At 48.7% G+C, this 118,546-nt stretch overlaps 5 protein-coding genes across 8 annotated transcripts; 4 read left to right on the top strand and 1 right to left on the bottom strand.

Annotated features, from left to right (window-relative positions):
- The first annotated feature begins 13,810 nt into the window (after positions 1-13,810).
- Positions 13,811-15,444, top strand: PIANP (PILR alpha associated neural protein). Its single transcript, XM_009959130.1, has 5 exons — positions 13,811-13,827; positions 13,977-14,542; positions 14,705-14,786; positions 15,042-15,269; positions 15,423-15,444. The coding sequence occupies exons 1-5, from the start codon at positions 13,811-13,813 to the stop codon at positions 15,442-15,444; spliced, it is 915 nt and encodes a 304-aa protein (XP_009957432.1).
- Positions 15,445-42,085: 26,641 nt separating this feature from the next.
- ZNF384 (zinc finger protein 384) lies at positions 42,086-63,104 on the top strand. 4 transcript variants are annotated; one of them, XM_086478404.1, is made up of 10 exons: positions 42,086-42,138; positions 44,796-44,862; positions 45,015-45,255; positions 45,624-45,954; positions 50,758-50,835; positions 57,883-58,107; positions 58,759-58,941; positions 59,778-59,856; positions 60,746-60,904; positions 61,063-63,104. In XM_086478404.1, exons 1-10 carry the CDS (start codon positions 42,086-42,088, stop codon positions 61,336-61,338), a joined length of 1,692 nt encoding a protein of 563 aa, XP_086334530.1. In that variant the 3' UTR covers positions 61,339-63,104. The 4 variants fall into 4 exon arrangements, with proteins under 4 accessions (XP_086334530.1, XP_086334522.1, XP_086334538.1 ...); XM_086478396.1 differs by having other exon boundaries at positions 50,755-50,835; XM_086478412.1 differs by lacking the exon at positions 50,758-50,835.
- A 7,695-nt stretch (positions 63,105-70,799) lies between these two features.
- Positions 70,800-86,355, top strand: ING4 (inhibitor of growth family member 4). The gene is made up of 8 exons (XM_086478508.1): positions 70,800-70,857; positions 83,199-83,270; positions 83,458-83,624; positions 83,820-83,934; positions 84,257-84,365; positions 84,662-84,809; positions 85,214-85,275; positions 85,496-86,355. Exons 1-8 carry the CDS (start codon positions 70,821-70,823, stop codon positions 85,533-85,535), a joined length of 750 nt encoding a protein of 249 aa, XP_086334634.1. The 5' UTR covers positions 70,800-70,820; the 3' UTR covers positions 85,536-86,355.
- Positions 86,356-86,920: 565 nt separating this feature from the next.
- ACRBP (acrosin binding protein) lies at positions 86,921-112,322 on the top strand. The gene is made up of 10 exons (XM_086460712.1): positions 86,921-86,978; positions 98,130-98,342; positions 101,734-101,828; positions 101,951-102,059; positions 102,193-102,610; positions 110,300-110,432; positions 110,656-110,832; positions 110,934-111,101; positions 111,174-111,260; positions 111,819-112,322. Exons 1-10 carry the CDS (start codon positions 86,924-86,926, stop codon positions 111,900-111,902), a joined length of 1,539 nt encoding a protein of 512 aa, XP_086316838.1. The 5' UTR covers positions 86,921-86,923; the 3' UTR covers positions 111,903-112,322.
- A 644-nt stretch (positions 112,323-112,966) lies between these two features.
- LOC104345241 (protein Wnt-4a-like) lies at positions 112,967-116,635 on the bottom strand. Its single transcript, XM_086460697.1, has 5 exons — positions 116,571-116,635; positions 115,978-116,216; positions 115,060-115,191; positions 114,754-114,896; positions 112,967-113,434 (listed from the first exon to the last, which is right to left on the bottom strand). The coding sequence occupies exons 1-5, from the start codon at positions 116,633-116,635 to the stop codon at positions 112,967-112,969; spliced, it is 1,047 nt and encodes a 348-aa protein (XP_086316823.1).
- Between the last annotated feature and the right edge of the window lie 1,911 nt (positions 116,636-118,546).

The raw sequence follows: 118,546 nt of genomic DNA, 5'->3' as shown, positions 1-118,546 counted from the left end.
TCTTCATGGGCAAATGAGTTAGTGTAATGCCATCAGGAGGAATCACGGAGGGCACGCTTCCCCGTGCTAGGTGAAAGAGCTGTTTTTACAATGATGGGACTAAGAAGTGAGGGACATTTTGGACAAAAACTTCCATAGCTCTTCTTGTCTTGTATAAATCATGTGGTGATATACCTTTTATAAACCTGGAGGTGAGCTATGAGGGGGATTGGGAGGAGTGTAGTCAGCAAACACTCATTTCAATAAGCGTCATTTGGCCAAGAGTTTCCAGTCCGGCACCAACTTCCTCATGGCTGGCTTCTTTAGAAATCAGGGATGTTTTTCTGTGAAAGCAAAGGAGGCAACAAATTGATGGGAGCAGGCAACATGGTTTTAGCGTGTTAAAATCATGGTGCTGTCAGGGCAAGTTGGCACTCCAGCACATGATTGCTAGCAAGAGAATCTGTCTTCGGCTTGACCAGTTTAGCATGTATTAAAGGCAACTTGCGTTTTGCCACACTTCTGGTAAGTATAACCTCTTGCAACCTTCATCTGGGTAAAGTCTAAGTTTGTTAAGGTTTTACTTGCCAGAATCAACAACCGTCTTCCCATCACTTGCTTTCACTCTAGTTCTTCTCACACAACTGCTGTGGCTGAGTCATGGGGAAGGCTCCTTTGGGATACAGCGCTGCTCCAAACACAGTTTCAGAGCTACAAAGTACAACCCATGGCTGCCTTGGGGAGTTAGGTCATTGTGTCTCCCAGTGAGAGGTTGCTCTAAGCTCATTTGAACAGCCATAGGTATTGTCCCTACTCCGTCTAAGGGTCCCTTCAGTCCCTGAGGCTCCTTCTGTGCTTTGTCTCCACGCTGAGGCTACTGACGGAAGAAGGGAGCAGTGTGGACAGCGATGGTCGTTGTGGAAAACCAAAATTCTAACGTTAATGGTCATGCCATTAGAATTAGGTGGACGTTACTCGAAACTAATTCCAGGCAGAAGGAGCAAAATGGCTCTGAGTGCCTGGGCCAGGGGGGTAAACAGGGGAGAAGGTACCCAGACCCCTCAGTCGTGTTCTGATGCCCCCTTAGCTTTGGGGTATCTCAGTCTCATTTGCCGCAAAAATCTGGCACTAAACAAACAGGCTTCACTGGTCAGCTTCTGTTGGTACATACGTGTGGGCACAGTCAGTCATCTCTCCTAGAAAAGGGCCCTCAACCCACCAGTTCAGGGCATTGTCAGAAGCTGTCCTGCCCCAGATCCTCAGTGAATGAGGTGGTAAGGAGCATTTCCTGCACTCAGTTAGGTAAAACGCGACTGAGATCAGACAGACACATCTTCAGGACAGTCTGAAGATCATGGTGGCCCAGCGAAGCAGTGAAAGTCTATCAACTTGTATTCTCAGAGTTAGTAAGGTCTGGGCTTCTCCATAGAGCAGGAGCAAAGGAGAAGCAGGGCTTGTAAGGTTGGGTCAGAGCTGTTACAGCAAGTTACAGGGCAGTGTTAACAAAAGGACTGTCTCCTTCTTACTTTCCCCTCTCTGTTTCTGTATTTAGGTCTGATTCACCGTAGCCTTACACCTCTTGCATTCGCTTACACCAGCGCAGAGCCCATTCAAATCAGGTTCAGATGTAACCCCGACGATTTGTAGTGGTTTATTACTCTCTTCCCCACCCCCTCGCCAGCGCCTTCCATCTCAGTTTTATCTCTCTATTGATCTGTTTCTCTCACACTCTCTGACACGCTTGCTGCCTTTCATTATTAGTCAGATAAAGCCAGGCAGCCCGAGCAGCCTAGGTACATGATGCTCTCTCTGGCCTCCTTCTCCACTCCGACGGCTAGGTCCTATATCCTGTGTGCTGGGTCCTCATGTTTTTATCTGCTCCTTCTTTTTCCTGCATAGAGCTAAAACAAGGGCAAAGGCCAGAAAGTCCTTTGAATGAATCAGATCCTGAGGTCTCCAAATGAGAAGGTCATTGTCTTCCAAAAATACGCAAACTCTTGTGAGAATGCATGGTAACGTCCCCATAATTTAGCAAAGTCTTTGCCTCATCCCTAGATCAGAGTGCTGGGTGTTAAGATTGAATTCCAGACTCCTGGAGTCATTAACTCCCATGCTTTCACTTTGTTCACAAAGCAAATGCCTATATGGTCACAGGGAAACTGTAAAATGTGATTTTCATGTAACCTAAAGTGCCGAAAGTAGGAGGTGAAGAGTGCAGATGAAAGTAAGTCTTTACAACTTTTCATAATTTTAAGATAAATCTTGTGACACGGGGAGGTTCTGTGTTGTTATTTCTGAATGTTTGGGATCTAATCCTCACTGTAACCACCCCTAGCATCATCCCTCTCTCTGATCTTGCTCTGATCCTTCCAGAAAGAAGCATCCATTCTCTTCATGCTGTAGATCCACCTTCTTTCCTATGCGCTCACTGTCCCACTTTAAAGCCTGTAGAGCTCCACTGTCTCATTCTAGGTTGTTTCTCTCTTCACCACCACAGAATCCAAATAACTTGTCAAAACACTGATGATATTTTTTCTCCAGTCCTTCTCCAAATGTAGCTAGGCTTACATCTTCTGAGAGGATTTTTCACAACTGTGTGTAAGGCAGACTCTGAGACAAAAACACTGTAAGGACAAAAGAGGCTGAGGTGAATTGCTTGGATACCAACATGACCCAGAAGGCTTTTAATGTGTATTGGGCTAATGCACGCAGCGTTCTAAGACCTGTATCTGGTTACACCTAAAGGCAGCCCAATATCAGGTGCTTACAGAGGAGTTTAAAAAGAGGGTAACTGCGCGATAACTCTTCCTCCGATCTGCTCTCACAGCCCTCAGGATTTTGCAGACCGGGAACTGTCTTCCAGACAGGCCTCCAGTTATGACTCAAAGACTCCAGAAGAAAGAGGTTCTTGCACTTCACTTGGTAGTTTGTTTCTGTGATTAATCACTCTCTGGTGACTGGCTCTTGTTATTCTCTGCCAGAATACCTGGTAGAATTTTCCCCAGGAAGGAAGTGATACTGCAAGCAAGTCATGTCTCGTTCTGCTTTTTGATACATTAAACAGGTTGACCTCCTTAAATTACTGAGATCTCGAGCCTTCAGATTACCTTTGATTCAAAGTTATTTTAAAAATATGGAGCATGCAGTTTTCCAGCATGGGACTTACCCGGACACAGAGAGAGGTTTAATCATCTCCTCACTTCTCCTCCTTACTTCTGTTTTTGCATGGCCAGGGATCACTTCAAGATCCATTGGTGCAGCCTGGCCCACTGGCCTTGCGTTGGGTTTTGTGCCTGTTATGATCCCTAAATCCTTTTCAGATCACCTCTTTTCAGGACTGGAAGTTGTTCTCTGTAGATCTGGAAATTTTTCCCTGTTCATGGCTGTACAATTTGCTCTCGACTATCTTGTAAGAAGTTTTATGAGAATGACCACCTTACCAAGTGCAGTAGGGCATGCTGTGCTGGTCCTATCCTCATTATTTTTAACACTCTAACAATATTTGTATCCTCAGCAAATTGTATCAGAATGAACTATATCTGCTCACCAAGCACTGAATAAAATGGTGAGTCATTCCTGACCCAGGACTCATTCCTGGGCATCCACATAAGAAACACTGCCGCTCAACGGTGGGCTTCCAGGGACAACCTCCTTTGCATTTGCAGGTTGTTAAATGGAGCTAACCAGCACATTTAACCTCCTGCTCTGTTAATATTTCATAATGCTATTTTTTCTCATCGGCATGCTTTGGGATGTTAATGCTTCCAGAAGCCTGGATAGATCTAAGCCGTCACCTTTTCCAAACAAACCTGTAGTCACATCAAAGACTGACAAGAACAAAACAAGTTTGTGCAGCAAGACCGGTTTCCTCCAAATCAGGTTGATTGGCATTGACTGGAGAATCTCATATCAGCTCTTTGTTGCTTTGCCCAGAAACTTTCTGTTTGCTTTACAAATATTGGCAGGGCATAGCTCCCTTCCAGTCTTCTGGGATGTCTCTGATATTCCAGAGCTTATTAACCAGTTGTTTGGCGAGCAACGAGGCCGAGGAAGCTGGGTTCTCTATGGGCTTGTTTCCTATATGTTCTATGCTTCTATACACTACCATGCCTTCAACCAGGGTATCTTGATGACACCCTTTCCACAGTCTGACACATCTGTGAGTCTTTTCCCCTTGGTCTGTAGTCTATGTCACTGGGCTCCTCCTCCACCAGCCTCTAGCATACACACCTTTCCCAGTATTTTCTGCTTAATTCTTTTGGCTTGCTGGCTGGACTGCTCCGACCTGTGGGGTTTTGCCCTGCAGCACGGCTATGGGCTCTCTTCCATCACAGGCACTGATTGCATCTCTCTCCTCTGTCAGGCTGCTGGGTTTCATACAACTTTTTGGAGCTTATTTACCTTTTAGACTCTGGTTCTTTTGTCAAACCCATGGCAACTAACAGACAGACGAACTTCAGCAAATAGCAGGGCAACAACATGGGTCTCTCTGCCCTTAGGAAACAATGCTAAAAACAGCAGCAGTGGGCTGCTTGGCCTCAGGACTCCTGGGTGTAAATGATCTGTACGTGATGATTTAAAAGTGACTCTGCCAGACAGAAATAACAGCCTCATATCCTTCCCAGGTACGGCCAGGCAGGGAGGTACTTCATTGCCATCACATGACATACACTGATCCTGGGCCAAATCCTGGCCAAATGCACAGCAGAGATAATTTTTACATTTCCATCTTCTTTCCATCACCACGTCACCTTCACTTTAACACTTTCAGAGTAATACATCATACTTAGCATCACCCTCATATCCTCTTTCCACAGCTACCCAGCTGCTCCTCCGTCAGCCCACCTGATTGCACCTCTCCTCTCAAATTTCCCTGCAATTTCACCTTAGCTTTCTTTCGAGCCCACTCCATCCAGAGTACCACCAGTTGCCACTCTGTCAAAACCTGTGCTCCAAACCAAACAAGCAATTCCCTTTATATCACGTAAGAGTGACATCAGCCCTTGTGCTCGCTGTTCCCATCACCTCGATGGCTTTCCTGACTCCCCGCCCCCCCGCCCCATCTCCCAGGGTTTTCTTGGTCCCTACAACATCCTCTTCCTTGTTCTCTCTTCTATTGCTGGCTCTTTTTCCTTCCTTCTGTAGTTTTGCTCTTGGGGGGGATTTTCGGTGTTTGCGTCATTTGGATTTTTGCCCTTTATAACTGACCTTTCCCTGGTTGAAATTTCTCGTCTGTTTTGTGCTTCCCAATTATACTAAACACATTCGTCAGGACTTGAAAAGGTCAGAAAGAGCCCGTGTGGCTGATGTAGCCCCTTCCAGAGCTTTCTACCCTCCTCTACCCCCAGGTGAGAAGGCAAGAGGAGAAGCACAGAGAGCAAGACAAGCTGAGCACTGGCTCGTGCCGCACTGCCATGTCCCCGGCCATATCTGTACAGGTGGTTTCTTGGGGTAGGTGCAAGGGCTTGCTGAGCGAGCTTAGCACAGATCATTTGTACAAGTCCCAGGAGGGCTAGAGATGAAAAGGCTGGAGAATGCTACTGAAGCTGGAATAACCTCTGACATAAAGCCCCATGTGCGTGAGAGGGACAAAAGCCAGGGGGCTCAGCTGTGTGCACACCTGTTGACGCACAACGGCGCTGCATCTCACACAAACCCAAACTGTGACATCTCCCCCGGCAGCACCATCCTCCCGTGTCCCGGCCTCCCAGCGACCGGAAGCCTTAACACAACTGCATCCCCATGCCGATATATCCAAACACACACTGATATTACTCCCAAACCCATGAAAAACCTGTTGACTCTCCCAAACACCCCCACAAAAACATGTGCAAGACTCAAACATTCCAACACAGGAAAGCTTGGATCAGCCTGGTTGATTAGCATGGGAACTTGTGGGAGGCCTGACAAAGAACAGTGGACTCAGCCCCCTCCAGTGTCTGTCCAAAGTTGGCGTGACCTGTTCCGGGCATCCTGCTGTGCTCGGGTTTGGTACTGTGTGTCCATTTGTCATCTGTGTCCATTCCTGGTGCAGTGGCAGGTTGCTTCACAGCTCGGTGCTGTCTCAACTATTTCTGGTTTTTGTTGGGTTTTTTTTTTGTTTCCAAGGGTCAGTCACAGTCTTTCCTCATCGCTTTATGATGAAAAGTTTGATTGTTTCTGAGGATCTGAGGAAATGACTTTCTTGCTTCCTCATATTTCAGACCCTAGAGTGGAAACTGACTTTTTGTCATTGACTTTCTTCTCTTGCCTGTTGGTTGCTCAGCTGCTCCCTTCTGATTTGGACTGTGCTTTCTGTTTGGTACTTGAGGGTGGAGGGACATTTTCCCTGTGAAACACCAGGCCCCTCAAAGGCACATCAGCTTCTTTCTTTAATTTCGCTGCCACATCTCTACCATTTCCAGACGCATCCCATCGGTCCCCGGCAGAAACACGCTTGGGGACACGTTCAAACGACCTGGGTGATCCCTCAGCGGGGAAACCCACCTTGGACGCCCCCCCCCCCCCCCCCCCATTGCTCCCACGGCACCCGTGTGTCTCACCCGTGAGGGTCGACTGGACCCCGCCGCCCGCCCGCCCGGGCTGCGGTACCGCGCCCCCCGGCACCGCGGCGCGCAGGGGGCCCGAAGCCCGGGGGTGACGGATGCGGGGATGCGGGGACGGGGGGGCGGGACAGGCGCGGCGGCGAGGGGCGGCCGGGGGTGGCATCTCCCCGAGGGGACTGCTGCGGGGCGGAGAGGCGGGGGGCGGCGGGGGTGAGCCCGGGGGGCGGCCCGGGGGAGGGGGATCCCGGGGGGCCTCCACCCCCAAGGACGGACCCGTCCGGGGGTGGCATTCGCCGAAGCGAGCTGGAGCGACGGGTCCCTTGGAGACACCTCTCTCCATGGCAACCTAATCGCTTCCTGTGAAGATCCCGAAATAACCGACGAGACGGGGGAGCAGAGCGGAGCCGAGCGGAGCCGAGCGGAGCGGGCAGCGGCGGCGGGGAGGCGGCGGGGGCAGGTCCGGCGGGCGGCGGGCGCGGGGCTGCGGGAGCGCAGCACGGGCGGGCAGGGAGCGGGAGGAGCCTTCGCACCCGGCCGCCGGGGCAGGGGGGTCCCGGGCCGGGAGGACGCGGTGTCCCCGCCCGGCCGCTGCCGCCGCCCGGCTCCCCTGGCGCGCCCCTCGGGCTGCAGCGGGGGCGACGGTGCCGGACGCGCCCGTGCCAGCAGCCATGGGGTTAACGGGAGGCAGCGAGCGAGAGAGACAGAGACGGAGAGAGAGAAAGAGGGGCTGGACCAGTCCTCGGCAGCTGTTTATTTCAAGGCATCTCTCGCTTCGCTCCCTCTCCCTCAGCCAGGGCTCAGCCTCATCAAACCTTCCTCCTCCTCCTCCTCCTCCTCTCCTTCCTTCGTCCTGGCCATGAGAGGCACCGGCAGCAGCAGCTGTGCTCCCCCAGCCCCCTACTCCGCCGCCCCGGCTGCGCCCCACTCGTCTCCCCGCAAGGTAAGTTCATTCTCTCAGCCCGGGCTTGGGGGACGGGGTGGGGATGGGGCTGCAGGAGCGAGGGGCAGGAAAGGATGCGTGCCTGTCTCCAAGTCATCTCTTCCCGTCTCCTTCCTTGTGTCCTTTCTCCCCCTTTTTCTTTCCCCTCTCCCCATCTAGGTCCTCTGTCTCCTTCTAGTCAGCTGTCTCCTCCCCGCCCCCCCCCCCCCCCCTTCCAGTCTGGGGCAGGGGATACCTGAGGGGCTGGGAGGGAGGGGGCACAGCCGAGGCATCGCTGCCTCTTGCCCTCCAGCTCTGGGCTCCATCACAGACCTGTTGTGCTGGAGCACTAGAGCCTGCACTGAGGAAGGCGACTTCAGCCAAATTGGCGCAGCTGGAGAAACAAAACGGAGGGGTCAGTCCCTCCTCCTGCCTGGCCAAGGGTGCACCAGGCGAGAGAGAGAAATTCAGATGTGGAGATTCAGTGCCTGAAGCACTCGATGCCCAGGAACAGTAGGAAACTGAGAGGCAGAAGATTGGCAGACTCATAACATGTATTGCAGACAGGCACTAGATGGCAGGGGACCGGCATCCTAGAGTGCTGCTTGGAATGGGGCCACACTCACAGTTCCCAAATGCAGGGAGACTTAAGCTCAGAGGACCATTGATGGGCTTCACACACCCATTCCCTAGCTACCAAAAGGTCCAGATGCACCATCACCCTGCCAGCCCTGGATTCTGCCCCAGCCTGGGATTTCCATATCCAGCCCGTAAGTGCTTACCCTGGTTCCCTGGGCAATTCCCACTGGCAGTCACTGAACACTGCAGGACTTGCACCGACTCCGGGTGAGCAATGTCAGCCCCTCCTGGGCGCTGCCACCAACCTCTCAGGCTTAGACACCAAGTAGAGCAGCCTGATGGGAGCCACTGCATTCAGACTGCCAGCTCCCAAATTCAGCCTGCTCTGCGAGCTGTTGCCCCTGGCCCCGTGCACAGTGGGAACTCCATCCCCAGATGGGCTTGGCATCTCCCACACGCCCCCTCCCCCGCCGGGTACCAGCATTTGGATTCACACTCACAGCTGCCAAAACTCCTCTGAGTGCAGCAGAATTACCTCCCTGGGGCAGCCGCTCTGGGATTCCTTTCCCCATCCCCACCCAGCCGAATACAGCAGGACATACATATAACCCCTTTTCACCACTACCGGGTTTCATGCTTCATGCTACCAAACCAGTAATGACTGCATCTCTGCCTCTTGGACCATGAACTTTGGGATATTCATGGCCACTGAGTAAACTACAGGTGTGGGGTGTCTGGGGCACCAGGCAGTGTGTGTGTGGGTCTCACTGCCAGTGCCTAAACTTGCTCTGCTTGATGCTTGGAGGTAGCTGCTAGGTTCCACAGCCCCAGATCGCAGTCTTGTATTGGTAGCTGTCGCCGTAGCCCTTAATGCTGTCTGGGAGTTAAAAAATGACAGCCAACCTAGCGTTCTTTCTCTGCAAGGAGGGCTGGGTCCTCCTCAGGTTTGTTTTGATTTTTTTATCACTATTTCGAGTGGGATCGTTGCTGTGGGGGAGCTGGGCGAAGAAAGGATTTGCATGAAGCTCTCGGTTCTGCAGGGTTGCTAATGGCGAGCGTTATTTCAGCCGGCAGTAAGTTTCATAATCTTGGCCCAGCTCCTGTGAATGTTCTCTTCCTCAGGGTCATGAGCCTCTTTCCCCTTCTTCCATCCCTGCCCCCCTCTCCCCAAACTGGTTGGCAATTTCATTGTTCCAGTGGAATATATCTGTCATGTGAGGTCATCGCTGCATAAGGAGAGGTGATTGATTGCTTAGGTCACTGGGGCCTGTCCCATACTGGGCTTTGAATGCTGGCTTGGAGACCTTGAACCGGACTCTGTGCTCAAAGGCGAGGTGATGTGGGGTGCAGAGGGGCACAGTGATGCGTTCCCGGCAGATGAGTCGCCAAGCAAACAGACTGCTGCATTCTGAACTAGCTGGAGCGCTCTGAGAGCAGACGGCTTCATTCCTAGAGGCACAGTATCACAGCAGTCAAGCTCGAGATGTTACAAAAATACAGATAGATCATCATCTGCCAGCCGAGCCAGACAGAAACGGGTGCAACTCTCTTTTCCCATCCCTGGATGGAAGGAGACTCTACCCACTTCTCACTAACATGGCTTGTGTGTGCTCAGCTTCATCCAATTGCTCTTCAGTCAGAGCTGATCTTGGCTAGGCATTGAGAAAGCTGTGAGAATCTCAAATTTTAAGGCCAGAGGGACCATTTTGATCATCGAGTCTGACCTACAGCAGAGCACAGGCCAGAAAATTTCACCAATTTCATTTCCTGCGTCAAGCCCATAACTTCTGATTGAACTGTAGCGTCTCTTTTAGAAATACAGCCACGCAAAGGCTCCAGGCAGTAGGGAATACACCACCTGCCTAGGTGAATTGTGCTAGTGTGTGACCCTCTTTATTAATAGTATTGTTCCTCATTTGAATTTGTCAAACATCAGCATTTTGTAACAGAAGGTTACAGATCGCATTTGATGCGAGGGAGCTACAGCACAGGTATTGCATGCACACGGCTGGCACCTTGGCTCTTTTATTCCTGTGGCAGTTTTTATATTTGGATAGGATTTATCTTTGGGACCACGGTTATACAAGAGTCTTGGACACGGAGAAGGAGTTGTCGGCAGTGAATCCTAGGGCTTCCCTGGGGCGTGGTAGCATCTGAACTCTGGAGCTCAAGGCATCAGGTTCAGGGTTTAGTCTGCACTCACTGCTCAGAGCAGGAGTACAGTAGACTTTGTTCCTAGCCATTAGTTAGGATGTAAACTCCTGTCCCCCTTGGTGAACTGGGATACATGTTTTGGGGCATGGCTACCAAGATCTTCTCTTTCACGTCCCAGCAGCGGTTGGTCCGTGCTGCAGGAGACTTACAAAGGAGCAGGAAGCACAGCTGGGTTCCTGACACTGGGGAACAGAAGCGGAATTCGTGCTTGCACCCTGCAAATGCAATGAGAGCAGCTCCTAACAGATTAGCCCCTGGGACCTCTGGTCTGGACCAGTAGTGGGGTCCATATGCAGTAGCAAAGGGCAGTGTAATTCTTACTCACGGCTTTCAAGCACCAAGATTCACAAACTGAGCTCAATGAAGTGCCCTGGGGAAATAGCTTTGTCATTCACACTCTGTTATCTGCGCATCACAGGACTGGAACACTGCGATGAAGGCTCTGTACCTAGAGTGAAAATACACAGGTCCATCTTTGGACCCTCTGTCTGTTATTATCACAATTAGACCTGCAAAACAGATCTGAAAGCCATGTGGTACTGGTGCAGAAATCCAGTCTCTCTGCTCCGGCACAGAAAGGCCTTTTCAATGGTGTAAGGTGCACAGATATTGGGATTTATACATCCAGGTAGTAAGAGCATTGGTGTCCCCTCCTCCTCTCTGAAGATCTACCAGTTTATTCAGGGTCCACACAGGGAACTGCATACAGAGCTGAACGAAGGGCACTTGTTACCCTTGCCCTCCAGCACAGCAGGGTCTGCCGGTGGCTAACTGCAGAGTGCCCCAGACATGCTTTATCTTCTGCTTTGTCAATAAAGCATTTTCTGTTTTGAATATAAGCGCTCCAGGCGCAGTGGAGTCCAGCTCTCACTGGCTGGCATTTCCATCTGAAACCTTCCTTTGCTTTCATGGCATTCGTGCTATGGGAGACACCCTCATGCTTCTCCCAGCTCCTGCACAACCACGTCTGGGTGTGCTAGTGCAGGACACACTCTCAGTCTCCAGCCACAATAAGATTAGCAAACCAGAATGTGTTGACTGAGACCAACTGACATTGCTCATTCCTGCACTCACCTGGAGCCACCTTTGCGGTAGGGGCACCAGGACCCACCTGCTCTTCACCATTAGCAGCAGGTCCGGTGCACAGCAATGTCTCAGGTCTGAGGCTCACACCTGGTGTCCAGGCTGTCACTTCCACAGCATTATGTGTACATAAGGAGGCCGGTGCTGGGACCCACTCCTTCCCCTCAACTCCAGTTACAGCTGTTACCTGCTCCATAGGGCTGAAACTCGGACTACCAGGTGTGAAAGCAATTCAGGATTTGACTCTGTAGGGTTTCTTACTCCTAGGCTCTAGACCCTGGGAATCCATGGTCTGGGATGCTGTCATGGAGCTCACAATCTCAGCCAAGAAGTACAGCGAGGTCTCCGTTATAAGGCATCCTGAAAAGCGCCGTGAGCTGGGTGACCCAGCAAATGCACCAACACCCAGGCATGTTTCTGCTGGTAGAGCCATCAATGTTAGGAGTGCTAGTGGTTACACGTGTACTGAGGTCTACCTGCACCTGGAGAAGATCTCCGCTCCTGGGGTGCTGCCTGATGCAAAACAGCCTGCAGCCCCTGAAGACCAGAGCTGAGAATGCCAGTGCCACAAGCAGAGCAGGCTCTTCATCCCAGGTAACTACTGTCTTGTGGTGAGTCCCAGGCAAGGCCCCAGGCACTCCAGGCCACCTTGAAACCACTCAGACTGTTAGTGTGCCCTCTAGTCCGGGGACTCACAGAAGGAGGTCCCTGATGCTTGGAATTCCCTCCCTTTACAAAGTCCGAAAGAAATTCTGTCACGGATTTGTGTTGCCAGACATGATCTTCCACGGCATCGTGATTGTAATCCAGATGGCCAAGATCTCACCAGCCTCTGGCTTTGGAAGAAACTTGCTCTGTTCTGCTGCCTCTCTGCAGAGCTGCATTTTAATTCTGAGTCCCCTCCAAGGCTTAGAGGTTCAGGAGCAAAGTACAAAGAAACGCTGAGAATAGCTTCTCTTTTCTCCTCATCTTCGTCTCAGGATCCCTCCAGAGACTGATCTTGCCCTGGAGGGAAGGGCAGGGCACTAGCCGACAATTCCTTTTTTTCGGTGAACTTTGTTTAAATATTTAACAGAAAGAAACTAAAAATATCCCCAGTTAATGCAGCAGGAGCTAGACAGCTACTCACTCTTCTGTGCCCTTCCTCCTAGCCGCTCTTCTCAGGTGTACATCAGGGGCATGAGTCCCCTTATCACAGCAAGCACCGGGCTCTTCCTCAGCAAGAGCAAGCCTCCCATTCAGGAGTGGCTGCAGTTTTTGTCCAGGGCATGGGCTGAGCAGGAGAGGATGGCAGTGACTCCTTGGGAGCTGGACAGTGCAACACAGCTGCCTCGAGCTGGTGGTACAGTTTTGGCCTCTATGTTAACTCCCTCAGCCAAGCATTCCCAATTCTCCATCCCAGCAGCCACAGAAGGGTATGACTGTGGGTTGTTGGCATTCATGTTTTCCCCTTCATGATGAAGGAGTAAGCTGAATATCTTGAATGATTTGTGTGTGTGTGTGCATGCGTGCGTGCTGTCTTTGCTGCAGAGAGGATCCCAGGTTAGGCACACAACGGCTCACCAGGGAAGGGTCGGCGCTGCGCTGTGCCCAGCCAGGGGAAGGGGCAGACACCATGAAGGGCAGCTGTGCTACCGCTGGACTTATGCCTGAGGGTGGCGTGTGGCCAGTGCAGAAATCCAGCCAGGGGGACCAGCCCTTACTCTGTGTTACTGCTGCTGCCTACTGCTGCTTGGCCGTGGGAGGTAGGAGAGAGAGGAGAGGAATAGAGGAGAAAAGGAGGGACGGGACAGTGCAGAGGACACAAAGACAAGGAGTGTAGGAAGGTAATCCCATGTTAGCCAAGAGGAAAGTAAATACTAAATATTTCATAGGAATATTTTTTCTCTTAAATTCTTTAGTAAGGCTGGACTTTTCTCGCTGATTCACTCTCTCAGTCTTCTTGGTTTATCACTCTCGTGCTTCCCCTCTCGCTTCCTCACTCTGGCACACAATGAAGAGGCTCTTTTTTAATAAATGGATTACACGCTCTACACTATAAATAAACACAGGAATTAAGATTCCAGCTTGTTCCAGTGATAAGCAAACAAAGATGCCGAATCCCCCTCTCGGCCCTCAGACAGGAGAGTCCCCAGGGAAGCTGCACATGTGCCTCTGCAAGTGTGCTCCAGAGATTGCTCCTTGCTTTTGTATGCATATGCTAGCTTGTGTTTTTCTAGGTGGTGTTGGGGTCAGGAGGACAATGCACCTCTGTGCAGGAGAGCACACAGGCATGGGGGGCACGAGAGCAGGAGCGGGTGCACGTGTGGGTGCACGGGCGCACCATTGCTTTGCCCACCGGGGCCGGGAGCTTGCCCACGGTGGCACATGCTGCCTCTAGAGAGAGAGCGGTCGCTGCTGAGTGAGGGGATGCTGACACCTCCCCCTTTTGATTCCCAGTGAAGAAGATGAGACAGGATCCTTGCTGAGCAAAGACGCTGTTGCATCTGAGATGGAGCCCAGTGCCTGGTAGGTTCACAGCTTCCCACATTCGCCGGTGACGCGGGAAGACGACAGGAGCGTGGGTGGTGGGCTGCTCCTGGCTGCTCCGGGCTTAGCCTTTCAACAGGAGGGACATTTCAGATAAGGCTCTCTTCTTCTTCTCCCTGGCCCAGCAGCAGGATGCCTCTACTCCTCTCCTGCATCCACTCCCTGCAGCTTTGGCATCTCCTCCTCCTGGTCTCGGCCATCCCTCCTCCTGGTGTCTGGTCTCTTCGCTCTCGAGGTCCGGTGGCCACTCGGCCTCTTTGCGCCCGTCGGAGCCCCTCAGCCCCACGGCCCATTTGCATCTGGGACAGGACCTCACTGCCGGAGAGGGATTCTCGCTTCGCCCTGCCGCGCCAGCGGGCCCTGGCACCCCGCGGGGGAGAGCTGCGGCACTTCGTGCGGCTGAGGCGCCAGGCAACCGGGGCCCGCCCTGCCACCCCCTCCGGATTTGAGGATGGCATGTCCTCCTCCCAGTACCCCTGGGCCATCGTATGGGGCCCCACAGTGTCAGACGAGGATGGAGGGGACACCAACTCTGCCAACCCAGGCTTCCCACCGCTGGGTTACACCTTTGTCTCACCACACGGGATGGCAACGGCACAGCCCAACTCCCACTCGCTCCTGCACAACGCCGGGCTCAACCTGCGCGAGACCCCGGCCACCCTGCGGCCCTTCTTGTTTGGGCCCCGGGGGGAAGGTAAATCTGACCTTTGCTTCTTTCACCCCCCCTATCCCTGCAGGAGCACCTCCTTCTGCAAAATTCATGAGGGCCCTAGCAGGAACCTCCCCTTACACTGCTGCTCTTCGGGGACCAGTGGGGGTGGCCATCACACCCCGCCTCTCCCCCTCTGTTGCACAGGTGTGGACCCTCAGCTGTACGTCACCATCACCATCTCCATCATCATTGTCCTTGTTGCCACCGGGATCATATTCAAGTTCTGGTGAGTGGGGTTTGGGCCGATAGAGGCTGTGACCACGCCGATGTCTGCAGGTGGGTGGGCACGAGGTCTGTGGGCTTAGGATCCGTTTGTCCCAAGGGTGGGGATCTGGTTCTGCAAGCCCTTGTGAGGTTTGGCACATGGCCAAGCTGGGCTCTAAGACTGAGCACAGTGGGGTCCCACGAACCTCTCTGTCATTGAGGGCCAGGGTTTGTCTGAGGGGACACTCTTTACCTCACCCCTTGTGTCTCTCCAAAGCTGGGACCGTAATCAGAAACGCCGGCGTCACTCGGGGCAGCAGAGCAGTGGGAGGCAGCAGGAGAGCCAGCAGCCCCTCACGGACCTCTCCCCCACCACCGTCAGCATTCTAGGGCCCTACAGCGACTCTCTGGCCCCCACGCCTGAGGCAGAGGAGTCCAGACAGGGCCAGGAGGGTGTGGAGAAACTGGGGGGCCACGGGAAGAGCACGGCCTTCCAGCTCAACCGGTGAGTGCTCAGTAGGCCGGGGCGGGAGGGGGCAGCAGGGGGCAGGGGAACAGGCAGGCTGAAGCAGGACAAAGGTGCCGGTTGGTTAGCAGGGGCAGTGGGGCAGCATAAGTGCCTGTTGCTAATTAATTTCTGATTCCATTTTCCTCCCAGAATCCCACTGGTGAACCTGTGATGCTCATGGGAGAAGCAGAGCTGGCTCCCCCCACCCTCCCGTCACAGCCGGCGAGTGCAGACTCCCGCCGCCTCTGCCACCCCAGGAAAAAAATGACCTCCTTGTGCCACGGCCCACCACCACCATTGTTAACTAACTCCACCAGGATGTGCCTGGGCAAATGGACGAGCTGGGCCTCCTTAGCCTCCTGCTGGGGGAAGGTTAGGGACCCCCCCCGCCCACGCAGGACAGGGTGATGAGAGAGTGGGATGGTGGCAGGGAAGACAGCTGGTGGTGGTATGAAATCTTGGCCTCCCCAGCTCCTCTCCTAGCACACACGCAGACACACACTTGGATCTCTGTGACTCTCTCATCAGTGCATGCCTGATATCAGGGGTAGGTGAGGTGGAAAGACGTACCCCTGTCCCCGTGGGCCCTAACCCCTCTGTGTGTCCCTTCCCATGTTGTATGCTTTGTAGTGAACGTCTGGAGTTCAGTGGCTGCAGGATTGCCCACCGAGGCTCAGTTTCCCCTGAGCCGGGACTCTGGTGGTGGAAGGTTCTTCTGTTCCCGAGGCCTTGGCCCTCCTGAGGGTCCCAAGAGTGGGTGAAGCTTGGGCAGAAGAGGCTCACACAGCACCTGGGCCCCCTCAGCAACCCATTTCCTTGAAGGAAACATTACCTCCTCCCTAGATGGAAGATAAATCTTTCCATTTTCTTTTGGCCTAACATCCATCTGTTTTTTCTCTTTAGTTTTATCTTTCTTCATCTCTCCATCTCAAATTTTTTTTCTCTCAGTTCCTCCCCCCACCACATCTCTTGCCAGTTAAAGTTGGAAAAGGTTCCTTTAGCTTTCCAAATATTTTGATCTTGTGGAAGCCTCCTTGCTGTCCCCCTCCACCCCCTCATCTCCTTCAGCAAGGTTTTTCTGAAGAACATCAGTCTATGGTGATGTTCTTCAGAAAATCTGAGGCGAAGCCCTCTGCCCATCATGTTATTTAGCAACCATCATGTACATTGGGATACTGCTGAAGCAGCTAAAGCATGGCACACAGATATAGCTGGGCACAAGGAACTTGAGTTTTGCTGGGCTGAGGTAGGGAGTTGCTTTCAGACACTTTTGCAACAGGCGTGACTCTGTGCCTGGGATGACAAAGAGCAATTTAGAGTTGACCTTGGGAACATTTGGAGAGTTGCCATGTACTGCTGGTAGGTTGCTCCTGGAACGCAAGGTGACTGGAGACCCATGAGGCAATGCTCACCAAGGGCATGAGAGAGAGGATATCTGGGGTGCCAACCTTTGTAAGAGTATCGCCCCAGCTGGCTGGGGACCAAAGGTATCGGTGCAAACTGGTTGCCTGAGCATGTACTTCAGGGCTGTGGTGGTCTGTAGGGTAGGCAGCCACATTGTCAGTTACTTGTGTGAGCAAAGTCAGTGCATCCCAACCTCTTCCTATGTGCGGACCCACGGGTGTCACCTTGAGGAAGTGTGAAATGGCAAATTCCAGCTGAATGACAGTATTTGCTTTCTCTTGGCTGTTGTGAACAACTTCAAAGCAATTCACAGACCCCACATTGACAGCCACTGAGATGAGATGATGCAGATTTAGGTAAGATTGCCCCTATACTGTACAAACACCTTCAGCTGCTGGACTGATGTGGACAGAGACAGGAAACTCACCCACAATTTGAAGGCCCTAATGCACCATACAAGGTCTCTGGCAAAAGTAATCTTGGAGAAAAGGAAATGGCCCTTTCATCCTTTTTCTCTGCAGCAAAAGCCTATTCTTTATAGGACAAAGCACAGGGAATTTTGTAAGAGGTCTGGTTCTGCCCATTTACCCAGCTGAACTATTAGGTGATCTCGGGTCCCATCTAGCTCACCATGAAGGGCATTTAAATGAGTGTGTAAATTGCAATAAACTGCACAAAAAACAGTAGAGATTTGTAGAAAATGACAGGTCAAATAAAAATACTGGCTTATTAAAAGCACAGAATGGCTGAAAGATGTAGGTGGAAAAGGACTCTGGAGGTCTCTAGTCTAAGTATATGTTGAGTCTCCATTTATTGCAGGGGATATTATTGCTTTACCCTAGATTGATCTGTTACAAGCCTTTTCCTTATTGAGGCTCCATTCAAGGCTTTGGTGGACATTCAAGCTGAGGATAGGCAGGACAGAGAAGGGGGCAGACAGCTGCTCCTGCCCGCTGCCCTGCTCACCGTGATACCCAGCTCGGGGCTGTTCCTCCTCTTGCTGGCACATCAGCGCCAGGGAAGGACATCTGCACTCGGTCTGCAAGAGGTTGCACTGCTTATTGCTGGCAGTTTACAATATAATGCCTTGAACTGGTTTAAGTAATATTCCAGGCCAGATTAATTAGATTGCTCTTTGATCAATAGCACTTGTTGAAACAAGGCCAGAGTTTAGACTGTACCACTGCAAGGGCTGTCCTTGGACTTTCCCTTTCCACATGCTGTGCAGAGAGATGGTCTGTAAGAAAGTGTCAGGGCACCACAGAGGCATAGTGAAAACATTTTCCAACACTTGACGCAGGGAAGCCCTGCACTCTGCTGGCCAGGCTTTTGTAAACTCCACAAACAAATCAGATTTCAGTGTTTCAGGGTTTTATTTCCCCTTTTAATGTGTCTCTGTTTTTGTCAAAAGTATCTCCAGGGAATGAAGCCTTTCACGGATGCTGTGGTAAGGGTGAAGCTGGGGAATGCAGTAGAGAAAATTCTTACAGTGACAGAAGCTTGGATATGCTGAACATCTTTTCCAAGACCAATTTTTCTAGCCAAATATGTTTTTATGACAGTCATTCACTCTCTCACACAAAACAGGTTAGATAAGGGTAAACAACTTCATTGCCCTGCCCAACCTTTCATTGCTGCATTTTGTCCCTGGAACAAAACATTCAAAGCACGTGTGGACACACAAGTTTCTTCCAGTCAATGAATAATCTCACTGGATCTGTTTTCTCCACGGCTGGAGCCTTATGAACCATATTCCCCTACACAGACTGGAGCCAGAGCGTGCCTGCAGTTTCTTCCCTGTCCCCAAGCTGTTACCCTGTGAGATGCGCACACAGACGGGGTTGACAGCACCTAGTATAAGCCAGGGCCGGGGCCAGCACCTTCTCTGTCACAGCCCATCAGGTTTCCTTGTCTTCTAGGTGACTGGAGGAGAAAGATCTGGATCAATTTTTTCCAGTGGAAACTTTACAGAGAAAGGCATGCAGAGAAACCAACCGAAAATGTTCATAGCCTTGGGCTGAGCCTGCTCAATGTTTCTGTGCAATTAAAAGGAGACATCCATGTGGGCTGGGTGAGTTTAAGGAACTGTGTGTGCGCTGAGCTCCTGGAGGGATGTGGCTTTGTTAAGGCAAGGGTAGTCTCTCTGTGAGCACAGTGGGAAGGAGGAAAGGTCTAGGTGACAATCTCTCCCCTCCACCTTATATTGTTCCAGGGCAGGAACTGGAGTCTCCCTCTGTTTACCTAGCAGAATGGCATGACCACAAGGCCAAATCCTGCCTGGGCTTTCCCATCTGGTCCATTGCAACTGGTAAGCAGGGGAACAGACCTCCAGTATGCTTCCACAATGCTCCTCTGGTTCACTTTACAGGGACTCACATCCAGCCAAGCATCCCATGGCTTCAGAGAGGTCTATCTACCTCTTCCTCAATGGCACCTAAGTGCCCTTGCAAATCTGGTCCCTGCATTCCCCACTCCCTTTCCTGACAAGGAAAAATGCTTGGAAAGGAGTGATTTGTTCATTCCCCGCAAGTTCTCAAAACACGATCACCTTCAGACTGCTTTGAATTATACTATGGCGGCACAGCCTTAGACTCGAGTCCTGCAGCACAAAAGCCCTGGGCCAAACTCCAGCTCCCTGACTGCACCCCTGCTGAAGTCTCACTGTATTCCTGGCCCTACATTGGCAAGACCATAGAGGAGGGCCTCCTTCCTTCACCGACTGCTGGCTCTCTACTCCTTTTTTCCTATTGTTTTCCCTGTCCCACTGTTTTCCCACTTCCTACTCCTGTCCTGTACCACAGTCTCCCTCCTGGTTATCTCTCCCCTCCTGCTGTTTTGCTCTCCCCACTCCTCTCTTGTTCTCCCTTTGCCACTCAGTCTCGTTCTGCTGCAGCTTCCATCCTCCCCTCCGTCCTCCCTCCTGCTTCCCTGCTCAGTCTCGCTCTTCCCCCTCCCTTGCCCTTGTGCGCTGTGATATATATTTTTGTAGGATTTCTCTTCTCCTTGTGGTGAAATATTCAATTCTTGTGGGATGTTAGTTTCAACATTTTTAAATAAACCTTTGGAAAATACTGAAAGCAGAGCTCTTGCTGCTGTGGAAGAGGCCATAATGGAGATGTCAGGGTGGGATGAGAGGGACTTCACCCTGGGCAGACCCCAGTGGGACATGGGTTCAGACATCTCGCATCGCACAGTCTCTTCCAGGGGGCTGGATGGTGCAATCTGGCCCTGTGTCCATCGTGCCTTGGTCTCCTTGCTGGCCAAAGCATGACCCTCCTCATGCATTTCTACAGGAAGTGGCCCCCTGATGGAAAAGGCCTTGCACACCCACTTCTCCACCTGGAGCAGCTGCTCTGCCTCTGGAGCTGCTGCCTCCCAGCCGTGCTCTGGGGCTGCTTGTCACACGCCAGTTCATGCTTGGAGCCAGGGTGGCCAGGAGAGGTGAGAGAAGCTGAGGGGAAGGGAGGGAGACGGAGCGATGCAGGCGGAGAAGCCTCCCTCACTCTGTTCCCCGCGGCTGCCTCCACAATTTCTATTTACAGCCCTGCTGCCTCCCCTCCTGGCCACAGTGCCGCTGCCGTCGCTGGTTTCCAGGGCTGCTCTGTAATTAAGCATCCTTGTCTCCTGCAACTCCCCCACTTCGCAAGCCCCAGTGACGATTGGTGCTGGGGTGGGCGCAGAGGGGGTGCTGGAGACCAGCACCAGACATGGTGGCCACTGCAAAAGGCTGCTCTCTGACAATAGTAGGAGGATTGCAGAGGTGCTGGGGATGATCTCCAGCCCCTGCTCCCTCTGCCTGTTCGCTGTCCGACTCCTTCACACACTGGGGGTGTCCCTGATCCACTGCTTTACTGTCAGAGGAAGCCCAACCTTGGACTCTGTCCTGGGGTCTCTGCCCAACTGGAAGGACCTAGGACCACCTCCTGCCTCAAGGCCAGACCCCTCCACATGGCACTCTGTGACCTGGACAGGATCTCTGTGGGATGGAGAGAGCAGACACATGCCTGCGGTGGCTGTCCTAGGGCATGCATGTGTGAAAGGCTGAATGGCACCTCTTCTGTCCCTGTGCCGCGTGTGGGAGGATGGAGTCCCTCACCCCGATGGCTTTAGGTGGCTAGTCACCTGCCACCCCCCAGCTGACCCTCTCCAGTCAACCACATACAGCGGCTCTGGGGCTGGGCAGGCTGGAGAGAGGACTGAGGAGGCAACAGATTCTCACTGTGCTGAAATCAGACTCGTGTACTCATCGGTGCAGTGAAATGTCTTGCACAAACCTCATCTGCTTCCAGCCAGAGCTTCAGCCCTTCCTGCTGACTTCTCTGTCATCAGACACTTTTCCTCTGGTGCCCTCTCAGCACAGGCTGAGACTGCAGGCGCGCAGTCAAACGTTCATTTTCTTCACCAGGACTCGCTCTCTGCCTCAGAGGAAAAGGACCATGAGCTGCCCCTTTTTCTTCTGGCTTCCTGAAACACTGACTCCCTGGTCTAGTCCCTTCCCATCACCACTCCCCACTACGTCACTCTTGCCCACCTGCCCCCCATGTCGACTTCCTACCCTTCCAGTCTGGTCCCAGCCCTGCCTCCTTCCCCAGCATCTCCCTTCCTTCCTGGTCTCCAGATTTGCCTCCTTCCCTAGCACCCTGTTCTCCAACAGAGAGCTAGAATGGAGAGCTGCATACTGAATGAGGACAGCAGAGATGGAAGGAATGGATTTGATCACTTAAATCAAAGAAGAACAGCTAAAAACTCTACAACCACATCAAGACACATGAAGATCACCTCAACAAGTGGTCAAACCCAAGCATGAGGTATTGCTGACCACTGTGATTTCCCGGGAAAGAGAGTGCTTCAGAAAAACATTATGAAAGCATCTTCCAAAGCTGGGATTCCCTCCAGCTGAGTGCCTTCTATAACCTGCAATAAATTATCCCATTATGAAAAAAAAAAAAAAAAAAATCAGGCAATTGTCAGCTGGAAGCGCCTGTCAATGCAGGGATTTGGCAGCCAGCTAGAGCTCTTGCTTGCCTCCCCTGCTCAAGGAGCTTCTCCAGAGTTGGGGCTGAAAGTTGGGACTCCACGTGCTCCAGCTCTGCCTTCCTCGCCAGGCCTGTCCTGTTGGTTATTGTCACTTTGTGTGCCTTTGCAACGTGCCCTGCGGGAGAGCCGGCCCAATGCTCCGGGCATGAGGGTAGTGGTGGGAAAGCAGCTGTGCAGCTGTGGGCATCACTGTGCTCCTTGGGGCTGCAGTGTGGACCAGGCATGGCAGCACGGACAAGCTGTACTAACTCAAGCGTAAGCCTCAGTGCAGAGGAGATGGACAGCTTACGTTAGAGGTATCTCTGCACCCTGCTAAAGGGATGTGGCTGTGTAGATGGCCATTTAATTAGGAGTAACGCACAACTTGAAACTGCCATGAAGAACCACCCCGAAACAAGCAACCACTCATTTCAGCGTCATGTAAAGGAGTTAAGTAGTTCCCTTGGTTCATTCCTGCTCTGATCCTCGGAGGCAGAATTGAATCTTTATTGAGGGCTGCTGTGGCTCCGAGTGCACATGGCACTCAGTGAATAATAGACTATTCAGTGACGCATTCCACATTGATCCAAAGCCTAGCTTTCTCTGGGAGTGACCAGAATACAAGCAAAACCATCTTCAACTTCAGATCAATCCCCACAAGGGATCTGGCAGGGAAACAAATGCCAGTCTCTGCTCCGGGGACCTGTCCTGCATTTCTGTGGCTCCTAGTTAGAGCTCCAGTGGCAGGAGAAGAGATGCTCTAGGGCAGCCATTCTAGTTTGAAGCTCAGACTTCATCGACGGCTGAACATACTGCGAGGGTTCAACAAACAAGCAAGCAAACAAGCCTGGGGTGACTCATTTTCTGAATGTCAGAGGAACATAGTTTGATGTCTACAGCATGCACTGGTCAAATCTGCATTACAGCCTGGCCTAACTGAAGAGATGGTTGGTTTCTCAGTTAGTTTGCCTAAGGAAGGACATTCGGACAGGCATTGTGATTCTCTCAGGGTCCATCCAAGCCTTGGTAAAGTGACCCAGGAAGTAGGAGCTTTGTGAAACTTTCCTAAATCAAGGGGCAATCAGTGGTGGTTGTCCCCCGCTAGTATCAGGGGAATCAATCTAGCCAGGCTAGTGCACTGTGAACGCACACAGCTCTGGTTGAATGTGTTCATGAACTAAACCAGGAGTGCAATGGTTAAACACATCTGCAGTCGAGGCTTGTGCCAGTCTCATTACATTGATTCAGACCCATTTGGTGACACCAGGATGAATTATGTAAGCCTGAAATGGTTTCATTCGAATGCCTTTTTCTGCTTTGCCAATTCTTTTCTTGTGTGACATATTGCACGTGAGTGAACATGACACAAGTGAGGTCCAAAGTTCTGCTTAGTGTTACCTTGCATTTGCTGTGTACGCAGCAGGAGCTGTAAGAGGTGGTAGAGAGGTGTCATTCCCTCCTTTACAATGAGATTTCCCTTATTCCAAGCATCAGGACCTCCACGGCAAAACTGAAGACCAAAAAGACTGTCCTACCTAAATGGGGGGTTCTTGTAGCCATTCACATTGGCCAGCTTACTTGTAGCTAATGGCATGGTGCAGTAATTCTAAGTGCAGAAAATGAGGAAGAGGCAGATTTTCCCCTGGTACCTGCAAGTCAGAGGAGGGCTGGGACAAAATGGTGGCTAAGCATAACACTGCCTCTTCCAGAGTTTTGGTGACAGTTCTTTGCTAATGCTCAGGCAGTCCAGTGGAGAGAAACAAATTGCCTAACTAAAATACAAGGAGCTGAAGCTGTTGAGCAAAGGCCTAAAGAGAGTTATGAGGGAGCAGGAACACGAAGGAGCACAGGAAAAGGCAAGGTGAGGAGAGAGTGGGCAGAACCAGAAATTGTGGCTAGGATTAAAAGATGGGGCAGGAAGGGGAAGTAGGGTCAGAATGGAAATTTAGAGCTAGGGGGCTTTAAAAGAGCTGGATAAATTAAGACAAGATGGGTGAAGCAGGGGTCTGGTTGCTCATGCATACCAGGGTGTTGCTGACGCTGAAGCCCTGGTTTAGCCTGAGCACTTACTCAGCTCCCCTGATCCTTCCACCTGCCACAGGAGCAGCAGCTGGGTCCTCCCCTGCCTACCTCGTGGGGAAAGAAGGGGAAGTAGATGCGATTGTACATGCTTATGGCTCAGCCCTCAGAGCTCAGCTTCACTGCTGCAATGCAGACCCAGCCCACATGTCAGAGATGCAGGATTGTCATAAAATGTAGGTCACGGGGTGAAAGTCCTTTTTGCAGGTTTAAAGGTCTCAGCCCTCCTGACATTCCCTCTGAAGCATGATGCATTCCCACTTAAGGGACGCTGTTCCCTTTTCTTGCCAGCTTCTTTTTCTAATGTTAATTCATCAGTCATCATTTTCCAGGAGCTAAGATGGAGGCCACATCATCTGATCTACAGGGGCACCAAGAACTGAGCCATAAGGATTGCACTCTGAACATGCACAGCACTGAGACCACCAAAAATTAGGCTGTCAGTGTCTGTCTGCTCTTGGGCTCCCAGAGACAGTAGTTTGGCCTCTGGCCTTTCCCACTGAAGGGCAAGAACAGTACCACCTGGAGTGGTGCATGGTGAGAAAGAAGTCCCTCAGACTCGGAGACGAATGCACTAGAAAGCCCAGAAAGAATGACGCATGAGAAAAGTGTTTTGCAAAGATGAAGCCAAGGATGCAAATGTGAAGGAGTGAGTAGTGGCGTGATACAGCGAGCACCATCCTCTGCACCAGAAGGGCCTGGTGGAAAAGTAGCGCAGGCTCATGTAATGATAATGTGAATCCAAGCATCTATCAGGACGGTGGATGAAGGAAGAGGCTGGTGTTTCACAACTTCTGAGCTGACTTTGCAGCCTGGGTGGTTGCTGCCATTTGTTTTCTTCTTCTTTGATAACTGTATGTTGTTTCTCTGCATGGTTCGCTGCACAAATGATTTCACGTACCCGCCCGAGCTATGCTTTATTGTATTTTGTTTAAATATGCAAAATTGTATGCAACTCTATGTGACGTCTTATGCAAATTACTTCTTGTGTTACTGTGCATATTTGAAATTAATTTGAGTATGATCACAACTCTGACTCTGAAGCCATTGTTTAGACTGAGCACCCACCCAGCTCCCCTGATCCTTCCAGTTATCTCAGGAGCAGCAGCCTGAGCCTTCCCTGCCTGCCTCAGCCTTGATCCAGAGGCAACACGCGCTGGAGGTGATGCAGCTTAGATGAAGGTCACGTTCCAGCCCTCTGCTGAGTTTGCCAGTTAGTGCAGTCAAGAGAGAGAGAGTATTTAACAGAGAAGCTGGAACACCAAACTTATGTCCAGAAGGGTCTGCAGACACGCACTCACAGGGAGCAATTTTTAATCCCTGCAGAGCCAGGCTAGACTCTGGACAGTGACATGCCATCCAGGGGTTCAATAGCTCACTAAAATGTCCAAAGGCATCTAGGCTTAGAAAAAAGCACCAGTGTTACAACATCAGAAATTAAAGGTGCTTTCTGGAGGAGCTTGTTTCTTAAAGATCTGCCCTTTATGGCAGTGGATCTGCAGATACAGGCAAATGCTCTTCAAAGAGGTGCCCCATGTTCTTAAAAATATCAGATTCCATTGAAAACATCTACTATACACACCAGACATAACACAGGCAGCAGTACAATATCTACAGTAGTCTCTGAACACATACAAGCCATTTCAGCAACATTCTTGATGCTAATTTTCCATTTTCTCTTCTGCCTGGTTATGAGTCAGCAGCTAGGCTTGAAACCCCTAACCTTCATCATTGAGGAAGATGTAGACGTCACTCCAGCAATGCCTTAATCTTCTATTAAAAAACAGAAAACAGGCTGTCAACCACCGAGTTTGCTGTAACTCCCATTTTATCCCCGGCTCGTATAATCCCTTGTGACCTGTCAGTGAAGTATTTAACGCAAAGATTTCTGCTTTGGGCTGTTGAGTGCAGGCGGGTGCCTAGAGGCAGGGGTGGCTGGGAGCTGCATGCCGTGTCCCAGGGCTGCTGGTGCCCAGAGCTGCTGGTGTCCAGGGCTGGCAGCGGGAGGGAGTGAGGCAGGACATGCTCCAAGGCAGACACCGCTGGTTCACTGTAGCACCCAGCCTGCAGCTGTCCTGGGAGAACCGCTGTCATCTTTCCTCTTGACAGCTGCTCCTGAGGTATCCTCTTCTCTCTTCCCCTTGTGCCGTCCTGTGCCAAGCTGGTCTCACATGACTGAGTGCCCTCTCTGGAAAAGGGGCGAACAGTGGGCCCTGGCCCAGGCTGGGTACTAAGCTTCGGTTAATGAAGATGAGCGAAAACAGTGGAGGAGCAGTCCTCAAAGCCCCTAAGTGCCCAGCTCAAAAGAGCACATACGCCCCTCGGCTGTGGTGCGGAGGAGTCCTCTTCTGCTTATCAGAAATACCCTCAGATCTGCAAGACACCCAGCCGTCACCCAAGGCAATTGGTCCTTGGCCTGCCTGTCACATGCTGTCCCCTCCAATTTCCGTGCTAGCTCTCTGCGTGCTGGAGGCGGCTGGGATACGCGTCCTGCGGTCTCTGGGTAATTACAGCCCTACAGCACTCTTCGCATCATCCGCAGCCCCAAGCAGCCAGCACCGTTTCCAGGTGAGCCCTGGGCACCTGGCTTGGCCTGTGCTGCTTTAAAAGCGAAGTTGTTATGTCCTGTAATTGCATAAGAAGAGAGGACTGGCAGAGGTGTCCTGGCCTGTGGCAGGCAGCCCCGTTGCATACTCTTGCTCAGAGACTTCCAGTCCCAAAAAAAGTTCAGTCTCCTGGCCTCACTGCTGCTGTTGAAAGGCTGTTCCAGGTCCTTGCACTGGCAGTTAGGAAGCTCCTTCTAATTTCCAACCTCAGCGTAACCACGGCCCAGACTCTCGTAATCCATTTTTGTGCCAGCATTGTCCTCAGGCTTAAATTCAATGTCAAAACCCTTTGTTAACACAGAGTTAATGTTGCTTGGTGATAGCCCATTCCTTCTCAGAACATTGTGTTCATCAAAATGCAAACTCGCGGAAAAACAGAACATTTAGAGTTAAAGTACATGCCCAGGCAACCTTACTTCTGCTCCTTCTGAGCTGGCAAGGACTGCCAGCTCTCTGTCTGCATTCACTGCGTCAAAGCGTTCTGCGATGACTGGCGGGAGCATTACCTGGGACACGTTGCAGGACTGTGAGCACCAGAGGGGGTGAGCAAGGAGGGGAGAGCCAGTCCCTTGTGGGCAGGCAGGGGGACATGCCTGACTCCCATCTCTGTGACAAAAGGCACATCTTCTGTCCATGGGATGCCCAGGCACTTTCAGTGTAGCACTTTGAAGGACAGAAGGAGATAAGTGATTAGGACATCCTGGGGTAAAGATTTCACCAGGCACTCCATTCTGCAACACCAAAAGGAAAAAACTTCCTGGCAGGCACCAGCTTATAAAAACGCAGCTGTGTGGCATCAGTGCTCTGGGAAGAACACCGCCAGTGTTCACTGAGAGAGGGCACCTGATCCACTGCACTGCAAAGTCACTGGGGTGGGGGAGAGCCATCTCCAGCAGTAAGTTTAGCTAGCCCAGCAGATTTGGCTCTACCACAGCTGGGGAGGACTCATGCAATTCCTGGCAGCAGCAAACCGTTTGCCATTTTGTGCAGTTGCAGCCATGCTGTTAGTACCACGGAGGCTGCTGTATCTAAGGTGAAGGACGCTAGGAGGTTGCCATGAGCTTCAGCCCCATGCTCGGCTCTCCATATCAAGAGCAGGGGATTCAGGCCAGGGTTGCCAGCCGGCCACAGAGGTGTGCAGCGCACAGCAGCCAAAGATGAAAATTGTATCTGTTTTAATACATGGTGATTGCAGAAGCTTCAAGCACAGAAGCAAAGAATGGTCAGAAGGACTCACTCTCTATACCCCTCCCCAATCATCCACACTGCTGCCATTTCCATCTCATCTTCCTCACTGCATTAAACTGTTAGTGCTTTGGAAACTCCTAACGTTTAAAAAAGTTTCTTACAGTCTTTGCTGCTGGGTACGTATTTCTTAAGCAATGCCTTACAGGAGGTTCAGTACGAAGTGCAGCCACAAATCAGATCATGACCTAGACACCTAGACAGGCTGCTCAGCGTCCTTCTGTCCAGCCCCAGTGCTGGACTCCTGATCTCACTCTTAGGGCGTCAAGCAGCATTTCTTCCATTTATCATCTACTTTCTGTAGGGTTTTATGTGTGGATTATGTGCAGGACCTGCCCTCTGCCTAGAACGGTCCCCTTGCTGACCCAGAAGGGCAGTTAGCCATGCCTGCCATGGCAAGGACATGCAGATGATGGGAGCTGATCTGGTGGATAATAGGGCTGTCATCTGGCAGGCCTGAAGGCCTCCACTCCAGAAAAAAGGAGAGAGGGAATGAGCACCAAGCGATTTCTCATGTGGCAGCTGCTCCCTGGACAGAGACAAAGGCTTCTGTGACAGATGCTCACTCTGCCTGTGAGGCTGGAGGATACAAAGCCCCAGGTGACCATGGTGCTGAGGGAATCCGTGGAAAACACAAGCATCCTTGCTAAAATGAGGCCCGGCAACGATGCAAAATATTTTCTAGGGACTCTTGAGCACCTAGGTGAGACTAAGAACTGCCCTGAGGATGTGGAAATCATCATGCCAGCCTGCCTGAGAGGAGGAGCTCAGCCAGTCAAGTGGGAAGGAGGCACTTGAACCTGCAGAGCACTACCTGCTGCAGCTCTGGACTCACCTGCCCTGACCCAGGGACTTGCTGTTTCTGATGAGAGATTGGGAAGGAAACCTGTGGCCCTACAACCTACATCACTCCAGGCAGAATACCTGGCAACTCTGGATTCCCTAAAGCAGTATTTAAAGAGCTGCTTCCACCTGGAGAAACAGTAAATAACCCAGGAGCTCAGCTTTTGTGTCTGTCAAGAGGCTCCAGGAAAAAGTTCACAACTATTGTGTGCTCAGCTTGAATAGTGGAAAGCTACCCAGAAACCAGACTGCACTGTGGAGTGTGATGAACATGTAGACAGAGTGTACAAAATGAGAAAAGGACAGCGCTCTGTCAAATAGACAGAACACGCTTATAGATAGAGGCAGCTGGACCTTCTTGCCTCTGAAACAGAACAACCACATCAAATCCTGATGGGATGCACCCACAAGCGCTGAGGAAGCTCGCAGACGCCATTGCAAGGCCACTCTTGATAATCTTCGATCATCGCACCTGGGAGAAGTACCTGAACACCGGAGGAAAGCGAACATCACTTCTGTCTTCAAGAAGGAGGACCCAGGGAACTACAGGCTAGTCAGCCTCACCTTGACGAGCAGCTAATCTTGGAAACCATTTGCAAGCACATGGATGACAAGAAAATCATCAGGAACAGTTAGTGTGGATTCACCAAGGGGAAGTCATGCTTGATCAACCTTCTATGATGAAATGACTGGCCTGATAGACAGAAGGGAAAGATATGCATGTTGCTTACCTTGACTTCAACAGGGCCTTTGACACTTTCTCCATAAGATCCTCACAGATAAGCTGTTGATGTATGGGCTGTGTAAGCAGACAGTAAGGTGGGTTGAAATCCGGCTGGATGGCTGGGACCAGAGGGTGGTGATCAATGGTGCAGTCTAGTTGGAGGCCAGTACCTAACACCAACCCCCTGTAACCCAGGGTTCAATAGTGGTTCAACATCTTCACTAATGATGTGGATCATGGGGCAGAGAGTACCCTCAATACATTTGCTGATGACACCAAACTGGGAGGAGTAGCAGATATGCCAGACGGTTGTGCTGCCATCCAGAGGGACCTCAACAGGCTGGAGAAATGAGCTGACAGGAACACCATGAAATTCAACAAGGAGAAGTGCAGAGTCCTGCACCTGGGGAGGAAAGATCCCATGAACCAATATATGCTGGGAGCCACCCAGCTGGGAAGCAGCTTGGCAGAAAAGGACCTGAGGGTCCTGGTGGACACCAAGTTGAACAGGAGCCAGGAATGTGCACTTGCCACAGAGAAGGCAAAAGGTATCCTGGGGTGAATTAGACAAAGCATTGTCAGCAGGTCAAGGGATCTACTCAGCTGTGGTGCGGCCACATCTGGAGTCCTGTGTTCAGTTCTGGTCTCCCCAGTACAAGAGAGACATGGACATACTGGAGAGAGTCCAATGAAGAGCTGCTAAGATGATTAATGCACTGCAGCACCTCTTCTATGAGGAAAGGCTGAGAGAGCTGGGACTGTTCAGCCTGGAGCAGAGAGGGCTCAGGGGGATCTTATCCACATGTACAAACATCTTGAAGGGAGGGTGCAATGAGGAGGGAGACAGGCTATTTTCAGTAGTGCCCAGTGACAGGTCCAGAGGGATGGGCATAAACTGAAACACAGGAGGTTTCCTCTGAACACCAGGAAACCCTTTTTTACCACGAGGGTGACCAAGCACTGGCACAGGTTGCTCAGAGACGCTGTGCAGTCTCCCTCCTTGGAGACACTCAAAAGCCACCTGGACATGGTCCTGGGCAACTGGCTGTAGGTGGCCCTGCTTGAGCAGGGGGAGGTTCAATCAGATGACCTCCAGAGCTCCCTTCCAACCTCAGCCACTCTGTGATTCTGTGAAACCAGTTACTGTGAATGCTCTTTGAAGTGTGCCACCCCCCACTGCCCCTGGGATTTGTCTCAGGCAGTAGCAGTGGTAGCTGGATTGGGCTAAAACTGCACCAACAGTGTGACAGAATGGGTGGTTGCAGGTCCCCACTCTGCCCTGCGTCCTGGGGCTGTGTATCCTGTAGTGCAAATACAGTCACAGCTTCTGGGAGACCACCTCGGGAGATGGCAGGCTGAGGCTGTCTGCAGTCGTGCCTTCTTGCAACAACGGCGGGGTGACTTCCCCACCCCAGGTGGACATGGAATGAGGGAAGGACAGAGCTGGTACAGGGAAGAACATGACAGTGGGGAAACTGTCTGTAACTTGCTCTGCTTCTTGTCAGGAACTGTCCTCTCCTGCCATATGGCTATGTAAACACCTTGCTTACTAGGGAAAAAGTGCCCAGGTATGTGATATGGGTTGAGAAACAGTGGAAAGCTTGCAAGATGTGCTGTGACTAGGTAACACCGCTGCTGCTGAGCTTAGCTCTTTGGGAACTACAGCATGATGAGGATGATGAAGTAATCCTGGGAGATAAGCTGTCCCCGGTACAGGGAGAGGAAGCAAGGCAGCTGGTGAGTTTTCCCTGATGATGTTGTAAACAAATCTGAAAAATTACTACCCTGAACATCATGTTTACCTGAAATTTGGGAGCCCTGACCAAAGGGATCTGCTCCAGATGCTGGGAAAGCTCTGGGATACAATAAAGGGTCAAGAGCTGCTGAAACCTGAAAAGCTGCCCAGAGTGACGCAGCCCAAGCCTGTTACTCTGAAAACAGTGTATCTGAGTCTCTAGTGAATTCCAGAGGGGTTGATGCATCCTTGATACTACAGACTGTTAAAATACTTGTAGCAGACCATCCTTCCAGGCATTTGGAGCTTACTCAAGGGGCTCCTGGGAGACCCTGTTATCCCCAGAACCCCAACAGCAGACTACTTGTCCAGCACTGCATTTTATCCTGGCTGGATTTGCCTCCTGCCCCTTCAGCTTGCCACAGCACCAAGCCCCCCTTCCCCAGCCCCCTTCTCATCCCTGTCAGGCAGCAGCTGCATGTATGAACTAGCTTTCCCTCCAATGTGTACTTCAAACCTGAAAAAACCCCTCCAACGTCAATTCACCAGGAAGATCACGTCAAGCCCATCTAACCTCACTGTCTGACAGGGTAACTGCCCTAGCAGACTGCGGGGGGTGCAGTAGATGTGATACATCTTGACTTCAAGGCTTTTGATACAGTGAAAAGCATGAAGCTCTCATAAACAAACTGGAAAAAACCCCACAGTCGGAACTGCCAAAAGGTGCATGCATTTGCCAAAAAGTATGTGCAGCTGGTTTGGGGACATTGCACTGTCCGAGTGAAAAGGCACTTTCCAACAGGGACGTGGAAATCGGCAGATTAATTTTCATCAATGAAAGCTTAAGCTGTGTGGTAGGAAAAGATTTTTAAGTATTGAGCAATAAAATGCTGGACTAGATTGGCCAAGGGAGCCCTGTCACTGGAGGCTGTTGAGAACAGATTCAACAAATATCTGTCAGGGATGAGTTGTGCTTACTTAATCTTGTCACTGGGTCAGCAGGATGAATTAGATGATGGCCCAAGGTCTCGTCCTGATTTCATTTCCCCCAATTAAATTAAATAAACCTCAGAAATCACTGGCAGAAGCAAGCTGTACTCACTGCAACCCCCCTGAGTCAGGCATTAGATCAGCACTAACCCCATCCGGGTGCAAACCAGGTTTGGGACTTATCACTCATCCCTCTGATGCTGAAAACCAGCACAATGAACCCCTTTTGGCTCTGCTGTCTGCACAGCCATGTGTGGTACCTTTAGTTCAGATGAGCCTTTGTGTATTTCTCCAAAGAACTAAGCCTTTTCTGAGACATTGGGTTTTAAGTTTCCTTCCTCAGAGTGCTTATGGGAGCGGGCATTATGTGGGAGAAACACCAAGCAGTCGCCTGCATAGAGAAGACAAGACTTTGGATTGATCTCTTAACCTTTAAGGAAAAAGTCTTTGAGGGATGGAGCAGGAAAATGTGGGCTCGAGGGCCTGTGTTCAGCACCTCTTTTCTTATAATGCTGTGCTTGTGATGCTAACCTGCTCTGCCTGCCAAGGAAGCACAGCAAATTGCAGGGAGAGGTATATCTGTGCAGCCTTAAAAAGAGCCAGACTCCGAAGAAAAAGGGACTGCCTGACTCAATCATGGACAAGCTTCTTCCCTTCTATGATGGCTCATTTGGCTGGGCACATCCTCATATATAAAATGGATTTCTAGAAAGAAGTACATCCATTTCAGCCTTTTGCTAAGCTAAAGAAGCCAACACCTCTCCACGTCCACTCATGCGGAGACCAGGGGGAGGCACAGAGACAGACTCTGTTATTCCAGCTCCCCTACACTGCTGCCAGCCCTGAGCCCACTTCCGAATACGGGTGACAAATTGTATATAGCATCCTAAATAAGATTACCATAATGATCTCTTTAAGGCTGTTGTCTTTGTGATCACGTCACATCGGAGCTTCATAATCGTCTCGCAAATGATGAATGCACCCAGATCTGTCTTCTCTCCTGTCATTTCTAACCAGTGAATCTCTGTGTGTAAAAGACATTCCTGTTAGCAGGATCGAAGAACAGGACCTCACACTTCTCCGCTCCAGACTGTGAGTAATTCTTCTAAATGCATTTAATCAGCAAACTTCCTTTTCATGCTGCTTATTTTGCTGAGCTAGAGCCATTAGTGCAAGCAGAATTATTCCCAAGGCCAGTAACATTCCTCTGTGGTGGCAGTTCCCTTTTGACTCCACACGTCATCTGCCTTTCCCCAGCATTTCACTCACCTAAGATTCTCCTACTAATTCCTTTCACTTCAGCTTATCTAGCTTCCTTCCTGCCTTTACTGTATCAAATGCTCTACTGAAATCCAGCTAGATTAGATTTACCAATTTCTTTTTTTTTTTCATCCAGGTAAGGAAAAGGAGGTAAAGAAAAGGATCGAGTTAAGGGCACACAGTGCTTTTGTTGATAAACCCATTCTGTATTTGATTCCATTTTCCACTTACCGCTGTAGCTTTAATTTTGTTTTCCTCCTGTAATTTGTTCTTAACCTTATGCTCCATTGAGACTAGACTAATGGGTTTGCAGCTGCCCTGAGTACTTTGTTTTCTCTCTTCCTGAAATATAGCTCCCTTTTTCCAGCCCTGGCAAACTTACCCTGAATTTGACGGATATGCTGCAAATCTTTGTTCCCCAAACTGCAGTTTCCTCAGCCAGTTTTGAAAAAACAGTAATATGGAGGTGAGCTGGTGAGCTCCAGTCTTGCTGCGACAGAGCTTTTTGAGTTTTGCTTCTGCCTTAATACAGTAATTTACTGCTTTCCACCCTTTCTTCTATCCTCTTCTCCCACCTTTTCTAGCATCATTCTTCTTATTGAGAAATGAGATGAGGCAGCTGTGAAGACCCGGAGGTGCTTTAGCAGCACTGTAGTGAGGACTGAAGGTGGTGGAAGGAGTGCACCAGCCAAGCACCCACCACTATGCTCTCCTGGTGGACTAAACACTACAGTTTAGGCTAGTGGAGAGGTGCGTTTCTCAAAAAGGGGGAATATGCGAAGCAACTCTTTAACTTCTGAATGAGAACAGAAATTCCCTGAAACTCATTACAGATTCTCTGACTGCACAGGCAGACACCTAAGCCAAGAATGTAAAGGTCTTACTAAAGTTTCTCTGCTTCTGAAGATGGGAAGGTGGTATATGGGGGGGTGTCGTGGTTTAACCCCAGCAGGCAACTAAGCACCACACAGCCTCTCACTCACTCCCCCTGCCACCTCAGTGGGATGGGGAGGTAAAAAAAAAGTAAAACCTGTGGGTTGAGATAAGAACAGTTGAATAACTAAAATTAAAAAAAAAAAAAAGTCATGAAAAGGAATATAGCAAAAAGAGAGAGAAATAAAACCCAAGAAAAGACAAGTGATGCACAATGAAATTGCTCAACACCCGCTGACCAATGCCCAAACAGTCCCTGAGCCGCAACACGCCCCTCCCAGCCCACTTCCCCCCAGTTTATGTACTGGGCATGACGTCATACAGTATGGAATACTCCTTTCGTCAGTTTGGGTCAGCTGTCCTGGCTGTGTCCCCTCCCAGCTTCTTGTGCCCCTTCAGCCTTCTCAATGGCAGCACATTAGAAGCTGAAAAATCCTCGGCTTAGGATAAGCACTACTTCGTAACAACTAAAACATCAGCCTGTTATCAACATTACTCTCATACTAAATCCAAAACACAGCACTGTACCAGCTGCTAGGAAGAAAATCAGCTCTATCTCAGCTGAAACCAGGACAGAGGGGAACTCTTACTTGCTGCAATATAGTTTTAAATTCCATTTCAGTGTCTGCTGCTGTCCAGAAGAACATGGGTGTTACAGCTTAAGGAGTCACCCCCAAACCAACCAGGTCCCGTAGTTAGGAGATTCATCTGTACTTGGAACAAAATAAGATAGGTCAAGTAGGGCTACAGAGGGTGGCAAGCCAGCTGGAGAAGAGATGTTCATGTGGAAGGGCTTTACAGATGCTAACGCTGCTGTCAACATAGATGCATTTCCACAGGGCCAAGCAAGCATGCTACCCTTTTGGCTTCCAGCATTATGAAGACACTGAACAGTGGCTCATGGCAGATCAGCAGCACAAAAACACTGACCCACAGAAAAAATCAGGTGGGAAGCGATCTCCAGAAGTCCAGTTCCCTGCTCACAGCAGGGTAACTCCAAAGCTAAATGAGGTTGCTCAGGGCCTTACTCAAACAAAACTTCTGAACATCTCCAAGGATGGAGATTTCCCCTGTCTTTCTAGGCACCTGTTCCACTGTCGAACTGCTCTTAAGGGGAAGAAATTTTCCCTTACATATGTTCAGAATTTCCCTTGGTGCAAATTGTGTCCATTGTTTCTTGACCTTTCACGATGTTGCCTTCTCAGATTCCAGCTCCATCTTCTCTGCATACAACTTTCTTTTAGGAGCAGCCAGCAATTAGACACCCCCTTGGCTTTCTCTCTTCAAAAAACTCAGCTCCTTCAGTCTTCTCCTTGTGCATTGTGTGTTCCAGCCCTCCACTGTGGGTCCCTTTTGCTGGCCATGCTGCAGATTGTCAACATCCATCTTGTACTGAGAAGCCAGTCCTGGGCGTACTCTCTCAGGTGGGGCCTTACACGTCTCAAGTTGATGGGAATAATAATTTCCCTTGATCTGCTGACTACGCTTTTGCTAATACAGCCTAGGCTGCAGGGATCGTTTGTTGCTTGAAGGGCTCACTGCTGAATCACGCTCAAAATGCTTGAGACTTTTTGTGGTGATCTTATAAAATGCTTTTCGGTTTAAGCCTGTTGGGGTCATTGCCACAAAGAAGCTATCACCCCACTGGAACAGGTTTTGCCTGTACACGAGGTGTACTTTGCCTGTGACCGTGTAAGAGAGATCCCCCTCAGGCACTTCTGATGTGACTGTGATTTTTGCCCTGTGCTGAAGGTCCTCAGGCACAGCCTCTCTGGCTCTCTTGACACATCCAGTGATACTTTTTCTTCCTTCCAAATTATGGGATTTGTATTCGTGGCACATTGGCCAGAAGGTTTGGTAACTAATTGCCCTTACTACAGCGGCCAAATGAACTCAGTCTGTAGCTACAGTTGATCAATGCTGGGTTACCATGTTTCTGTCCAACAGGGACCCCCACGCCCACAGTTCCAGAGCAACCTACTTCTTTCAGTGAAAAGCAGCGGATTGTTATCATGTAAGCTTCTAATTCCAAAGGGTATCCCAGGTGTATGGTTTCCCGTAAGAGAGTAGATTCAGGTAAGCAAGCATGTGCAGGATAACACACACTATAACTCTCTGTTACTGTGTGTTTCTCAAACCTTAAACAACATTAACCAGAGAAGTTACCAAGCAGGAGAAGATGCAATCTATTTCCATGCAGCGGAAAAAAAAAAAAAAAAAAGCCAGGAATGACGTGCTGAAATGCTCTCTGCTGTGTGCTGCCAGGGGATTTAATCAGCCGATTGCCAAAGAGATGTCAGTTCCCTGAAAGAGTGAGGACAACACGCCTTGCTGAGAAATGTACTCACAAGATTAAAATACCAGCTTCAGGATAAGCCTAGTATTGTCCCACAAGCAGATTAGCGTTTGAGCGAGAATGAACAGTCTCCATCCTTAAAATGTATGTCATTACATCATCACACCTTCCAAGCCCATCTGTCCATCTCTGCCTAGTGCTCAGGTACCCCCAGCTAGTTCAGGTAGCACTACAGGCAACTTCTGAACACGTCAGGCCAGGTCTACCAGCCCTAGAAGCCAGCCAAGCAGGAAGCCATGACACAAAGTACCACCTATATTATTGGGACAGCCACCATGAACAGCCCAGTTTACACACAGACAGCAGACAAAAGGTGTTTAAGCACGGAGCATACAGTGGCACCACGAGCGCACGGTCTGTAATCATCACTGAAGGTCCAGGAGTGGGTGACTTGTCTTAGAGTGGCGAGGAAGTAGAGAGATGAAGAAATCAGACGAGCAGAAAAAGAAGGGAAGAGCTGAGGTGGGAACGTGACAGTCAGATGTGACTGTGGAGGAGGTAACAAGGATGGGAGATGGAACAGGCAGCCAGCATGGAGGTGTGTGTTTGCCACCCTCCTGGGTCAAAGCTGTGTAAAAGAGCTTGTTAGAATGGTTGTGAGAGAGCAACTGCCGTGGTAACTTTGGGCTCAGCTGGTGCTCTCAACCGGTTTTTCTTTTCCAAGCCTGTCAGGAACTGGTACCCTCAGGGGGAGGTGGGTACCCGGCTATGCTATTTTCATGCTTCTGCTCCCAGGAGGCAGGCCCCATTAACCTCCACCTACCACCCCCTCCAGGGCTCAGTTACCTCCTGTCGTAGCTTTTACGTTGCTGCTGGCTCATTTTCTTTCTGCTCAAATGTAAACCTCTCTCAGTCACCTCCTTTCCAGCTACCAGTCCAGGCTGGTGGTGCCGCTGGGCGAACCCCATGGCTATTGCAGCATGGCCACCCCTCCTCACACAGCCCTGAGCCCTGAGACGGCATGCTCTGACCAAGAGGTGAAGACTGTACCAAAGCTGAGTTTTCTAAAGAAATGAGCCAATCTGGAAGCAGCCACTGGGCCGGGGGGGTCTCCACTGAGTGCATCGTGCTACATGCCCAAAGGCCGGCTCTCAGCTGAGCTCACCCCTGTGCATGAGCATGGGGTAAGGAGGGCACCTCTTCACACCCCTGCTGCCCACACTGCTCCTCCTGCCCCCAGCACCAGCGATTATACCTGGGTTTTTAACTGCCGCATTCCTTGGTCAAGCCTAGCTGCTAGACGTTATGAAATGCCAGAAGCCCTAAGCATGTACATATGGGACACAGGCACATCTCACTGGGGAGAAACCTGTGGTGGCAGCCAGGATGCTCTTTCCTGCTGTGGAGAAGGTGCAAAGGCAGGCAGGATAAGGAAAGGGGGACAACAGAGAGCTGGGAAAGAAGGTGAAGAGATCAGCTGTACTCTCCAGAGACGCACACCCGTGTTTCTCTGATTTTGCCTCCTCCTAAGGAAAGGAGATAAGAGAAATCAAGTGTCTGTGACAGATGTTAGTCACGCTGCCTCACGTGCTACTGAAGGGTGCTCGGCAGTGCGGGGCGGGAGGGGGAGCAGAAAACTCTAGGCATGGTAAGAAAAATTAACCACTTTGTCCCACTCTTCAGCTGGCAATTATGACTTTTCCTTGTCCACCAATAGGGCGTTTTGACAAGCTCTCCCAGTTGCCAAGCCCAGGCCAGCCCTCTTCTTGGAGGAGACTTTTGGTCTTATTTTCTTCTAGCGAGCATGCAGAGAGGAAGGAGGAGAGCTGAGAGGCTACAGAGGACTCTGGGGCAAAGAAGAGGCAAGAGATGTCAGTGCCAGGCCAGAGTTCCTCTTCCAAGGCATAAGATTGAATACATTTGCTGCGTTGCAGAATGAGAAATGTCACCTTCAGAGGTGATCTGACAATCACAAAAATAAATTACATAGAGGAGGGGAAAAAAAAAGAGATAGGAGCATTTGTGAATATTCATGAGCAAGTCAAAACCCCCAAATTAACAAGGAAATTAATTTCCAAACTGATTAGGCTGCCAACTCCTTTTATTTAAATAAATCAACAATTGCCTTCATGTGACTCCTGCTGAAGAACGCAGAGCTAATCCTGGCTCCTCCCAGGGGGAAGTTTTATGCTGCCTGGGATGACCAATATCCCAGCACCTTCTGGGGACAGGCAGGCGCTGCGGCTCCAGCTGCCTGCCTCTCAGCCACCAGGAGATTTCCCTTTGCCCACTGCTCCGGATGTTGCGGTTTCATGAGCACCCAAGCCAATCTAACCGCTGGCTGCTATAGTTGTGCTCTCCCTGGTTCCACCCTCTTACTCATGCTGGCTCTGAAAAGCTGTTCCAGCACGCCAAGCTGGCAGAAAACTCATGCAACAATTTAAAAAAAAAAAAAAAAGATTTCTCCCAAGTCAGAGCACTGAAATGGCTCAGCCAAATGCCCGATGAGCAACACTACAGGTGAGGAAGGTAACCTAACCTGACCTAGGAGATGGGTCCAGTGCCAAAGTTAGCCCTGCTACGAGTGGTGGAATGAAGTAGATGATATCTAAAGGTCTTGTTCCAACGAAATTGTAAGAGTGTAAGGCAGGATAGAGCTGCAACAGCCAGCTTGGTGATGTCGTGGGGTGCTTCCAATTTGGTGTGGGGGTGACCAGCCAGCCTGACTTGGAGAGTGCCTGTGTGTCATCTTCTCCAGGAACAGCCTCATGCCTTCTCCTGCGCCAAGGCTCAAGGGACTGACTGCCTCCTGCTTCGAGCGCAGCAACTCACGCTGCGCAGCAACACGCCTGGTAGCGCCAGCACACAGGAGACAGCGGGGAAACTGCCAGCCAAAACTTAGGTGGGCTGAATCTGTGAAATCGAATTCTCAATGAGTGAGAACGAGGGTGAGTTGCGGCCCCCTCTGGGGTCAAGTTGTGAACAGTAACAAATAATTTAAAAAAATTATTAGTATTTGGGTGTGGTTATATCGAGCCACTGGCCTGCAACTGTGGAAGGAGGCTCCCCTCTTCCCCACAGCACTTACATGACCGAGACGGTCCAGCCTGCTGACCTGGCAGAAAACCAGCTTGCTAAAAGCCCTTTCTGTTGGGGCAGCACGGCGAAGGAGTTTAGCATTCGGCCAGGGAAGCGCCAGCGCCAGCACACGCCGAGCCTCTGGCTCCGCTCCTCTCCACCAGCCAAGCCGCCCCACCTCGCCGGGCCGGCGCGGCCGCCCGAGCTGACCCAGCGGCTCCCGGCTCCAGCAGGGCCCTCTGCGGTGCCACCGGGTACGCCAGGGCACCCGGCCCCGCCGGGCCGAGGCAAAGCCTGCGTTTGCTGCCAGCCCGGCGCGCTGAAGCGCCTCGGAGGCGGCCGGCCCCACAGGGGCGGGGCGGGACGGGACGGGACGGCAGCGGGGCCGGAGGCGCGGGCCAGAGGTGGTCGCTACCGCAGGCGCAGCCCTCACGCCCGCCCCAGGCCGCCTCGGCCGGGAGCCCGAGCGGGGCCGAGGACGGCCGCCCGCGGGCACGCGAGGCCGCGCTACGGGCCGTGAAGCGCCGCGGAGGCGGCGCCCGCATTATTCATGAGCGCTCATGAATATTCATCCCGCGCCCCTCACGTCACGCCGGGAAAGGCCGCCTCGACCGGAAGCGGTCTCGCGGCCGGGCTCGGGGACGCCGCGCGCCCGCCCCCGCCGGCACAGCCACTTCCGCCCTTCCTCCAGCCCGGGCTCCCCGCGCGCCGGCACCCCACACTTCCGGTAAGCGCGCGCCCGCGTCCGCTCCCGCCGCCGTCCGGTGCTCCGTCCCCGCTTCCGACCCAGGCGCCTGGCAGCGACCGCGCTGAGGGGAAACCTGCCCTAGGCCAGCGGCCGCCGCCGCTCCACCTCTTTTTCAAGCGAAGCCGCCGATGACGCCGTTCCGCTTTGGTCGGCGCCCCGGAAGAGCTGAGGCGCGCTCCGCCCCCTGATCCGGAAGCGACTCGCCGCTCCTCTTTCCGGTGAGGAGGCCGCTGCCGCCGCTGGAGTCAGGGTCGGGGTCGCCGCTGGGGGGTGGTGCCCGGTAATCTGCCGGGTGGCGGGTGTGGGGGCTGGGGGGGCCCGGGGGAGCGGGACTTCCGGGCCCGAAGCGATCCGGAAGCGGAAACGGAGGAAGGCTGTCTGTCGGTCTGCTCGCCTGCCCGCCCGTCCCTCTGTCCCGGTGTCGGGCGCGGAGCGCGCCCGGGGGCTCCGCCGCAGGGGAGCCGCGCTCCGGGACAGCCCCGCCTCGCCCGCCCCGCGCTGCGGGGGGCGACCGTGTGGCGCGCCCCGTCCTCGGCCGCCGCCGCCGTGTGCGCGCGGGGCCCCGCGGGGGGAGGTGGGTCCGGGCCCCCCCCCCCATCCCGGCCGGTCCCCGCGGGGAGTGTCCTCTCCCGCGCATGGCCGCTCCCCCGGGGTCTGGACGTGGCCGGCGGGTCCGGGGGCCCCGCGTTGCGCCGCCCGCTGTCATGCAGGGCCCCGGGCGCCCCCGTAACCCTGGCGGTTTGTTTGCAGAGACGGCCCTGGAAGGAGGAGAAATGCAAGAGGAGGGAGAGTGAGAGGGGTAAGGAGCTCCCGGAGCTGCGTGAGTGACCCCCGCCCCTCGCCCTGGTGGCTCCCTCCGGTCACACTGGGGGGGGATGGGATGGGGTGGGCCGCAGGTCCCGGCGTTGGGGAGCTTGAAGTCATTTGAGCTCCAGGGTGCGGGAGAAGGGATGGATTGCCTGGAAGGAGCTGAGGTGCGGGGTACGTCCCCTGCCAGGCACCTGTTCTGACAGAGGCTCGGTCGGTTGGGGTGGAGGCTCTGCATGTGTCAGGGAGCGGCACCAAAGTTGTTCTAGCTCTGGTGTGCGGGTTTGGGATTCAGGGCTTTGTCTAGCATGTTGGGGGTATTTCTGATGTGCATCCAGATGTGCTCGTTGTAAAGATGTAGCGGCACTTGAACTTTTCGGTGCTTATGCATGGAGGCATTTTTGCATTTGACCTGATAGCCTGCGTGGCCTTCAGCATCCTTAGTATTTTGCAGCAATCAAGCCGTAAAAGGTCCTTGTTACTGAGCAAAGATCTCGGACAGACGTAAAACAACATGGTAAATCATTCCCGAGAGTCATATCCAGGGCCTTTTGTCAACTGAAAACTCTACACCAAATAGAAAATACAAGCTAGGTATCTGGAGAATAAAGAAAACCCTATTAAAAGTCAGCCGCTAAGTACCTGCATATCCAACCTTGATTGTGCCTTCCAGAAACACAGGCTCTACCTCACTGTATACTTGCATGTGCTTTTATCTGTCTGTTTATGATTAAAGTGGTGACCTGCAAAGAAGTATAAGTCCAGCACGTTGAGTATGTGATTCTGTGAAGTACTGTGAGATCTCAGCTCGAGATTCCTTGTCCCTTGTGAGTTTGCTGGTTCACTTGGTTGTTTATTTGGTGTATGTACCTTTGTGGTCTGTACATAGAAGGTGTTTTTGGTTTATATCAGGAGGGTACGTTGACATCTGTCTGATACTAGACTGGTGAATAGGAAGAAGGTCCCATCTCTGGCCTGTTTGTGGAAGCTGGGATGATGAAGGCACTGCAGTGGGAACATGCTGTGGTACAGGGTTGAAGCTCCAGCCCATGTCTGGTAGTTATAGAGCAATTGGAAGGGTTACGTGCAGAGTTCTGGTAAAGTAAGTGTGAGCAGCATTAAAGTGGGGGCTGCGAATAGGGGTGCATGCTTTCAAAATATTCTTTAGCGTAAAAGCGGGGTAGGGGAGGGACAGCTGGGGGTATTAGGGCCGTAGTTTGGTGGAGGAATCTTATCTTTGTTTCTGCCTTTGGAGAGCTGGCTTGCTAGTGAGATTGCATGAAAGCTTCAACTCTTGCACCATTTCTCCTTTTCCTCCACATTCTTATAACTTCATCACGCTTCAGCCTTCCAAGCCAAAAGTTTTGAGGCCTCTATCTGCTCAAGCATCGTTTTTGTACGGGGAGGTGGATTCTAAGAGAGTTTAACAAGAACACTGTAGTCATCTTTTGAGAATCAATAAGAGCCTTATTTTGACTTGCACACTTCATAAACTGAGCGAACAAAAAAGTTGGGTGCTCTGTGAAGTTCTCGTAGGGGACTGGATGCAGACAGGCAGCCACTGAGTGCCCTGGCCTGTGCTAGCCTGGATTTTAGAATCTGGAAATGGTGTTGCCTTTCATTCCTTGTACTTTTTAAATAAGAAAGCTGTTGTGAGATTTTTGTGGAAATTGGCATCTTTCAGTTCAACTCCTGAAATTTGCAGTTGAATCCAGAGGAGTCTTGGACAATTACAAAGTTTATTTGGAAAAATGCATCTGATTATTATGTAAGACTTTATGTTTTTACAGAATCAGGTTCACTTTGATGTTTTTGGTGTGGAAGCTCAGCAAATAAGGATTTACTTATTTTAAAAACAAAACCAAACAAAACAACCCCCCAAACTTGACATTCTAAACAAAAAAACCCCTCTTGAACCAGGTGGTGCTCAATTGCCAAGAATGCATTATCTCCTCTTTTGTGCCCATCCTGTAGAAGAAAAAAGTCATGTAATTAAGCATTACATACATAGGGCCTTGCTGTGGGCAGCGTACTTTAAAATTAATTTGGCTCAGAAAAGAAAGCAGAGGGAGGAGGGTAAGAGTCTTGCCCCATCAGATTCTGATTGAATCACAGCAATGTAAATCCAGAGTAATTCAGTCAGGCAGCTAGCAGTCTGACTGCATGCCACCGATGCAAGGTAAATAATTCATCCTTAAGTGTGTTTATTGGTTGATTTGTAGTGAGTGAGTGAGGCAGGAATACTTGGCTTTGCTTTTGCATGAGCAATTCATAAAAACAAAATTATCAGGTAATTTGGTTCATTTAAATACTGCTTCTCTACATAGAGGAAAATTATCTGTGCGTTTTGGCTCACGCAGCAATTCCACATGTATTTATTCTGCCCTAATATACTTCTGGAAAGTAAGTGTTTCATGCTACTTGGGGCATGCTCCTTAGCTTATCTGATGATTGAGACAGACCCTTCGGAAACAATATTTACTCATTAATTAGACTGCTGCCACATCATAACAAATAGGAGTGGGATGATTTGCAGGTAGCTGCATGAGAAACCTACAGTGCTTGCTTTCTCTAAGCAGCTTGCTCTGCCAGGTGTTCTCTGAGCATAGTTTTTATCACATGTATTTTACCTACCAGTTTTGCCGTATTTGTTCAGGAATAGGTGTATCTCCTGCTTCAGGAAATTTTCTTTTGTTAATTTCTTTAGTTTTTGAATAGCGTTTTCACGACTGTAACAAACTTTGTCCGCTAATGCTATTACACAGAGGAATGTGAGGATTAGAATTCTTCAGCCAGGTGTTCCTAAAAAGATTACGCCTCTGTCTTCAGAGGGCTATCTTTTGGTGTCTTAACTGGACCTCTGACTGCATGAGAGTTGAGATGGAGCAGTGGGCACTTGAGCGGGGACAGAGTCCTACAGAATCCTGTTCCAAAGAGGTGGATGAAATGTCAGAGAGCCTTGACATGATCTCGCTTAGAAGTAGGGTATCTCAGGAGCAGCATAGTCAGGTTATTTTCCCCACTGCGTGGTCTCATTGGATGAGAGTGGAGGATCTTGTCTGTCAGGAAAATCGAGCGGTATTTCTGTGTTTCTTTCGAGAGTGGGGCTGGGGTGGTCAGAGCGGTGGGCAGCAGGAAGTTAGGAGCCCTGAATTTAACTTCTTGGTCTGCTGTGGCTGGCTGTTATCTTGGGCAAGTCTGTTTCCCTCTCTCTGCCTGTCTTTCTTCCTGTGTAACACAATGTTAATGCACCCTTGCTGCATCTCGCTCCTTACTGTTGTGCTGGGGTGGAGGGACAGGCAAGGTCCAAAATTTTCGCTGCTTGTGGGGTCAGACTCTCTGTGAGAGTGAAAAATCATTTTCAGCTGTATTTGCCTGTTTGCAGATGCACAGACTTCATCATTTATGCCATGGTCTTGGGTGGACTTGGATGTTCTGGGTTTGCAGTCAGTCCTTTTTTTGCAGGGAGGACTGTTGGGCAAGAGGCGTTTGAGATGGACCCAAGCCTGTGGGAATAGCAGACACCTTTTTCTCCTGAAAATAATTTTTGCATTTGGGCAGATAGCTCAAAAGTGGGGAGAAGTTGCTCAAGTAAGACAGGGGAGATTAAGGAACTGTCCCAGCGTTAGACTGAGTCAGTTCCACGTTGGAGTCTCTTTGGGTTTAATGTTCTTTTTGTGTGTGTGTCTATCTGTCTGTCTTCCTTCTCCTCCATTCCTCTTCCCTTCCCCCTTCCTCTTCCCCCCTGTGCCCAGCTAGGATGGAAGAATCTCACTTCAACTCCTCCCCGTACTTCTGGCCAGCAGTGCCCACCGTCTCGGGACAGGTAAGATCTTTGTCTTCCAACCTATTATGCTGGTCTTGCTTCCTATTAGAAGCTGATGCATGATAAGTGTTTCTGTTGCATTTCTTGCTCAGCCAACTGCTGGGAGAAGCTATGCCAGGGTATACTAAAAGCCGTTTTTCCCACCCGTTTAGATCGAGAACACCATGTTTATTAACAAGATGAAGGAGCAGCTATTGCCCACAGAGAAGGGCTGCAGCCTAGCTCCCCCCCACTACCCTGCCTTGTTGACAGTACCCACCTCTGTGGCCCTGCCCACTGGTATCTCCATGGACTCGGACACCAAGCCAGAGCAGCTGACACCACACAGCCAAGCCCCTGTGACTCAGAACATCACCGTGGTACCAGTGCAGTCTGCTGGGCTCATGACAGCAGGTATGAGATTCTAAAGAAGGTATGAGATTCTAAAGATTTGGGCAATATACGGAGGAGGCTCTGGGATGGGCCCACAGGGGGTCCTGGAGAATCCTTTTGGGGCTGTAGATTATTTCTGGCCGTACTGGTGATGTGGACTGCCTTGGCATGGTTTCACTGAATCTCTAGGCCCTCCATGCATCCGCCTTCTTTATGGAAGTTTGACTTCCAGTAGCGGAGACTGGGAGTGTGTTGGGGAGGGTAAGCTACTCTTCTGTTTGCATCGTAGTCAAAAGTAGGTGTCTAAGGCTCACTTCTGTGGGATAAGGAGGTTGGATGTAATTAGAGATGTAATTAAACTTACTTCCTCCGTCTTTCTTTGTTTGCAGGTCCTGGTCTGGTGATAACTTCCCCGTCAGGTTCTCTGGTGACCACAGCCGCCTCTGCCCAAACCTTTCCCATCTCAGCTCCCATGATTGTCTCTGCGCTACCCCCTGGCTCCCAGGCAGCCCTCCAGGTGGTTCCTGACCTGTCCAAGAAAGGGACAAGCACCCTCTCCGAAGGTGGTGGGGGTGGCGGGGGTGGGGGAGTTGCCCCCAAACCACCCCGGGGCCGGAAGAAGAAACGATTGCAGGAGTCGGGGCTGCCAGAGATGAGCGACCCCTTTGTGCTGTCAAACGAGGATGATGAGGACCAGCACAAGGATGGCAAGACATACAGGTGGGGAGCGGGGTTAAACCTTGGCTGTAACATTGCATGGGGATGGGGGTGTATTTAACCCTTCAGAGGGTTACATGGGGAAGAAGAGATCTCTGCCTTTTCTCTGTAGAGTCCCTGAGTAGAGAATCTTTCAGCTGCAGAAAGGGTTGAGTTTTCTCTCTAATCAGGAGTGTTTGCAAGCTGGTGGGTTGATCCAAAACTAAGGATCTCCTTAGTGGATAGCCTTGTTTTCCTGCATATACAGATGTTAATGTTACTAGGTTAGCTAATGACCAGGATGTTACGGAGGCTAAACTGTATCCTTGATGCCACAGCTGGATAGTATGGCTGGTGTACTGCAGGATGCAGTACTGTCTGGTGCAGCTGAGAGCCCTAGTGTACCTGGGTGCTCCTGAATTAGGACTCCAGTCTGTCCAGTGTAAAGACTACAAACTGGAGGCACACAGAGTAGGAAGTGACCCATGGTGATAGCGTCTGCTCCTGTGTGCATTGCCCCTTATGATCTCCTCCTATTTCAGCATTCCCAACAAACCAGGAAATGAATAGTATATTTCTGAATTAAGTATAAGGGTGTTTCTGAGCCCTAAGGGTATCAGATAAGAGGGGGGGGAATGTTCCGAGCCCTGAGGTTGGGTTTCTGAGCTTGGAGGGATGTGGCTTGAGTGAGTGGTGGGAAAGGGAGAGATTAATTAGGAGGGAGTACTTAAACTAGGGAATAAGGAGTGTGGGTATTTTAGAGAAGGTGGGAACCAGACAGAGCAGGCATGTGCTAGGGAGGGAATGTGATGGTTTGTCTTAGTGGGGAAGCAGGAACATGCATGGGTGACTTAGTGATAGGTGTTTCTGAGGGACGATTAAGAGACAAAGTAGTAGCCAGATGGAAACAGGAATAGAAGATGGTCCTTAGCTCTTCTCACTTCCCTACGATGTGCTCATGATCCTGTGTCAAACAGTTTCGCTTTTAGCATCCTAGACTCTCTCTTTTTTTTTTTTTTTTTTTTTTTACAGATTTAGTTATGTTTCTGGAATTAAGTCATAACAATAGGAAGGCTTCTACACAGAATCAGTGCATCCACCCCAGGCACAGTTTCATTTTCAACTATAGCATTTTAAAAATGTTTACGTTTTTAAATCAATACAGTTAAACGGATACAAAACCAGAGCTTGGATCAGCCTTTTTATTCTCTTACCCAGTGTCCCAGTTCTTCCACTTTGAAAATATAATCAGCGTATGGTGAAGAGTGGTGGGAGTGTTAGGTAGCTTGCTATTTGTAATCTCACCATTTATTTTGGGCCTTAGCCACAATTCCACACTACTCAAGCTGCTTACAGTCTGGGTTGCTAATTAGGTTGTTAAATATGTATTTACAGGGGACACAATTGGCAGTGAACACTAGAATTAAAGCTGAACCAAGGCTTTAATTATAGCTCCTTGTTTACTTGTAAGTTTGGAAAAAAATGCCCAAGACCAGGTGGAGTGACTCAGCAGAAACTTTATGAACATGCATAGTCTGTGTAACAGCTCATGAAAAAGACTTTGCAGGGGAAAAAACCTATGAGTTTATATGTAGGAATATGTAATGAGGAAGATTTCCTGTCTTCAAGTTTAGTCTGAATGTGGTACCTCTGCCTCTTCCTCCAGCCCCCATCGCAAGCAGGCCTTCCTCTGAGCAGTGCTAAGGTGCAAGATAGCTAAATTGAGATGTATTGAAGACCACCAAGGAGTACTTCTGCCTTCCTTGGGATCTGCTCTTCGGCTAATGCTTTCTCCATGCAAATTTGGAACTAAAAAAGATTATTGAAAAAATGAAGGAAAATGCTATCTTCTCTTGGAGCTGTGGGAGAGAAAACCTTTGTGAAATACAGGGACATTTTTTCTCCATAGTATGCATACACATAGACTTGCAAGTTAAAACTTTGAGGACTCCTGGGTTCCTTCCGTATTCTAGAGGATGATTTGGGTAGTTCCCGTTACTACAGTATGTAGACGTATCCTAGCTAAATTAAGACTCTGGGTGAGGTTCATCTACTTCTGCTCCCTTCTCAGGCTGGAGGAGGAGTTGCTTGTGGTATTCATATGTCTGCATTTGTATGATTTCACTGATTCTTATGATGATACACTGAGGACAGTCTAGTCAGATGCCTGGAAGGAGTTGTACTGTATTGATCAATATGACACTTTTTTAAATACTCAGTTCCTAAAGCCTGGGATTTTTTTGCCAAATTTAATTGCTTTTTGGTTTTAAGTTTCTTTTTGGGCTCTGTGAACTCTCTTGTCCTGAGTGCCTGGGCAGGTGGCTAATTTCTGTAATTCCTGACTCCTAGTGTGTTGGTGAAGACAGAGTAAGGCCTTGAATGGGCAGCACAGCAAGGCAGACTTGGAAGGAATGGGAGCACAAAGGCGATACACACATTGCAGCTCATTCCATTCTCTACTGAGTGTGGAGATTCCTGCTTCAGCAAATGGCATCTGTTTTGCTGCTGTGTCATCTCTAGAAGTGAATTAGTAGTCTGCTGTGAAAGTGGTGGTGGTCTTTGTGACTAGGTTTCCCTTTGTAAGAAAAGGTGTGAGGTTTCTGCTCATGATGGTGTTTCTTGCAGATACTGGACATCTAGCCTTAGGATTAGTCTGGCAGTCCTAGGTGCTTTGATTTGTGCTATTAAAAGAATGCTTGCACCTGCAGGGGCCACCGTCTAACCCAGTCTTGTAAAGTCCTTTCCTTCATGAGTAATGTCACTTCTGTCTTGTCTGGATTCATTGTCAGCTCTTTGTTAGTCTTCCCTGACATCTTTGTAGAATTTACTTTTTCTGTGGAAAAGGAGATCGGCATCAAGAGTCTTTCTAGTAAGATGCTGCAGTGTGAAGCACGTGACTGCCTCTCAGTGTTTTAAAAGGTGCTGAGAAAGAGAGAATAAGCGTAGGCCCTGGAGACAGTAGTATTATTTCTTAGTACTGTTTGGTGCCTATGCCTGTGCTCTTCTAGAAGCTTGTGGTGTGATGTGATCAGCAGACAAGGCTGATGAAGTAGTTCAGCCTCTCTGGGACAGATCATCAGTTCTCTCTCTCTGACAAACAGTTCTCTAAATAATTTCTTCTTTGCAATAGGAAGAGAGCTCTCTATAGACGCTGCTTGATTCCGGTATTACGTTTGTAAAGGCTAGGACGAATACCAGTTCATAGTCTGGAATGGTTTTGCAAGCTGTGCTTTGGAGCCTAGGATACCAACAGAAAGGTCGTAGGCTTGAGAAGGGCCTTGCCGTCATGCTGTAATGAACAAGCTCTCTGTTCCCCACTGCTAATTCTGAGTTTCCCTACTTTTGCTAGGTTGTGGGAACAGCAGAGGGTTTGGGAGACAATAAGCAGCTGAGGGACATAGGAAGCATCTGAGGTGAGTCCAGGGTGCAAATGTGTACAGAAGCCTTAGAAGGCTTAGCAAGAACCAGAGTTGAGCTGTGGAAGGTGAAGAAGCTGGATGGAGGTCACCCTTAGTGAGGAAATTAGGGGATTCAGTGGTTTGAATTCAGCAGGTGGGCGTGTTCTCAGACATGTCTCATTTTAAGCCTTTTTTTCTGCCCTGTACTGGATTTAGCATTGCTGTTTGGTGAACTCCCCCCGCCATGGTTTTGAATAGATTTGGAATCTGTGGCTATGGTTTTTGTAAGCTAGATATATCTGTGAAAATATGGTCAAATTTGGCCAAGCTTGGAAAAAAATCTGTTAAGCATGCTCTGAGATGCTTTCTGGTTTGGTAGTTGCAATATGCAAAGGTTAGATTCTCTTTGAGGTTTCTTGAGGCTTGTATGACTCCAGGCACTGACCAGACTGTCTCCACAGAAGAGATAAGTACACTCTAACCTCTCTCAGTTTCTGTAGGAGGCTGGACTACACGTGTATTCTTTCTGCAGCGATAAGCATCTTCTAGACTAGCCAAGCGTGCTTTTCCTTCAGTCACAACTGCTCCTCCTTCTGCTTCAGAAGGGAGTCTTTTGTGGCTAGTGTTGACAGTAAACTACCCCCTCTGATGGGCACAAAGGCAAGGTGCGAGTAGACACTGCTTGGTTCAAATGTAGTAGGGATGAGAATGAGATATGGGCAAGGCCTGGAGCTGACAGTGTCCAGGAAGTCTGGAAACTTCTAGGGAATGCAGCAGAGGATGTGATGGAGAGCCTGTTTCTAAGGGAGAGATCGCACAGAGATAAGCTATGAAGAGCCAAGACTGAGGGGAGGAAGAAAGAGGTGGATCTGCTAGGGGCTGGAAAATGAGGAGATAGCTAGAATTAGCAGAACTGATGGGGACAAGAGCATAGGATGTGGACAGACAAATAGAAGCGTGTGGGAGAGGAGACAAATGTTAGGTAATTGGGGGAAGGACATAGGGAGGAGCCACTGCAGTAGAGAATAAAGAGGCTGGGGCATGTGGGTAAAGAGCTTGGGCTTGGGTCTTGGAGCACGAGAGAGGGGACTGCAAGAGGCTAAAAGGCTAAAGGCGAAGGGGGAATTAAGCTTGAAGTGTCAGGCAGAAAGTTTGACCACGTTCCCTCCAAAGCCTAGAAATATTAAACCCACTCTTTCTAAATTTTGCCATGTCTCTGATGTCAGCACAAGAATGTGACCTCGTCTGGCAAAGAACCTCATCCCCCTCTAAGGCTAGAAAAAGGTGACAAACTACCATCGCTGTCATTTATCATCCTAGCTGCAGCGGCAGAGGTCTGTGCAGTGGATCTTAAGATTGCTGATGACCAATGTGGGTGTCAGTATGATGCCACATGTTGGAATTTCTGTTTGCTTTTTTTAACAAGTAGTTCCGTGAGCAGCGGAACTAATGAAGCCTGGTTTCCAGCGGCTCTCTCCTGTGTGGATTCTCTGATGTCTAATCAAGGGTGAGCTTACTAGCCTTTCCCTCAGCAGGGGGTTCCAATAGGGTCTCTCTTCTTTCCCCAGCTGCCTATTTTTATGAGACTTATGTTGACTTTAAGATCCTTACCCCTTTTCCAGATTTGGTTGAAATTGGCTTATGATCTCAAAACTCCAAGGAGGACAGGTGCACATGCAGATCCATATATACACACGCAGTTTGTGCACATAAGCTTTGCTTTGTATATGAATGCTGTGCTTGGAGGTTAGAAAATGTCAGAATTAAGACTGACCGCATGCCTCAGGATATAATAAGATAAAAACTTCCGTTATGGTAAGTTCTCTCCCTTCTGCTGAGGTGTTGTAACTGTGTGTGTGCACACATGCATGCTCTCAGTTCATCATAGTGCCAAGCAGAAAGAATTGACAGTAAAGGTTCTGGAGTCATGAGTTTTAATTTTCGCACATGCTACTTGCATGTCAATGGAAGGAGTATGTGCAAAGGAATGAGCGGGGCAGTTACAGTTTCAACTGGGGAGAGAGAACTTCAAAAGTATTCTATCGCAAATCTTATCACACCTTAATTTGGCCTTATTGAGTCAATGCACTTTGATACCATCCTTGATTATGCGATTATGGTTATTGTGTACATGATGGCCTGTCAGAGTCCTGCATGTTTACTCAGAGAACCTGAAAGGAGTGTTTTATTAAAAAAAAAAAAAAAAAAAAAAATTGACATGAGGTTGCAGAATTGGGAAGGATGATTTGCGAAAGGCGTTTGAAGCTAGTCTGAAGAATTGTAGATTACGCTTGCTTCTGCTGCAGATTTGCTGTGGTATCCTACAGCCATGTGGTTAAGCCTGCAGATAATCTTGCCTTGAAGCATGTGCAAATATGACTTAGGTCTAGTCTTCAGTGGATTTGCGTTTGTCTCAGGCTAAAAATGACCACAGGCAGTTATCCTGAAATAATTAACCTTTGGTATTCCCAAAACCATAATCTCTTCTCAAGTGTCATTGAGTAGTCCTGTTACATGTCAGACCCTGTTTTGCTTTGCAGAAGCATTGCATCTCCTAGCTGTAGCATAGAAATCTATAAAAGCTGTGATTTGAATATATATAATACGAACTTGCCTTTAAAGGCAAAAAGAAATGGTCACAGGTATTAGTTTGCCCACTTGGAATTAGTGGCTGTGTTTCACTCATCTGTCTTTTGTTGCTCCCTTCCCTTAGAAAAAGTAAAACAGGGGCATTGCAGGGGTAGATGAGTGTTTATGGAGCACTGATGCTTCTGTGGTGGGTACAACAGGACAAGTGATTCTGCTTTGTGAGGTTGGAATTGCATGTGGTCGACAAGGCTAGAGGCTGTACAGAGAGTGGTGATGAAAAACCTGAACACTTGCTTGTTAACTGTCTGTCTGCGCAACATAATAAGGATGCGGTTCTGTGGAAACAGTCAATAAGGCTGTATCAGAACGCACCTGCATTGCGGAGCCAAATTATGGTGACATAGCTGACCTTAATTCTGGCGTTTCCAAATTTGCTAGTGCTTTTTCACGAGCCTTTTCTATTCGTTTGATTTCAGCTTTTGCATGTTACCCCTATAGTAGGAAACACCTTATTGTGTTTTATTGTTTTGTTGGTCTTTTATGCTAATGGTGACTGATTTCAAAATTTGGTAGGCAATTGGCCTGATGTGGTTCAATGACTTGGAGGTCAACAGAAAGTCATGGCTGATAATTTACAGGTAGAAGCAATGCTGGTGGATAGCTTAAAAAAAAATAGGGAAGCTTTATGTGATTGTTGAACTGGAACTATTCAAGCAAAATGTATTTTATACAGCCCAATGGAAGACTTAGCCTTTTGGGTAATACTGTGTGACTTCTCCAGCAGTCAGGGATTGAGACCTAGGTGTTTGGGCACAGCGGAAAACAGTATCAGACAGAAGTGTCCTGTAGGATACTATTGAATGCCTTTGATCTAAAGATAAGGAATATGGGCAAAGAGTATCCTGGAAAGCAACAACTGTGAAAAAGACTTTTAGGAATTAAGTGACATCATGTGAGCTCCCACTGCGATGCTGTGACAGAAGAGGGCAAATGCAACTGTTGAAAGCATAAATGCTGGAGTCATTAAAAGAAGACAGGCAACTTGTGGAGCGTGCTGAAATACCACAAAATTCTGGTTCTGGTGTCTTTAACATCATTTGGAAAAATGGACATAATACAGGAATACCCTCAAATCTGAGAACTGGAAAAGTGCTGTATGATGAGAGCATTTAAAAACACTTGCTGCCTTGTCAGGAGAGTATTAATTTCTGTAGCCTTATCAAGCCATCAGATGACTGAAGGACTGTGGAAATAAGTTGACTAAGATGTCTGAGCGTAGCTGATAGATTTGATAGTGTACATGCCAGTAGAGTAAATTGGTAAATGGAGGTGTAATGTTAACTTTTGAATAGGAGTTGATGCTGGGTGTAGAAGTGTGCAAGCAGAGGTACAGTTCATATGCTTTCATTTGGCGCCTTCATACTCGCTGGCTTTATTTAGGTCTTAGCTGAGTTTTCTAGCTGTGTATCTTGGATGTTAGTTCTGTCTCCCCTGCCTCTTACAAAATATTAGCAAGAAAATGTTTAACTTCAGCTTTAAAATAAGTCGGGGAATGCGAGGGTTAAATTAGCATTTATCATGAACTGTCCACCCATTGTTACGCCATGCTTGCATTAGTTACTTCATTAACTCTGCATTGCAAAGGCAGTACATTTCTTTCCTTGCTAAATGAACTGCTGACTCTGGCAGCCTAAACCTACTCTAACCATCTAGTTTAACTTCAGACCTTCCTGATTCGATTTTTTTTTTTTTTTTTTTTTTTTTAACTTGTGGCCTAACTTGTATTTGTAGTCTAACAAAGCAGCAAGGGCTCGATTAACTTAGGCTAATGTCAGTAGATACTGGGAATTTGAGTTCTCAAAGCCATGTAAAAGCATACATATTTTTCATGACTGGGATACTGATTAATTATGCACTTGATTGAAAAGTGCTGTTAATCCGCGTTAGGCAAATTTTACTATGAGCTGGTATTTCAGTGGTATTTTATCTCATAACAGCATCTGATGAATGAGGCAGAACATTCCATGAAAAGTAGAAAAAAATATGGCACTGTGTGCCACAGAGTTGTAGTCTGGTTGCTATAAGCATCATTTTGTTTATGACTCATCATGATGACTTTCATATGGGAGCAGAATTAGAATTGTACATTCACCTTTTACTGGCATTTCATGATTTTTGAGGGTGTTTCTAGCTAACGCGAACATTCTCTGAATGTCTCACTTTATTTCCCTGCAGATTTCCTATAAAAAGAAAGGATTATAAACATCGGAAGGGGTTACTTCTGATCTCTGGCATACGGCTGGGTACTAAATTAACTATTTATATGAACCTCTCTGTTATTAAGAATATGTTCTCCTAGGCTGTCTGAATTTCCAGAGCCATAACAAGCAGCTGTAGGGGTATTGTCACACTGTCAGTGGGAACGCTGCAGTCATTTCTGTTACTTCCTCTCAGAAATAATACAGTGAAAGTAGTGGTATTTTAGAAGCACAGTGGGGTGAAAAGATTAAAAATGGATATTAAACAGAGAGGAAAAAATCAATTATTTCATAGAGTGTTTTGTTCATGCTTAGCAAGGAGCACTCCCAACTATTCCTCTCCCCAGCCAGGGGGAAACGCTGCTAGTGTGAGATGTTATGTTCTCATTATCCATACAGATTTAACTTTTTTTTTTGAATCCATGTTTGCCCACTAGAGGGCTGATTGCATCTTCCCCTTTAATATTTGATGTTGTCTGAGGCAGAATGCGAAGCCCTTAATTAAATGGATCATTTGTTCCCTTGAAAATGCCTGATACCACACAATACAAAACTCTCTGAAATGCAGCTTTCTGCTATATTCCAAGGCTTTTTTTAACTCATAAGGCTCATGAATTTGTTCATGCTACATAACATTCTTGCCCTCTCAGGGCTGGTGGTAATTAGATGATTAGAAAATGAGTCCTTGCAAGACTTTCTTTTTAAATGTTGTCTGAAGAGCAATGCTGGAATGTCTGTAGCTGCTAAATTCAGACAAAAGGGGTTGGGGTTTTTTGGGGGTGGTGTTTTTGATAACAGATTTATCTTCCATTTTTATGCAAGTCCTGGAGAGGTTTTGAAATACCTTCTTTATAATTTTATTTTGAAAATGGAGAAGGATGTTCAGTCTGTTTCTCTTCATTAAAGTTTATTTTAGGCAATTTCTGACCTGAAGGCAGATACCTGACAAAGCAAATAAGTTACGTGCATCCTTTTTTTTACTTATGAAAAATGAAGTAGATGGCTTTATGGCACTACAGATTTAATGCATGGCACTACTTAGACTTGATGACATAGTAAAGTTCATGAATTTTTCAGAACAGAATAGGCTGTTTAAAATATATAGTCTTCTGTTCAGAATGGAAGAGATTAGTGCCCAACGTTGTATTTAAACTAGAGCAAAAGTTTTAGAAAGGTACTTTTCTCAGAAAGGTAGCTGAATTCTCAAAATACTGCTTGTATAGGCCAAGCGATTGAGACCCTACTATAGCCTCCGAGCATTGTTCCGAAGCATCGTTCTCATGGTTGGAAAGTTCCTGTTTCCTCTTGGATTTTTTTAACTTCCACTGTCAGTTATTGTTTCTCATTATACCTTTCTTTGCTCATAAAACAAGCCCCTAGTAATTGATGTTTTTCTCCCCACATAGATTTATGTGGATATTGACCAAGCTATCTTTCAAGCTTTCCTCCAAACCTAGATGGACTGGGCTCAGTGAATCTTTACTGCAAAGCTGATTGTCCACATGCCATCATTCTTTAAGTTTGCTGAACTCGTCTGAGTTTTTCAATAGTTGCTGACTACGTGGACTTCAGAATTAGACATACTGTTGAAAGAATAGTTGCACCATGCCTGTTTACAAAAATGCTACTTGCCATTCCCCTTTGTTTTGGTTAGCCATACTAGCACAGCATCGCACTGGGAGCTTGTTCTCAATTGAATGGTTCCTCACCAGGGAACTGATGTGATGGAACAGGGTTCAGTTGAGAGTAATGGAAGTAAGCATCTGCTGAGAAGGAGCTTGATGAAAGTCGCGCATGGGATTATGCCCTAATTGTTTGCATTAGCAGGGAACTGGACTTGGCAACTCAGAGTTCAGTATTCACCTCAAAGTTCTAGCGTTGCTGCTTTCAAGGATACAATGCTCATCCAGTAAGTATGACAGTATGCTGTATTCAGGTCTAGCTTTAAACATTTCAGAAGATCTGGAACAAACTGTTTGGAGATAGTTGGGTTTGTAAACCAAGAGCTACTTTTTTAAAAAGATGATTCTGATGTTCCCTTTTACTCCTTGTATCCCTAATAGACCTAGGGATAAACAGCCAAATCGCTTCTGTTTGTTGATTCCAGAAGGGATTGTTGTGTGTGTGAGGGGGCATTTATGTAAGGATGTGTTTAGCTTGCATGTTCTGTTAGGGTTTGCAAATAAAGTGAATTAGGAGAAAGTTGAAGGTAGGAAATGTGGGAACAACTGTTAGAGATGATAATCAATGTAAAAGAACGATGATGGAGAGGAAAAAATGTTGCAGCAGGTGTGTGGTAGAGTGCTTGCTAGGGAGGCATGTCTTCCAGTTAAATGGCTTAAAATCAAGCTGTAGAAGGGCCTGTGGAAGTTGAGGTAGGTGCTGGATAAATATTACCTACATTACATACGCTAATCAGACTGCACACTTCATAAAGCTTCTGGCTCCAACCTAGACAGTCATCATAATAGATGTAATGAAGTATACTCCTGGGAGGAGATGAATATGGGGAAGAGCAGGATCCACTCTCCATGGCTTGTAAGACCTGCAGAGACTCAGTTGCCACTGAGCAGTTTTGCAAATACTTGTAAAACTTGAGGAAATTCCCAGACAAAAACATAAGTCAGCCTGCTGTGAAGGATGAATTCATGTTAGCCAGGCTTCTTCTGGGTGGCATTTTTTCTCTGAAATTGACCCTGGAAGTTCCAAGCGCAGGTTCAATTTTGTCTTGTTTAATTGAAAAGTCTGCAAATGGAAAACCTTAACTCTGCACATATTTGCAAAAAAATGCAGTGACTTGGATGCAGCTTCTATCTCTCTGTCAAATTATCAACCACGAAAGCTTTTACCATCTTGAATTGTAAAACAGCGCAAGCTTCTCTTAACAGCCTGGTGTCATGATAGAGGAACAGTTTTTAACAGCAGCATCCATAGCAGATAGATGCCAACTGCTTCTCCCTGTTCAAAGAGTCTGTGTGTTACCAAATACGTTTCTGATCATTATGGGAACATATGGATCCAAACTCGTAGGCAAAACACTTTGCATCACATCAGTAAGGCTGAAATGGTGAAAGCCCATTAGGCCAGTGAAATACCACATTTGATATCCAGAATATCTTTGTGAGACCCACTGGGAAAGCAGCACAGTTATACTCAGCATTTTGTATTCTAAACACTCAAGTGTCTTCTCCAAAAATGGGAGCAGAGTTAAGTGGGTTTGGTCATAATTGCTTTTGCAGACTTTGCAGTACATGGAATTAACTTTTATTACGAAGGTAAACCTTAACCTGGGATTTCCAGGTTTTCCAACCTTTTCTTGACTGAAATAAATCATAGATGAACAAAGTGATTTTTGTCTGGGAATTATTATTCCTGACCCTTCAGATGCTGTTGGAAAATTTCTAAAGTGCTGCCCTGTCTCCCTTGTAAGCCTAATAAATTAACCTGTTTGATTCTTCCAAGACCTTTACTTGTCTGGCTGCAAGGTATCGTTTGGTCTCTTCTGCCAGTTCCTAGCTTAAGTTTGTCCCCCTGGGACTGGAGTACTCGCAGCCGAGCTCAGTGTCCCAGGTGAAACCTCCCCAGAACCACATAGCGAGAAAACATCCCTTCTTCACTCGGTGTGGAAGACACCATCCAGTTAGAGTTGATACATATTGGGGCTTGCCCCCGTGTGACACTGTCTCTTCCCCTCACCCCGGTCCCAGGTGCCGGATGTGTTCGCTGACCTTCTACTCCAAGTCGGAGATGCAGATCCACTCCAAGTCCCATACGGAGACAAAGCCACACAAGTGTCCTCACTGCTCCAAGAGCTTCGCCAACAGCTCCTACCTGGCCCAGCACATTCGCATCCACTCAGGGGCCAAGCCCTACACGTGCAGCTACTGCCAGAAGGCCTTCCGCCAGCTCTCCCACCTGCAGCAGCACACACGGTAAGGGCCAGAGGAGGCTGGGGGCCCTCTGCACTGCATGTTGCTGTCGTCCCAGCATGCTGTGAGCACCCTCAGTGGGCAACTGCCTGGGGAGACCTTGCTGTTTCCTGCGGGCTGGTCAGGTCTCGTACACGACAAAACAGCAGTAGTGGTATCTGACACGTGAGACTTGTCACTCGCTGTGAAGGGCTGGGTGTGCACAGAGGTTAGCACTGCTCACCCTGAGGGGCATCTGCAATGGAGTGAGGCTTTCTGACAGAAGGTAGGGCTGGTTGTGTCAGTGTGAGAGTAGAGTGGGTGTAGGAGGACTGTTCCCTGTCACCCCAGCGTAGTTCTGCCAAACGTCTCAGTCCAGGCTTGCAGCCCCCCTGCTATTTCAGCCGTAGGCTTCCCACACACAGCTCTGCCAATGCCCCTCAGTCCAAACTCTATAGTTCCTCTCTCTGGATCCTCCCCCGGTGCGGACAGACCATGGTCTCTTGAATCCAAGGGGAGCACGGTTTCAGACCAAGCGAGCTCATGCTGTGTTTGGAGTTCCTCCGTGTAGCAGATAGCATGGTGCTGTCCCACCCCCTTTGTGCCCTCATTCCATCAGCACTAGCCAGATGGCGGTCATGTCCAACTGCTGCTGCTCCTCCTCCTCTTCGGCAGGATCCACTCCAAGCTCCACACAGCGATTGTCAAGCCGCACAAGTGTCCTCACTGCTCCAAGAGCTTCGCCAACACATCCTACCTGGCCCAGCACCTCCGCATCCACTCGGGGGCCAAGCCCTACACCTGCCGCTACTGCCAGAAGGCCTTCCGCCAGCTCTCCCACCTGCAGCAGCACACACGGTAAGGGCCAGAGGAGGCTGGGGGCCTGGCCCTGGCCCCCCCGCGCTGCCGGCATGCACCTGTGGAGCACGCGCGCCAAGCATGCGGGGGGCGGGCGGGGAATGCGGCCGGCTGCGCCCTCAGAAGGAGGTGACCCACCAGAGTGGACGGAGTGGAGGCTGCGCAGGAGACACTGACCACGTCAGGGCTGAGGTGGGCACGTGCTGTCCCTGGGGATCCTTGGTCTTGCACCGCGGGGGGCACAGAGAGAGCGAGCGATAGAGAGAGAGAGAGCGAGGCATTGGCCGTAGGGGATCCCAGCCTGGCACCATGGGGGTTGGACTGAGTGTGTGGAAGCTTCTCCTGGCATTGCAAGGGGACAGGGACAGATGAACACTGGAGGTGATCTAAGCCTGATAATGTCAAGGGAAAAGTGTTGGAGTGTCTATCCTGAGAAGGAACAGAGCTGCTTTCTTGGTACTGTGGAAGCAAGAGAATAGACTCCTCTTGGTCGTATGGGACTCCTGAGGTTGGAGCAGGGAGCCTGGACCTCCAGACCCCTTCCCAACCTGTTTTCAGGTTGCCCACATGCTGAGCTGGCCAGGCATTCATAAGCTCTTGTTCCTCAGTCCTAGTCACTCTCTGAAATCTTTACTGCCTATCTTTTCTAACTTCTAGCTGGACACAGGAGCTGGGCAGAGCTCTCTTTGTCCAGATAGAACAGCATCCTGGAGGCAACATCATCCTCTTCCCTACTCTCCTGAGTGCCTGTGAGATTTGATCACAGCATCAGGCCCTGGCAGTCTGCCCTGCCTGCCTGCTCACTGCCTCCCATTTGTGCTCTTCCCCTCCAACAGTATCCACACCGGGGACCGACCCTACAAATGCGCTCACCCTGGGTGTGAAAAGGCTTTCACCCAGCTTTCCAACCTGCAGGTAAGGGCCTGGGCTTGTCCTGCTCACCAGTGGGGCTGGCAAGGGCAGCTGGCACGTGGGAGGGGAGGCTACTTGCCTGTGGTGGAGGAGATAGAGAAATTGGGGCAGCTGGGAGAAGAGTGAAAGAATACAGAAAAGCTGTTGAAGCACTGGGCGGGAGAGAGATTCTTGGCTTTTGTGGCACCAATGACCCAAGGAAGTCACATAAACAGTTGCATCTTGTAAAGTTGTAAACTTGACTTGAAGGCGGTGAGACCTTGGTAAAGTTCCTCCTGTCTGTTCTGTAGAGTTTTCTAACTTAGCTGGGGCAAGACTCTTGCTGAATGTCACAGAGAATAAAATCTGGGTATCCAATTGTTGGGTTTTTGTTTGGTTTGCAATGAAATGGAGAGCATAAGAGTAGGGATTTAGGGAAGCAGAGGTGTTGCGTGCATCGTGTTGGCAGTATCGTAGAGGAGGGGAACTGTAGGGTGCGCCAAATGACAAAGAGCTGTAAATGCCTGTGAGCAGTTAAATCAGATCCTGCCGTGAAGGGCAGTGACAGTTGTGGGGAGCAAATGTGTAGAAGCAGAAGAGGAGAGAAAAGGAGAAGTGTGAGAGTTGCGTGGAGACTGAGAAGATGGGGGTCATAGAGGGTTAAGAGGCTCTGCTCTTCAGATGCCTAGTATGCCTGAGAAAAGGCATCTATGGGGAAGATGTGGTGGGCTGGAGGGAGAAGCTCTGTCCCCTGTGCTAGGAGCCAGGTGTACCTCCCTCAGCAGGCTGGGACCTGGGGAGCTTGGGGCCTGGCTGGAAAGAGGTGTCAGAGGTAAAGCCTTCTCTGGTACTAATACTCGCTTCCTTCCCTGCACTTGCTTTCTCTTTCCTCCACCCCGCTGCCGCCCCACAGTCCCACAGACGGCAGCACAACAAAGACAAACCTTTCAAGTGCCACAACTGCCACCGTGCGTACACGGATGCTGCCTCGTTGGAGGTACACCTGGCTACACACACGGTGAAACACGCCAAGGTCTACACCTGCTCCATCTGCAGCCGAGCCTACACCTCGGTGAGTGTTTGCTGCCCTGGGGGGTAGCAGAAGTGGACACACTTCCTAGGGAGTAGTTCCTCCAAATCCAACGGGAGGTCCCCCTGAGCTGTTGTGTCCCTCCCTATTGGCTTTTGCGAACATCATCCTCTCCTCTCACGCCATTCTTCCTGTTGCAGGAGACGTACCTGATGAAGCACATGCGGAAACACAACATCCCTGACCCACAGCAGCAGGTGGTTCAGGCGCAAGCCCAGGCCTCTCAGCAGCAGCAGCACTTCCAGCCGCAGGGCGGGGGGGCAGCAGGGGGCCCTTCTGGAGACACTAACCAACCCAACCCTCCCCCCCAGTGCTCCTTTGACCTGACTCCTTACAAGACATCAGAGCATCACAAGGACATCTGCCTCACTGTCAGCACCAGCGCCATCCAAGTGGAGCACCTCTCCAGCTCCTAGACAGACCTCAACCCAGGGAGCAGAAAGCCTCTTGTGCATAGCCTGCGCCCAGGGGCACCGCTTGTGCAGCGGCCCTCCTCGTGCAACAGTCTCCGGCCTCTCCTCCTGCAACAGCCTCTTCTGGCCGTGTAACCCTGTTCATGGCAGCCCCTTGAACAACAGCCTGTCTCAAGGGGGTGCTCCTTCTGTGCAACAGCCTGCCTGGTAGGAGGATGCTTCCTTGTGCAAGAGCCCCTTTTCTGTGCTGGGATCACTTCCTCGTGCAAGAGCCCCTCCTTTCAAACCCAAAGAAAGGCCCCTGTTTCGCCTTCTCTCTCACTGTAGGATGCGTATGAAGCGGGGGGTGCGTGTTGAGACATGCATGGTGGATGGGATGGAGAGATGGTCCTTGTATGTACAGGGGCTCGGACACATGTTTTCAGCAGGCCACAGAAGAATGTGGCAGGGTTCACAGCTGGATGGGGTTCTCTGAGGATTTCCTTGAGTGTCTAAGAGAGAAATATCCATTCCTGTCCCTCCTGCTTGTGAAAGGGAGGAGGGGTTGCTCGTCCTGCCCCAAGGACTGGATGGGAGAAAGCATCTCCCCAGTGGAAGGTGAGACCAGTGAGGGGGGAGAGGTGAGGCTTGTTCTTTGGGCTGGACAGGTGCCTACGCTGCCAGAAGGCTGTGGAGTATTGCACTCTTTCTCCTCCCCAGGTGGAGAGCAATAGAGAGGAGTCTGAACTAGCTGCTGCCTCTCTCTCCCAGCTGTCTGAGCAGCACGATGGCCAAGGCCCCGTAGGAATGTGGGTTCCTGCTCATTGCTCTTCCTGCCTGTTGTGGATGATGTCCTAGCAGCTTGTACTCCTCCTCCTCTCCCTCCTGCTTCCCCCCTGCCCCCACCTCCTCAGAAAAGCCTGCAGGCATCAACAACAAACCAAAAAGCAACTGGAGGGAGGGTAAGAGACTGCCAAAATAATCATCACCCTTCTCTCTACTCCCTTTCCTGAAAGGCGGAACAACAGCAGTTCTGACTCTCACATGCCTGTCCTGCCCCCAGTTTCCCAAAGGGAAGGAGGAGGAGGAATAGACCAGTCTTTTCAAGGAGCTGGCAGGAGGCAGGGAAAGGCTAGCTTCTCCTGCTCACCTCCCGTCGGTGTGCTCTCCCCAGGCTCCTTCTTGCCAAGACGGGCTGGACTCACATGGCAGTGGTGGCCTCTTCTGGACCCTGGTCATGGGAGAGAATCCCCAAAAGGTGGACAGTGGAGAGAAGGGGATGAAGATCCCCACAGAGAGACCAATCTAACGAGAAGGGGGAGCCAACAAGAATAAACTGAAGGCCCCTTGAATTTATATATATATATATATATATAAATATCTATTCCCCACCCCTGGCCCGCTCTGTCCTTGCTGTAACTGTTTCTATCTCTGTGTTTATAAAACGCATTATCCTGGCGAATTTTTATTTTCAATCTTTGTTTGTTTTTCCCTTTCTCTTCGTCTTCAATTCTCCTTCCTTTTTTTTTTTCAATTGGTCCACATGACTACTAGTCTTGTGTGTCACTTGTTAGTTTCTTTGGATCATGGAGGCTGACTCGGAAGAGAATGAGAAGGCAAGGGAAAAAGCATGTGTTGTTGGGATTTAAAATCAGTCACCCACCCAAAGCCTATAGAATCCCAGACTTCTGTATGAAAAACCAATAGGGGCTTCTTTTTTTTTTTTTTTTAACCACCTTGTATAGAAATAAATTGGTGTAAAAGGCTCCTTGAAGGTGCTGCTGCGAGCACCCTGCCCCTGTGACGTGTGTTCCTTCCCCCTGCACCAGACCACGGCATGAGCATCTTGCCGCTGCGAGTCCCAAGCGGCCGTGTGGGCGGATGTGAGGGTAGCACATCCCTGCCTTTGGGCAGCCTTGCTGTTCGCACGAGGACAGTGAGGAGCTCTGTCTTCTGTGCTCTCCACCTGTGGAGCTGCTGGCAGAAACCTTTTTCTCTGCATTTAGTCACCAGGGTTGGCTGCAACAGTCAGAGTGTTTCGGAGATCCATAGGTTAGGCTAGAAGAAGCTGTCTGATTTGACTCCTGCATTTCAGAGGTGACATTTCAACCTGTTTATCCTGTATTGAGCCCCAAGAACTAATGTGTATTTGAAGTATGTGTTGACAAAATGCATTGGCTTGATTTTGAGGCACTGGGACACAGAGAACCCCCTCCATTGGTAGCCTGCTGCAAGGGCTTCATGTTCTTGCTCTTTAAACATTTCAGCCCGATTTCTCCTTTGGATCTGTTTGGCTTTGGCTTTCAGTTACTAGTTCTGGATATGTCCATCCATAGGCTGATTCAGAGAGCCTTAGAGCACAGTTGGGGCTTTTTTCCTCTGGACTGGTATTTAAATGCTGTAATGTCACTTCTCAGTCCACTTTTTGACAAGCTAAATAGAAGGAACTCCTTAAATCTGCCACTGTAAGGGATTTCCTCCATCCCATAAATTATTCTTGTCTTTCTTTTCTACATCTTGTCAAATTTTTCAGTATCTTGTAAAAATGGTTCCTTTTAGAATTGAATGCAAGCCCCAGTGCCATGGACAAGGTCCCCCTGCCCTTTGCCTTAAGTCTGCAGAGGATTGTGTTTGCCCTTTTCTCGCAGCATTATACAGGAGCTCACGTTAGCTGCTTGACCCCTAGATCATCTGAAGTCTCGGCTTTCCGTGATAGTCTTTCCCTCTTTCTACAGGTATGGTCTGAGTTCTTATTTCCTAGATGCTTAACGGGAGGCTGTGTCGAAATCCAGTTTGTGTGAATGGACCTGGCTCACTGATGGCCCAGGTTACTCGCTGCTTTCCCAGTTTTGTCACCCACAAACTGTACCAGTTGTTATTTTCTACTTTCAGATCCAGGTTGAAAACGCTATATTGCATCAGACCTACACTAACTTGAAAAGTATCGTTCAGTGCAACTTTTTATTAGCTTCTTTTTGAGACTTGCAGGCTAGGCGTTTCTTAATCCTCTTAGTATGTGATTATGTACAGTAAATCTTTTTGACTTATGGTGCTAGGTCAATGCCTTACAAAAATTTAAGTATGTTGCACCTATGCAGTCCCCTTTGTTAAACCAAATGTATAATGATGTCATCTAAGAGTGATAGGGTTTGGGCTTTTTTTCTACAAAATCTGTATTTCTTGAAACCTTCGGGTTATAGGTTTTATTTTTCATTCACTAATTCTTCATCTCAACAGCTTTTCCGTAATTTTGACATTGAGTCATTTCATTTGCCTTTTGGGAATAGTCATGAGTGTCTTAAGGTATTTCTCTAATATCCCAAGTTTAATTAAAATTGGAATCAAAGAGCTAGAGACCTTGTTAGTGAACTCTTTTAGGACTGCTGTTTCTTTGCTGACTCAAAACTATACATCCCTAGTAGTTGTTGTCTAGTCTCTGACTTTGATACTAAGGTACTGGATAGAAGTTGCTTTTTTCGTATGACTGACACATCCTGTTTCTTTCTGAATATGGAAGTACTTGTTTGCTGATTTCCCCCTGTTCTGTGTCACTAGCATTTTCACTGTTGTTATCTAGTATAGATCAGTACTTAGTAAGACTTATTTTTATTTAAAGAAAGGAGTGAAAGATCCAAAATCCCTTTCCTATTGCCAGTAGTTTTGATAGCCACAAAGCTTTCCTTAACAGATTTCTCTATTTCATAATGTCCAATTTATGTCAGTTGCTGTCTGGCCTTTCTCTTTTCTGTATATTATGTTTCAGGTTGGGTTTGGTTGGGGTTTTTTAAATAGATTCTTCTTGCGCACAGACTTTCTCACTGAACCCAGGATGAGCTTTTACCAAAAGTTTTCCCCTTTCTTGATTGTGGAATTAGGGCTTTTTTTTGTCCACTTAATAAATTTTTCGTACAGAAGAGTTTCATTCACATTTTTCTGCCTTATTTCTTTTTTTTTCTCATGGACAGCTCAGTTTATAGTTTTGCTCACCTTGCAAATTAGCACAGACTCAGCACAGGTTTATTACTGCTTGTGGCTCTCCTCTGCATGTCCATATTCCATATGAAAAGGACAAAACTGCCAGTGTCACTCAAGTTATTATCTTGTCTCGTATGCATCACCTTGAAGTCTGAAAAATTGACTTGTTTTGGGTGCAGTGTCTTGTATTAAGGAAGCTACAGTTTTAAAAGCTGGAAATCCCTGAGGAATGGCTCACAAGTTAAAATTCCTTGCAGTGTTTTTTTCATTTTATATGTTAAAGGTGCTTGAAATCGCCTTTCCTTGTCCTTGGTTTGATGTGTTGTTTTCTAATGTCTGCTATCCTTCCCCTTCTTGGAATCTCCTACCTAGCATGGGGATCCATATGTATTTAAAGCTGTACAATTCCTGTATTACCAGTTATTTCAAAGGTATTATTGCTTGTGTTTGTGCAGTGTGCTGCTGCTCCTAAACCTTTTACTGTTGTCCAGGAAGAAACTAACGACTTTTCACTAAGGAGCTTTCCCATCAAGTTTCTGAAATGCCGCTTTATTCCAAGCCTCTTTTTTTCTCATCAATGAGAAATTCTTACTTCTCTGTTTACCCAAAGTCCTGTTGCTGGTGCAGAAATAATTGAAGATACCTTACTCTTATTATCCGTCATTTATTTGAGTTCGGATTAGGTCTTCCTCTTTGGATTCCCAAGTCTGTTTAACATCTTCAAAGTGCTTCAGGTGGTTTAAAAAGTATAGTTGCAACGTGCGGGATGCAAAATGTCACATCTACACAACATTCTTCCCTGTTGAGGTGAAGCCTCAGGTTCCACAGCCTGCAGCTTTTCAGCTTTGTGCACTCAAGCCAACAACGGTTCAGTTACTTAACTCCCACTCACAAGCGATCCCATGGTCCTTTTCATCTCCCTGAATTCTTTGACCCCGCGTTTTCTTGGTGATGCAAATCCATTTGTTTCTGTACATCTGTACTCAAGAAGACTTGACAATGACTGGAGTTCTGTATTAGGTTGCATCTTGTATCTTTGCTGGAAGGCAGTGGCACTTTTTCTTCTTGTCCTTTACTGAATTGGTTGTCTCTTAGCTGGATTTTGCAAATTATCGTTGCTTTAAAAGGAAACATCATGTAGGCTGGAAATCATTTAGAAAAGTCACCCACAAACTAAATCTCAGCTGTGACTAATGATAGTATTGCTGGTCTGTAATTCAGTTAAATCTTCAAGAAATGATTAAGACTTTAAATTATGACAGGCTTATGGTTAATCAAGCATGTCATTAGAGTTTTTTGTTGGTTATCACTGCCATTAAAACTGCCATTCTATTTTACCACTTTTTTTTTTTTAAATCCATAGGGTCTTGTTATGCTTTTGTTCAGTACAGTAAAGTCTTCTGCTAGAAGAAGTCTTTTTTTCTTTTGTAATGAATTACAGACCATGATCGAGTGACTGTATTCATCTTTACAAACAGCTAAATTAAATTGAGCTGGTTTAGGTGCCTCATAGTAAGTCTTGGCTCCATCATGTAGTACTTCTTTTGCCTTTCTTTCTCCTATATGAATGACCATGCTGTGTAGTGTTCAGTTACAAGTCTTACTACCTTAGGCCTAGGCAGTTATCTTGAGCCACTGAATTTAGATTGCCATAAAACGGTATGTACTCCTTTTAATGAGATCTTTTTCTTTAAATTAAAACAAATATCATTATGTTAATTTTCTTGCAACCCATATAAATTACACTGTGATATTGCCAAATCAGTGTTAGGTTAACTGGCTTACAGCAACCTGGATGATCCTATTTACTTTTCAAATACTTTTTAAGTGAAAGTATTTGCTGGTCTTGTGAAGCTCAGAAGTTGTTTGGAAGAGAAAGCCCATTGCTTCCATCTGCTTGCCAGGTAATTCTTTTAAAATTATTGATTGTAGGTTTCTAGCTATGCAACTTCTAGGATGTTTTATTTAATGGGTAGAACTAAACATCTTCCTAAATCTCATTGGCAATAGGTAATATTTCATTACTTCACAGATTTGTCTACGTCATCCAACTTTCTTCCTAAAATAGGATATAATTATGACATTCTGCCTGTCTTCTATATTTTTATTGATTATTTTATCATCTTTATATCAACTAAATGATATATATCATGTTTAGGATTTTCTTCTAGTATTTTGCAGGTAATGTACCTGAAAGCTGCCCAAGTTTACTAGTGCAGTTTCAGAACATAGAATGAAATTGTTCTGTACACTTCCTTAACTACAAGATAGGTACCTGTTCAATCATCATTTCAGGTACAACAGCTTAAATTTGTGTGCATGGTTTCTTGTTTCTGTATAGTAGAATACCAAAGTACTAGAGAGATGTAGTAACTTGGTCCAACAAACATTTCAATTTCATGTAGTGTCTATGTAATGAATGGAAAAAAAAAAAAAACAAACCTGCAAGAAAAGAAATCATGACACCAAAGAACTAGAGTCTATGCCTAGTTTTGCTGCTGAATTAGGATACGTTTTTGGAACGAGGATACGGCTATAATCTGGGGCCTTTGGCATTCTGTTTCATTTGTAAAGCTGATTAACTACCTTGGGGGCAAGTGCTGCAGATCACTTTTTTGGTGTTTGAGAGAATGAAGTGTGGGTACATCTAGTCTTTCCTGAAGAGAAGGAAATGCAGAGCAGGGGTACCTCTGAACTGAGAATGTTAAAGAGTGAAAGTTAAAGAAGAGCTGAATATGCACCTCTACAGCAAAAAGGGAACGAAATGAGACTCTGAAGTTGTAGGCCTCCTGCTGGGATATGCATAAGGATCCCTGTCAAGCACTGACCTTCACCTTGTGGTCCTTGGACAACATTTAAGAGGTCTGTAAGGTAACTGAAAAGCTGGAGGCTTAACTTTGGTATGCAGATGTTTACATTTCCAAGGGAAAATACACAGGCATCTGTAGATCAATAAAGATTGAGAACCACTACCCTAGACTACTTCAGTAGGCTGTTTAGCTTCCCTCTGTGAGATGCATAGGCCTTCTGGGCAATAAGCCCACTCATCAGTCAGGTCCTTCATCTAACTAGGAGGTATTTACCGGTTTAACAATAGGATGTAATTGAAGTAGCAAACTCTGGGGTTGGGGGTTGGTGTGTGATAACCATTGTGGTTAGCATATGCAGCTTGCTTACAACAGTTACCGCAGTATCGGGATATGAAGGGGGGGGGGGGGTGTGGACAAAAATAGTAATGTACCTCTGGAGTCAGTTCCAGCTGGGGAAGCATCTTCTTATAAAATCATCTGTGTCCATGCTAGGACTTTGACTTGCAGAAGCGTTTACTCTAAAAAATACTAAACCCCTCACCAAGTAACTACCATGGTAACACTCCATCTGTAGGTGAGGATGCTTCTGGAACCCTGAGTGATGCACTTTTCCATGAACCTCAGTGCCTTGGCTTTCTCAAGAAAGCAAAAATAGAGACACAGTGAACTTCTCTAGATTCAGAGCTCAGGAACTAGTTTTTGCTGGACTCGAAGTTTCTATTGCTGTGAGACCACACAGGTACACAAAACTGCCTCTCCCCTTTGTTGTCCCGCTTCACAGTGGCGGTTAATGAAGTTGAAGATACGTTTGTACACTTTACTAAGATTTACCATTTAGATTTTAGGCGAAGTGCCTCCTCTTTTTCCCTGTCTTTTGTATCAGCAGTGGCAACACGTCCAGCTTGTCTTTCCATTTCAGAGGTCTAGAATTTTGACATCTTCCTAGCCTTGGCTTAGGGGATAAGATGGGATTTCCAGGTGGTCTCTTAACCAAATTGGCGATGTCTAAGAATGCCTGTTTCTTAACATTAGCTCCATTCAGCCTGGTAGCTCCAAGCAGGATGCGTTTGAGGGAGTCTCATTTAGTGCTGTGACAGGGTATAGGGAGCAGATTTATTTTTTTATGTAACAGCCACATCCTTCCCCTTGATGAAGAGTGTGAAGCAGTTTATACAAGAATTTTGAAGTACTTTAAAAACAAAGTGAGGCTTAACAATAATGTTCAGCTAACTGAAGCCAGCTCCTTCACACAGGAACTTAATAAGAAAAGTGTTTTGAATAATTAAAAAAGTCATAAATAACTTAAATGACTGTAGGAGTAGGACTGGAAAAACATGGCATCTTCAGAACACCAGGGGAACTCTGAATTAACCAAATAGTTTAACAGCAAGATGGTTGATCGTTTATAACAGCCCCTCAGTCTTGCATTGTGTGCTGCTGGAAGACTTAATCCCAGGATATCCATATAAATAAATGCATGGTGTCACGGAAGATCTTTGGGAGGAAAGAGAAGAAACAGTTCTGGTCACTTCTTATGGCCAGAATCTAGCAGCATCTAGCGCTGAGCCACGACTGTCATTATACAGTCTATCAGGAAAAAACATAGGTAAGTGAGCAGGAGAAAGGCAGATGAAATGTTAACACTTGCCAAAACAACCCAGTGCCTCCTAAACAGTATAGGATGCTAAATTTATGCTGACCTCTTGGCACAACAATCCTGAATATTATAGACCCTAAGGACCAAAAGAAGGTAATTTTGTCTGTTCCTTTCCAATCGCATGTATGACCTCACCCTGTTGACCCAGCACAATACCATACCATGTCACGTGCAATCACTAGCAAAGGACAGTCTGGACAAGGGCTCCTGAACTCTGTAGCAAGAGGATCTCTAACCTAGAAGTGACTCACTGTACGTGGGTCATGAAAAGTGGGTCTAGCAAAATGGAGAAAAAAAGACCGTAGTCCCACGTTTAACTTAATTTCATTGCTTTGTTGGTTTGTTAGGTATGCTAAGTTTGTACCACGATCATTTTCCAGGAAGGACAGTCTGTGTTTGTAATACAGCAGCAGCTACTTGTTGCTGGCAAATTATATGGTGAATGGAAAGATACAGTGCCATGACAAACTAACAGCACTTCCTCACCCAGATTATCCGGCGGGAGTGCCCAGCCAGGCTGCTGAAAATTATTTGAAGCCAAGAGAGACCTCCGGCGCCTCCAAAAGACGGAAGCCCGTTTCTTTTGGCGCGGAGATGAAGGCAGCAGGTATTTACCCTCCCGCGGCTCAGGGGAGTCGGATCCAAGCAGCCCTAGGCCTGCCTCCCCCTCCCGCTGCCGCTCCCCGAGCCTCCTCCGGGCAAACAGCAGCGGAGCCGCCCGGGTCGATCGCGCAGGGCACCCCCCCCCCCCCCCCCCGTCACCCCTGGCGGGGCCCTAGGGCGGAGGCTGCTGAGGAACCTCCGGCGGAGCCCTGAGGCGGCAGGCGGGCGGGAGACACCCGGCCGGGCGAAGAGGCGGCCCCAACTGCCAGCCCTCTCCGGGGACGGGGGCAGCGCGGGTTACGCCCCAGGCAGCCCCGCAGAGCCCAAAATGGCGGCAGGAGCGGGGCGGAAGCGGCCGGGCAGGCGGTCCCGAGCGGCTTCCGTAGCCCGGCAGCGCTGCTTCCGGGCGGGACGCCGGCGTCCGGCTCCCGCCGGAAGCGCCCGTGTGTGCGGGGCCCAAGATGGCGGCGGGGATGTACCTGGAGCACTACCTGGATAGTAAGAGCCGCCGGGGGCGGGGCCGAGGGCCGCGGCTGGGGCCGCCCTGTCGGGAGGCCGCGCGAGCACGGACGGACCGCGGCTCGGGGCGGGGCTCCGCGGGAGCCGAGCTCTGCCCGGGGGCTGACCGGTCCGCGGGGCGCCCGCGGCCTGCTCCGACCCTCTCGGGCGGCGGCCTTGCCCGGCTGTCCCCGGCCCGGCAGTGAGGGCCGTGCGGAGAGGCCCCGTCACCGCCAGCCGCCCGCTGCGTAGAGGTGTCTCGTATCCGCTTAGAAACGGCGGCAGCAGCTCCGGGGGCTCTTCTGGGGCGCCGGTATAGGCTCCGCCATGGGATAGGGCTCGGCTGGGGCTCCTGCGGCAGCCCGGCCCCGCTGCGGTCCTTGAGCGCGGCGCGCAGACACCGGCGGCGAGCGCTCGGCTTGTGTCTGGAGGAAGGAGCCCGGGGAGCTGCTCCAGCTGCCTTTCGAGAGCGGCAGCTTGGCTGTCGGTGGCTTTCCCGGAATAAGCTGCAGGGCTGGCGAAATCAAACCGAAGATATTTTTTTGTGTGTCTGTAGGGAGGTAGTTTCGATAGCTTCCTTTGCTGTCGTTTTACAAATGCAGCCCTGTTTTGCTGGTCGAAGAAGAACTCTGTAAATACTCATGGAGTGCGTAACGTTATCAGAGTCCTCCTATGATATCATCCTGCCCGAAGGTGCTTGTAACTTCGTCTAACTCTGCCCTTTGGGGGATAAGACTTTCAATGAATGGTTTACTCCTGCGTTCTTAAAATAGTCAAGTAGACTAATCAGAGGAGGTTTTTTTGAAGGAATGTAATAATGACATAAGACTTGGCAACCTGCTTTTTGATGAATGCTCTTTTCGTGATTTCTTTCTGATCTGGTGTCAGCATTAGAAACGGGGGAGCATGTTGATGAGGTGGTGTGTTTAAACCATCGAAGTTCTGCTAAAGTTCAGAAATTACTTCGCTATACCTGGCCAAGTTAAGTCTCTTGCTATCTGTTCGCATATGCTGGGGAACATGGGAGTTTGGTTCTTCAGAAATTTTGCTACGCTAGGTTTCCTCCAGCACAGAGCTGATACAGTGTTGGTATGGAGACAAAGGGTTTCATTTCTTCTGCAGTGCTCCTTTTGTCAGTAGGAAAGGAGACCTCTTGTGAGTTAAATTAAGAAAATCCAAGAATCATAATAAATTTCAGTGAAAGCTGAAAAGAAGGTGGAAGTTAACAGGCAAGGATCTAGGAGCTGTGAGGAAAGAGGATGCAAAAGCCAGGAAGAAGAGTTGGATGAGGAGGCAGATTGTTAGAGAGGAGCAAGGATTGCTGAGCAAAGATGTATGTCCTTCTGCTCTTCTCATTCCACTGGGAAGACTGCAATTGACTGAGGCTCCTCAGCAAAGATGGCCAGGAGTTGGGAGGATGTGGGCTAGACAAGAGGAGAAAGAAGCAGATGGACAAGGAGTAATCATGTGGGGAGGATGCAGGATTTTCCTACTGGGAGAGCACAAGTGTATTTTGAGTAAGAGCTGCAGTGAGAAGATAGAGGAAGGAAAGTCTGGGATTTGCAGATGGTAGGCAGAGATGAGAAGGATGCAGCACTGAGTGTGGAGAGGTATGGTAGATACCAAGCTGGAGAGAAAGGAAGCTGTAGATGATCTTCATGGCCAGAGAGTCAAACACTTCTGGATCTTGTTGTCACTGTCAGCTAAAATCGATGAACTCCCTGGAAGCTCCTCAGTTCCCCTCTAGTAGAAGCATGCTGAGAAACTTACAGACGCTTTATTTTCTCTCTCAGCTGAGATGCGTGGTCCTGCAATTGAATTAGAGATTCTCATCCTGTTGAAGGTGGATATTAATACGATGGTGTAGACTGTCTGGTTAAAAAAAAAAAAAAAAAAAAGTAACGCGCGTAATCTAAAAGTACTTTAAAAAAATCTGGCTACAAAGATGTTAGGAAGAACAAAGCAATCTTCGCTGGGTTGGTTTAGCCTTTTTTACATGCTCTTAGAGCTCTTAAGGCCTTTTGCAATTTTGTTTGGTGTCCTGTATAGTGTATGCAACATGACTTCCCTTTGTTAGCTAATTGTGAGGCAGTTGCTGTGCTTAACCTAGAGTTTCCTTCAGAATAGCACATCATATGGACTGTAATACTTGCAGTCAAAGACCATCCATCACAGTCTTCAGTAAGTAAGTTCGCTGATAGGCTTTCCTGTCATGGTTTTATGACTTTTGTCTGTAGTTAATTTTCACAGTTCCAGTATTTAGTCATCACACCTATAACGCCTTTGACCTGTCATGTTGAAGTGTCCCCTTATTAAAAGTTTCTTCCCTGTGTAGATTGTGATTGATTAAATCTTAACCTTCTTTCTGATGACTTAGCAGAAAAAAAAAAAATGCCAGCGGTAACATAATTTTTCGATTTTCTAATTATGCATATTGTTTTTCTCCAAGACTGCTCTAGTCTTTTGACATCCTACTTGAAGTTCTGACTCTCTGAAAATGTATGCAGTCCTTCAGTAACCACTCTTCTTCATGGTACTAACTAAAGAAGTCGGGTTTTCATTCTTCTGTTGGGTACGCCGTTATCCCTGTTTGCCATTGCATTTCAGCTGGTAGCTCATATTCAGGTAACTGTCTACCAGGATATTGATATGATACAGTCTTTCTGTTTCTTAGAAATACAGTGCAGCATCCTTTATCCATCACTTATATTGCTTGTTCCTAGGTGTATTACCCTCCATAAGACTTGATGGAAAGTATCTGTGTACAGTTGGGTTGTCTCTTGTGGTCCCGGTGGTCTGCTCCTTCCTTCCATTCTCATTCTTCCAGTCTGCATCTCACTTCCAAGTGATGAACTTTTCTTTTGTTGGATCAAGAACTGCTTCTGTGTGGTTTGCATGAGGGCTACAGCCACTGCTGATAGTTCTCTATAATGCATTCTAAAACCTTATGTATCCATTTAAAGTACATTTAATATATCTTATGTTTGTTTTTTTTCTTATTCTAGCTTGTTAACAAGATACTTTCTGATACTGCATCAAGTATTTAATGCAAGTTGTAGTTTAATCACTTCAAAAATTTATTTTCACTAATGAAATGTGTACTCTTACCAAAAAAAGGTCCAGCCAGGCAAGTTTAGCTCTTAATCTGTATTTTCACCCTAATACAATTCTTTGAGATGGTCTCAGATCAGCTACTCAATTTCTTTTCATGCCTGCCTGACAGCATTCAGTTTCCCCCTTGCTCCTTTCCCTTTTCTTTTTTTCCATTTTGTACATTATTTCAGTATTTTAAAAACATTCAGTTCAGTTTTAAAGTTCACTAATATTCCAAAACTCCCTGAAAATTGATGCAAACGAATGGTGCAGAACCTTTGGTCAGCTCTTCTAAAAACGTCAAAGATTTACATTTACTTCTTGGGATTGACATCTTGTTAGTATTTATAGTGCTAATGCAGACACAGTTTTCAGTTGGATTTTTTGTTTCCTCCCACAGAGATTCTCTTTCATATGGTTTACTCGCTGGATCTGCTCAGTGAATGAATGAGGAGTGTGTGATGAAAGAGGGCAGTTTTTTGTAGGACCTCTTCACATCCTTGAACAAAGGAAGGTGTATAATCAATTAAGTGAAGATTGTAGGAAGAAAAAAGGTGGCCTCAAGTTTGAGGCTGTTGCATACCACTCTGACAAAGTGAGTTTGGTGGTTTTGTTTATTTTGGGGGTCACACTTTTTACAGGTTCTCCTTACATGGATTGTACATGCAAATCATGAGTGAAAACTTGTAGTCAAAGGAGCAGATGTGCAGAATGCTCCTAGCTGCAAGTGAAGCCTGCTTTGAACAGATAATTCTGAAAAGTGAGGCTATGCAGCATTTTTAGACATTTCAAGAGGTGCGTTTGTAATTAGCTGGCCTTCTTGGCTTTAATCTCCCAGACCTTCATTTTATTGGTAAGGGAGGTAAGCTACTCCACAGCATCGCTGTGAGAAAGCGTTCTAATGTCACAATAATGAACACCGTGAAAAGCTGATTACCAAGTCAGTTTTCAGAATGAGTTTTGGGTCGTGTATGTGTGAGACTGTATTGGGCAAGGAGAATGCAATAAAATTTGAATTTTGAATTGACACTGCTCAGTCATTGGGAATGAGAAATACCTTGTATGAAAATCTCATGCCGTTAGGTAGTTAAAAACTATATGTTAAAATCCACGGGTGGTCTGACGGTTACACATTCAGCCTCAGTTGTTTCAGTTCTTACATTTCGAGTCCTCTACTTTGGACATTTAAAGTTCTTTTCCAGGAGACTTTTTTTGGAATAGCCAAGTTAACAACAGTTCTTTTTTCTTTTAGTAAAAGGTGTCAGGCAGCTTCTTAGATCTGATATTTCAGTAGCTCTCAAGTCCTTGCTGTAGTTTGAAACTGGGTTTAGACCTAGGATTAGACATGCCTTTGCTCTTAAGCTGTTAATTGCAAAGCGTATCTGTCTGAAATGCGTTGTGCTCCTAGCAGATGTTTTTGTAGCAAAGTACATGCATTCCTTCCGCACTGAACATCCTGACAGAGGAGCTCCGTATCTTGTCTGCTCTAATCACCTTCCTTCCTTCATCCTACTGAAGCTGCCCCTTCAATGACTGTGCTGAGCCAAAGGATTCGGGGAAGGGGAAGAGGGGGAATGTTTCTTCTTCCAGTTCTCTTCTTTCTGAGTGTTTTTCTTTGAGCATGGCTCTTTCCTCAGTACTCTGCAGTGGCTGAAGTTAAGCATGAAAAGATTTCCATCTCTTCAAATACTGTCCTGCTTCTGGTCTCTAAACCATTTTATGCCTACTTCTGAGGGCAGAAGGCAAGGTACTCAAGTGCTTTCCTTCATGCCAAGAAAGCAGTGCAGCTTTAATAGGGGAAAGACTGTGGGTGCGAAGGAGTTAGAGATGTAGAAAGAAGAATAATAAGGAGGAAGAAAACATTGTGTGTTGTGATGAGAAGATTGAATTTGCATAAAGACTCATTAGAGGAGTTTGCGCTTGCTCAAAGTTGAGGTACTGTGCTCGGCTCAGTATTTGCTCTTATATTGGGTTAGAAATACTGTAGTGGAGGCTTTGAGGGGGAGAAAGGAAGGGTGACTAATACAGATTTTCTGGAAGATGAGATGCAAACACTAAGTTTTCTTCATGTTTGGAATTTTCGAGAGGATTGCAGAGCTTCTTTGTAGTAGGCATTGTTGAAGTACACATATTCAGAAAGCAGTCCCAAATAGTTTTTTATAAGTCTCTGTTTATGTGTGAATGTGCCATGAGTGCAGGGATTGGCTTTATAGTAGAGGGAACTGCTGTGCAATCATATGTATTTTCCACCATGAGTACTTCCCTGTTTACCTACCTAGTGGGTATCAGAATAAAGTCAGTATACTTGGTGACAACACACAAATTTATCTTTTGTGGCAACAGAACCAAGGCATGTACCTCTACTCAACTGTCTGGTGCCTGAATTTTGTTATGAAACGGCCTTGGTGCTCAGCTGTCTATGCTCTGCTGCTAAGGACATGTCTGCCCAGTTGCTCAGATGGCTGAGGTGAATGGAGGGGTCGTGTTTGTGGGTGTGCTTCCTGAAGCAATCAAACAGCACCTTCTCTGCTGGTTCCAGCTATTGCTGTCAACCATGCATGTTCCTGCCTGGACTGATATGAGGCTGTTGCTTTATTTGCCTTGCTGAATGGTGAATATACATTGTCGCAGTTGGGAAGTGTGTGCCAGACTGGAAGGAAGTTCAGATTTCCCTATGGTTGAACTAGTTTATTAGTGAATAAATATTGTCAGCATAAAACATTGGTAAGGAATAGTAACAAAAAATAATAAAAAGTGTTTCCATCTTCCCTCACCCCAAACTTCCGGGGAACTAGATTCTACCAACATTTGGTCTAAATTAGACCTAAATGCCTGGAAGAGTCATCAGCAGAGGGCTAGTAACCTCTGTGAGCTTGAGAGGTAGAAGGATGTCACTGGCCTGTCTACTCAGATGGCTGCTTGATGTTTATTCCATTGTCTTGGAGGCCACCACCAGGAGCAGGCACTAAGGCATATCTGCCTCACTGAAGAGGACAATGGAGGCAACAGACTTAGATGAGGAGTCCGCAGCTGGTAAGTTAATATGCTACTGGGTAGTTATTTTCCTTTGGATATTTCCCCTTTTTTATACTGATCAGGGGGTCATCAAGTTTACTTTGCTCCTTCTGTTTGCGTATGTCAATAGGCACATACGGTTGCACCAGTTCAGGGCTTGTCAATACTAGCAAACTTATGACAGCGTAAGCACAGAGCAACAGAAGCCACATACCCCCTGTTGAAGTCGTCTTTGTTCTCCTGCAACTGACATGGGAATGTCCTTTCATTCCTTGATAGCATGAGCTAACCCAGTAAAATAGGTTTATTCTTTCAGGATAGCTACATCTTTCTGGAATTTCCTCTATAGCTTCATCAAATGAGGGTGCGGTGTGTATTGTCGTCTTAATACTCTTAGACAGCGTGGGGGTGACATCAGAACTTGCTGTAGGCTAGCCTTTGGTTCCTTCCCAGTCCTGGCTGCATTCCAAATTCCCCCATAGTTCTTTTATCTCTCACTTTACCTGCCTTCATTACTCTTAGCCCCTCCCCAATGTAGCATGCAGCCATACCCTCCTGTTCTTGCCTCTAAAGTTTCTCACGTCATACTTCAGATACGTAAATCTCTTAATAAATTGTTTCTATATTCAACACCATTTTAGTGTAGTGAAAGATGCCTTTCACCTTACTGAGGCTTTGGATTAGTTGCATCTGTGATGCAGCACATATGATCTATGGAAAATTACAAAAGATCTCATGCAGGGGAGAGAATTTGGTGATTCATAGGCATCATTTGTTTCTGTGTGAAAGCTACTGGCACAGCCCACACTAAGTGAATACATTATTGTTAATGCCCAGTTCATTTAGAATTGATTTTGTTGTTGACTTGCATTTTTATCAGAGCTGATAGAAGATGGCTTTACGGACTGCGTTTTCTCTGCATTTCTTCACTTGCCCAACAGCAAATCTGATATGACCATTTTGGCAAACAGCCCTGTGATCTCTTTGGTGGAGGTCCCTGCCTTCGGGGATCTGCACAGGCTGGAAACGCCTGGAGTGATGCAAGTCTCATTTGACATGTCAGTCTTCCAGGTCCTCCAAGCTTCTGAAATCAAAGTGGATCTTTCACACAGCAATAAGGATCTGTTTTCTGAGACTTAACAACATTGCCTACTATCTTGGCTGTGGATGCTGTAGCATTGAACTAATGGAATAAGAAAAAGACAAAAGGGCCCCTCCCTCCCTGAGAAAACAGTCCACTCTTGGGAGCTTCTGTGGCTGTTACATTAACAGTTTTTGCTGGCTGATATCTGTTTCTTTGGACAGTGCCTGAAGTGGATGTGCCTGAGTGGACTAGTGTGCAGTGCACTATGCCAGAGCTTGGGCTATGTGACATGGCCACAGAATTCCTGGGTACCTGTGGCTAAGTCAGTCTGCGATGCACTCGAGTACCCCATTTGTAAAAATGCAGGTGGTATTATCCCTTATAGAGCTGTTCTGAGGATAATGTTATGGGTTAGGATGTGTATATTGCAGTGGGTCTGAGCCATATATGAATAGAGAGAAAGGTATACGTTATGCTCATACACCAATTCCAATAAACTGCGTAGGAAGATAACTAATCAGCTGAGAACACGGGACAGAGTAGAAGCAGCGGTTTAAAAGGGTTGAACCCTCTAAAAGGAGGGATGGAGGGATATAAAAGACATCCTTCCCCCTAACGAGGAAGCAAGGAAGCTCCTGAAGATTTGCTGTAAGCCAGTTGTCCTGCAGTGTACTTCAAATGCTACAAAATTATGAGAATCATGGAGTACCGAAAAGTCCTATATACTTCCCCCACAACATCCTGGCCAATTTCCTATCTCAGACAGCAAAGAACTTACCTGTCATTGTAGCAGCCCCTGGCACAAGCAGGATTTTTTAAATTACCTTCAGCAATGTGGTGGTTAAAATGTTCGCTGAAATTTGTACTGTTCAATAAAGCAACCGTGGTTATGTTTCAAAATGTATTTTCACTTTTTTTAATAAATTTAAACATGTGTCTGAACATGATGGGTGAACAGATGGCTCAGGAAAGGCACCGTATATTTATGTAGTGCTTGGTGCAGTGGATCTTCGTGTGGGAATTTGGACGTTGTAACGGTACAAACCCATTGTTTGGCATAGTTAAAAGATGTGATACAGAGGACTGAAGCATAGTGGAAGTTACCAGGTCGTGTCGGCTTGATCTCTGTGTATGTCAGAGTTAACACTGGACTTAAGTAGCTGGAGTGTAAATATCGCCTACGCTTGATACCCCACATGTGTTTCTGAGAAGAAATAAATAAATAATAACTGGAGGGGAAGGAGGGTGTTGACGGGTTCTGACTTTTGGAGGGCGGGAGTGTGTGGTTCTTACGGGACAAGACGGCGCAGTTATGGATGCCTGCAGAGGAATTAATGGGGGCAGGAATGACAAGGGAAGAGGAGAATAAAAAAAAAATTAATGAAGAATGGGAGTAGCAAAGGGATAAGAATTGAGGAAAGGAAAGACAAAGGAAGGTAGAGAGACTTTTAACTTGTGGTAGGAAATGAAAACAAGGTAAGAAAAGGAAGAGGTGGGAAAAACTCAGTGGGAGACCTGCACCAATGATTTTCAGAGTAATCATACCGTGACAGGAATGAGCGGGGTGCCGTGGGGCTGCACGTCGCTCTCTGTGGATCTGTGCAGATGGACACAGTTGCGTTAATGCCAGCCCACGCTTTGGGCCAAGCTGCTGGCCTTGCTGGCACCTTCACCGCACGTCTTCACCATCCTCCTCTTCCTCTCTTGCTGCTATGCCATTTGTGTTGAAAGAGGACCTCGCTTCTCTTTATTTTTGTGTCAGATTGTTGCTTATCTGGGGCAGTCACTGCCCTTCACTGCCCTCTTCTCTACTGATCAAGGATGCCTGTAGTGGTTTTTTCTTTACTATGATCCATTTCGGAACGTGAGAATTATTTGGGTATTTTACAATAGATAGTGTTTAGCTATGAAAAGTTTAGGTGCATCTTGCAATAAAAAGAAAGCAAAATAATTGTAAAGGAAAAAGGAGGAAATAAAAATTACATACATAACATAAATGTTTTTAGAAAGAGGGAAAGTGTGTTGCAATAGTAGGAATGAATCTTAGATTTTATTTTTTTTTAATGGGATTGTTAGGGTGGTGATGTCTGATAGCCAGCACGGCACGGGTCAAGCAGTTTCAGCAAGTGTTCTGACAACTGTGATAAATTCTGTGATGCAGGGCATTGCTTTTTTTTTTTTTTTTTTTTTCTTAAGGGTAGATGAGAGCTTTTGAATTAAGCTGCAGAGAGTAGATAACTTCCTCATAGTTAAACTATATACCATACAAATAGTTTGTTGCTCAGTTACAACTTGATTGCTGCAGCTTTATCTTGTTATTCTTTTTGTTCTTGCCAAGCTCTCTCTGGATCATAGTTTGTAATGGTGTACTCCGCTTCCTTCCACTTCCAGTAGAATAGATAAAGCATCTTTATAACAGTTCTGATTATAAAGTCACTGTACTGTCACTTGTTTCATTTTTCTCCTGATTTATTGATGAAGCGATTACAGAACATGGGTCCAATAATACATTTGCAGAGTGAAACATTTGGCTGGGGTTTTAGGAAATCATTTTGCTGGCTTTAGCAGGGAAGGAATTCAAATGGCAGGGGTTTGTCTCGTCAGTCCCCATGGAAACCTGCCCAGCTAATGAGCCTCTGGAAATTCATTGCTCCTGTGTGCTTGACTGGTAAACGATCTGCCAACGGTGCCTATGCTGAGCATCTGCTAGGCCAGAGCCAGAGCTGGGTCACGCCCCTCTCTGCACTGCCGAGGGTGGCCAGGAGCAGAGAGCTCTGCCCGTGTGGAGGCAGGTAACAAGGCAGGGGAGCACTGGGCCTGGCTGAGGGGCTGGCAGTGAGTGGGGGAGGCGCTGGGAAAAGAGGGTCTCTGGAGGATAGATGGCACGGGCTGGAAAGGTGAGATCAAGCACGTAGAGGTAAAGGGAAGACGGAGGCTTTCCAGACAAGGGCACGCACTGGCTTTAGTGGTGCTGGCAGACTTTTATGGTAACGGCTGTAAAAACTAGAGCACAGTCCCTTTCAGGTTCTGTAGCAGAAGCAAACTCCTGCCTGAGTTTCTCCTGCTGCGAGAACATCACTGTGAAACACGGCTGTAACCTCATGTGGGGTTGTTCTGCCCAGAGAGTAGCATCTGACTGATTTTTGTGCTAGCTCAGGTGCTCGCTCTATCTAAAGGTTTCTAGCCCTGCTGAGGGAAAACTGACTGTAGCCAGTGGAATTTGTGCTTTTAAAGACTTCCCATTTTAGAAGGAAAAAGAAATTACATTAATCTTTTTTAAAAACTGCAAAGTCGAGAATTGAGAAGTCACAATCTTCCGGGATTGATAAACTCGGTGTAAATTTGACACCCTGTGCGCAGTGCAAGAACAGATACCGTTTCCCTCTAGAGGATACCTGTCTTGTCTTCTGCAGGGGATGCTTTGGAGAGGGATCAAAAGCAGTGTGCTGCAGTATGACCCACGTTCCATTTGCTATATAAATGGAAAGGTTTGGAGTTGACGAGGCTGAGGGTTGCAGGAAGGAAAAAGGCATAGTTTTGAGATTCCCAAGCTGGATTTCATCCCTGCCATAAGTTCCCTTTGTAAGCAATGGTAATTTTCAGTATTGTCTCCCTGTTGTCTTCTGAGATGCTTTTTTGAGCCATAGGGATTGTAATCTGATAGTCGGCAGGTTGAGCCTTTTGTGTCATGCTGGACAAACGTGGAAGGAACAAGTTTAGGAATGTGCAGACAGCCTTAATTTTGCCACTTACTAATTTTTTTGAGAATTTGATTTTGCACTGTTAACTGTCCTTGAATGTGGGGGTGCGATGTGTACATGCTGTGTGATTCTGTATCTGGGTACTAAAGGACACCTACTGTCTGAGCGTTTCTCAGATATTTAAATTAGAAATGGCAACAGAAATCTGTTGAAGCAATAGCTTGATTCTGTATGTAACTTGCTATATTCTGTTTGTGCAAAAAAATAAGTTAAAGGAAGTGCTTCTGAGCACAGTGAGGCCCAAGATTGGTTTTACCTCTTATAGGAAGTAATTTTGTGGCCTGTGTATAGTACTTGTTAAAACCTGCCTCTTGCTTATAGACCTTCCGTGCCAGCTGATTGCTTTTCAGGGAAATGTCTCTGCAGTACAGACATGTGGCAGTGAAAACAGAGACTGCTGCCAGGGCTGATGTATTAGACAGTTTTGATGATGGGTACATACACCTTTATTTACACTCCCTATGTGTTGTAGAGTGGGTTCAGGAAGCAGACGTGCTTACATTCTGTTTCTGAAGAGTTGGTTTTTTTTTTTTTATTAGGTATAAAGGTGACAATAATCAAGCCTGGACTTCAGGTTAATGCAGTGACACTAGATCTCGGTTTGATTAGACAGACATGGAAAAATGAGAATTATTTTTAACAGCTTTGTCAGTGGAGGATCTGATGATGCCTAGGGGGGTGAGTAGCATAGTGCATTGAAAATTAATTGACTATGAACTTCACATCGCTCATTCAGACCCCTACGAACGTTTATTATTCACGATGTATTAGCATCATTCCAGGTGTTGGACAGACCACACTGGGATTACAGTGCAGAAGGCAGAACAAGGAACGCGTGACAGAGGGTTAAAACTGCTGTTCACTGCTCCCCATCCTGTCTGAGACTTGCTGTTTGGCTCTGCACAGTGTCTCCTGTCCCCTATACGTAAAATGGATGCACTGAAATGGACTCGCTTTTCAGTGAATTGGCATTTGATCAACTTTAATTTTTACATCCTTGTATAGAATAATTAAATGGCATTATTTACTAGCCGTTGTACTATTTTTTTGGTTACTGAATGGAGTTCTTGTATGGATACATTGTATTATAATGACTGACTTCATTACAAATTTTGGTTTTCTGCTTTCTTAACGTAGGCCCTTCTGCGTGGCATCAGTTTTCTCTTAACTAGTATGTATTACAGAGCTATGCTCCTGGATTAAATATATCGTGCTTTTACAGTCTGTCTCCTTTGGAGTTGACAACAAATGGAAGCATGCTAATGTGCACCAGGGAAGGGTGTTGAGAATTGCTGAAGTGGTGGATGTGTTATTATCAGTTAGCTTTGTTCCTGCCTTGGCATCGCGGACGGGAACCTGACTTCTCCGTATATTTCCTTTTCTTGCAGGTATTGAGAACCTGCCGTTTGAATTGCAGAGAAACTTCCAGCTCATGCGAGATCTGGATCAGAGGACAGAAGGTGAGGATTAGAGATGGTTTTGTTGACGATGCAGGAAGTGTGCATCTTTTCTTTCCTTTGCCTTTATCATGGGGATCTCAGGGCAGGGAGGAGGCCTACAGCTGCTCTGATCCTTCAGTCTCTCTTAATGGAGGACGGTGTAGTGTATGTATGTGGGTTTATGTATTTAATGGTAAACTTGTTTCAGACCTCAAGTCAGAGATTGATAAGTTGGCCACGGAGTATATCAGCAATGCACGGACTTTGTCTTCAGAGGAAAAACTGGGGCTTCTCAAGCAAATCCAGGAGGCCTATGGGAAATGCAAGGAGTTTGGAGACGACAAGGTTCAGCTGGCTATGCAGACCTACGAGATGGTATGAAGGGAAGTGTCTAGTGCTTATCGTGTGAAAGGCTATATGAAAGCCCCCAATCTTGGAAGGCCCTGATCTCTCTTTTTGGGCCCTACCCAACTCTTGCTTCTCAGCTCTTGGTGCCAGCCCTGTGCCATCTCCTCTTTGCCCTCTTGGGCCCTGTTCTGTGGTAACTCCTGGTCGCTGTTGTCTTTGCAGGTTGATAAGCACATCCGGCGGCTGGACACAGACCTCGCTCGCTTTGAAGCAGACCTGAAGGAGAAGCAGATAGAGTCGAGTGACTATGACAGTTCTTCCAGCAAGGGCAAGAAGAGTGAGTACCACCACTGGGCTGCAGATTGATACAGGAGGCAGCCAAGTGACTATGGAAGTGGTGGGGATGAAGGCAGGCACTGGAGTGGTACAGATCAAAGACTGTTACGCTGGAGTCTGAAGGACAGGTAAAAAGATGGTGACCTGGGCTCTTCTTGTGTGAGCATATTCAAGGCTGCTAGATAAAATTGAGATGGGGTGCATAGCCCAAAGCCGATATACACTCCAAAGTAGGAGTGTGTTTTAGTGCTGGAGAGGTTGTTACTATCAGGTGTCTATTTTGATGGGGTGGTAGATGCAACACCTTTTTCTCTTCTTACCAGAGGGCCGAGCCCAAAAAGAGAAGAAGGCTGCCCGTGCTCGCTCTAAAGGGAAGAATTCTGATGAGGAAGCACCAAAAACTGCCCAGAAGAAGCTGAAGCTTGTCCGCACGTAAGTGTTTAAAAAACTTGCGGGAATGAGGAGCAGCACTACAAGTCGGACCATGGGAGGCCTAGCCAGACTTCCCTGCAAAGGCTCTGATCCCCACCCAGACTACATGGTGTGTCCCCGGTCACTTTGTGGGAAGCAAGAGGAAGGACACCTCTTAATTCTTTCAGGGGAGTGTGGCATGAAGGGGAAAGCAGTGGAGTTGGGTGTATGTGCTTAAAAAAAGGGCATTGTGTTGGGAGACATGAGTAGACTCAAAGCCAGTTCTTTTGCTGACCTACTTTATTCCTGTCCTGCAGTAGCACAGAGTATGGGATGCCTTCAGTCACCTTTGGAAATGTGCACCCTTCGGATGTGTTGGATATGCCCGTGGACCCCAATGAGCCTACGTACTGCCTCTGCCACCAGGTCTCCTATGGGGAGATGATTGGCTGCGACAACCCGGATGTAAGAGCCTGCACTTGATGGAGATGGGGGAGAAGGGAGGGGAGAGTCTTGCATGAGAAGCCTTGTCCTGCTTGGGTGGGGCCTGATACAGCAGGCAGTGACAAGAAGAGGGCTTACCTCAGGTAGTTTGGAAGGGCGGAGAGCTGGCTTGCTAAGACCTGTTAAGTGCATCTTTCTCCAGGGTTTTCCTTAAAATGACAAGTTGTTTTCTTGCCCCCACAGTTAGCAAGGGAGGAGGGGAGTTCTCCTTGCTAACAATGTATAGATTGAGTGTGAGTCTTCGTTTCCTGATCGCTGCTAGGGCTTTAGGAGCTTGTGATCAACTGTTGGGAAGCTGTGGTAGCCCAGAAGCAACGATTTGAAAAGAAAGCTGCTCTTTAACTAACTGCTCTCCATCCCAACAGTGTTCCATTGAATGGTTTCATTTTGCCTGTGTGGGTCTGACAACAAAACCAAGAGGAAAATGGTGAGTGAACCAGCAACCTGGAGGGCAAATTGGTTCTTTGGAACGGGGAGGTCCTGGGTGGCAGAAGGGAGAGCACTGTATATGCACACTTAGAAGACCTCTTAAAAAGGAAAATTTGGATTAAGGCTTTGTCTGGTACCTTGGAAAAGGTCCTTTGGGACTGTATGTTCGAGGTTTCTATCATGCCTAAATGCTGGCTTTTTACTTCCCTTTCTACCAGGTTCTGCCCTCGCTGTTCCCAGGAGAGGAAGAAGAAGTAGAATCCCATGAGCCCTCAGTACTGCTGCAGGAGCTCTCTTCCCCCTGCCAGGGCCTCGTCCCAGCTCCCCCAGCCCTTGGGGCCTTGGTTGGGGGGAGTCTTGCCCTGTTTGTGGTTTGGGCCATCCCTGGAATGGTGTGTACCCTCATGGTGGTTCCTGTGTGTTCTGTATCCCTGGTCGCTTCCAAATCCATAAGGGGGGCCCTCTCTGTGTACTATTCCAAACAGGTCTCTGAACCTCAAAGGAAATGAGTGAGGGCACCAGGGTAGCCACCAGATTCCTAGGGATTCAGGTAGCCCCTGATTTTCCTTGGCTTTCCTTCAGCCTCCTCAGAGTTCATTGCCTACTCTCTGCTTAGAGAACAAGGCTATGGGATGGGGGAAGGAAAGGAGGTTTTTCAGCATTTTAGGTCTTTGATTTTCCTGGATCGTTTTCAGGAGAAAAGGAGTAACCAGGCCACTTCTTAATCTAGTGGGCTGGTTGGGAGACTGAAAACCTAATGTACTCCCTATCTTTAACCATTCCACTACTGGCATTGAGCAGCCTCTTTTGTTGGGGAGAGGAGGAGGGAGTGTTTAGAGCTAGCTTTGTCTCTCTTCATTCCTGGGGTAAACCTGCTGGTCTGGGAAGCACATTGTGTGAAGGAGGAAGAATTTCTGACCACATGGGGAGAAATGGCTTGATCTAGCCTTTCTTCCAGCTCCAAAATTCTGCCTTCCCTTTGTGCAGTGGTGCTTCTCCATTATGTTGATGATGGGAAGTTTGGGGATTCAGATCCCACTTGTGTAATATGGAATTAAATAAAGTTCGTTGAAACGAATACTGAGTTTGCCTTGCTGTCACCTCCGAAGTAAACTGCGGCAGTTGGTCTGTTTAGTTACTCTTTCCCTCTCAACTCTGCTTTTATTCTAAACGATGAATGTGGTACAGCTTTTTCATGTAACAATCCTGAGCGGTGCTAATAAGCGGCATTCTGCCTAAGTCAGGCTTGAAAATGTACCTAATACACTTGCTAAAGGTTACGAAGCTTTCTATGAAAAATATCTGCCCTTCAGTCATGCCCTCCCAAGAGGGTGGACATTTATTCACATTTTTGTTGGATGATTTGCTTCATCAGTTGTCCTCTCTCAAATGAGAAGAGGTGGAGGTTATAGAAGGCCAGCCCTCACTGTGGCTGTTGAGCAGCACAGCTGAGAAAATAAGCTGTTGGGACAAACTGTGTGCATCCAAGAACGTGGATGGCTTTTCCAGATATCCTGATCGCTTGCTCCCCAGTGAGTCACTGTCACCTTGGATCGCCAGCTGCTGTTACTAAGATAACGTTAGGTTCCAAAACAATTACTGAAGATGTGTCTCTCTTTGTAGTGCCTGCAGGTAACTGTGAGGAGATGATCCATACTGAAGCTCCCCTTTATCAGTTCCATTGGCATGGTCTGGAGATTGGTGAGCTTGAGTCTCTTCTTGCTGCTTGCTCTCTGCTGTTCAGGAGGGTTTAAGCTTTTCACCTGAAACATAAAATGTTTTCCTTACATAGGTAACTTGTATGAGGTTTAATGGAGCATTTTTGTTCCTGTAGTCATGATTCGTTATAAAAGCCATTAGGAGAACTGTGTAGTTGAAAAGCAGTGCTACTCTCACCTTGTAATTGTATGGGTACGCTGTCAAAGCCAGCAGCTCAGAAGCTGGTGTTAAGTCTTCTGTCCAAGTGAGTTAGCATTGAATCAATCATTGCTTTTCCTTCAAAAGGGGTGCTCAGGTCCCCAGATTGTCTCAGATCATTTTCCTGGGACTTTCCTCCTTAAACAGAGAGGGAGTAAATTCTGGAAGATGTTGGCTCTGTGTGTCGTACAGTCTTCGTAACAGGAGACGCTGTGCCATCATCCAGTGGGGGAGAAGGCTTTGGCGGGAGAACAAATTTCTTCAGCTGGGGTTTATCCGGGTATCAGCTGCGTGCTCAACTAACAGAACAAAGGGAGGATGTGGTCTGAACTTGAAAACGGGGTTTGAGCGAAGTGCAAGGGTGACAAAGGATGCAAACACTCCTCCGAGTGGTTTGGATTTGGTGGTATAGGGCTGCAATGGCCACCGTTAGCAGCAAGCTGTCTAGGAACTGTGGGCTGGAGAGTTGTTTGAAGTGCTGGCCCTGTAATGAAGCCACTGCTGATGAAGGATAATGAGCAGCTTATAAATACACGTGTAATGTGAAAGCAGCGCGAGTGGGCAGGGGTGTGTTGCGCACCAAACCAGGAACCAAGATGGCCTGTTGTTCAGGTACTGCTTACTGCGCAGGGGTAACCCTGTTCAGGGTAGCTCTGGTTTGGGAAGCGCAAGTCTCGGGTCTGCTGTGGTCAGCGTAGGACGCTGAAAGGGGGAGGTAAACCAGAAAACTCCTGTTTTCAGGCTAAAGCTTGGCCACAGCGTTAACCACTGTGCTGTTTGGCACACTGAGAATTGGAACGTGCCAATGACTTAACACAAACACATGAGAAACACCTGGGTCAGGTTCTGATTCAGTGCCAGAAGATAGTGGGGAGCACTAGGTGGGAAGTTGTCCTGCTTCTGTCCAACAAAGGGGCGCTTCAGCCAGCAGTGTGGAACATTCAGGGGACATTTGCTGCAGCTGAGGGAATGCCCTGGCTTACAGGAAGAGGGAGCTTAGACAAAAATACGATAAAAACTGAGAATTTTTAAATGGCTTACAAGTATAAATGCAAATGAAGGGACATTAAAAACTAACCTTGGAAGAGAAGGAATAAGGGCAGTAACTGTGCAATATTTAATCACCGAAGGAGGGAAATAAAAGAATCAGTAGAAGCTACAAATTACAAAGTACAAAAATGAAGCCAGTGGGAACAAAGCCTGTAAGTGACAAGGCTAGAAGCATAAGCAGCTCTTTTTAGAATGCCTTTTGTTTTTGATATAATTGAACATGGCACACGTCCATTACCAACTGCAGATAGCAGAATTGTTTGTAATGAGAGGAGGGGGAAGTGTTCTGTAAATATTTATTCTCTGTTGGTGCTGGTGTCATATGGGGATGATGTACTTCCTAGGCAAACAGCAAGGAGGATTTTAAATAGTGTCTATTGGGGCGAAGGCTTTTTTGAACAGCAGTCTTCAGTAAATGGTGTTTGCTGTCCTGTGAAGGCCACCCGAAGGCATCTTGTGGTCTGCTCTCTGTCAGGCTCTGGACTGCTAGGGAAAGCCTACATGGCTGGAAAAGAGCCAGCTCTGTGCTGGTCCTTAACGATGTCAAGAAGCCTGCCATAGTCCAGATGTGAAATACTGAAACAGCAGAGAAGTTAATTGCTTCTCTCTAAAACAAGCAAGAAATCCAGGTCAACAAAGTAAAATGAGTGTGACTGGAAGTAGCAAAAAAAAGTCAGTCAAAAATTACTTGATTGGATTTTTTATTATTATTTTTTAAAGATCACTGTTAGTAGTTACTTGTATCACTGTAGTGGTGGGGATCAGAAAAGTTTACTTCTCGTGGAATTGAAGTGCTTCAAGAGGGAGTACACTAAGTTAAAGTAATCATGAACTCCTTTAAAGAACTGGCTAGCTTGCAGTTTTCCTAGAACAGCTGTCAGTGCAACATAAACACTTTCTAAAATGGAGCTGGAGAAATTGCCCTTTTGGAGTGTTTGGAAATAACCTAGTTGAGGAGTAAAGTCAAGTCTCAGTTTCAGGAAGCTGGAGCCATACAGCACGACAAGAGGCAAGAATTTTGCCAGCCTCTTTAAGCCCATTTATTAATAATAATTGGTCATGCACACAAATGACCGGTTTATCTTGTCCAGCTGTGATTGCCCCAATTGTGGGTGTCATTCCTAGGCAGCTGGGCAAGCGTCGTTGATGAGGCTGTTCAGCAAAGTATTCCCCTTTCCAGCAAGCAGACGTGCTCGGCAAGCTGCCGTCCCCCGGGCTCTGCCACCACCGCGTCCGCTGTGTGATATGCACAGAAACCTTCCCAGCCACAACCATTGCCTTCCACCAGTGGAACCACCTTCTTTGTCTGTTACAAACATAGCAAGCAGTTAAACTAGCCCCATAGCTCAGCAACATTCAGCCTTTCATTAAGCACTCTTAAGGTATTATTTTCCTAACTGTGCACTCAGAACCGTGTGGTAGACAGTCTCTTACTGTCTGTTAAACAGGCTGTGTAAGGCTTCTGTGCTTAAGCAGGCTATTCGAGGCTCAATTGTAGAGTGTGTTTCAGAGATACTCAGATTATCAGGGATCTGTTCTTATGAGAGAATTACTGCATGTAAATACGCGTCTTAGAATTGGAAGCACTGATTGGAAGGTACGCCTGGGGGTCATCTGGTTCAGCTTCCCCTTCAAAGCAGGGCTGCTGTTGGTCCTAAATCAGGTCAGATACATGCTGGGTAGCAAGATGCTCTGTGGCGGAGCAAGCTAGGATAAGAAGCAGCGGTTGCATGGCTCTGGGTGAAAGGTGATGTTGCTGAAGATCCTAAGGCTCGATTCAAATGCTGGCCAAATCAGTCCAGAGATCTCAAGTCAGCAGCAGAGAAGAAAAACATTCTCAAGAGATAACTTGCTTATTCTGGCTGAAAATAAGACCATGTCATACCAGGAAGTTTCTCATTGGAGGTATGCAGATATACATTGTCAAGGAGTGGTAGTTACAGATGACAGAAGGGTTTCTCCCCTCTGACATCTTCGGCGCTTCCTCCAAGTCCCAGAAAGGAGGGAGACAAAGGACATCTAGTCATTCACTTGGCTAAGTGAAGTTTTAGCTAAAGCACAGCAGGACATTGAGGCAACTGAGCCTAGACCACGGTGCAACCACAGTGAACAGTCTTGTGCGAACTGGCCACAGGAATACAGAATCACAGAATGTTAGGGGTTGGAAGGGACCTTGAAAGATCTAGTCTAGCCCCCCTGCCAGGGCAGGACCACCTAGAGTAGGTCACACAGGAACATGTCCAGGCAGGTTTTGAATGTCTCCAGAGAAGGAGTCTCCACAACCTCTCTGGGCAGCCTGTTCCAGTGCTCTGCCACCCTCACAGTGAAAAAGTTTTTCCTTATGTTTACGTGGAACCTCGTGTGCTCCAGCTGGCACCTGTTGGCCCTTGTCTTGTCATTGGCCATCACCGAGAACAGCCCGGCTCCATCCTCCTGACACTCACCCTTTATGTATTTATAAACATTGATGAGGTCACCCCTCAGTCTCCCCTTCCCCAAGCTAAAGAGACCCAGCTCCCTCAGCCTTTCATCATAAGGGAGATGTTCCACCCCCTTCATCATCTTTGTGGCTCTGCGCTGGACTCTTTCAAGCAGTTCCCTGTCCTTCTTGAACTGAGGGGCCCAGAACTGAACACACTATTCTAGATGGGGTCTCACCGGGGCAGAGTAGAGGGGGAGGAGAACCTCTCTCGACCTACTGACCACAGCCCTTCTAACACACCCCAGGATGCCATTGGCCTTCTCGGCCACGAGGGCACATTGCTGATTCATGGCCATCCTGCTGCCCACCAGGACCCCCAGGTCCCTTTCCCCTGCACTACTCTCTAACAGCTCGGTCCCCAGCCTAGACTGGTACCTGGGGAATGCTGATGTTTCATATCTCCTGGAGCGAGGCAAGGCACAGCGGTCATGTACCAAGCACTCATTGGTAGGTCGTCTAATGTAGTGTGATTATCCGGACTTCTGAGCGAGCTTAGATCAAGAGCCCTACACGAAGCAGACCTGACTGTTTTGACAGTTTCTGAGCTGTTGTCCTTTGTATAATCAACTTTTCCCTGCCATGTGAACAGGAGGACAGACTGTGGAAGTGTTGACAAACTGAGTGGCAATGTCTGGGGAGCATGCAATCCCCAACTGCTTTAAAGCAGCGGCAGTGGGCAAGGAAGACTGCAGCATTAAAAGAATTAAAGACTAATAGAAGGAAACAAAATGTCCTATCTTTCTTTCCAAAGACAACTGAAGGAAGTTTCTCCAACTCCATTGCCTAGTCGTTACGGTATCAGAAGAAACATAGCTGTTTTTATCAAATAAAATGCATTTCATTTATAAAAATAGTCAAACATCTTGATTAATTTATGCTAATTTATGTTTATTCTTCTGAATACATAAAATAAATTTAAGTGTTAGTTTAAAAAAAGAAAATTTTGCCCGAGTCTTAAGGACAGCAAAACCCATGACAAACACTAAGCTCCTAACGCCTGGTGTGAAAAAAATATTCAGCAAGTTGCCCACTTTGGTCTGTTTTTGCAGATATATAATTTAGTTTCAGTGGTTTGGGTTGCTGCCATTGAAGGAATAACTCATTCAAAGCTGAAAACCAGGCTGGGAGGAGAAAAGGCTGGAATTAATTTTTTTGCACGTTGACAACAAGCAAGAAAAAAAAGTGTGAGATCAAAAGCCTGAAGGATCCAGTTATTGAAAGAACCCATTTAGTTATCACAGAGAGATTTAGGTGGGAAGAAACCTCTCTGGAGCTCTGTAGTCCAAGCCCCTGCTCACACTAGGGATAACTTTGTGGTTAGATCAGGTTGTTCTTGCACTAAACAAACCTCCCTAAAAAGACTAGAGCAGTTCATTCAAGCATGCTTTTATGAATCCGCTCCATTTTAAGTTGTATTATTAATTCAAGAAACCATTTTTAAATGCTGGTTTTGCAATCAATTAAATATTCCATTTTCCAAATGACAAGTTAAAAATGCTTCATTCACTATTTCCTAACAAAATAAAATGTAAATTAAGTATCTGCATTAATGCATAACTGTACAGTGCTTGTATAAATGTGAATAGATTAACATATCCACCAAGTTAAAATGAGTGCCAATTTTAATGTAAAGTCTATATTTATCAGCATATTCACATAGCTCTCAGCCAGTGACAGTAAACCTACCGGAATAAAGTACAACTGCAGAATGAAGATTATTTAACCTGTGATTAAAGTCAGCAATTCATATAATTTTGGTTTAAACCAGAACGCACTCTAATGCTTTTGTCTGTGGAGATGGAGACCTCAGCCCTGCTCTGAGTGGGCTGGTATCCACATCCCTTCCCTCACCACCATAGCTAGCAGGACAACGCTGTTCAGCGTTGGGCTCTTGAAGTAGTTTCTGCTTAGAGCCGAACTGGAAAAGGACCTTTACTTGGCTGCCATGCACTGGCTCTGGTGGCTTCTTGGCTGGGCTGTCCACTCTTCCGTTAGTACCAGATGTCAGTTGGTCTTAGCAGCCCAGGCACGCTCCTGAGATACAGCTCCATATCCTCCAGCTGCAGCACTGGAGGACATCTAAATCCATGTCCTGGAGGTGCTGCTGTCTCAGCCATCGGCTTCATTGTCCCACATCTCAGACTAACATTATTGCCGTCTCCTGCCTCTCCTTGAGATTCCCTCACCAGGATGTTTGATTTGTGGGCAGGCAGCTGAACTCTGGCTCTGAAGCTGGTTTTCCTTGTGACTTTATGGTCACTGGTAGGGCCTGTGCTGTGAACACAGGCGGGGCCAGTGCACAGGGGCGTGGGGAGAGGAGATCTGATGTACAATGGGCAGAGGGTTGTAGGTGCCAGCGCTGTTTTATCAGGGAGGCTCCTGTGTACTCTCCAACGTCTCCTGTGAACAGGGCAAATGTGCCGTTGCCTGACGCTGCTGGAGCCTCGTGTAAGACCCAGCAAAGTCACCAACAGAGCCGCAGCCAGCATGGAGCAAGGGCACCAGTGCAAGCCTGGGTTCCTGGGTGCTGCCAAAGGATTGCTGAGACTGGAGGAAAACCAAATGCCTTGGGAACTGGGATCTAGCAAGAAAGTGAGCCTCATGGGCAAGGAGAGAGTGGACCCCAAGGAAAGTCAGAGCCATTGCTGTTGAATATTGTCATCCTGCTAGCGTAGCATGCTGCTGGGGAACTGCGATGGGCTTTGGACCCCATTCTCTACCTGTTCGCTGAGGTGTGTGTTTTAATAAATGAAGGTGCCACAGTTTTCCCTTTCCTTTAATGCTCTGTAAGGAATACATAACCTGCCATGTCTCAGGGGCTCTGTTGGCCCCTTCCTTAGTCTGCTCTAACAGCTACATAAGCAGAATTGTTCACAGCCTCTTCTGTAAGCAAAGAGCCTGGTGCTTATTTTCTAGCAACATGTTGATACACGAACATATTGCAGTTAACAGCACCATCATGGCTGTACCAATACTCTGATTTTTTCATTCCAGCTAACATGAGAAAAGAGATTCAGGTATTTTTACCAGAATTTCCTTTCTGAAATAACATTTTTTTCCCCGTAACAGGTGTTTTTGTAAGTATTTCTCTATCATCTCTGCTTATATTTCAAATTAAGACACGTGCTTTCTAGGGGTGCTGCTTGACAAGGCACTGAGTCTGGAATTCACATATAATCTTTGTAGCCTCCATCTTCCTGAGTTTCTTGAGCTGATCAGACATCCTTTCCCCCCACCCTCCAATTTAACTCACAGAGCTGACACAGTCTAACAAACATTATCCATCTTTCCTTCTTCTTTGGTTAAGTGGTCTGTGTGCCTGAGTGTGCTTTTTTCTTGGCAAGTTAAGACTAGTGTGCATGTTGAGGAACCATGCTACACACCTCCGTGACCTGGCTCTGCCATCACCCTTTCCCTGTTGATCCATCGCTCACTAGAGCCAAGTCCCAGCTTGGCACCGTGCTGCTACAGCAAGGTCAGCCTCTTCTGGCTGTATTTGCTGTCTCTGGTCATGGCTTTTATCCGCCCTGGGCTGAGTGTCTGTGCACTGTGCACAATGCACCTGCACAAGGTAGAGGGGAAACAAAGGGCTGGAGGATTGGATCAGTGCATTGTGTCCAAGATGGTGGTATTTTGGGGTGCTTACCTTGATCTTGTGATGTTTTCTATTCAGGCTGATGAAGGAAGGGACAATATAGCCCTTGTAGCAGAGGAGGAAGGGTCTGTGAGCCACGGTCCTGGGGTTTTCAAGAGGTTTTCAGACATTGCTGCTTGCTGGTTGTGTTTGTGGTAGAATATGAAGAGTGGAAAATACTTAGAAATAACTGAAGTAATGAAGACAACAACAAGACTAACTTGGAAAAGGAGCTTGTCTGCCAAAGGGTGGTCCCTCACAAACCAGACAGGCTCTTCCAAAGCTCAGAATTGACACGGCAATTGGATAGCAACATGGAAAATGCAGCTCCTTTCCTTATAACAGTGAGTTGTGGTCCTGCTGTTACACATCCCTACCGCTGGCATCAGGCATGCTGTAGGCCTGGGGGTTACAGCTACATACATCAGCCCGCCGAGCTCAGGCTAGCCCAGGAACACCGTCTGCAGGAAATGCCATTTTGTGCTGGCTCTGAAAACAAGGTTGCAAATGCGCTTCAGTGCAAAAATTATACAACTTGTAATGCGTCATCAGGGGTACAGCCTTAAAGGTGCCAAGTTAACCCTCACAGATCAAAATACTGGAATTAACATCACCCCTGTGCTGTGCTGCGCCCCTGACTGCTGTAATTGCTTGATGCAGCAGTAGGGAGTAGACTCGCTGCCCACCCCCCCCCCCGCCCCCAGCTTGCTGCATTGATTCCTTCCTCCTGTCTAAACTACTGCTCCTCCTGCCCTTATCCCTCCACCCAAAGAGGACTTCTTTTTGTGGAAACTTAGAACACAAGTGCCCCATAGACGGCCGGCACAAACCTAGCCGGCCAGCACAGCAGTGTCTTCAGCACCTGCAGTCTCCCCACCCTGCCGGGTGCCTGCCGCAGACTGTCTGGCTCCTCAATGCACTTGTGGACCATAAGAGTTCCCTGAAGCATTTTGAAAACCTGAACAAAATCCAGGGTATGCCACAGTGCATGAGAAGTGCTAAGTAGACAACTTGTCCTCACATCACTAACTGCCTTCTTTCCAAATATACAGTAGCTCCCCACAGGCATTGCTACTAAAGCATCAACCAAGGATGACTTCTTTGACAGCTCCTCTGTCTTCTGCCTTGTATTTGAGTTCTCAGTCTATGTCCAGGGGCTCTGCTCCCTTCATTCTTGCTTCCTGTTTTCATACGCCCTAAATCTCTTGCTGGCACGTGTAGATGCAGGCCATGTAGCCAGCACCTGCCCGACATTAATAACACTACATGACATGCAACATTGGTGTGCGTTCCTAGGTCATGCATTTTCGTCAGCCACAGAGGTCAGCATTGAGCTCCCCTGGGAAGCTGCTCAAGTCAGGGTGACAGAACTCAGCCTGGGCTCTGTTACAGGGAAGCAGAGGGGATTAACAGAGCTGGGGAGCTGAAGGCCCTGGAGTTGTCTAAAATCCACTAATAAGCAATATGTCTCAAGCTAAGCAATGGAAGACTAGGAACAGGCTAAAATTTGCAAGCCCCAGCAGTGTTGCCTGTTTTAATGTCAGTGGCAAGAGCTAGCTGGAAAACGTCTCCTGCTCACCGTCATTCTAAGCTGCAAAAACATCCTAAAATTCAATGCTGTTAAATGGTCAGGCTTGAAGCTTCTCAGGAACATTACCTTCCAACAAGACATCTTAGAGCAAACTACAGGTTGTCTCCTGAAAGGACCCACAGAGCTGCGTGCTGTTGCCAGACACCTTTTTAATGGACTTCATGGCTAGAGTGATTTGAGCTTTCACCTTGATAGCCTGTGTGGCCGCTCAGGGTACTGGCAGGCAATGTGTCAGCCTTGCAATCGCAGCCAGCACATCCACAGTGCACTCTGCAGCTATTGCACACAGCAGAGCTGCTCAAATCTCCTGGGATTTGCAACAGAAGCGTCTTCTTCAGCAGCATCCTGCTACGCTGTTGTAAACTTTGTCCGCTTTGCCTGCAGCTCCTCTTTGGTTCTGCAAGGGTGTCATTTTGCAGCCGAGCTGAGGCTGAGGGGTGATGTGGCGGGTACACAAAGACGCTTTGCCACCCTGCATTTTGCTTATGGCTGCAGTTCTTGGAGCTGCTGTGCCAAGCATTTTCTTTCTAACCACCCTGACAGCTGCTAGCCCGTGATGGTTATGGTCGTGCCTTTCCCCCTCACATCAGAAAGTGCCCAGCCGTGGGAAGCGCTGTGTCGGCTGTGATCCACGGGGTGCACGCATGGGTTGCTGCATCTGTGACCTGTGCCTCGATCTCTGCAGTAAGAACCGGGTACAGGCACATGGGTGGGGGTCTCCCTCAAAATCAGCCCTCTGGGGCTCTGGGCATCTCTGCGCTGGTGGTCCCAAAGCTTCTTTTGCTGGCACCATTCCCCCTTTTGCCTGGGAAGGTTTTAATGTGCAGAGAGTGGCACTTGGGGCACCCATGCTGGAGGCAGAGGAAGACCCACTGGTGCTCCCGTGACTCACTGGGGGTTCAGAAAGTGGCGTGGCTGCCTGGGAGAGTTCAAGACAGCTTCCCAGCATGTACTGAAGCAAGCCGGTGCTGGGACACTCCCCGGGGAGGCACAGGGTGCGTCTCAGTCCCCGCAGGTGGAATAGATTTTGTCCCTCTTCTCCTGCAGAAAAGCATAAAACGCTTTGGGGTGCAAGGTTCCCCAAAGGCACCACTTTTTTGCGTTGCCCTCAGCCTCAGGGTAGCCTGGTCAGGCCTCAAATGCTGTTGCAGGTTGTTGCCAGGCACCACTGTGTCGCCGAGCAGAGGAGGACGCTCCCAGCTTGGCTCCCGCCCCTCCTGCTTGCCCTGGCCCCATGGCCCAGGCTCCTTCCTTCGTCGCGGGGTGCCTGTCTCCCCTCACACCCCCACGAGCATGAGCCTGTGCCTCGGCTTCCCTCCACTGCTGCCCTGGCAACTGTCAGCTGGTGCCCAGAGGGTCACGTGACTCCGTATCCCTGACACACCGGTTGTGATGCCATCGGGTTCTCATTCTGCCACTGCCAGGGCTACCGTGCTGGGGCCTAGGGCAGACATGGCGAAGCTGGCCTGCCTGGTGGGTAAGTGACACCTGCCCTTGGCTACTACCCACCCTCCCAGGGCCACCTCAGAGGTTGCTGAGCATGGCGGAGGTGGGGGGGGGGGCGGAGGGGAGGGGGCCCAGCTGAAGGCAAAGGAGGGAGAGGAGGGGATGGAGGAATGTCCCTGCGGAGTGGCACAGCCCCTGGCACGGTGCAGGCCCCCCGCCTTGGCTTGCAGGGACGGGCAGTGGGGCCTACCAGGCGGGTAAGGCTGGGATTTCATGGGGAAAAAAAAACAACAAACCAAACAACTAAAACCCAAAACAATCCCTCCCCAAAACCAAACCAAGCCAAACCAACTGCCACTCAACCCACAAAAACACCCCCAACTTTTACATTTCTTTTCTCTTCTTTTTCTTTTTCTTTAGTCTTTTTTCTTCTTTTTTATTTTCTTCTTTTCCTTTTTTCTTTCTTCTTTTTTTTCCTTTTTTCCCACTTTTTTATTTTTTCCCCTTTTTTCCTGCTTTTTCTTTTTTTTTCCCCCCTTTTGCCCCAGAGCTCCTGGTTCGCCTGGTGCCCTGCAAGCAGTGGTGATGGAGGGAGACCTCAGGCCAGCTCGTCCCTGCACCCCACTCAGCACCAGCAAATGGGAGTGGGCCACCCCGCCAGTCACTCTTTCATTTCCACCCACTGCTTGCCCCGATTAAGGAGGGTTAAACACAGCCTGCCTTCTCCCCCAGGTCTGCTGGCCTTGCTGATGTCCTCTGGTGCTCCACCAGTGCCTCCTGCTCCGGGCAGCCCCCTGTCAGACAGCGAGTATAAGGTCTTCTTTGCCAGCCTGTGGCCCTCGTGGAAGGCAGACACATCTTGCCAGCTGCGCCAGGCACATGGCTGCCTCAGCCCCGCCATCCTGAAGATGGATGAGGAGGAGAACCATGGACATGTACCCAAAGGTAAGAGCATCTACCCCACCTCCAGGGGCAGAGGTGGGCATCATCCCAGCTGGAGCAGTGCTGGCTGTTTCCCTGTCCCAAAATGCCACGGGATTGTAGGAATAGTGGTGAGCTGGGTTATTTTGGGGTCTCTAGCCCAAAGTCCAGCTCAGAGCAGGACATCCCAGCACTACAGCACCCTGTCTTTGTGCAAGGGAGTTTGGTTTTATGACCTCTTTGGGCACCCCTTGCAGTGCTGCACTGCTTTCCAGGAGAAAAAAGCTTTTCCCAATGTCTAGTCCTAACCTCCCAAACAGGAGTTTGCAGATTTTTCCCTCTTGTGTTGTCTGGCACCACCAAGAAGAGTTTGAATGTGTCACCTTACAGCTTTTCTTCAGGTCCTTGTGGGCTGCCATTAACTCACGTCCCCATCTCCTCTTCACCTAGCTGAACAAGCACAGCTGCCCTTAGCCTCTCTTCACAGGTCACAGGCTGAAAGCCATGGCCATTTCAGTGGCCCTTTGCTGAGCTCTTCAGTTTCTCCACATCTCAATTGGTGGGATGACAGAGCAAAAAAACTGTCCACAGTTTTCTGAAGCTCATCATCTCTTCCCAACAGTTCATCTTACAACCTGACCAGCTCCTTCCAGCTTGATCTGGGGTTTAATGCAGAAGCTTGGGTCATGGGCTTTCATGGGCCTTTAAGAAAGCTTCAGCTGATAAGCTGCTTTTTTAAGGGTTTAACATTTCAGAAGCCAAGAAACATCCCAGTTCAGAAAGTGCCATAGCAACAACACCCTTTAAATCTCTGCAGTCATACTTTCCCTGCACCCCTGCATCAGAGAATTTAAGTGGCATAATTATATCTGTGCAGCTGAAAAACTTAGGACTACTTCTGTTGTATTTTTCTTCAGAGGAAAAAAAATAGGAACAATTTTCTCATAAAAAATATGTCTTTATATTTAGCTATGAACGTCAACGAGCTGAATGATCAGCCAACTATGCTTATTTGGACTGCAGCTTGAGGGCAACAATTTCTTGCTTGTTTCTGCAGCTGTGTCAGGGGAATGGGTTCCAGCCCACACCACCAGACCCAGACCTCCTCACTCACTTGTGGGCAACTGCAATCCACAATGTCGTGGCACTAGGTTCACCTAGGTTCCTCTCCTGGCGATGCCCAGCACCCTGGCACTGCTCTTTGGCATATTCAGCCACGCTCCCACTGCTGCTACCTTCCAAGGCTCAGCTACCAAGAGCAGGAGAATCTGGGAATGCCAGATGAGACAATTTTGCAGGACGCCCTCTTTGCCTTCTTTTCCTCCATCCCTCAGCCCAACAGACACATCCAGCACTTTATTCCTCTGCATTTTCCTCTTTTTCCATTTTTGGGGCTATTTTGGCATGTGTTGCGGCCAGGCTGAGAGGACGAGTGGACGCAACAGAGCCCTCACGTGGTTTGTCTCTAGTGTCCTCACAGATAAACGGCTGTACTGTCTACATCCAAATGTTCACGAGCATGAATTGTGCCTCTTCAGGTGTGGTGCTGAGGAAAGCAGTTACCTTGTGTTTTAAACAAGGGAAGGCTACGTGTAACCTTTCAGTGCTCTTTGTTGTGGAAGATGAGAGTCAGGAGGATGTTTCCTGATGAGTGTATGCAAATATCTTGGCTGGCTCCATCTTTTAGTGACATTGTAATTGTTAATTAAGTGCCACCCTGCCCCATTCTGTGTGCTGCTATGGGTGGATTTGGCCACAAAGCCCAAGGGGGTGGCTTCCTGACACCCAACAGAAGCTGTATCTGTTTGCAGCAAACACATGGGCAGGAGGAGCATAGGGAAGAGGCAAAATATCATACTGATTAAACTAAGCAGCTGGTGCTGGGAAGCACTCCCCTTGGCAGGAAGGTCAGAGCATTCAAACACAGACAAGTATTTCCACGGGACAGATGGGCTGAGAGAAAAGAGGAGACAGGGGATCAGTGCTAAAAGAGGCAAGCTGCTCATCAGGCCGTGCCATCAGCATTCAACAGGCTGTGGGAGAGCTGAGCCATGGTGAAAATCAAGAGACCAGCAAGGAGAGCCCATAGGAAACTTTATCTGTGTCACGTTTTCCTTAATTTCCCAGATGTTGGAATGAAAATGTACTTTTCTTCTCCCTCCACCCCAAAATCGAAAGTTTCCATATCATCACAGGAACGGTTTGTGACAGGACACAGTAACCTGTAATATTCCAAGCCTGGTCCAGTATGCGCTGCTAGGGATGCAGTCCAGGCCTGGGAGACCCAGGATGACACTGAGGTTAGCAAATGGCTGGGCTTCCTCCCCTGCTGAACAGCAGCAATGCTCCCTTGCAAGTAGTGGCTGTGTGATAGAATGCAGCTCTGCAGCTCCCAGTCCATGTGCATGGGCATTGCACTGGCTGAGTCCGTGTCCCACACATCCTGGAGAGATTTCATAGGGCATCATCAAAGGACAGGGTGGGGATCTTGCGTGTTCCCTACAAGTTAGGTGTTTTTCTGGGCTGGGATCCTGGTGGATACCTGAAATTCTGCTTTTGCTGGTGAATACGTATGCTCAGCACAAGAGAAGAAGTGCATGCAGTGTAAAAGATGGTGTACAAGCAATGAACAGGAGGGCAGCACAATTCCACAGCTAACCTCCTCGGTCTCAGCCAGTGCTTGACCTGTTTGGTGTGCATTAAAGGGCTGGCTGTGCTAGCTGAGCCATGCACTCATAGAGCAGAGGGAGCACAAGATTAACCTCTCCCCAAATCTTCCAGGGTTTTCAGGTGTCCTGCATGACCTTGGCTATCCTCCAATCACTGCAGGAAGGGCTGCAGCTTTTGAGCCAGTAGCGTTAGCAGTACTGGTCAAGACTAGGGTGCACGTGTGTACAGGCACAGACCTTGCCAGCAGCATCTCAGTCCTATGGAGTTTCCTCCATTCCCTGCATGGCTAGAATCAATGTCAACTATTTCAACCTGAAGAGGTTGTTTCCTCTGGTGTTCCCAGTCCTGGTCCCGTCACCTTTTTAACTCATCACACCACTATTTGCCTTTTTTTTTTTTTCTTCTTTAAACCCTTCAAGGACTAATAGCAGAGTCTTTATCAGATCCTGGAAACAGGAGGTTTGGGTCTCTGTAAAAGGGAAAATAATTGTGTGAAAAAGGGCAGAAGGATGAACTGAAACCCTGGGTGGTTTGGAGGGAAAGTGCAAATGGCACCTGGGATTAGGAGCTGCACAAGGCTGTGTTCCTCACTTGGGTGCAGACAGCTTTCAACTTCAACCACAAGCCGCTCTGAAAAGAGCCATCCAAGAGGTCCCTATCTCTTGTTGCACACAGGCCGAGGGGGCAGATGCCAAAACTTGCAGCCTGCCCCCAACCGGCATCTCTCTCTCTCATCCCTTTTCAGGGCCAGTCTGCTCTGAGTTCCTGCAGGCGCCATGGTTTCAGTCCTTCTGCCAGTTCGCCCAGTACCGCTGCTTCAGACGCCAGTTCTACACCAAGGTGGGGAGCAGCATCTGGGACTGGGGGGTGGGGGGGCAGTATCTCTTGGGAGATGGAAGGGCTGAGGAGGAAGGGAAGATAACACAGCGGTACTCATGTTTTTCCCTCTCTCCTCTGCTCAGCGAATCCCGTGTCGAAGTTTGTCTTCTTCAAATAACCACCTCCTTTCAACAGAGCAACCCCTTGCCGTGAGCTCCTTGCCAATGGAAGAAAACTTCCCTGCGGGACAAGGTACAGTTGCACTGAGCTGCGCTGGACACCCCTGCTCACCTGCCGATCTCCCATAGCTACTCTTCCCCCTGCAGTAGCTTTCTGGCTGGCCTCAGAAGAGTGCTCTAAGACCCCTGTCCCACTCTCTCCCCAGCTCCAGTGCAGGCTTCTCTCTCACCTACTAATGCCCTGCTGAGTGCCAACGTGGACACTCTCCTGAAATACGCCCGTGCGCTGACGGGCCAGAAACCACAGAAGAAGAAGATCCGTCTGGCCACGCCAGAGTGGTGGAGATCCCTGCAGGACAGGGGGCTGCCTGTAATCCCACGGAACCTGCCAGTCCCAGATGACCCTGCCTCCTCACCTCCCAAGCTGAGATACCCTGCCAAGGCAGAGCAAGTTTGGGAGCAGGGCCTGCAGACCAGCATCTGGCAGCTGATCTACTTGGCCCTCTCCTTGGAGACGTCCCTGGGCATGAAGGGCTCTTCTCTGGACTCCAGCATCACGTCATACCCAAGGAGCACATCAGGCAGTGCCAAGGAGGAGGTGCACGAAATGGACCCCCAGGGCAGGTGAGGGGCGGTCTCCCCACACGGAGTTACCACACGCCACCCATGGCCGGGCTGTCCTCACATGTGCTGGCCGGTGGCTCCACGGCATTCATGACCCTGCCCTGAGCAGCTGGTGAGTGCAGACAGGCTTTCTGGAGCAGGCCGTCCCATATAGAGCAGGAATGTGCCTGGGGAGCCCCTCAGACACCCCCTGGCCCAGCACAGGGTGAGCAGGGACAGGGTGACCCAGCACTGCTAGCACCTGACAGTGTTGCTGTCTGTGCATCCCGAGCCAAGTGCATTTAGGCTGGGCCTTAGCTGCAGTCAGGACTTTATCCCATGCACATGTATCCCCACACTGGGGCCGTCTGCAGTGTGCGATCACCTCTGCACTCATTCTCCTCCCAACTCCTGTATCCCAGGAGTCTGGATGACCTGCAGAAATAGCTTTCTTGTGAACACAAGTCCTTGGGATACTGGAGTAAACATGTGTCTCACTGTGCTTCTCGCCTCTGCATGCGAGATGAAGCAAATGTTTCCTAAAGCAGTCTGAGCTGAGGAGCACTCCAAGGAGTGCTCCATTCTCACCCAGGTAGAGCAAAACCAGCCCTGGGCTAGGAAACAGAGCCAGGAGCACAGAGCCTTGCTCCTGGCTGTGCAGGACCACTGCTTCTTCTTGAGCACATGCGCCTCTCTGTGCTCTGGATCTGTGCGTTGCTCCTCCTAGGGGGTTTCTGGTTCCCTCAACCAGCTTTGAAAGCAGCTGTATGCCAGTTCAGCACAGGGCCCTGTGACAGCGCAGCTTGCTGCGCCACTCTTAGTTCCTCTGGCCTAGGGATGCTTTAGGAGTTTGTTGAGCATCTTGAGCTCTTCTCAGCTGATCTGCCAGGATCCATTTGCATCTCTTCTTAGGCAGCTGGGGCTGGTGAGCCCAAACAGAAAAGATCTGCAAAAGAATTGTATGTTTTCACTCAAATTTACTTTTTGATCCTTTAGTACTTTGTGGCTGAGGACTACTTGTTTTGACTGAGATGGAAAGATTATTTTGCTCACCAAGAGCAAAAAAAGTGCTGTCTAGATGTGGTTTTCGCAGAGAAGGCATTTTGGTTTTGCTCTGTTGCTGGCTAGTGATGTTCCCGTGAGCGCACAGTTTTGTGCATGATTGCACATCTGTGTTTTCTATTAAAAAAAACTGCATACTACTACAATTGAGCCAGAGATCCCACTTCTGCATGCAAAAATGAATTGCATCATGTTCTTAAAGCTGTAACTCTTCTTTTGCAAGACTATGACTTATGTCATCCTCCTTCCTAATATTGTAGGAGGCTTTTACGGCCCAGAAAATTCTTCCTGGTTGTATGTACTCTAAGACAAAATTCTGTTTCATTGAGGATATGTTCATTTTCCCTGCCTCTGAAATTGAGCCTTTCTCTGATGTAGTTATATTGGATTATTGAGGGACTGCTGTGATTGCAAATGACACTTGCTGTTCTGCTGCAGAGTTTCTCAAAGACACTAACGCTGACTGTGTGCCTGTAACCTGGCAGCTGAGCCCCATCAATCATGCTAAGCAAAGCTTAAAACTCAAGTGAGGATAAAAAGGCGAGATAGACAGTGCCTGTCGGCTTTGCTGCTCGCCACAGCCCGCCTCCTCTACAAGGCACTTCAAAGTATGACCTAAAAAAGGGACAAAATGCTTTGAGGCATTTTCATTCCAGCGAGAGGAGCAGTACGGGGTGAGACTGCTCAGTGTGCACGGGTGCCATTCAGCGTCTGGTTTAACGCAAGGTGTGCACAGTTATGACGGGCACCGAACCCAGGGCTGCATGTCTTCCCCAGGGTCTTATGTCCAGCAGGACACCCATCCATTCTCACTCACCCCTGCTTGTGGCAGCTGCTCTGGTAGCTCTACCAACTTCCATAGCACCTGATGAAGCTAGCTGTGACCTTTAGAGAGAGACGAGGCAAAGGTAGTAATATAACAAGGTGAAGAATTTGCAGCATGCTTTTTTGGTCTTTTGGCTAGCAGTGAATCATTATGAAGGGAACAAATGTCTCTTATTGCACTTATTTTCAATTTTTAGTCCTTCTTGTGCTTTTTGCCCCACAATTAAAGAGCTATTTGTTTCCCAGTATTTCCTCTCCTCATGGTTACCTATATACCATGATTCAGTCTTGCAATAAGCCAAAAAGAGCTCTGTAGCTCTTACATTATAAAGCCTGCAAAACTCTCATTTTCTATGGCAATTTTCAGTGTCCCTTTAAAACATTCACATACTCCAGCTCTGTGTGCACCATTCAGCAATGGGTTCCAGCAGTTGGATATGCAGAAGGAGGTCAACCTCCCTTCCCTTCCCTGCTCTTCTGTTTGCACACAAGAAGAATTGCATTTGTCCTTTTTTCCCAGGGCTTCCTGCTGTTGTGTTATTTGTCTGATACGACCCCTACACCCCTTTCAGCATCACGGCTGTCCCGGATACAGACCTCATCCTGTTGGTATTTGTGTGCAGATACTCATGGTTCACATGAGCCCATCTTCCCCAGCCAAACCCTCCCGGCAGCTGCATCCTCCTCCTCCAAACAGCCCTTGTGGTCCTTATCTACTTCACCCCTGGAGGCCTTAATTTGAAGACCAGACCCTTTGTTAAAAATACCATCCCCAGAAGAAAACACTCTTTTTATCATCACCTGTTCACAATTACTTTTTTACCGTGGGTCTGGTGGTGCAGGATGGGACCTGTTCCCCCGACGTTTCTCAGTTGCTTTCAGGAACTAGCTGTCACTTGGCGATTATGCAGAGGTATCTTTTGGTCATGCAGTGAGGCCAGGGCCTATTTCATTGTCTCCATATTGCTACCGTGCACGGCCAGCTGTGAAAGGGGAGTTGTGACAAGGCAAGTTGTCTTCTTACCACCAGGCTAGGAGAAGTTCACATGCTCCCAGGCTTTTGAGACTTCAAAAGCAGGGTTCTCTCAGTGTCCCAGGGGGGCAGAGGTAAAAGGCTACGATATCGTGCAAGTCAGCAGGAGAGATGGATTTACAAAATACAGTTTTTCCCACTGTTTGTGCACCCTGAGCCCTTGGGCAGGTTTTACCTTCCCATTCTCCCAATAACTCCTGTGTCATGTTACCCACTGGGTTTGATCTGCCAGGTACCTAGCCAGCCTGCCTACCTTCTTGGCATGCAGGCCAAGATCACTTTTTCTTTCTGAAGCTGTTAAAAATGGCTTTTTCCTTAGTGGTTTTAATTTCCTGCACAACCTCCCTAAATCAGAAGTTACAAAGTGCTGGAAAGCTGCTGTTTGCTCCTTATTTTCTGCTTGCCTCAGGTATTCACTCCAACAGCCAATATCGGGGAGGTTCAGCAGCTGAAAGTTAATGGCCCAAATCCTTGTCATTACATTGAGGGAGAGGTGCATGTTGTTAACCAGCACTCTTCAGAGATACCACTGAAGTATGCTCTATGTGTGTCGCTCCATGTCTTGAGATGCGAAAGCAAGATAGGCTTTTATCTCAAGTATTCTCTTTTTGCCTTTGAGCAATTACTGATCTTGGCCCACAGACTCTTCTTAATTATATCTTTTCACATTCCCTTTGAAACTCTGCCTCCCAGATCCTGTTAGGCTTTTACCAGAGCAGTGGGACATTAACGTGCAGAGGTACTAAGCTGCGGAGGGATTTGCATTAGGAAATCACTTTAGACTGACCTATCACTTTCCCTGATGAATGGTGAACATCCACAGACAGCTCAGCAGCGTGTTGACAAGTGTAAGGGACCAGCAGCAGTGCTGTTACACTCTGCCATGTCCGTACCACTTGCCTGTAATGTCTCTGTGATGGGACACAAAGCCTCAGCACTGCCATAAGGCAGCAGTGGTGGGAGAGTGGCTGGATGCACCCAAGAGTGGTGCAAGGACATTGGGTATTGCAGGGAGAGCAACCAGGGGCAGCCCCCGGGTGCACCTAGCAGCACAGCATCGTGGATCGCAGGCGCCCGCAAGCGAGGAAGGAGCCCAGGACCTGTCCCAGGGTCTGGTGATGCAGAGTGGGACCGGTTCCCCTAACACCTCTCAGCTGCTTTCAGGAACTAGCTGTCATTTGGGGATGATGTAGGTGGATCCCACTCACCCAGAGGTGGTAAACCAACTCATAAATTTGCAACCGTGAGGCCAGAAAGCCTTGCAGCATAGGTGGAGAACAGAGACAGAGGAGGAAATGGATGTGACAGAGTGTAGCAGAATTTCTTGGTAACCTCAGGCTGATGACACGACTCAGTTTCCTGAGTGGGTGAGCAGAAGTTCTGGACACGGTTCATGTGCCTCTGCATACATGGCCAATGGCAAAGCGTCAGCAGGTGAGGCGCAGGGATGCGAGGCTTTCTGATCTGCATGAGCTGATCATATCAAACACAGTCTATAAATCTAAAGTTGGCCGTGCAGCAGAGGCTCCTACCCACGTCTGACTTCGTGTCTGTTCTGAACAAGTAGGTCATCAACACTCAGCAGATGTTTTGTTGCTACTTATGAGCTACTTACAGAAGCACTCTTTTTAGAAAAGACTGGCACTGAGTTCCCTTTTAGTGCCCCTTTTGCCTGTAATCCTCTATTTGCATCTTGTTCAGGCTGCACTTGTTGGAACAGTACCTGTGTTGGAGAAAGCAAAGGCTGCTAAACCCATTTATTAGCAGTTGCTTTCTAAGCCTCAGGTTGTTATTTATTTATTATCTTTTTAAAAATACAGCAAGCTGGACGGTTTTCTTCTTTCTTCTGCCTCGGTGATGAAAACAACAGATCTATTAATATAATTTTTAATGACTGTTAATGTGCCTCTTCACTTTGATCATCCTGATGTGATACAGAAGCAATCAAATCACAATGTGCCACTGGAATAACAAGCAAGTAGTGGAACTATAGCCAATAATGACATATTTGTGGATAAATTCTTTCAGGTGAGTTTGGGGAATAATATCAGGGTCATTAATTGAAATTGGTGAGTCGCATCAAGATGACCCAGACAGTTTACCAAATCTTGAAGGTGAAGATCTGACTGTGCCTAAGCAGTCAAGCTTAGTGGTGGCAGGGACTCCCTTTGGCTGTCACAGATTTATCAGCAAAGTGGACTGAACACTTATTCTCCTGGGCTACAACTACTTAAGAGAGAAAATGTCAGCGTTAGGTAATCCCCACACAAAGAGCAATACTTTACAAAAGAGAAATGCTAGGTGTGCCTTGGGGGCTGTCACTGGTTCTCCTCTCAGCGATGTCCAGCTTCCAGTCACAGAAAAATGCTGAGAGGGTTGAATTCCTTAGCCAAGATTCTCAAGTCCGATAAGCACAGACTTTTTGCTCTAAGTTTAAAATTTTCTATTCTTGATATCCTAAATTGTCTGAATGTTTACACAGGAAAAACAAAACCAAACAAAAAATAAAAGGCATGATGTGGAGGCATGGGATGGAGGAGTGGACATAAAGGACCTTACAGGTTCTGGAAGTGCTCTCTGCAGGATAGGTGGTCTTTATTTCTCTTTTTTTACTGGCACATTCTAATCCTTTCCAGCTTTGCCTGAAAGAGTTGTTATCTGTCACTGCTGTCCTCAGTTTGCATTCTTTTGTCCTCTCTGAACTCAGACCTTCCCTCTGCAAACCCTGGCCAGGTTGGTCACACTGTGGTGCATTGCAGTAAGAGATGCACAGGCTTGCAATACATAGATTTTTCCAGGTTTTCTTCTGTCCTCGGTTTTTCAGTGGATGAGGTTGACGTGCTGTGGGTTGGCACCACAGTAATTTGTTCACATGTCTGTATCCACAGAATACCATTTGCAGCCTGTCAGCAGCCCAGTGCAGGACAGTGTGTTGAAGGAACATCTTTGCTTGCCTTGATGCAGGCTACAGCAGCATCTGCTGCATTGTGATAAAATAAGTTTGACTTTTATGTCTTAAAAAAAAAAATCTAGCACTCATCATATTTCCTGTGACTAAGATTTTTCCAGGTTCTCTTGTAGTATCTAAGTGAGAGAGAGATGCCTTCAGAGGTCCTGCAGCTCATTGCTGCTGATTAGTGTGAACCGTTTGGGTACAGGATCACTTGTTTCTGACCCACTACAAATGCAGAGCACATGCTGTGAGCCCCTTCATCCATGGCGTATGGCAGGGCCCAGGGATCTATGAAGGAGGTGGGCAAAACTTCTTCCTTTTAGCAGCCCCAGTGCTCACCCACATTCTCCTACGTGACTGCACATCCAAACCCACTGCAAATCCCAAGCATCTGCATGTTCCTGTGCCTCTCACGTGTCCATGGATCTGTGAACACCAGTCATTCCTTACAGCGTCATTTCTTCACGCACACCATGTAATTGGAAGAGCTTAACAGCAGGGAGGCTGATCTCTCAGCCTTCGGGCCTCGCAGTTGCTCTGATCATTCACCCTGGCCTTCCTGCTAAGCACAGGATGTGGAGCCTTGCCAGGTGAGCCCTGAAGGAAAAACAGTACTGTGTGGCTGAGCTACAGACCCTTTTCCTAAGAGAAATTTGGGATATCTTTTTGAAGTCTCCAAGCTGTGGAGAAACCACATCGTCAAGCTGCTCCTTCATATCAGGAACGTGCAGCTAATTTCTGGTTTGAATGGATCTCACCCCAAATTCCAGTTGCTGAAAGTCATTGCTTTTCCACCTGCTGATGAAGAGAGCCTTCCAGCTGATCCCCACCTTGGTAAAAGTACTGACTGACTGAGGTGCCACCCACTAGTGTCTTCCTCACCTAAGTTCTTTTAGCTTCTCACTCTAGGTGAAAGTTTTCAGGACTTAGTAAATTTCATCTTCATGACCTTCTTCCAGGTTCTCCACCTCTTTTTTATTTTTTTAATGCTAATCTGAAGGTCTCCAAGAAGTTTCAGCTACTCTTAGGAAAACATCTCCATACAGGTTAGCCCATGCATGGATTTCAAGAGTATTTTAACATAAGCAATTGCTGCTTTTATCTTCTTCTTACTTTCTGCCAGATCAAAGTTTGTTTATTTATCACCATTTTTTTTCCAGACACAGAAGACAAATATTTAATGAGCATTTTTACCTCTTCTGCATCATTACTAATGACTGACACCATCCCTGTCTAATAACAGTTCTGTACCATGTCTACAATTTCTGCTGTTCCTAAGAGATGCAAAATATTCTTTTTGTCCTTATCCCACTGTCCTTAAATTTTCTACCTTTAGCTTCACATGTCACTTTGGATGAACAGTTAATTCATTGTTATCAATTTTTCCCCTTTTGGTCAAATTCATTGGCTCAAGCAGGAGGGAGCCTTAATAAGTTAAATACTCCAGACCCAAATGGGACTGCCCCATGGTCAACACTCAGCAGACCTCTCATAAACATCTCCTTGATGTGCACTTGGATGGACAAAACTAGGCAGCAGCTGCTACGGGGCCCCTGGGAAAGTTCCTCAAGCTGTGCTCCTCGTCCAGTCCCTCTCACGTGCTCCCAAATGCACACACACCCCCATAGCCCCCATGTTACACAGACACGTACAGACTCTGCAGATACCCCCATTCCTCCATGCAGTTTGGCCGAGAGTCCAAGTTTTTTTTGGGAAGGGGTTTTTTGCTATGCTTTGGGGTTGTTTCCCACCCCCCGCTTTCAGTTTTTAACTAAAGGACAGCTTCGGCTTGTGACAAGAGATGAGACTTGACTTCCTCCATCCCTTTCTCTGTCAGCCTTTTAGCCCTGAAGAACGACGAGGCAGTGATGATCCTGTGCCATGTAATGCTGGAGGGAAACTGTCTCGCAACGGTGGTCACCCAGGCCTGGAAGGAGATGGAAGAAAAAGTCCTTGGGTTCGGAAATTCGGTAAAGATACTGCTGTCCACCTTTGACCCCCAGTGTTTGCAGGGCTCACTGCAGTGCTGACCACAATGCTCCAGCAGCCAGAGCTGGTCAGCACTGTCCTTTCAGGTGTCACCTCCTGGGAGAAGCTGACCTGGGTGACCAGGGAGACAAGCTGCAAGCCAGGGATATGGGAACTCCTCAGTCTCCTTTTTCCCTGCTGACCTCCCCACTGCATCCACCCTAGGTGTGTGACAGCCTTGGGCGGCGTCACATGGACCTGTGCCCTGACTGCGCTTTCTGCTCACTGAAGATGGAGCAGTGTCAGAACAAAATCCTGCACCGTGTTGACTGCAAGACAGGCAGCTTCATCACCTACATCAACCCTCAGATCTCAGCCCAGCACCAGGCTGCAGGCAACAAGGTACGGAGCGTGCTGCACATCCTGCTGGCCTCTGAGAAGGAGCCTGGACTGGGTGGTGGGAGAGGAAGAAGCATGACTCTCTTTATCCCACCCCTTTGCAGATCAGCTCCCCAGAGACCCCACAGTACTATGACATGGAGATTTTCAGAGGGCAGAAGGCAGAGTACTGGTGCAGCCGGCTGGCCACCCATGGCTGTGAGGACTCTTATGTGAACCTCTGGCTGAAGGCAGAGCACACTGCCTTCCAAGACAGAGATGGTCTGAACGAGGTGAGTGCCCAGTGGATACTCCCATCCCTCCTTCTCCTCTTCTTTCTCTTCTCTTCATTCCCTTCTCCCCAGATCTGCGACTCAGACGGAGTTCAGTACCCCAACTACTGCGTGTTCAAGATCCACCAGTGTCTCCAGCAAAGCGTCCACAACCAGAAGGTGAGAAGCAGCCTGCACTGCCCTTTGCACAGCCTTCTTCTCCATGGCTGGTCCCTCCACAGCCAGCCCTGAGTCCCTGCAGGACTCACTGGCCCAGTGCTTTTCCCTCCAGTAGGACAGAACTGGGTATGTTTTGGGGGGGTGACAAATAGCGACCCAAGTGCAGCTGGCATGTAATTGAGGTGGTGGGATTTGCACAGACACTGTAAGAGATGGCAGCAGAGACAGCCACTCATGTTGAGACAGAGGAGCTGTGGGGAGCCTCCCACCCATTAGGGTATCCCTGTATATCCCTGCAGGCAAGGGTCTCCTCCATCTGCTGGGTGCTACCCAGGTGGTAACAAAAACCAAAACCACTAGAACAGGACAGAGGGCTAGCCCACACTTTAGGAAAACACAGAGTTCAGCTATCATCCTCTCCCTTCTGCTTCCCAGCTGGTTCTCCCGTCTTCCTCTGGTGCCCCCATCATCCCAGCCTCCAGATGCCATCCATAATGGGGGTCCCCTTTCCTTGGGGGAAGTGTGTATCAGTCCGATGAACTCAGGCTCTCCTTGTAGGTGTCTCGCCATGGCTGCCTCAGAAATGAGACGTACCAGGTGGTGAGTGAGAAGGAGGGAGAGGAGAAGGTGCAGCTGTTGTAACAGAGGTTCCTCAGCCTCATCAAGAAGTGACGCACAGTAGCAAGATGATGCACGGGAAGCACAGGGCTCTGGAGCAGGATCTCTGGGGCTGTGGTGTGGCAGAGGGCCTTGGACAGACTTGGACAGCTCTTCCCAGACCCCTTGCCAGCCAGCCAGCTCATCATGGGCAGGTCTCAGCCTCCAAGCACCTGCTCCGTGCTGCCAGTGGCAGCAGCACACCATGAGCAGAGCCTCAGTTAACAGCATTTCACTGTGGCATCTGCTGGAACATATCCTGAAGACATCTTCTCCAGCCAAAGGAGCAGCTGAGCATTGGAGAAGGCATCAATCCTGAGAACCTGCATTTAGAGCCACTGGCCCAAGCATCCTTGTCTGAAATACCCAGCGCTCGCTGTTGCCTCCCTCCCCCTGCAAGCTTTATACAAGTCAGCAGTCCTCCTAAGGATGTCTTTTGTTGTATTAAGAGCCCATTCACCCCACAAACCTAATTTGCTCCCTTCTTTCTGATGCCGCCGATCTATTACACCCTTCAGTGACCCCTCTCATGTCTGAGGTGGGTCCCCATGCCCCCCCTGCTCCGCGCCCTGGTGTTTCTTGCTTGCTGCAGTCCATGCATCCCCTGAGCACGAGGACTCCAGTGTGGCCTCGTCCCCTCCCAGCCCATGGGAGGGAGCAGTGCCAGGTACCCTCCAGGTCTCAAACACAGCACCTGAGGAAGGAGCTCACGTACGCTCTTTGCTTTCCATTGCAGCTGGTTTATTTCTAAAGTTGAAGGGTTTGCTGGGCTTGTGTCCTCTAACCCTCCATCCAGAAAAGTAATTCAAACCACAAAAAGCCCAATGAGGCTGGTGAGAGGGTGCTGTGTGGGGAGCACACAGGAGCTGATGGGCACCCCTGGAGCCAGGGGCTGCTCTGTGGCAGGGCACCAAAACCCCACCTCTCTTCTGCTCCCTCTCAGGCTGTGTGTCTCCCCCACACTTGACCCTGCTTCCCTGTGTCTCTCCCTGGGCCATCCTCTCCCTGTGGCCCTGCAGTCCCCCCGCAGCCTCCCGCCACCTTCCCCATCAGCGGCAGCTGTGCACCTCCACGAGGTGCCGGCACTGCTTGCACTTGACGGAGCAGCACCAGCGAAACTTGCAGCTGCATCGCTCCACCACCTCCGCCTGGGCCGTGTGGAAGCCCCTGCCACAGCACAGGAGCTCGCAGCCATCCATGGCTGGGGACGTCCGGTTGCAATGGCGGCCGGAGGTGCCGAAGACCCCGCGCCGGGGGTCCCGGTTGCAGAAGTCTGGGCTGGCCAACAGGTAGACTAGATCATGAGGCGTGTAGGGCTTGAAGAGAGAGCTCTTGGGCACCAGGAGCTTGCGGGAACCTACCCACTTGGGGTGAACCTCCGTCGCGCCCTCAAACTTTTCCTTGAGGACGTTGCCCACCTTGCGGAAGGGAGGCATGACCTTCCAGCATGTGCGCACCTCGCAGGAGCCCGACACACCATGGCACTTGCACTCCACCTTCATGTGGGCCAGGAGAGCCTGGGGAGCAGGAGACAGCTCCCAGCTAGACCCAGGACACCCTGCCCTACACCTCCCATGCCTGCAGGCCCCCCAGCGGCCACCATTCCCCCCCACACCTCCCATGGGGCTGGAGTGCAGGATCAGGGGAAGGGAAGGGAAGGGAAGGGAAGGGAAGGGAAGGGAAGGGAAGGGAAGGGAAGGGAAGGGAAGGGAAGGGAAGGGAAGGGAAGGGAAGGGAAGGGAAGGGAAGGGAAGGGAAGGGAAGGGAAGGGAAGGGAAGGGAAGGGAAGGGAAGGGAAGGGAAGGGAAGGGAAGGGAAGGGAAGGGAAGGGAAGGGAAGGGAAGGGAAGGGAAGGGAAGGGAAGGGAAGGGAAGGGAAGGGAAGGGAAGGGAAGGGAAGGGAAGGGAAGGGAAGGGAAGGGAAGGGAAGGGAAGGGAAGGGAAGGGAAGGGAAGGGAAGGGAAGGGAAGGGAAGGGAAGGGAAGGGAAGGGAAGGGAAGGGAAGGGAAGGGAAGGGAAGGGAAGGGAAGGGAAGGGAAGGGAAGGGAAGGGAAGGGAAGGGAAGGGAAGGGAAGGGAAGGGAAGGGAAGGGAAGGGAAGGGAAGGGAAGGGAAGGGAAGGGAAGGGAAGGGAAGGGAAGGGAAGGGAAGGGAAGGGAAGGGAAGGGAAGGGAAGGGAAGGGAAGGGAAGGGAAGGGAAGGGAAGGGAAGGGAAGGGAAGGGAAGGGAAGGGAAGGGAAGGGAAGGGAAGGGAAGGGAAGGGAAGGGAAAAGTCTTTTTAAGCCAAGCCAATATGAAACAGAAGGGGATCCACTCTGTGGGAAATGGGCTGGCTTGGGTCTGTAAGAGAAATCCCTGAGGCAGGGGAAGAGACTGGGACCTGCTCTGACCCATGGGGCTGTGGGGAGGGGAATAGATCTGCCCAGAGCCAGAGAATGCTCAAGGGACCAGATCTGACAATGGCCCCTACAGAGGGAACTGTCTTTGCTCAGGAAGGAATGGAGAGGCAGGGAAGCCCTTCAGAGCAGAATGGGGAAACTAATTTCCTTTGCCAAACAGGCCAAGGAAGGTAAATCACAGCTGGGCTGTGTGAGGAAAAGGACTCTGCTCAGAGGTGGGTAGGACAGGCTGGGACTGCCCCTCCACACAGGCAAGGAGCCACCTCAGTGTGAGTAGCACAGTGCTGGGCTGAGGAAAGGCAGCAGGACAGACCCACTCTGAGAACCTGTGGTTGCCCTGAACCCATCTTTGGGGTAGGGGAGCTGGACCAAGGTCCACCTAGCCAGAGAGAAGGCCCTGAAGCTGGGCTTCCTTCCTAGGCCTTGTTCCTGCCCTTACCTTCCTCCCAGCCTCATTGTTGTGCAGGTTCATGAGCGCTCGGCTGGAGGAGATGCCACGGCTCCTCTCAGGATTGTCTACGAAGGCTTGAGAAAAGGCAATCCCATAAGACAAATTATCAGAGCAGCCCGACCACTGGAAACCTGCAGAGGGAAAGCAGCCATGAGATGAAGAAGAACCCCTGGGAGGAACTCCCAAAGGGCTGAGGGACATGGAGAAGGGCAGTGTCTCCTCCCCTGCTGAGGGTCTTCCGCATGGATCTTCTCCTCTGCCACCCCCATCCCTGCTGCCAGCCTCCTCCTTCACCTTCAGGGCTGATTCCTCGGACCTTGCGGTCACAGCCACACTTCTCCAGCTCCCCACGGCTGCAGGCACGAGTCACAGCAAAGGCAACACCGGCGGCAGAGATGGCATGGATGAAAGCAGACTCCCGTGTGCCTGCAGTGGGGCGAGAAATGGCACCAGTCTGCAGAGGGGGAAGGCCGGTGGGTCATGATGGGGGGGAAAAGAGGCTGTGACTGCATGCAGGAAGGATTCATTCAGATGTGAGACTGCTCAGGAGAAATCACTGTCAGGATGCTGCAGTCCCCAAAGGCTGGAGCCAGCAAGGGAGATGGCTCTGTGGGGTCCTTCTGGGTCAGCACCCTCACCTTTGACACCCTCAGTTCCTGGGCTGGGTGTCCCATTGAGGGAGAGAAGTCAGTAGCCCCAAGCGAAGTGAAAGGGGAGCTGTGGTGGGGGATGCCAGCGGCTGAGCCTCCATGCAGAAGGGTTTGTCAGGGAAGGACCCTGCCACCTTGTCTTTAGGAGCCAGAGGGACCCTGCTTATAGCTCCCTATATGGCTTCTTTGTGCAAACACATGCAAAATCTGTTCCTTGCTGGTTTTTCCCTGTCCTGCAACAAAAAGGGACTGCAGCTTCAGATAAAAAGATTTGATTTGAGCCACTACTGCAAAGGGCTGAACTAGTGGTAGGGGGAGAAGATCAGTCTGCAAAGATGGTATCCACAATGGTCCAGATGGGACCAAAAAGCCAAGTCTGGCCAAATGAGGAAGAGGTTTAGCCATAATATTAATATTTGTAACAGCACATGCATTTGGTTCTGTTTGTTCTGTGTTGACGCTTTAACACTAGCCCAGGAAAGGCTGATGTGCCAAGGGCACCCTTGGGCATATTGAAGGGACCACATGCCAACTTTGCCTGCACCGTCTCCCCCTCGCTGACCTTGGATGGCAACCTTGCCGAAGACCTGCAGCCCCTGCAGGGTGGAGCAGTTCCACCGGCGAGAGTGAAACTGGTGCTGGCACTCCTCGACAGCCAGCTCCGCACCTCGCTTCACCGCATCCATGGCTTCCACCTGCCGTCGGCAAATGCGGACCTGCTCTTCTACCAGTCCTGTCAGACCCTCACAGCCCCCGGGGTCCCTGAGGACTGCCCGCAGGGAAGTCTGCTTGGCCAGGTACCTGTGGGGCAGGGGAGAGACTCAGTCGCAGATGGGCTAGAGCCAGGGCCATGTCTGTGTGGGACTAGCCCTCTATAGACTTATTTCAGAGCAGGAATGGGGCAGGGAAGGGGACGTGCTGCCTCTTTTCTGTGCCAAACTGAACATTGCTGCTCCCCATCCTGGTTTGCACCTCTTCAGCTTCACCATTCCTCTCCCTTCATGCTCCCAGAGATGCCCCTCCTAATCTGCTGCCTTTGTGTTGCCCAGGTTCCTTCTTCCTCATTTTTCTCACAGATCTGCCTGTTTTCTTGTGAGACAGCACCTCCCCAGGTGACTTTCCAGTCCAGACAGTACAAGTGCAAAGCATACTTACAGCCAGGTCATGGCAAGGACATGCTGCATGGGGATCAGCACCACGTACAGCCGCACCATCTCCATCCTGTCCCCGGCAAAACTCCACCTTCAGCCACGGTGCAGCAGCTGCCTGAATCCCCTCCTGCGACTTCCCACTGCCTCTGCCCAATAGTCACTCTCACAGCAGCTCCAGCCCAGCACTGCAGAGCACAGGTAGCCCCCGGCCTGGGAAATGACCATGGGCTGCTCTGGTGTGCCTACCAGCATTGGAGACCCAGTGGCCTGCAGAAACCTGCCGGGTTGGCCCTCCGAGGGCATCCACGCTCGTGCTGTTCCCTACCTACAGCTCAGGCATCATCATGGGAGAGCTCTGAACTAGGGCTCTGGGGCAGGCATCCGTCGGAGGGAGCTCACATGGCTGGGGACAGCACCAGTGTCAGACCCCTGCTCTCTGCCGTCCTGTTAGCAGATGATCTGGTTGTCTTCTTCCACAGTCAAGTCACTTCATCAGCAGAAAGCAGCCAGAATTCCAGTCAGCAGCAGACAGAGCCTTCCACACAAGAAAATCCTGACAGAACCAAGCAGCTGTCATTAGACCCACCAGCTCATTATTGCTTTGTCACCAAGCCCTTTGGGGAGTCGGAGAGTTTCCCTGCAGTGACAGCTCACGGGAGCAGAGAGGGGAAGACCTGCTGCCTCCCTCATCCCCAGCCGCTGTCTTTGAGGACCCTCCCTCATCTGCCTCCTCCAGGCTGGAGATTTTTCTTTTCTACCCTGCAGCCCACATAGCTACGGCAAACAGACAACAGACGCAGCCCGGCTGCTCTCTGGCTCCTTTAACTCTTTCCCTGGCAGCTCTCCCTTCATGCCCCTCATTTTCTTCCCCATGGCAAGAGAGACAGTTCTTGCCCTTCTCCTAAGCAGGCATAATGGGGTGCCTGCCCCTCAGTGGGTAACCCTTTCCTAAGAGCCCCTGGGAGTCCAGGAAAACGTGAGTTGTGTGACTGGGGAGCTCAAATGTCCTGGGAGAAAAGCCTGCCATTCCCCCCAGCAGGCCTGGGAAGTGTGAGCTGTCCCCACCCCCCTGGAAGGTGAAGTTCCTCAGCAGCCTGGAGGTTTCTGCCTTTCCTGTCTGAATCATTCAGAAAGTGAAACACGGCTGCTCTGGCCCTGCTATGGTACTTGCACCACAGCCCTGCATGCGGGTTCACCCCCTTGCTGTGCTCTTCCACATTTGCCTGCACAAAGAGGTCTGAAGAGCACTGGGATTTATCAGTGATCCTTTCAAACCCGAGCAGCCCCTCTGTTGGAGCACGTTTTCCACCACTCTCCTTGCCTTCCCAGCTCCCTGCGTCCCTTATTCTGTTGGGTCCTTGCTCCTGCTTTCTGGAGTCAGCACTCCGGGGAGGCAGGCGTGTTGGGATCTGCAGCATCAGGGTGTAGTCTCCAACACACACCCCAGTAATCTGGTCTTACCTGCTGTCGACTCAGACAGCAGTGAGGAAACGTTGGGGGCTGCGCTGCTCTTCCCAACAAGTTGAGCCTCCAAGAGACAGCAAGGAGCAGAGGTGTGAGCCCACCTGGGCAAGGGGAGACAGAATTCGTGTGCTGATGCACCAAGACCTAGTGAGGTGAGTGAACCTGGCTGGGTGAGGGATGCTGTGGGGCTCACGGGCTCACGGGCTAGGCTACGCGCCACTGTGTCATCCTCTTCTGACACACAGGGTAAAGCCAGGACTGCCAGGCTCAGCCAGGTGTATGCACATGGGACGGGGGGGTGTGAGGGCCGGAGGGGAGGGGAAAGTTCCCACAGAGGACGTCAGAGACTCCTTTTGCAAAGGGAGAAGGATGCACACACCCCTGGTATATCTTCAAGGCTTTACCAGTACGAGAGCCTTGACAGGAACTGAAGAGACACAAAAAGCTGTGAGAACAAAGATCCCAGCAACTAGGAAGTGAGAAAAGGGATCTGCTTAAAAAAGAGAGGCACTAAAA

The sequence above is a fragment of the Leptosomus discolor genome, chromosome 1, assembly GCF_034619465.1.
Source record: "Leptosomus discolor isolate bLepDis1 chromosome 1, bLepDis1.hap2, whole genome shotgun sequence".
Lineage (NCBI taxonomy): Eukaryota > Metazoa > Chordata > Aves > Leptosomiformes > Leptosomidae > Leptosomus > Leptosomus discolor.
This window is presented reverse-complemented; position numbering and strand designations above follow the sequence as displayed.

Coding starts and splice junctions, on each gene's coding strand:
- ACRBP (XM_086460712.1), top strand. CDS start 86,924: ATGATCCATACTGAAGCTCCCCTTTATCAGTTCCATTGGCATGGTCTG. Junction 101,829..101,950: donor GACGCCAGTTCTACACCAAG/GTGGGGAGCAGC, acceptor TCCTCTGCTCAG/CGAATCCCGTGTCGAAGTTT. Junction 102,611..110,299: donor GAAATGGACCCCCAGGGCAG/GTGAGGGGCGGT, acceptor TTTCTCTGTCAG/CCTTTTAGCCCTGAAGAACG.
- ZNF384 (XM_086478396.1), top strand. CDS start 42,086: ATGTCTGGTAGTTATAGAGCAATTGGAAGGGTTACGTGCAGAGTTCTG. Junction 42,139..44,795: donor ACGTGCAGAGTTCTGGTAAA/GTAAGTGTGAGC, acceptor GTGCCCAGCTAG/GATGGAAGAATCTCACTTCA. Junction 58,942..59,777: donor CACCTGCAGCAGCACACACG/GTAAGGGCCAGA, acceptor CCCCTCCAACAG/TATCCACACCGGGGACCGAC.
- PIANP (XM_009959130.1), top strand. Junction 14,543..14,704: donor GTTTGGGCCCCGGGGGGAAG/GTAAATCTGACC, acceptor TCTGTTGCACAG/GTGTGGACCCTCAGCTGTAC. Junction 15,270..15,422: donor ACGGCCTTCCAGCTCAACCG/GTGAGTGCTCAG, acceptor TTTTCCTCCCAG/AATCCCACTGGTGAACCTGT.
- LOC104345241 (XM_086460697.1), bottom strand. CDS start 116,635: ATGGAGATGGTGCGGCTGTACGTGGTGCTGATCCCCATGCAGCATGTC. Junction 116,217..116,570: donor GTCCTTGCCATGACCTGGCT/GTAAGTATGCTT, acceptor CCTGCCCCACAG/GTACCTGGCCAAGCAGACTT. Junction 115,192..115,977: donor CGGCAAGGTTGCCATCCAAG/GTCAGCGAGGGG, acceptor GCCCCACTGCAG/GCACACGGGAGTCTGCTTTC.
- ING4 (XM_086478508.1), top strand. CDS start 70,821: ATGGCGGCGGGGATGTACCTGGAGCACTACCTGGATA. Junction 83,271..83,457: donor TCTGGATCAGAGGACAGAAG/GTGAGGATTAGA, acceptor AACTTGTTTCAG/ACCTCAAGTCAGAGATTGAT. Junction 84,810..85,213: donor TTGGCTGCGACAACCCGGAT/GTAAGAGCCTGC, acceptor CCATCCCAACAG/TGTTCCATTGAATGGTTTCA.